Source organism: Pomacea canaliculata, linkage group LG6, assembly GCF_003073045.1.
Source record: "Pomacea canaliculata isolate SZHN2017 linkage group LG6, ASM307304v1, whole genome shotgun sequence".
NCBI lineage: Eukaryota > Metazoa > Mollusca > Gastropoda > Architaenioglossa > Ampullariidae > Pomacea > Pomacea canaliculata.
The window spans coordinates 3,560,428-3,702,850 of NC_037595.1; the positions used below are offsets into that span (position 1 = coordinate 3,560,428).

The window sequence follows — 142,423 nt, forward strand, 5'->3', positions numbered from 1 at the left end:
AGCTTGTTTTGTAAAAATAACTGCAGGGTAATTTTACTTTCACATGTGCAGCTGTATATTTATAAAGTTTACCAGATAAGAAAACGAGCAGAAAAAGATGTAAAATGTAATTAATTTATTCTTACATTGTAATATTGCAGGTTTTTGTTATAGCACCAAGGACAGAGACAGCAGAGATGAAGAACCTCAGGACTGGTGTCCAGATTCAGTCAGACAGTACTTGAACAATAAAAGAAGAAAAAATCCAATGTAATCGTAGATGAAGAGGGAGCTATGTGTGCCATAAACAATCAAGTGCAGGTCTCATGTATGCACAGCATCAAGACTGAACCGAGGTCTGTAGGTGATCTACAAGAAGACCTAAAGGATAATGTAATACTTAAGACAGAAAGCACATTTTGTTCTGATACAGATATGACATATTGCTCACCAATTAGCTGTATGCAGCTTGAAAACATTTCTGCTCCAGCTTATATCAAACCTGAGCATACTTGGCATATTCCTGAATCAAACTGGAAACATGAGGATGCTGTAAAACTGGAGCTTAATCCTCAAGATGCCTATTGTATTAAAACTGAGCAAGTTTCTGATGAAGAACTTCATCCCATGAAAGCCGAGAGTGCTGCACACATTGAGCAGTCAGATTGCAGCCATGAGAATGCAGTGAAAGTGGAGTACCACTGCCAAGATGTCACCTGTTCAATTAAGACTGAGCAGGATCCTGTGCAGTGTGCAAAGACAGAGGAGCAGCTTGTATTTAAGCAAGAAGAACAAGATGATACTCACATGGTGAAGACTGAGACAGGGTGGCCTGGTCCGCATGCAATGAGGCATAATAACATTGATGAGAATAGTCTAGAAATGAGTGTTGCTAGATGCATAACTCCTGAGGTGAAAGAAAATCAACATCAGACTCATCCGACTGTTGCAGAAGTAACCATTGATACAGCAACAGAAATCCACAAGAAACAAGTGATGATCCACTCTGATTTGAAAGCTTACAGCTGTACTCCATGTAGCGTTGTAGTATGTCAAGATCATACTCACATGGTGAAGACTGAGACAGGGTGGCCTGGTCGGTATGCAATGTGGCAGAATAACATTAATGAGAATTGTCAAGAAATGAGTGTTGCTAGATGCATAACTCCTGTGGTGACAGATATTATGAGAGAAAATCAACAACATCAGACTCATCCAACTGTTACTGAAGTCCCCATTAATGCAGAAACAGAAATCCACAAGAAACAAATGATGATCCACTCTGATTTGAAAGCTTACAGTTGTACTCCATGTAGCGTTGTGTTAGAAAGAATAGATACTTTAAAAGAGCACAAGGAAGCTAACAGTAATAAGAGATCTCACCACAGTGTTGAAAGACCTCACAAGTGTAATGTATGTGATGCAGCTTTCAAAAGATTATATCAACTAAAAATGCACATGTTGATTCACAGTGATAAGAAACCTCACCAGTGTACTGTATGTCCTTTAGCTTTCAAAAGATTAGAGGCTTTAAAAATGCACATGTTGACCCACAGTAATGTTAGACCTCACCAGTGCAGTATATGTAATAGGGCTTTCAAGTTGTCACGTAATTTAAAAGAACATATGGTGACCCACAGGGCTGAGAGACCTCACCAGTGCAGTATATGTAATAGGGCTTTCAAGTTGTCAAGTAATTTAAAAAAACATATGGGGACCCACAGTGATGAGAAACCTCACCAGTGTACTGTATGTCCTTTAGCTTTCAAAAGATTAGATGCTTTAAAAATGCACATGTCGACCCACAGTAATGTTAGTCCTCACCAGTGCAGCATATGTAATAGGGCTTTCAAGTTGTCACGTTCTTTAAAAGAACACATGGTGACCCACAGTGATAAGAGAACTCACCAGTGCAGTATATGTAATAGTGCTTTCATGTTGTCAAGTAATTTAAAAGAACATATGGTGACCCACAGGGCTGAGAGACCTCACCAGTGCAGTATATGTAATAGGGCTTTCAAGTTGTCAAGTTATTTAAAAAAACATATGGGGACCCACAGGGCTGAGAGACCTCACCAGTGCAGTATATGTAATAGGGCTTTCAAGTTGTCACGTTATTTAAAAGAACATATGGTGACCCACAGTGATAAGAGACCTCACCAGTGTTGTGTGTGTCATCTAGCCTTCAAAACAACTGGTAGTCTAAAACAGCACATGGTGAATCACAGGGATGTGAAACCTTGCCCGTGCAGGGTATGTAGGAAAACGTTTAGGCAGCCATTTGATTTAAAAAGGCACATGCGTACCCACAGGGATGTGACCTCACCGGTGCCATCTGAGTAGAGCTAGTTTCAAGCAGAGGGCAGTTTTAAACATGTGATAATTAACAGGGATGTGATTAATGCAGTGTATATGAACAACCACGTGGTATGCTATCAATGAGAGACCTTATGAGTAATGTATGTAAACCTTTTTTTTTTTTTCTTTTTTTGAGGTTCCATGACCATTTAAAACTGTCTTATATAAGTTTGTCTCTGAACGATTCATACTGACATTAAGACATAATGTAAAGCTTTTTTTGTTTAGAGGCTCCATGACCATTTAAAACAGTGCATTCTTATATAAGGTTGTCTGTGAATGACACATACTGACATTAACACATACTCATTCATGCATGAAGTGTGTAGAGGTGCTAGTTGGTTTCCTTCCGTTAAGAGGATCAAATAATTTGAAAGAGCCATTTAAATCCTCTTTTTCTCAATGCAGGTTGTTTCTTTGGACATTTTGTCAGTGCCCTAAATTTTGTATACTTTGTATTAATCCATGATCTAGGAGAGGGGTGATTTCTCTGCCAGAGAAACAGCTTGTCTTTTCAAAGACATGTACTGATATTGATGAGTATCTTTGTGTTCAGTGTGTACAGCCAAACCCTAAAAATGTACATGATATTGGTATTTGTATACGTGAAGATATGGGTGAGCTATTCCTCAGATGTAGCTAATGTCATGAGTTTATAGATAAGAATAAGTTCAGTGTACAGCTGAAATGTGCGAACTGCCTGAAATATGTGTTATTTATTGATGTATGTTGACAGCTATCGGTACTTGTGCGGGCTACAACTAGTAGTTAAAAACAAACCACTACAACCTAGGCTATTACTAGCGTCAGCTGGTCCTTTCATAGGGTAGGGTATAATGAGATGGAGGAAAGATTTGTGTAGATTGTCAAAGATATGTTTGTTGATCTATTTATGTAAATTGATGTGTGCGGTAGGTTTTTTTTTTTTTTTGGTTATGTTTTGTGTATGTTCTGTTTAATAATAATTTTTTAAAAAATGTTTTTTCAAAAGCCATGTAAAGCCAAGATACACTGCACTGTACTTTTAGTTATAGTTTGTAACATGCTACGTACGCTATCTCTGATGATTGCAAATAAATGATCAGTGAGTTTATTTGTTTGGATTCTTATTGATGATAATAACAAAAAGGATAACAGAATAAACTGAGTCTCCACTGTGAATTCTACTTCTTGTTTCATTAAGACAGAAAGATTCTATGAATGATACGAAGACAGAAGAGTGATAGTTTTTTAAAATGGTTTCGCCCGTGCGACGGAAGGTAGGAGTACATGGTGCTGACTTTAACAAGCGGTCAGTTCTCCTTGACCCTGACCCTGAGGCTGGATGGAGATGACAGGAAAGAACCCGAGCAATGAAACGCCGTTCTTTATTGTGTATTCTGTGTATCACGCAGACAAGTAGAAAATGTACCTTCAACTGAGGTTTGCTGACATGACACTTTTACCAGCCCGCACGCACAGATCATCTGTGACGGCTGTACGTAGGTATGGAGATGACCTCTTTACAAAATATACGTTATCATGCGTACCTGCGATCAGCTGTTTCTGAGTGTTCAAAGGGCCACAGAAAGATTGTAAGTGCACGCCGAGGGAGATAAAGGATAGTAATAATAATAGAAACAATATACGTTGTTTATCTCTATAAAAGGTCTTAATTCTAAAATTAGTTTGTGATTAGCCTACATACACATATATCAGACACTATTTTTCAACTTACCCGATCCTCCTTCTAGATCGACACAAGTGAATAATACTACAGCAGAATCTTATTAATGTTTTGCTGAAATCAGTGTGGATCGAAAATGTGAGATTTATCAAAAAAATATTTTAAAAATCCATAAACTTGCATTTCCATTTTGTTGAGTAAATGTTTTGAAATTCTTAAATAGTGTTTCTTATGGTTCTCATAAGCAAATCTCTTATTAGGGATAGTGCAATCAGTGCCCGGGTTACAAGGATCTTATTTTAATGACTTCTGCAAAAGATCGTTAATAAAGCACCATCAACTGATGTGCGCTGGTAAACCAAGAGACAACACATTCCACATCACGTCTGCGGACGTGTACACCTCCCCAGTCTTGTACACGGCTGTGTCCTCGCGACTATCTGCCCCTCGACAACCAGTAGTGGACAGTCGCAGAATTGTCTTGGCATACTACTGTCACTACTGGCGGAGATCCACGGGTCGCACACCGTTGCCCCAGGCAACGATGTTGGAGGAGAGTCTTCTGACGAAATGTCCCCAGCCCATTGGCACTGCTGCTCCTCAGGTTGCCCCAGGCAACGGACAACAGCTGCGGTGGCGATCTCAGGCGACAGTGGTCTGGCACCGGCTCCAGACGACCAAGTCCCCAGGGACACAAAGGCACAGTATTCGCTACTCCCGGCGGTCTCCCTAGATTGCTGTTGCCGGTTCCCTGAAGCGATGATGGCGGTCCCCCTTACGTAAGCGGCCGCGATTCCTGCCCAGGCAGAACATCTTGTGGGTGTTTCGCCCGCGAGGTAGGAGTACACGCGGTGCGACATCTATAGGGGTCACTTGCCCCCAGTTATTAGATCGACAGGTGGGCGGGGTACAGGTACACAAACACTTGGACTATAGTACTTGCTGTAGAGTCTAAGAAAGGTGAGGCGCAACGGCTTCTACCTGCATGAATGTACTGTCGTGGTTAGGACTGACAATTAAATGAATGTTTTCTCCATGAAATAAATAAAGATTAAAAAAATTAGGATGAACAGCGGAAACGACACAATCATACAGAATTTGAAAAGAATTGATGTTTATTCTTTTCATCTCTTTATCTTTCTCTGCTCATAAGAGGGGATAATAATATTTAACATTTTCAGTTCATTCCCTCTGAAGAATGACCTAAAGTACACCTCTGTTTGACTGCAATGTTCGTACTTTTAAAATGGTCAACGGATCACGACTGCAACGTTGTGACCCCACGGTCCTTTCTTCACTTATCTTACCCGACAATTATGCCGGGTGGAGGTCATCGGTCCTTGCGTCTTCTTGAGTCGACAGAACTGGACAGGGAGAAGACTTGTACAATCAAAAGGGTTAGGACCAGTTTAGAACCCGTGGTTTTGGTTGTGTGTTCTCCCTTGTGAGAAGATCGAGAGAGAGAGAGCGAGCGAGCGAACAAAAAAGGATGACAAAGACAAGCAACCCAAATGATAAAAACAAAAAGCCATTGTAATTTTTAAACTTGGTTTTTATTCCTCTCAAGTGCCGCTCCTGGTCGGGGTGGTGGGGGAGGCAAAGTTTCTCCACCCTCACTATCCCGTGTATACAGGCTGCTCTGGTGATCTGTCACATTCACATTCACAGGGCATCTTCCTTCTAAAAAAAAAGTATTCAAAATCATGTGTATAATTGTAAAATCCATAAAATTCCATTTATGCACGCACTCACCGCACGCTTTATCTCTCATACAGATATCTATCCATTATCGATACAGTAAAATAATATATATATTATAATAGAGTGGAATACAGACTTCGAATGACTTACGTTTTTTAGAAGCTAGGGGTGGAAATCGTTGAGCATTACAGGACCAGCCATTTTTTTCAAAAAGCTGACGAATTGCCCTCTCCTTTTCTTCGTTTATATCCCGCAGTATCACAGACAAACTCATTGTGAATGAAAAAATAAAAAATTTCACTCTAGCACGACGCACACAGAATGCGAGCCTGGAAAAGTCAGATATATTCACGTGGTGCTGGTGGAAAGGTGGCGACTTACATCATCTTTACGACACGTGTCTTCTCCATCAGCTGGCCATCATTGGTTGGTTGGTTTGGTGGGAAATTGCTTCCTTATAGAGGTGGCTTCAAACTCCTTTTATTGCGTAATGGGTGAAAACTGCCCAGGGGTGGACGTAACTTCCAGCAGAGACTACTCGGCTGAGAAAGACGTTTTATCGCTCGGGTAGTTTTCACCGCCTATGATCTCCACCCTGCCTCAGGGTCAGGGTAGCAATTAGGGAAAACTGACCGCTTGTAAAAGTCAGCACCGTGAACTCTTACCTTCCCTCTCACATGCGAAACTATTTTTAAAAAATGCCCACTAGAAGTTCCGCCTTTGAACCAGGCTGGTTCATGACCTAGTGTATGACTGTATGTGCTTGGATGTATGCTTTTTTTTTTTAAACAAAATAATCACTTATGTATGTACTCATGAAGTTGACGATTTTTATTGACAACATGGTTTGTCACACTTTGTGTCTTATGCATGCTTACACAATGCTTCTTGATGTATAGGGCAATGTAGAAAGGAGACTTTATGGTTTCATAGCTTTTGAACATTTGCTGAATTCTGGCAAGAAGATCAACATTCCTGCTGGTTCGGTTTAAAAAATTGCAAAAGACCTGCAGCAGTCCCGCTGATTGTTTCAAAAACACAAGAGATGCAGAGAGAACAAAAAAAAACCCCGCTTTCAAGGAAAACCCCAAATGATTTGAATTAGAGAACGGAACTCTGAGTTAGGAACTGGACTATTTTCTTTTTTAAAAAATGTTAATAAATAAGATTTGACCATCTAATGCCAAGAAAAGAAAGAAATTTAAGAGGGGGTGGAAGAGAAAAGCTGTTTTTTTTTTTTTGTTTTTTTTTTTTTTTTTGCAGATTGCAACTGACGGAAATTTTTATTTGGCTGTTATTTAGAAAAAAGGGGAAAGCAGCCGAGTGGCTAAAGTCACGGTTCTACATTACAGTAAATGAAGGTCCGTGGTTAAAGCATCCAAATCCTAGGCTGCGCAGGTTCGATTCCTGTGTGGTGTTGCGAACTCTACCTAGTCGATTTAGCTGTCGGAAATAGGTACCTGTGGTGGTTGTGGAAAGTTAGGCAGCGAGGGAGAGGAGATGGGCACCGCCTCTACAAAAATTGGCCTCGAGAAAAGGGTGGTCTTGAACACCTTACTCCTCAATAGGAGTAAAAAAAGTCGGGGTACGATCTTCACATTAACTTTATAAAACGCTCAATCTTCATATCTATTCTGTTAATCATTTTAATCTCCTTCCTCCCTTCTCTTTGAGCGAGAAGAGAGAGTGTATGTGTGTGCGCGCGCGTGAGTGTTCGTACGTAACGGGACACTGTTGTCTGGATATCACAAACAAATAATACTTCACGAACAAGGGATTGAAACATACATCCCAAAATAAGTTGGCCTTGATAACAGTTATCTTCTTTCGACACAAGTGCGCAGATACTAACCACGAGCCATTTGACAGCAACGCCCACGAGTCCTTCAGGCGTCTTCACGGGTTAGCCAAAGATGACGTCACGTTGCTGTAACCGTCTTTGTTTAAAGACCTCGAGTACAATTAACTTGGTTTGAGTGACTGTCGAACTCATTACACAACAGCTGCAGTAATTGCATACAAATCTGCACCGTTCTAGCCGAATAGATCGAACTATCTGCCTCTCGTCACACAGTCACAGTTACTGACATGCCATGTTTTTATTCAGTGTATTGCGCCATCAAAGATTAATTTCTTAAGCGTTTGTGATGTAGCGAAACCACTCTTTATCCATGCTTTTTGACTGAGGTCACGGTTCACTGCTATAACTGCACGGCTAACATGCAGTAGGCAACTATCTACAAACTGCTACTTGAGCATTTGAGCCAGGGACCTTTAGATAAATTAAGATTTCATAGTGGAGTAGACGCTATAACGGCGCACATGAGATATCTATATGTCTGGTGGGAAACTGACTGCTGTCCCAATTAAAATCGTACCCTGATTTCTAGTCACGACCAGAGACTCTGTCAGGACTGAGCATGTTGAACACATAGTTTAATCAGAGTGAGCTGAGATAATGTTGCATACACAAACACTTAAATTGGTGTGACATTACGACACTTCCATAAACCTCTATAGCTTGTTGAGTGGTGCATCCATGTGATCGGAGTGCGTGCAGACCTCGGGGATAATCACTACGCATATATTTCAACGATCGTCTGCCGGCTGTGTGGGGTGTTTGTACCTGGTTATAAAGAATAGATCAGCTGTACTAGAGTGATTATATGTGTTCTGAGCTTGTGTATCGAAATGTATTAAAACAGTACGTGTTTAAGTGTGCTATTTTCTATCAAGATCTTTGTACGTTTACGATGTAATTTTTGGTATCTTACCAAGGAACTCCATCTCTATAAATTAGTTGTACAACTCTAGTAGTGTACTGCGTTATGTGTTTGTTTGTAGAGGGTTGGGGTCGAACTGTCCCTTTCTCATGCCGGCTGCGTGCGTAATACCCGGCCTTGAGCTGCCACCCGCGGCTACAGCTACTTAATTGGTCTATTCAAGATTCAAGATTCAATTGTTACACCCGTAGTTGCCAAGTTGCTTGAACCACCCGAGGAGACAATGATCAGACAGGTCGGGTAGGGGGGGAGGTGACCAGCTGAGTGGCTCCACGTGGACTGAGAAAGGACGTGACGAAACCGAAGGAAAGGGGATGGATGGTTCTGAAACAGGGATAAAATAAGTACTGTAGCTTTACAGTTGCGGGGGGCTTTTTTTAAAAAATTTTTACTTGGAAGTGAGAGCGGAGAGACGGCCGGCCAGCTGATTTATTTTTGTAAAGGTCTCAGTGAAGGGAAAAACTTCGGGACCCTTCGAAGCGTGACGTCAGTGACTTTCACAGGAACGCGTTCAGAGGAACCATTCTCTTCAAACTTTGCCAGCCATGAAACTTGTTCTGGCGCTAATTCAACAACTTTTAAACACTATAAAGGGCTGCGTAAAGTTTATTGCGACATGCAAAAATAACTGAAGGCCTAACACTGATGACAGGTACAGGTAAAATAAATGAGGGCCAAAAACAACTGAGACAATGTCCAACTACAAGGAGGTTACATTAGTATACATAGATATCACCGTCTCCGTAGCGTAGGGGTTATCTTGCTAACGGAAACAAAAACAGACCGATTAAAATAAGCAATTTCAGTAAGGGAGTAAACATTGATTTCTTCTATCTTCTTTTAAAGACTTGATCATATATATATATATATCTTGAAAAAAAGTATTTTTCAGTGCGGATCAGGTAACTAACAAAACCCTGAAGAATGGCAGATAACAAGCAAAACCTTTTTTTTGTGTGTCTTACGTCCCTTTGATTAGTTTATCCTCTGCCAGATTGAATGAGTTGTTTAGTGTGGCGTCTGTGCACATAGTCAAAATGCTCAGGTTATTAGCTTGAGTATTATTTTAATGGCTTAACTAAGTCTGAACAACATTTTAATTCAGGTGGACCTTTGAAAACGGTATGAAAGAGACTGGTATAAACTTTACACCAACAGTTGCTTGATTGTTTTATGGTTAATTGCTGTTTATTCCTTCGTGCTCAACGCATTGAGATCACCTCCACACACATTATTTGTTTTACAAATGTGATTATTAAACTCTCTTTATCTTACAGAGATACTAACAAGCCGTAGACAAGTGACGACACCTACTGGTAGCATGTAACAACAGCTGGAAAGACATCAGTGACAGGAACACGAGATCTTCATGTAACTGATGCGTGAATGTCTTTGAAATGAAGTCGGATGGTAGTGGTGGTGTCTGTGTAACAATTGTGCGTATCACTAAATTATAAAGGGATTGTAAAATCTTAGGTTTACGAAAGATTTTATAGAAAAAAAGCTATTTATAGAAAAAGCTATTTCCAGCATATTATTATTATTAGTTGAAGATACACGATGAAGTCCGCATGACAAAACATTCTGTTGGTTGTCGCTCGGGAGTCCCGCCTTACGACGAAATCATTTTTATTTGACACAATATTACAGTTCATGTCATCCTGTCGACGTTTCCACTAATGTCCTGGCCAAAGAGTCTGGAAGTGTCTACCAGCATTTGTGTTTCCATAGGAATATGTGCAGTGGTGTGTTAGTGTGATTGCTAGTGTGTCAGCGCACCTGTCTGGCAGCGACTGGATGGGAAGAACATTGCTGGCGCTGAGATTTGTGAGAGCATCGTACATCGGGAGACCACGGACTGACGGGAATGGTAAGTGTTATCTTCCACTTTGTCTAATTTTTCAGTGTGGCCACTAGTCATCGGACATAGTTCCATGATGTCATCCCAATCTTCTGATTAGCAAGTAGACAGACGAGAAACTTGACATTTTTAGCGTGGAACTGAGAAGTGCGAGATGGTATAGTTAGCATTGAGTTTTCTCTGTGTGAGTTGTCTAAGTAGAATTATTTGGTGTTTATACTGTGTGTTGCTGCAGAGTGTTTGTGTTATTGTGACCATACCACAACCAGTTTGAAAAAGATAACAGATAAGAAGAAAAGAACAGAAAAAGTAGACAGCGGGTGCTTCAGTGATTGCTTTTGGCTATCTCCATATAAGTGACAGATTGGTGTGAAATTATTTAATAGGTTAGTATAAATGATGATAGTGGAAAGGGTTGTTGTGGTTGTTATTGTAATAGTGATAAAGTTCAATACGAATATTCATTAGCAAAGTAAGCATTTCAGGAATTACCCAGGAGAGGAATTACCTAGGAGAAGTAATTACCACGTGTAGGAATCAACGAGGAAAGGAACGACGATTAGAAGAGTATCGTGGGCAGCTAGGTGTGTCTGTCCAGTCAGCACGTGCGGCTCGGGGATGCCGAAGTGTATCGTCAGCAGTCAGGTGTGTCCGCCTCGTCAACCCTCACTGGTCAGGTGTTTGCCCGTGTGTATCTCGTAGACAGGTGTGTCCGCCTCGTCAGCCCTCACTGGTCAGATGTTTGCCCGTGTGTATCTCGTAGACAGGTGTGTCCGCCTAGTCGACACTCGCTGCTCTGGGATGAGGACATCGTCAGCCGCTCGTCAACCCCAACAGCCCTGGCTTGGAGTTTTCAAGGAAGAATATTCATGGAAGTTTCACGAAAGATTATTCAAGGAAGTGTAGATGTGAGTGTGAACCTCCCTGGACAGAATCCAAACTGTAAGTAAGAATTTTGCGTGTTATTGAACTAACAGTTATCTAACTAAATTGACTGACGAAGAAGTTGAAAGTCATCTATGACATTGACATGCTATTTACGGTTTACAGTAACGTATGTGTTTTGATGTAAGTTATGTAAACATTGTCGCCGCACCTTAAAAAAAACAAACCACGAGCTCATTATATGCCATGTGCCATGATGATGATGAGGAGGATGGATGAGGATGGATGGATGGATGGATGATGTTGATTGATTGATTGATCGGTGATGTTGATTGATTGATTGATCGGTGATGTTGATTGATTGATTAATGATTATGGAGGGATGAAGGATGATGGTTAATGATTAATAATGGATGATGGACGCTGAGGGATGATAGACGCTAATGGATGATGGATGATGGACGCTGATGAATGATGGTGGACCGTAATAGATGATGATGATGATGACTTATATAGTGCTTCTCACTATGATGAAAGGTTTAAAATTATGGATTTAAATTAAAAAGGAAATCGTCAGCAGGGGGGAGGAGATGTTAACGATGTTTTGTTGTTGTTGTTGTTGTTGTTGTTGATGATGATTGATGGGGGAGCAGGTTAGAGCAAAGGTTTCCAATGGCTCTCACACTGGGTGGTTTGAAGAGTACTTTCATCAGGTGGCCAGGCTGTGCAGTGGGCATCTGACACTGGGCAGGGTTGGGGGAGGTATGGCAGGGATTAATGTACTCTTTAAATACTTCAAATTGTAGAACTCACTAAAAGTTAACGACTGCCTGCCTTTCTTCTTGTCCGTGTCAGCTTGATGTAGACTCCTATAAATAGATATAAAGATATAGTGAAGGAATTTCTCTTTCCCTCCATCTCTCTCACTGTAAGTTATATTTATGGTATTTTTAATGATATGCGTTTGTTGCTGTTTGTTTCAGAACTTCGAAAGGAAATCAAAGCAAAACGATGTGAATGGTTGTATTTCTTTGCTGAAATATTTTTACTTTCCTTTGATTCTGATTTAATCAAACTATTTAATATTTCTAGGATAGCGAAAGGTACAAAGCATAGGACGGGAAGCAATGCCAATGCACTAACACGATGCTGTGTGCTCTTATATTTTATTGCTTGTGCAGAAAATGATGTCAAGAAAACAAATTGTAGACACTGTGGTTGGTGTGTAGGTGAGTCTGGTGGCATCGGCTTCACACCGCACACACAGCCTGGTGTCCTGTTCTCAGGCATCATGAGCAGAACTCACTCAGTCCATGCCAACTTCTCCCGTGTATTCGCCACCAAGCCCTGGGTCTCTGTCGGCATCACTCACCTCGATGTGTTCAACAACGCCAACGTGAGGATCGACGTAGCAGTTGACGCCATTTCCACTTCCGGTTTCCACTGCCTACGAATGGGCCTACACTCACAATGTCTTTGTATTTGTCTCTTGGGTGGCCTGTAACATTTGACGAGCCTGTCGTCAGCGAACCTCGCAGATGGACCTTGAAAATTGATAACTTTGTGTCTGTCACGACAGGCAGTCAGACATTGCGCATTCTTTCAAATGAAAACACGAGATCACTTTCAGTTTGGGACGTTCCGTTAGTTAATATACACGACGACTTCAACAATATATTGCAAATACATCAAACTTCCAAATAAAGTAATTTACCATGCACTTCTCCTCATACACAACATTCTCAGCGTTGCACTAGCATACACCAAATATGACTAAACTGGTAAAGAGAAGTCTTATAGAGCACTTTTCAAATCGCAAGAAAAGTCCACGTGCTTAAATATTCAGCAACACACGCAAATCAAGGACTAAGGGTGCCCATGCACCACTACTTAATACTAAGGTGAATTTCCATGCGCACGAGGAATGTGACCTCGTTGAACCCTGACGCACAAAAGTGACGACATTTGTCAGAATACGTGTATATGTGTCATCAGAGATTAGAAACGAGGCTCTGTTCATTGATTTATGTCACAACTGATAAATAGGTAAGACATTGTTTATGATAATTCTAGTAATAGTGGTTTGTTTGTTTATTTGTGTTTTATGCCGTGTTAGCAACTGTGGCCATATCACGGCAAAAAGCAGTTGTAAATGTAAAAGTTTTGGAATAAAACTGCCCAAGTCGTATAAAAAAATATAAACATGTTTTAAAAGCTAAGTAAGTAACTAAAATGTAAAAATGGTGGACAAAGCATTGAAAAAGGGTGTTGAAGCGCAAAAAGGCTACCAACACACCAAAAAGAAAAGAGAACTAGTAGAATATAAAAATTTTAATTTGATAGTAAAGCCCTATTCTCTTTAAAAAAGAAAATATTGCCGCCGATGGGAGGGACCTAATTAAGGAAAACGGAATTATCTGACAACGTATAGTCTGAAGCATCGGACAGGTCAGGGCTTCTGCTAAGGCTAAATTCTTTGGGGTCCCAGGGACCCCTTCTTCAGATTTTTAAGGGGTCCCTGTTCTTCGCCCAACTTTGGAGGGGACCCCATTGACGAAAATTGAAGGGGTCCTCCGAACTTTTAATGCGTACTGTACGCAATTTTTTGCGTAAGCAGAAGCCCTGCAGGTAATCAAAAAGTGTAAAACAGTAAAATTTTCCCTACACCAGCTCACTGACTCACTCATACTGGTTTGAAGAATGACTACACTACTGCTATCTTTTCAGGATGCAATGCATATGGAGATACATTGTGGGGCTCTTCCGCTTTGTCGTTTGGTGGGTGTGGGGCCATCTGAAGCCTCAACAAGCTCCACCAGCTCCACCCGGTGAGTACTTTAACACGCTGCGGTCGTATTTTTATTGCCAGTGTTATTTTAGCTGTACGTGTCATTAACAAAGGTTATACTAGAGTGATGTCCCTTCGCTTAACTGGCTGGAGGGGACCAGCTCTGACGTTTTTGTATCTTCTGTGGATCTAAGATGAGTTTTGGTTTCTCTCGTTCATCTGTAATGTTTGTTGCACCGCTCGCCTCTGTTGTGGATTGTTATTCTATGCTTGTGCTGCGTCATTACTTACAATAGACATCTTCGTCCACTAACGGCTTCTGTCTCATGTTCTTTCATCTTGCTTTGGATTTTTGACTGTAGTGGATTTTGTGCCTTTTTTAACTGACACTTTTAGTTGTTCTAGCAGTGTGGACCAGTGTGGACCATGCCGTTTTCCATTTTTGATTTACGAACCACGTACGTTGCTGCATGATGTGTAGATTCGATTCTTGATCTATGCGCTTCCGCGATGTCGTATGTATGTATGTATGTATGTATGTATGTATGTATGTATGTATGTATGTATGTATGTATGTATCTATGTATGTTCTTCCCGGCATGTCACTGACTACTGTCTGTCTGTCTCCTTCGTTTCTTCAACGCCAGGACTGTGCTCTGCTCTAAACTGTGTTGCCTTAAAACTTATTAACATCTTATCTGAACTTAAGTGGCATCTTATAACATCTTATTCATCCACACACACATCCTGAAGCCTTGTCTGCCCTTTATGTTGCAGGACCACCAGCCAGACCAAGGCGACGACCTCTACGCCCTTGGCAAGTGCGCATGCTCGAGGGCCAGTTCAGGCAACATCAGTATCTCGATCCTGTCACTCTAACGATGCTGGGCCGAGAGACTCGCCTGAGAAAATTAAAGATTCAGGTAGGCACAGTAAACAGGTCCAATGCCTAGTCCACTAGTTGTTAACTAAACAACCCGACTTCAGAGACACACATTAATATTGTGGTTCTTCCTTCCAGAGGTGGTTTCAAAACCGAAGAGCGCAGGAGCGGCGCCGGCAGCAGTGACTGCTGAGAGCGATGAGGTGAGAGGAAATGTAACTACGAGAGTTGTCGGTATTACAGATATGTTATTAAATTAAGCAAAGCAAGAAATATGTACAAGTACTGAGTGGATCACAAAATATTAATCTTGTAAGGTATAAAATGAAAATGTAACAATATTTAAAATGCACAACAGCTTTAAAAAATTGCAGTTTGATTCTACAATAGGAAAGCTTAACTCTGTATGACATTACTTTTGTATGCCATTTAGAAGGTAGCTTGGTACACATAGTTTTTTTTCCTAGAGTTGAAAAAAGTTTTCGTATGCTTCCATGCTCACAGAATTTAATGTCTGTGGACAGTACTACAAGCGTGGATTTGCACATGTCACACTTTGCGGGATCACATCGAACACTGTGTTCACACTACTCTTATCCCAGTGGCGCTTAAGTAGTTTTGTTTAAATAATTTTTACTTGCTTCTCTGAACCTTCTACAGAACTAAAACAACACAGAATCTCTGTAATATTTTTTTGAAAGAGTAATGCAAAAATTTGACATAAACCATGAAAGTCAAGGTTTCTTTTGTGTTCATCCACATAAATTTCTGTGGCCTAGCTGATTATTTTTCTTAGTCATTAAACTGTGCCTTGGGTGGTCATGAAATTTGTAACGATATATTTGGGCTTTTTTTTAATGTGAAAGGAAAACATAGAATGAAAAATTTCTTTTAATGTGTTAACCACCCCCCACATTTCCATTCTTTTCTCTTAGCCCCTCTTTTGTATTTATGGACACATTGTGACACATATTGTGGATTATCTCAGGCTTTTTGAAAGATGTTTTCACAGTGTATTCCTAAGTGCTGTGTGCGGTTTTTTTCTAGTTGATTTTCTTTTTTTTGTGCTTACAAATTTTGGTACAGATTGTTTTGCTGCATTTGGAGGAGACCATGAGATTACAGTTCACCATAAAGCAGTCGTTTTTCTTGTCCAACTTTTGTGCAGGGGGGGTTCATCATTTTTCAGTTGCACCCTACGAAGTAGTTTTATTTTAAACTTGCCGCTTTTCAGTCTCAGCTTTCCATTCTGCAGCAGAAATGTTTTGGCAGAAATTTATTGTCTTGCACCTGTATCTTACACAGCAGCCGTTCCTGTCACAGTCATTCAGAAACACGGACATGTAGAGTGTGTGTGTGAGAGAGTATTACAAGCAAAGACATTTGTTCAGATTAAGGACTAATTATGTAAATTATTTTACAGGTACCACACCCTCAAATGCCGTATCACTGGGGCATCTGCAGCAACAGCAAGTCTTGTTTTGGTAGTTGCCATGGCAGTTGGACAGTTGTTGTGGTAGCAGTATAGAGTGAAACTTGTGAGGTGTGATAAAGAGTTGTGGAGAGAATTCTGTCTGCAAGTTGAATATTGTCTGCTGATCCACAACAAACAAAAATGTACATTGTTTGCTCATTATATTGTCGATAAGGCTGTATCTCATGTTCAATGATTTAAAAAAAATCATTCCAGCTAGGGTGTCGGTAAGACCGTTTTATATGATGTGTTAATGAAACAAATTTTAAGATTGCCTGGTGGCGATATTTGTACCTGAGAGACGATTTATGACAGGTTTGTTGGTAAAGGGAGTGGGTGGGCTTAATACTCAGAACTGTAGATTGCTTGCTAACATTTTATAAGGACATGTCATTGACCTGCCAGGATATCTTATGGACACCTTAGGGTCACGTGTAGCTAATTTTGTGTAGATGCCGGAAATGACCTTCCTCTACACCCACGCTGTGGGTGGCACATTCCACTTCGGTAGCTAAAGAATAGCTTTTGTGCGATTAATACTGAGCATCGATTGTATCAGCAATGCCACGTGTATGAGGTAAACATTGTAGTGTTTGCTGGGAAACATTAGATGCCGGAGAGCAATGCAATCAAACTGATCAGCTCGGTGTTTCAGTACATTCATCTGATCGTGAAGTCTACTTGAGGTGGAACCTTACTGTGTTGGAAGACAGATCATCGTGCAACCTTGCTGTTTGGATCGTTTGTGAGGTAGAAATGAGTAGCATGTGCCTCCCACAAAGTTGCTGGCATTGTGGAGTCGGATGCATGAAGCACTGTTCTTTTTTATCGCTCTTGAAATTAAGAGGTATACATAGCATTTTAGACAGATTACTTTGGAGTACGAAAACTCGGAAGATGGTTTCAAACCCCAGGACTGATCTCTAATTTCCAAAAAATGATCATTCTGATTTTATTTAAAAATAAATTTGGCAGTTTCGCTATCAATGACATTGTTTTAAAGTCTTTTTTAAAAAAAAAGCTAGGGACGGTATGAAACGTAGGGCTGCTAGAGAAGCAGTATCAGTCGGCCTTTTGCTGTTTCGCTACATAAAAACTGTGATTGGCTTTGTCACATTCCCTCCCCGCTAAAACAGAAGTTTAGATTGAATTCACTCAACACATATTCGTGCGTTAATACGCTGTTCAGATGAAAGCCATTTTTTGTATGTACATAAGAAATTACACCGGCCATTTGGAGTTAACGATGTACATACTGTATTCTTGTATCTGTACAGTTAACTATAAATATTTTTGTAATAAAGAGGATTTTTAATAGAAATGTCTTCATTTTCGGTGCTTGAGAGTGTGAGTGGAAGTCAGATGTGTGAGTGCGTGCAGGACACGGAACAAATGACATCGTGACGAGGCGTGCAATGACAAAATTCTGTACTGTATGTTGGCTTTTGTACGCTATAAATACTTATAAAGGTTCCACGTAATCAGACAAACCATCGCGGGCCCGATTAACCACTCATTGTGATATAGACTGCAGCTACAGGTGCCCCCCTTCCTCTGCTCAGATAGCGGTCCAGTGGCGCAACGGTTAGCGCCTGTCACCAATACAGTGAAGGTTGGCTGCCCAGAGTTCATTTCTCGTCTCGGGCACGCTGTTCTTTCTCTGCACGTGGCATCTGTTTACAGGGCTGGCTGCTTGCCGTAATATAGCCTCAGTTGCTGGCACGGCGTAAAACACCACTCCCCCCCCCCTCCTCTGCTCACATAGCGTTCACATCCCTTCCTTTTCACTGTCAATGGGGAGTGAACCCAACCACCTGATGCACCAAAATGGCGGCCTTCTGACATCCAGCGTGACACGAACATGAGAACGCTGACTGTCCCTCTCTCCCAACCCCTACTTTCCCGATGACCCACCTCTACTCCACCAGAGAATCGTCAGCGCAACTCATTCATTCTACATGCCATTCACTTGATAAACTCTACTGGCCATGCATCTTGTACTAGGCTGGGGTCACCAACTGTATCTAGTGTTTGGAGTGCGTGTGCGTGAGAAAGAATGTGTTTGTGAAAGAGACACTATTTCAACGTGTTCAGTTATATTATCTTTTTCTATATCATATCTATATACTATTGCTAGTAGAGCACTATTTTGAATTGCCCCTGGGGATCAATAATATATACTTGAAGCTCGACTTCATGTGTGATGCCTTAGTATTCTTTTCCCAGAATATATATATAAATTGACCAAGGCTGGCTGGGGCCCAGCGAGCTGATTTATATATATTTTTTTTATCAACGTCTCTGTGAAGGAAAAAAACTTCGGAAGCGTGACGTCAACGACCTGGACACTTCCGCGCCAAGCCAGCCCTCCGATTCACTCATTGTCAGTCAGGAAACTTGTTATGGGGCTAATTCAACAACTTTTAAACACTATGAAGGGCTGCATAAAGTTTATTGCGACATGCAAAATAACTCAAGGCCTAAAACTGATAACAGGTAAAGGTAAAATAAACGAGGGCCCAAAACAACCGAGACATGAGGTTGTCAAACTACAAGTAGGTTACAGTAGTAAGATCGCGAGCACCGTCTCCGTAGCGTAGCGTAGCGTATCTTGCTAAAGAACACAAAAACAGACCGATTAAAATAAACAATTTCAGTAAGAGAGTAAACATTGATTTCTTCTATCTTCTTTTAAAGACTTGATTATATATATAAGGTGACCAGACGTTTCTGGGGCGAAAGCGGGACACTTGCCGATGATGGTGTCGTCACCGTCAAAGAATGCCGAAAAAAGTGATTTTTAAAGACAATCGAGACATTTGATGGACTTGCCAGAAAGCCAGAAAGCGGGACATTGGGTGTCCCGCCCGATCAGCAGGCGGGACACGAGGTCAAAAGCGGGACTGTCCCGCCTAAAGCGGGACGTCTGGTCACCTTATATATATCTTGAGAAAACAATTTTTTTTTTTGTGCGGTTCAGGTAACACTGAAGAATGGGAGATAACAAGCGAAACTTTTTTTTTAAAGGTGTCTTACGTCCCTTTGATTAGTTTATCTTACGACGAAATCATTTTTATTTGACACAATATATATAGTCGGTTATTAGCAGTGATAGTGTGTGGGATAACCATTACCGACAACCCAGGTTCTTAGTTGTAATGCACACACACACACACACACGCACACAAAATAAAAAGAATAAATAGACAGAAACGGGAGACAGACGCACGAATTAAATAGACATTAAAAGATATTCGATTCGCTGAAATATTTATGAGGATCACACAACATAATAAGTTTCTTTCAATGGAAAACAAAAGAGAAAGAAAGAAAAAGAAAGAAATGGGAGAAAGAAAAGGGAGAATGACGGAAGGAAAAAAGAAGGAAGGAACAAGAACAAGAAGAACTAGAACAAGAAGAAGAAAAACAAGAAGAACAGGAAGAAGAAGAAGAAGAAGAAGAACAAGACGAAGAACAACAAGAAGAACAACAAAAAGAAGACCAAGAAGAACAACAACAAGGAAAAAACCCAAAAAGAACAAGAACAAGAACAACAAGAAGAGGAAGAACAAGAAGAAGAAGAAGAAGAAGAAGAAGAAGAAGAAGAACAACAACAACAACAACAACAACAATAACAACAACAACGAGAAGAAGAACAAGAAGAAGAATTTGCTGGAAATAGCAGTAATTAAATGCGACTTTTTTAAAATAAAATCTTTCGTAAACCTATAAGCTTTTACAATCCATTTTTAATTTAATCATACACACGATTGTTGCACGTCACACTTCCGAAGGGTTCCGAAGTTTTTCCCTTCACTGATCGAGACGCTTGCCCCCCCCCCCCCCCCAAAAAAAAAAAAAAAAAAAAATCAGCGGCCGGCTAGCCGCCGAGTGAAAGTCTGAATAAAATCTACAGTTGTGTGGCAATTTCGATCTTTGTTGTGTTTTTGTACGACTAGCCCACCCCTACATAGCCATTAGGGACTGACGTGTTGGTTATATAGTATAAACAAATAGAATGGAATAAAGAATAATAGGGTTTACGCTGACTGCATACTACATGTACTCATTCAGGATCGAGTGGGAAAAAAATCCTTGACAATCATCTCGATGATTCGCGTATACAGGTATTTTCATTTTGTGTTTATTCTGTTTTCTTCTGATTGTATTTTCATATTCTAATAGAGGTGTTATGTGAAAAAACTATTAAATAATGTCTACAAAAAGATATGGAACAAAAGGCTTCAAAATCGGGATGACTTATTTAAAAAAAAAAAAAAATCCACTAGGTTCAATAACTTCTCCCGCTACAAAAGAAATGCACTTCCGGGTCATCCTGCTTCATTCTGACCGTTACTCCCAATTTTGCTGGACATTTTACCCAAATTCACTAACAATGTAGACGTAGTGAGCTTCAGGCAACGTAGATGTGAGTACTTTTCGTCATACACTATAATAAAATAGCTTTGTAAGAATCTCTGGCATCGCGGCTGAGCTGGGAATCGTCTTGACAAAATTCGATCAATTATCAATCGAGAAATGGGGGTCGATAATCCGCCCTCGATCGGGGTCACCATCAAATTTTTCCTTCCCGTGATGTTTTCCCCCCTCCCGACCCCTTAGTTTCGTCTGTGCATTGTCGAGATAAACCCGTCGGCATCTGCCCATGGATGCAACTGGTGCTAAGTAGCAGGCAGAGGAATGCATGGCCGTTGAGCTGTCGGCTCCGACGGAAGCTGGCTGGTGGCGGGCAGAGGCTGCTGTCAAGGTGTGTGCAGATGTCGTGCACCGCACAGTGCAGAGCTACTGAAGCAGGACTCTAGTGTGCGTTCTTTCTTTTCTTTTCACTGGCGCCATGGTCGACATGCAAGCAGTGACAGTAAAGATATCTTCGAATTTATGCAGTTATTAATTACAACTTGCATCCGTCAAAGTGCATCGTGTTGATTTAGCCGGAGAACTTCGAAAATGCAACAATGGCGGTTCGCAGAGAGTGATCAGTCATCGGGCCAGACGAATTAGGGCGGTGTGTCGTCTGTTCGCATGACTAGTTGATCCATGTAGGAACAGTTAGTTACCTGCGTGTTTGTTTTTCGGGAGACGGGCACTGTTTTTATTCACCAGTTATCTGCCTTGATTTCTGTAGTCAACGACGAGTGGTCCTAATGCTGATGTCACTGATTTACTTCATCAGGCCGAACGAGTTATTGAGCTCCAACGGGACATAGTAAATTTGTTTCATTTGCAATATTTTGTTCATCGATTGTTGATGATTTTTTTACACTATAAAGAATGAAAGATTTAAAAAAAATTCAATCTTGTCAACATTCAGCAAGGCAACAATTTGTGCATGCTGAAAATGTTAACAATGAAAATGTTAGTTAAAGAAGAATTAGACTAAAGTAACATCAAATCAATTAAAGATTGGTAACATAAAAAAAGGATTTAAAAAATACCAACAGTGCTTTGTATGTGCAGGTGTCAGTTTTAAAAAAAAAAATTGTAGCTGTCATCTTGGGAATGATTTTCCTACTAATTAAGAAATGTGTAAGACTGCTGCTGTTTTTACTAAAATCAAATCTGTTCTATTTTTAAAATAAGCTCTCATATTCAATTTGTAACTAAGAAACCTCTAAATTTGTTCATTAAAATTTTATCTAAACTGTGTAACCCATTTTGTTTTGGCAATCTACTCAGCACAGACAAAGTATTGCCAACAGAGCAGATTAACATTTATTTAAAATTTGTCAAGAGTTTTTGTTATAGGTTTAAAAGCAATAAGTGTTTGTTTATTGGCTTTTGTCTCATAATGAATAGAGTAATCTCAGTTTGATTTGCAGAAATGCTGACTGTAGTAGTGCTGTTATTAGTAATGGTTTCTAACCAAGAAAGTTAAAACTGCAAAAAATTAAGATCTGGGATCACTTTAGAAAGGAAGAAGTTCACTGCGCAAACAACAGCTTTTACATTTCTTGCTCTGTTTTGACTTATTTAATTAAAGACGGATAAGGTTAAATATAAAAAGTGTATTTTCTTCAGTTCTTATTTTTTTGATTGTGCATGTGAAGGAGAAATGCTTACATGCTTTATGTGAATTTAAAAAATATAGATTTCTGAAGAGACAGCTTAGTTTACTAAATGTACAACAATATATTTGCTTAATGATAAATAAGAATATATGACATTTATACAAGGAATACAACTCTTTTGCAGTGGGTTGTTGAGCATGCGAGACCCTGCGAATGGATGCCTAGAATGGATGTAAAGGGCACATGTTGACTGGAGCCAATGGCAGGGTAAAGCAATTGCACAAGCTTGTCTGGCAGCAGCAGCATCACTGGAAATGGCTACCAGCTTCTTTATGTAACTGACAAAGTCTGAAGAGGTTTGGGCTGGAAGTGCCGATGGCCAAGATGGACATTGAGACAGTGGTGTGCTGTGGTGCCTGTGCAGCTGATGTATCCTGGAAATCTTGGAGCAGCAGCCATGATAATGTTGGTGTGTTTGTTGTCCCTGGTGATGCTGTGAAGTGGGTCAGGCTGCACCTCTGGCTGGCCTGACCAATAGGAGATAAACGCACGCTGAGTGTGACGGTGGAACTGGAAAGAAAGGGCGGTGCTGCAGTGGGGGGAGGAGCTGTGAAGCGTGGTCACTTCCGTGAGGCGGCCATGTTTCGTAATGTCTTTGGAGGATGCGTATCAGATCGCAGCACGCGGACGGAGACCTTTCGCTCCACCAAGTGAGTAGCTGTGTGCCAAAAGATTTTCAATCAACATTTTTGATAATGGTAATGAAAATTAAATAATGTAAGCGCTTTGACTCAGGAGCTGGACTGTGTTGCATAGGCAGTCTTAAGTTTTTATCGTAAGATAGCTTTCTTAACTCATTTTAAGTCCTGCTTAAGTCACCATCTTAATTCCTATTTCATGACCATGCCTACCCTCTTAGTCGAGAAATAGGTTGAATCTGCAGAAAGGTCAAGGTCAGCAGTATGAATAAATTCTTCCTGGGATCGTCCAGGCTTTCCTTGGAAACCATATATTCAACCAATGCAAACTGCGCTATATCATTGTTGCCTTGCAAACCACATTCTCTTGAAACCGCAAAATTCACGCTTGTATAATGGCTGAAATGAGGAAGAAGGAGAAATGCTCCAATTGAAGCAATGACAAAGCGTTAATGCTAATCGAATCATTATTAGGCTAGTGGGGAAGCTGTCTTAAATTTTAAGAAAGAAATCACTGCTTAAGGAGTTAAGATGGCCCATGCAACACACTTTTTTGCCATGTTAGGCTAAGACAATTTTTTTTAGCTTAATTGCAGTCTTAAGTTAAGACCACCTATACACTGCAGCCCTGGGTCTTTAAGTTTCAGGGCATGTTTGACATAAATCATTAGTTTTGTTTAGGTGTCAGCAAGCTGTTGAAGGTTAAGATTGCTTTCTGTGTTTTACAGATATGCCTTTTCAGCCATAACGTGAAATCTCAAATCAGTAAAGTCTTTTCCCAATATATTCCAGGATATCCCAGAACATCCATAGTATATTTTACATAGTTAAAGGTTTCAAAGCTATCACAGTGGTCATGTATGGTCATGGATGGCAGTTTATTTAAACATTATTTCTGTTAAAGAGGTGCCAAAGTAAAAAATGTTTTCAAAATGATGGCATTTTGTTCATTGCAAGATTCCTACTCCCAGATTTTAAGCAAATAACATCCTTTCTTTGAGGCAGATGTAAGCCCTCGAACACTGACATTCTTGCAAGTGCATAAAAGAGGTCAAATATGTGATGGATGTACGGTTGCTTCTCTCTCCAGATACGTTTATTTCCTTTGATCAAGGTAGTTTGTCATGTGTAAAATGACCATGTTTTCTGATGCAAATGACCATTTACCAGATGCTTTACAATTATTGTGAACATTTTCTGATAACAAATTAGAAGGGAAGTAACTTTGTACCTTTCAAGAAGAAAACCCCATTTAGCCATTTTACTAACATGATTGACTTCCCTTTGATCATAGGTAAGAGGATTTATATAAGAAAGTGTGCACTTTTCCACCTGTTTACATTCAGGATGGTGGATTGATTAAGACTTTGTGCTGATTGATCATTCTGAAACTACTTTTTTCATAATGTAGATGCTTTATTCTTGGTTATTGAAAATATTTCTCTCTGTGACTTGTACCCATATTGGTGCCTTTTAAACTTGAATGGAAGTACAAATATTTTGTGTGATGCAGTGTCTGAATGACTTTATTGAATGTCTCTTCAGATATCTCTTTTTCAATGTGATTACAAGTGTGATATTCCATATGGATCATGGTAGAAAAATTCAGTTTTTAAACTGTTAAATCAATTTAACTTTTTTGTTTTTATCATTTATAGTTCCAATACAGTCGTTTTAAAGATTAGAAATTAAACACTTTTTGAGGCAATTTAGGCTTCCACCTTGCTTGAATATTAATAAATACTCTACGCTCTCCCATCAGTTGTAGCCTTGATAATTGTAATCTGTGTAATAAGACATAGCTGATTTGATCTATTTCTGTGTATGTTGAGGGCTTGTGTGTAAATGGGTTATTCACATAGATTTTGTGAATAAGGCATTGCAATAAATTTACTTATTTATTTAAAGCAAGATTTTTTGCTTTATAGTCTATAGGACCTTTAAAGAGTTAGCAAGGGATTAACAGTTGTCATGTCACAAGAAGATTGCAACTGTGAAACATGATTCCTTTACAGTGAGGTAATTAAAACTTAGGCCTATCCTTACAATTAAAGCTTTTTCCCCATAGGGGTCTCGTTTTGCAAGAAGCAGCCATGTTTCTGCAAATCTCTTTTTTGCCTGTGCTGTTTTCATGGTCAATATAAAAATAGTTGCGGCCCTATGCTCTAAGGGGGGTGAAAAGGAATAAGAAGGAAAAAAGCTGTATCAGACAGCATAATTTTTCATTTTTCTGTACCTTGGACTTAAGAGTTAAGATTTTTTATGCTAGTCAGCATAAGAAAGTACTCTGGAAGAATGGCCACTGTATTTTACTAAGCAGAGAGCGTAGACATTCCTGCTACTTCCCTTGATCAGTGGATTATAAAGTACTGGGTAGTAATATGTTAATCCTACAGGCATTGCAACTTAGTTCACAGGTTTCAGTAATTGGAACTTGAGGGATGGTCATTACTTAATGGTAGCTTATTTATCTCTAGAAAGATTGTTATATAATTTTGGGATATATATTTGTTATGTAAACTGCAAGTATTTCCAAGAATTGGTGCTGCAATACCCTCATTGGAAATATCTGTTGCAAGTAAAGAAATATTTTGAAACTATCTCACACATACAGAGGAATTTAGAAAACAAAGTAAAATATTGTATCCAGGTGTAGAAATTGTCAGATATGGCCAAAATTCTTTAAACTCATCTGTGAAAAAAAAAACATCAACAGGTAGTCAAAATTTCTTGCATATCACTTTGAAACATGTATTACTGTGATATGTAGGAAATACAAGAAAAACAAAACAAAAGAAAGTAAGGTACTGTTATTGCTAGAAACAGAGATACACTACCTTAAAGGTGCGAAGCTGTGTTTTCATCACATTTTGAGATTTTTCCAAACTTTGCAAACTTGCCATTTTTTATGACAATTTTTTATAATAACATTTTGAAACTCTATGTTGCTCCTAGTTCAGACTAACAAGAACAACAGTTCAGGATTATTAGTTAACCAACACAAAATAAGCCAAAATGAAAATATTTGCCTATGTAATTTCACTTCAAGAGCATATTAAAGGGCTTCCAAAACAAGGTGTAATGCACTATTACATCTCCAAAATGATAAAATCTACAGACAATAGCAGATACTTTTTAATCAGTTTTTCCCTGGTGTACTACTGTCTCCAAATTTGTTATATCTGTAGCACCAAAGTTGGAAGTGGACATACTGTTGTTAGAATCACCTGTATCTTTTAAACTACTAAAAATAAAGCTACGAAATTCAGCAGGATTGTTTAGGGTTATGTAAACATCTGTAGGTTGTAAGTCTGTCATAAAACATTTACTCTAAATTTTAAGGAAGAGAAAATAGATTTAAAAAAAATGAAATTCAAACCAACGTCCATGCATGCCTTCACTAATTTTCTCAATACTTCATTCAGGTATGAATGCTAAATCCCATTATTTAAGAAATAAGAAGTTAAAGTTATAGTTAGCTATCCAGCTATAAGAAATTTTTCATCCAAAAACAAGTGTGTGCAAAATCGTCAACTGAAAGCAAATATTACTGTTGTATTGTACAGGAATCTTGCAAAGTGAAATGAAAATGCAACATATCTGGCTGGTCATTGGGAAATCTGAAGAACACCATTCCATTGAAAGATATTTTATATCAGTCATTGCTACAGTTATTTCCACAATAGTTTATGCAACTGATTCTTTTTTTCACCTTGGACAAAAGTCAGTTTCTGATCATGATATAGATAATCACTTATGTTAAGAAAAAAATCGCCACAAGATGGTGATTGTGTATTAACTATAATGACAGTTGTGTTAAGTTTTGCTTATTTTATACAGTGAAATTACATGCATGCATAGGCACTTGTGTGTGCGCACACTCATTCTTTCATAACAAATAGCTACAAATATCTAGGATGTATTAACTAAGATGAGTTTTAGCGTAATATGGGGTGAATTATGCATGCAAGGAAAGAAAGGAGTGATAGAAAGTGTAAAAGTTCATAAAAACCTTTATTTAGATCATATATCTCTTTTTTTGGAAACTCTTTTCTCACAGGTAAACCCATTGCTGACATGCAGGGCTGAAATTTGGGGCTTAGACAAAAAGAACCCAGAAGAAAATATTTCGCACTTTTGCAATGAAATTTTTCATAGATGTAACCTTTCGTTCTTCACATGCTGTATGGCAAAGTGGTATAACATTCTTTTTATGTATATACATACTTAAAGTGTATGAAATATTGATCACCTATAGTGAAGTTAGCAAAATCAAGATTTTCAGAAAGGTGTATGAGATGCTTGTACAACAGTCTGTGAAAGACATCTGGGCTACAGACAAAAAAATATTCTTAGAAGACAACAGCTTTGGGTTATCTGGCTTCAGCAAGGTGTAGGGATGATTAAATGTTTGTACATGTATCAGAATTTAAAGATCATCTCACCTGCAGCTTTTTCCAAACCAGACATTCAAAAATGGAGGGTAATTACAAATATCAGTAGTGCACTTCTTCTTTTAGTAATAATATGCAGCCAGAGAAATATTTAATTGTAACACTCAGATGGCATAGAAGACTGAGAAAAAGAACCTTAGGCATTCATGCCAAAATGAGGTGGTTTGACCTTGTGCATCAATACAAAAACAGGCTGCCCAGTCTGCAATGATGCAGATGTCACTGAAGATGAAGTTAACCTTCTTTGACTTAATAACTTTTCAAAACTGTTTGTGCAAAATGTAGTTTCCTCCAAACATCCATCACAGAGAGAGTAGAGGAAGTACTGAGTACTAAGGAATGAAAATCATATCATCTTTGTAGCAAAATACATACCTGAAGCAAATAAACTTAGGGCAAAATCAAAAATCAAACCCAGTGGACACAAGTTGTAACTAATTGTGCAAAGTTTTGCATTAATCTCATGTATTGTGGCCATATAAATAAGTAATAAATGAATTAAACAATTATAGTATTACACAGGATATATGTATTATGTGATTATGTGTCTTCATTCTGAAGAGACAAAACAATGTAATTCAAGATTTTGTTATGCCTTATGTTCATAGATGTTTCCTGGATTTAAAATGAAATGAAAATGTTCATCTTACATGTTGGTTTCTATATTCTGCTCTTGCTTGAATCTCGTCTATGTTATAATGATGATGTCAATGACATTAAAGATATCAAGTGTCACAAGTCTCTCTCTTTTTCTGAAGAAATCATTTCTCTCCTGTAAGGAGTCTTTTTAACTGGACATGTCAGATGTGTGACTATGGCAATTTTACATGGCAGTCACGTAGAAGCATTCTTGGCCAAATGTTAAATGAAGTGATAAAATAAGGCTGTGGCTATGTGTCCAGACCAAGAATAACTGAACACACATGCTATAAGAGTTATGGTTATGTATCTACTGATCTTCAAAGCTCAAGGCCTATTGAAAGGACCTTGAATAGCTGTATTACATTTCAAGACTTAGTATTGGAACTCTGTAAACATAATAAAATGTTATGAAATATTTACCTGATGTCCTTTAAAATTGTTCTGTTTCAGGCTAAAGTTTGGAGTGCCAGTCAATGTTGCTTTAAAGAATGGAAACCTTCCATCCCCACTGGTGGTAAGATGCTGTTTTTCTTTTTCTTTGTTAGAGCTAAATGAAACTTGCATATTATTTGAAATGCATTGAGCCAAATATAGCTTAATGACAAGAACTTTTGCAGATGTGGTATGGCTTTCAAATGCATCTTTGTAGCTCTTAAAGATATTTTATCTGCTGCCTAGATTACTGTCCTTCAGATGTGAGAATAAGAAAAGAGATTAGAGTCAACCTTATATTTCTTGTTGTGTAGGATATGCTAGTGTATATTGCCAAGGAAGGGGTAGCAACTGCAGATGTCTTTCGGCGACCAGGCAACCCTAATGACATCCGTCGCATTGTCAAGCGTTTGTCAGAGGGCCGGCAAGTGATATATCCGAACTACAGCTTTTACACACTAGCCTCAGTTGTCAAAGTAAGTAATGAATTTTACAAAGCAACATTATACAGCTGATTTCTCTTTTTGTTTTGTCACTGACTGTTTATGCAAATAGCATCCTTCTTCTTAGTTTGATGCTTAGTTGTGAAGTTGAGAATCTGTGTTATTATATTTGTTTTTCTGCTTCTTTTTTTTTAAAAGCCACTCAAGGGACAACAGTTTAGTAGGCTGTCCTTAGAAGGTTTAAAAAAAAATAGTACTTAACCTTAGTCACATTAGAAGAGGAGACAGTATAGCTGAAAGAGTTGTGAACAGAGTCTTGTTTCTACATTTTGATGCTCGATTTTGTTTTTTTAATTAAATGCCCCATTTGGTAGAATTAGAATAACAGTTGATGGGATGGGTAAGGGGAAGGAGAGAGAGGTGGAGAGATTTTAATGCTTATTTATGTGGTATCTGGTTGGCTGGCTCAGAAATTCCTGCTCAAGATTCCTGGTGGTGTGTTGACTGCTGATGGAGAGGAGACCTTGCTGCAGGTGCTTACACTGGGCCACCGGCTAGAGCAATGCCAGGCAGTTCATGGGCAAGTATTTCCAGTCTTTCTGCATTTGTGGCCATAACTAATTTGCAGCTCCCAATTTTAGCCATTTTAAAAAAAAAATTTATTTACTCTTTCTAATATTTTTCTCCTTTTGGATAGCTTTAGCTTCCAAACTGAGATGACGAGAAGACTAAAGTGAATTATGGGGTTGAGAACAAATCATCTTAGATAGCATCATGCCTTAGATAGCATCATGCCATCCACTCATTTTAGATTTTTTAAGAAAATCGGGGAGAAAAACAGTATAAAAAAAAAAACAAAACGAACAACAAACCCCACAACTTTTTAGATATTTTGATGGTGCAGAGTTTGGTAGATTTGTCAAGGCAACCTTATTCTTTTGAGGGCATAAAAATACAAGCAAGTGTCTAAAATTTTTTATTTGCTTATTTTCATTCTATATACATACACACACTCACATGCATGAGAGAGGTTATTTAAGTGATTTGGCTTTCAGATTCATTGAATCACTGAGCAGAGCTCATCAGCAGTTGCTGGCCCTGCTGTTTGGTACATGGTTTCGCATCATCTCTTATTCGGAGATCAACCTGATGTCAGTGGAAGCATTGTCTCGTTCGGTGGCTGGGTCAATGTTCCACACATGTGCAGAGGATCCAGCTAAAGTGGAGAAAGCCTCACGCATTATGCAGCTGCTTATTGACAACTTTGGCGTGGCAGCCATGTTTGGTCAGGAGAACATCCAGTTCTTTGCAGAGACCACTCACACAGGAATCCATGTCCGGGAACTCTTTCATTATCACTACCAGTATTCATCTCAGGAAACCTTGCCACGTAGGTTTCTTGTCTTCGCCTTACATGTCTGTGTGACAGCAATTTTTTTTTTTTATGTCAGATCTTGCTACAAGTAAACTGTTGTCATGATCCTCTACCTGCTCACTTTCTTGGAAGAATGTCCAGAACCAAGTTACTATATCAGTGAATCAGGGTATCATTAAAAGTGAGCGTTTAAGTGTGAAATAAGTGTAAAAACATTTCTTCAGTGACTGGACTTTGATGATTGTAAATTACTAATACTCAACATCTGAGTGAATAACACTACTTCATTCATGAGATACAAGCACTGCAATTCTCCATTCTTTCTTGTCTTTGTAACTGTTTTGTCATACAAAGATGATATGAAGTTTTCTTGATGAGATTGCCCAGATCACTAGAAATTAAAATGTTGTGTGCAGCGGTGTCTCCAGACTTCATCGAAGTATCTCATTTGGAAGGGGACAGTGACCATGAGGCTGGTGGGGTTGAAAGTGATGAAATGGGTGTAGGTGGAGACAGCCCAGAACTATCTCCCCTGGCAGGCCTGAGGAGGCAGCTTCCATCATCAGATGCAGGACACGATGGAGACATATCTCAACTAACCATCAATGTCTCTACGCTTTCTGCACCTGAGGTCTCACTCATGCCTTCCCCAGAGGTGTCAAAGGTAGGGTGTGAATGTATTCTGTGCACAAGCAGAAGTCTGTGAACTGTATTTGTCCTACTTAAATATTGAAGGACCATATTTATACTGAAATTGGTGGTAGACAATAGAAAAAGAAATTGCTGATAAAGGTATTTAATATGGCATTCTTGTGGGGCAAGTTTCACCTGTAAAGATTAGGTGTAATTTATATGGGTAGAAAGAAATTATGTGACTTCTGGTCATGAAGAGGATCTGTTCAGTATGTTTGGGTTATTGCAGAGACCGAAGTCACTGGAGGACAACTTGAATGAGATGCGTTCCTACTATCAGTCTCGGAGTCTTTCACGCTTCAACTCTGTGAAGCGTAAGCAGCTGGAACGCCTCCGACAGCGATCTGACTGGTTTCTATCACCTACAGTTATCTCCACTTGCAGTGTGGCTGGCACAAATATCCTGGGCCACTCTTTCAAGCACTCACACCACCACAATGGCAAAAACAACGGCAGCTCAAAAAATGGAGGAGGATGCAGTGGCACTGGCTGCGGAAGCAGCAATGGCTGTGGAAGTGCAAAGAATTCTGGCAACTCTGTGACTAAAGCTTCGTCTGAGGGCACCGTCTTGGAGGCTTTTTCTGACGCAGACTCAGTGTTTACAGATAATAGTTCTCGCTCTGAGTCCCCGGCCTCCGAGCCAGTTTGGAGTCATGTGCTGAAAGCCGAGTCCCGCGAAGTCATCCACAGCGACACCCTGGCAGAGATTGCACTCCCTCACGTCCAGTCTCATTACTTTTTTGACCACCGCCATCACCACCATCACCGCCATCATCACCACCACCATCATCACCACCACCACCATCATCATAACTGCAAGCAGACCTCAGGAGTGTTAGAAATCTGCGCTGCAGAGACAACTTCAGCCTCACTAGAGACAGAACCTGAGTGGCAGAGCAAAGATTTTGTGGAAGAGCAACAGCTCACACAGGCATGTGACACCCCTGGATCATGGTCAAGTCCGGGGGATGATGTGAGCACATGCCTCTGTGTGGCAGACGAAGGTGAACTCCATGAGCTTGATGTAAGCTCAGGGGGATTTAGTGTGGACCTTTCTGGGATGAATTCCAGTACTGACAAACATGATGTGGAAAGCTCGAGTCTCATGGACAACCCAGCTGGCATAGAAGTGACAGCTTTTTCCGAAGAGGGAGGTCTAACTGGGTTGGAGGAAGACACTTTTGAACGTAAGGCTGACTCACTGGTGATGGAGGTTGCATGTCCAGATACACATCTTGATATGATGGATGCAGGAGATGCTGTCCAAAGAGCAGCATTTGATGTTGGAGAGGCAACGGACCAGAAGGGCCAAAGTGTCGAGCATGAGGAGAGCTGTGAAACAGGGCAGCCTCGCACTTCAGCTGACCACTACTCTTAGCACTTTCTGGGGTTTTTTTTATTTGTTTGGTTTTTAAAAAATTTTTTTTTTATCAAAATTGGAAGGAGATAAATTATGTTTGAGTATGTTTATGGTTTTGTGCATTATGTGTGTGTGAGAGAGTGTGCAGTTGTACATGGATATATGTCCATATATAAATGTGTATGTGTGCCTGTATGCACATGATGCTTTTTTGGATGTTTACCCACTCAGCAGCAATTAAAAAATGGAGCCTAGCCTTTGAAGTTACATAAAAGGATGAAAGGTCTCGGTGTGTACCTGGTATATTGTAGAGCCTGTGTTCTGGTCTTAGTTATAATTACAGAATGCAGCTCTTGGTTTCAATCTCAGCTAATCACATTTGAAGTATGTATGCCAAATTAGACAAGCCACATGGTGTAAAATATTTCACCAGGAGGTTTTAAATATACTGCAAATACACATAGAATGTCATACAGTAAAATCAAACTGCTTGTTGTTATGTCCTGTAAATTTTTGTGTGATTAGAACGTACTTCAGATATATGACCTCTCATTACACCACACTAAAGATATCTTACCCTTTCGAGTGAATTTTTAAAAAAAATGAAGTTTTTTTAATGAATCTTTTAATTATTAGTGTTTTATGAGAAGTTGTATCAAAATATTTCCAGTGGATCTTTTCCATTTGTGATGGTGTATGTATGATTTTATGTATATAGTGATTATAAAAGGACAGATGAAGGTAGAATGTATTCCTGTAATTTTTTTTTTTTAATGGCCATGAAGGACTGGAGTGACATGCCTTTATGCATTTATATAGTTCATCAGTCCTTTTCCTTTGTTTTCCTTTATTTTTGTTTATTTTATTTTTTTTTTTGCGGAAAAATTGAGTTAAACTTGTGGACACTATGAAGCATTTATATGACCATGTAAGAAAAATTTCTTCAATTCTAGTGATACCACAGCGAGCCATTGTAAAGGGGCTGTTCATTAGGTTGTACAAAACTGCGTTGGTGAAGTCACACAGAATAGACATCACACCTAATTCCAGGCATTGAGATGGAAAGCCCTTCCAGTCACTTCTCTTGTGTGGTCAGTGCTTACTTTTTTTTTTCGGAAGTGAGTTTTTTTCGCAACTAGAAGTGAACTGGAAAATTGTCACCCTTCACAGGGCTTAAGCAGTGTCTATAGTTATTATGAAACTTTTTATTTTCAGTCCTACAAAAATCATACAACAAAAGAATGTTTCTTATGACAATGTGTAAGGGTAAATGAGAAAAGCTGTTGAGGATACAGATTCGGGCCCACAGAATTTTGTGATGTTCTGCATGCATCAGTAACATGATGTAAATGGAGCAACAGGCTGTTCATATATACACACATGTGCATATGTATGTGTGTGTGTTTTGTGAAATGTAAAAGTAGTTTAAAACAAGAGAATTTTTTATATGTATATCTTCATGTGAGGGTGAAGAAGTTCCAAGTACCTTCATGGGTGGATCTTCCTTTATAATTAAGGATCTTTCTACTGGATGGCTTTGTTACCTTTATATTGTCCAGATCTGTTCTTTCAAAGATGGAAATTATTTTACAAACATTGACTGTGGTACTTTGTTGAAAACAGTTTAGTTGTTGATATATTAGTTGCCAATGGCTGTAGAATTAATACCTTATTCAATTAATTTTAGTGATATTTGTGCTGCAGAGGTTTGCACAGTTGTAATGTGCACCTGAAGTGAAGCAAGAACAGTTGCAAGATCTAATGATGTCATTATTCTATTGTAGATTGGCAAATCTAGAAAATGCCAAAATGGATTGATAGTTTTTTTGTTTTGTTTTTTTTTGGCTACATTCTATCAAGCAACTCAATCCAAATTACAGGCTGGTAATAGACATATATCTTTAAAAACAACAACAACCAAAAAACCCATGCAACTCAAGATGATTTGAAACTCAAACAACCTTGAGAAGCAGACTCAGTGTCAACCTGGAGGAGCTATAGTGGGCTCCATTTAACATGCAGAGGTGAAAAATGCGTGAATTTCCTGAGCCTTAGCATGTATACGGTGCACACTTTACTGTAAGAGTTTATCCTAACCTACCTTGTTTTTGTTTGTTTTTTAAGTTTTGGAATGTCTGTTGTATCATCGTAGTACAGAGGAGGGAGGGTTGGTGCAAGAGGGGTTGCCTAACAATGCATTCCCAGTTAGAGATTTTGGGTTATGCATTCTTTTTCTGGATGGCTTTTAATACACAAATGTGTGATGTTCTAGTTATGGTGACCGTCTTTATTGTGAAGTTGCAAATCATGCCATGATGAAGAGCACTGGTAAGATGTTTACATCATTTCAAGTTTACACTTGAGTTGAGCATGTTGATCACCATTTCTTTGTGCAGAAAGCTTAATTTTTCAAATTATAAGTGGTGTGTTGTTGGACTTAAATTCTGTGAAAATGTACACCAACCTAGATTTTTTATTTTAAAAAATCATGGTGTGCCACTTTGTTGGCGGACTATGATTGTTGGGAAAACGTCAGCAGAATTGTCTAGAAAGTAGAGCAAAGCAATGCATGTGGTTCCCTTCACCTCCTTGCTTGGTATGTTGATATGTGCACTTTAAGGTGAATATTTAGTTGTGTAAAATGGTTTAATGTTACAAACTTGGAATGTTTAAAAGGTAAAAGTGTCCAGTCTGTAATATGCAAAGCTGCAGTTCTTCTATTTATTCTTTTTTTTTTTTTTTTTTTTTTTTTTTTTTTGTAACTATTTGCTGGCTCTTGCTTATGCTAAAAAAAAACTGCCGGCATAGACCTGTATGTGCATGAATGTGAGAGCACATGCTTTTGCTCTTGTGGATCTGCATGTGCTTGTGGGCTGCTAAGTAATACTAGAACACAGATTTCTTGCAGTGTGCATATGCACCACGTTGATGTGACCTTATGTACCATGACCTTTCACCAGTGTGATTGTGTCTTTTTATGTTTCAGGTGTGGCCTGTTGTACTACATATGATGTGACTGTATTTCTGTCTCATGGGCTTTATGCTGCAGGGTTCTGTGCATGGGTGCATATACCCACATGCAGGTGTTTGCTTGCTTGTGCGCACCATGTGAGTGTATGTGCTTTACATAGATTTATGTGCAATTCTTTTACTGATTCTTACAAAAAATCAATTCAAGCAGTTGTTTTTCAGTCATTTGCTTTATTCCATATGTTACTCCTTAAATGTTTCTTTGCTTCCTTGACTGTTCAGTTTTTGACCTTCAGTATTGCTTTTGTGCTTGACCAGAACATGACTTTTAGATTGCATGGCATACAATGTAACATTGAAATCCTAGCTTGTAGGGCTTTTTTCCTTTGTCCTTGGTGCATGCCAGCGAGCATGTTTAGTTAACCTCATTAAATATTGTCAAAGAGAAGCTGACAAAAGTGCTTAAGCTAAGGTCTTGCAGTTACAAATACCAGCTTGTTTGTAGACTTCGTTATAGGAAGTCTGCCAGATATAAAAGATGTTGAATTTCAGGTAAAATCTTAAAGATGTTCTTTTTTTGCAAATCCATACAGGGGATCATACTTAATAACAGGATCGTTCTTGTTGTTTTTTAAATAAGGTGTCTACAAATGGTGCAATTTTGATGGCACTGTAATCCTCTTGCCAGAATGGGAGTGGCTTTTAGTCTTCCCTTTGCCAACACTGAAAGCCATGAGATTTTTTTAATTTACCATAACACAATATTTTTTCTGTACTTATTTAGATATGATGTCTTACACAATAGTTGTGATGATCTGGGTATGTCTGGTTCACCCACCATCAACACTTTCCAAGAAAAGTTGTGGTTAAACAGCAGGTGGTCTACTTTTGTAGGCTTACAGCTCTAAGAGTAGCAGACAGAATTTATTGTAGCCAGAGCCTTAATAGAAGTCAATCACTACAGTCAGAGCAAAGGAATGCTATATTTATATTGTTTAGTTCTTGTTGTTGGAGACTTTTTTTTTTTTTAAGAATCTCATGTTGGTGATGATAGGGCAGAGTTGACATTTTATTTAGAAGCTTTTGGTGTGCAACATTGCTCGGCTGTGCAAGGGTGCTCGTGAAGTTTCGTTTAATGGTTCTTGGAAGTGCCTACTGTGATTTTTGTTTTCCCCCACCCCTCTTCCCTGGTAAATGGCCAGCCCTGTGCATCCTGTTGGTGACTCCATACATCATATGGAAACTCCCTACCCTACTGTTGACTACAATTTTGGTCAGCATGCTTTTGTATGTACCTTTTCCTCACCATGCACAACATATAAATACACTAAACAGGAACATTTACCCTACACCCTTCATCAGCAGGGCATACAGGGAATGTCATCTCATGCACAGCTTAGATTCAAAAGGTATATTTTATATTTTAGTCTTTTACAGATAAATCATTTAAGAACTGGAAGAAGACTGTTTTAAGCATTGCCTATCAGTGTGGTGGCTTTTTTTCCCCTCCCACAAATGTCTAGTAATCAGAAAGACATCTAAAAACTCGTGAGAGAAGATGACTGCTTGTGGCCACCATAATGTAGAGCTATATGTTAGTTTATCAACATGTGTCCCATAAGCTGTTAGATTTTCAAATATTGCCACAGGTCAAGGTATAAGTACTTTTTTAGCGTTGTTATAAACAGTTTGTGCAGGACGTTATTTAGTCAAAAGCTTCCATTGCAGTCACATTAACATTTGGTGACATTTTTAATTGGTTGTGTTAAGTGGGATTTAAAAAAAATTTTGTTATTTTGTTATGCGAATCAGAAAGCCCAGATTGTCAACTTTTGACATTGCCAACTTGTTTGACCAATAAATTTCAACATTTTTTGCAGCATTTGGAGGGACATACTTTTCTTGTATTACCTGCAACTTGTAAGTGCAAATACGTGACAAAATATGATCCTCTTAGACAGCCAGAAAGTGGTAACATTTTGAGGAATCAAGCCTTGGCAAATGTCAATTGTGTGCTTTAATGTAACCTTGCTTGTAGCGCGAGACACATTTGTGTTTATTTTAAAATCTCAGAAAAGTTTAATCTTTGAAAGACCATTCCCCACTGATCTTTTACTTTTTAAAGCACAGTGGATTGTAGAAAAATGTTGCTATATTTAATGACATGAGAATTCTTACAGTTCACCAATATAAGTAAATTGTTAATTTTAAGTTTCATCATGTCAGTTTTAAAATAAGTTTGCATGATTTAATTGCAATCACTAATGTATTTCAGGGATTAAAAAAAAATGCCTAATCTGACATCTGTTTAAAGAAAAAGCATGTTCAGTTTAATTAGTCCACCTCATGAATGAAGATCTTTGGTATGATTGAAGAACCTTCTAAAATCAGATTGAGCCCATTTTAGGGTCTTTGTCATACTCCAAAGAGGTGTCTGAGACAGACTCTTGTTACTGGCTACCTTTACGCAGCTTTAATTTGCAGCAAGCGTTGCAAATATGGACAAGGCTGGAAGTTTTCGTTTACTCCAGCACCAGAACAAGACCAGATATCTCTGCTCACTTGTGTGTACTTTCTGTTTAATTGATTGCAGCATTCTAATTCGCAAAATTTTAACAGTTCTTGTCTGATGACGTACAAGTCATCAAACACTTGCATTCTTACCTGGGCATGTAAAAAGGTGATCATGGGCATTGTAGGACATTAGTGTCATAAACAGACGCTTCCAGCCTCCCATTATCTGGTGCCTTGAGAAACAAGTCTATGTATTACAATAATGTCTCAGTTTTAACCTTTTTCTTGGCACAGAGAATGTTGGTGTTTGAAGGCTTATATGCTCGGAATAGAAAAGGATTGTAATTTGTAATGAACTCTTAAAGTTGTCTAATTTTTTTGAAAAGCCATTAACACACTGGGCCCTGCCTGTGACTATAATCATCACATGACCTTTGGTCACTGCATGTTAATACAGTAGCTGTCAGAATTATGCAGTGTCCAATGCTAATGGTCAGTGCGTAAAGGGATGCAGAAAGGTCTGCAGCAGTAACTATTTACTACCTGCATGAGATTTATTTATTTTTATTTTTTATTTTTTTAAAGTCTCAAACAGTTCAGTTTTTGGAGCTCCTAAAAGTGCAATATATCTCATGATCACAAGCTTGTGCCTCTTAAACATAAAAATGAATACAAACTTCTGATGGAATTGCTAGATTTTCTGATACTAAACAAATTAACCAGAGTTCTGAAATTTGAGTCTTCTTCATTTAAGAGTTGTTGAAGTTTAAAAATGTAGTCAGTGAAAGAATATGCAGTTACATTTTTAGTACTTCAAAGCATGCTTTTTTTTTTTTTTTTTTTTGCTTTGCATCTTTCTGCTTTGTGCTCAAATGGCTAGCACACCACTGTATGTGTGTTCAAGTTCTCAGAAATCCAGTTAGCTGCCTCTTGCTCTGTGCAATAGTTGTTGGCTTTCAATATTTAGCAGTGTGATTCACCTTCGCTCTTGGTCTCTTGGGAATGTATTCACTCGGACTCTCTCTTCCTCTGGGGCATTGCTATACCTGGCATGTCTTTGCTTTCTGTTGTCAGCGAAAACTGCCATTGTGGTTGCAATGTGAACTGCTTGACCACTAAAAAAAATTGTTGTAGTGTAGACCAGAAGTACTTGCAACCATCAGAGCTTGTCTTCAGAGTGCACATCATCCAATGTTCACTTTAAAAGAAACAACCATTTTTAAGAGGGTGAAAATTTGAATATTGGGGTTGCATATGAGAATAAATCAGGTCAACGTCCTGTGATCCTGAAGTAGGATTTTATAAAAGTTGTTAAAAAATTCCCTGCCTTGGATTTTTATCTTTAGAGATCACTAGCTCCCTTCTATTTTTTGAGACCTTGCCAAAGATTTGTTCTTCTGGGTGGTGATTGTGAACACCAGGTGTATGCATGCATCATGCTGCACCATTTGACCAGCCTACTCTTACTGCCACCCCTTTTGCCTCCTCCAATTCCATCCTCCCCCACCCACCTACTTTGATTACTGTATGCTGCACTGAATGTCCTTGCTACCTCCCAGCCCATCCCAGGTCACATGCGCCCAGTCCCAGCACCTTACAATCTACAATACCACACATCTAAATACTTTACTGTACTCTACAGCTTTATACTGTACTGTACTGTACAATAAACTTCAACTTTACTGTCACCCTTGGTGTCTGTAAAAAATACTGTTGCTGTGTGAGCAAGGGATGTTTGCGAGCACGGAGTGGGAGAGGGAGAACAATTTGGTCATGGGGTTAGTTAGTGGAGTGTTGGATGGATATTGTGCCAAGCAATCAACTGATATCACAGTACAGCATTGGGTATAATAAACGGGTGCTTAAATACTGATAAAGCATGTGAGCGAGGCAAGATTTGAACCCAGGACACCTAATCCTCACCGTTGGTGACCAATACTTATATACATTAGTTCATGCCACAGACAAACCGTGGACCATGTGTAGTTTGTTTTAAATCATGTAACTTGCCACATGGTACAAGCCTGTGCACACTTAGCTGAAATGAAACTGTTGGGTGTCAAATCTTTAATATGGCAACTGCTTGCCTGTTGTCTGCTGCTACTAGTGCAGCCATACCAAGCACATTCTCAGTCTACAAGAGTCCTGGTCCATGCATCATGCAGTCCAAGATACATGCTAAAACAGTCATGGCTGGGTGGCACTCTTGATGGTTGATGACCCTTGACTGGTTGAGATGGTGAGGATTTTTTTTTGTGAGTTGCAGTCTCTGCTGCACCTTGTGATGGGGAATGTTTCCTTGCACTCTCTCCAGGGGTAGTTAAGAAGCAAGGGTAAGTCTTTGCTCTGGGGCAAAAATGGGGAACTCAAGGACAAGTGTCTTGTTTTTAAAACAAAGTGGTGTCCAGACCCCACAGATTTTGTTTTACCCATGGAACTATAGCTATAAAGCAGTAGCAAAGGTGACCTTGGGTAAATAATATGAAGTTGTGCCCACAGGGTCTGGACATGCTTTTTCTTGAGTTCCCTATTTTGCCCTAGGGAAAAGACTGACTCTTACTTTGCAACTAAGACATCAAGGTTCTTCCTCCCACTGAACTTCTCTCTCCACCTTTATCTAGGGCTGTGGGTGCTTGGTTGTACCAAAAAACAGTGATATTTTTGGTGCTGGAGTTTGTTTCAGTGGGAGGGTGCATATGGAAGCATGGAGAGACTATATTGGTTCAAGATCTAATATTCCCTCAAATTTCTCTCCTGGTGCACTGCTATACATGGCATGTACTTGGTTTGCACCACTCATAATGCTTCCTGCACTAAGCTGTTCAGGACACCACTAGCTTCCATAGAGTACCAAGTAACTTCTCTTTGTTTTCAGTGCTTGCACTGTTGTAGTTTTCCTATCTACTCTTGTTTACCAGTATAAACAATCATGATCTCAAGATGCTTTATAATTCCAGTTTTCTTTTACCGCCTTTGGTTAGAACTCTGTTTCAGTATTTAGATAGTTTAAAATTCCCCACCAGTTCACTTATAGTACACTGCAAATGATGCAGCATACCTTGTCTTGCATACAGTTTACATAAAAAGATGCCTAAATCATTTTGCAGAATATTTACAGGAGTCTATTTCATGCACTCAGCAGTTTAAAAAGTTCACATTTCTCCAAAATCAGGTCTTATGAGTACCATGCGAAGTGTACAAATGACAATGCATTCATCACCTGCAAAATATGGATGTATTTAACAATAAAAGGAGATGCAAACATGCAGTTCTCAGAAACTGGCTTTTGCATTCTTTACACAATTCAGTGCTTCAGCTAGCTTATATCATTCTGAAGTCCCTCAGCTACTTAGCATTTTGAGGTGTGGAGAGAGAGATAACTGAGGTGAGGACAGAACTGCCAACTAGCTTTTTTTTTTTTTAATTTTGTGTTTGTCTTCACTGTAACACACTAAGCAATACCAAAACTTTCCTTTGTTTGAAAACATCAACATAGCTTACCAAACATAGCATGTGTGTCATAATAATAAGCCATACAAAATTATTGCACATTGCAAAAGCACAAAAGATTGTAGCAAAATAATTTTAAACCAGCACAAGCACAAAGCATCCAACATATACACTTCTTTTATTAGAATGCGAAACAGCACAAAAATACATAACATTGTGTGTTGGATAAAGGGGATGGGAAGAATTAAAAATGTTTTCTGTGCGATATGTTCTTAAAATCCCTTTCAGATTTGTTAATCATATAATTAGCACCAAATACACATAAAATACGAAATATGTAAATGAGCTGAAATTTGCAGTTTGAAAAAAATGTTGGAAGTTAAGGTGCCCACCTCTGGTATATATCCCGTGCTGATTTTAAAAAAAAATGTCATGGAAGGATATTAACAGTGAGGTGCTCTGAACAACCTGCAGCTGGTGCATTTACCCAAAATCTTGTGAAGACACAACCTATTACAGGATTCAGTAATGAAAACATTTACACAAACAGATCTTTGGTGTAAAAATGAATGTCTTCCATTGCCACAATTTGTGACTGGGTTGACAAATCTTGAGATTTTGTTCATAAATAGTCCTACTCTTCCATCCACTTTGACAAGCAGATGGTCAGTGTACATTGCCAGTTTTAAAGACCACGACTTCATGTCTCCCAGGCTTGTGTTACATGTATATTTAAGCTTTTAAAAAAATTCAATCTTGCATCAAAAAGTACACCTGTAAAGGTAAAATAACACCCAAAAGTAAGTATGAAGAGGTTGATCATTATACAATGTATCAGTGCATAACATGTATCCCATCACATAAACACATTGTGCCTTTCAAAAGCCAGCAGAACTAGACTGACAATATAAACTGCAAATGGATTTTCCACACACAGCATTTGGTCTTCTACACTTTATAAAGCCAAAACGAAGGTGCAAGTAAAGTGCATCATGGTCTGTGATGAAAAATGATCAAATGAAAGTCTGATAGCCTGCTGTGCTTGCTTTTGCTACATGCACAGAAGCATGGACACAGGAAGATATGACATGCTTTCACCTAAAACCCATTCACCAGACCAGGCCCCCACCTTCCGCCTCCCCTCACACATTGAAAACCTTACATTGAAAACTAAAGAACTTGGTAGACACGGAAAGTCTTGTTGACAAACACTTGTTTGAAATATCTGGCATATGTAGCGTCTAGGTGACGCACCTGGTCACAAAAACGAGGGACCGTACTCCTCACTAGGCCCTCTTCCTCCTTGCTGTCATCAGGCACCTGTCAACATATCAAAAATTTTTAGATTGTGGCCATCGAACTGATTTTATGAATCATTTTAGTTAAATATCCCTTTTTGTTTTGTTATCAACTCTTTCTGCTTTGCTTTGATGAGTAAGGAAATTTCATCACTTACTATGCCATTATCCAGGTCCACAATGTCAGTTGTACGACAGTTGTCCTTTGGCCGAGCAAGACAAATGGAATCCTCTAGAATAATGTAGCTGCTGTTAAAACGCTTCAAGATGCTGTGGACATCTTCTGGAGTTCGACGTCCATATATCTGATACAGCTGTTACAAAAAAAAAAAAAAATCATGACAACAGGAGAGTTGGGCTACAGAATATGTTAGACATAACAGGATGGTCTTTCCTTTTTTCCTATCTGGCTCAATAATTTTTCTGAAACATTTCTTCCTTAAAAAGCAAACTCAAGTCAAACATGATCTTATTGTGCTCAAAAGTTTTTAACTAAACTCACTTCCTTGAAAACAATTTTGCACTCATTTAACCTTGAATAATGTGCCATGAAATGAGGAATGTCTAGTGCAGTGTGCTAGTTAATGTGCCATTCTTGTATCTGCTCCCATGACATGCACTATAAAGGACTTGCATCAGTCCCAAAGAACAATGCCAACAGACTATAGCAATGCATCCTGTTTTCACAAAGCTGCTCAATTGTCAAGACTATATTTTACTGAAGCGCCTACCTGAGACAAGAAAATCCCATTTGAATCAAATTTTCTGTGAACTTTACAAACCCCCCTGTCTGGCTGCCATGAAGACATGCATTTAGCACCAGATGTGGAAAGACTGATTTTATCAATAGCAACTGGACCAATGGCTCTTTTTAATTTAGATTCATCTCTATGCTCTTCAACCTTTTTTCTCAGTTTCTTATAAAAATGTAGAATGAAGGAGGGGAGGAGGAATTGGTGTTTTATGTTGAGCCAGAAAATCAAACTATATCACAGTAAAAGAAAAAGAAAACAGCATGCTTGAAACAAAATCTGAACCCAAGACAGCAAATCTACACTGTATTGGTGACAGGGCTAATCGTTGAACCACTGGACCACCCTTGTAGAATGAAAATTGAGTATCAGTGAATGTCAGTGCCTACCTGTTTGGTTTTATTTCGCAAAGCTTTGTCCTCATAATGTGGGTGGTTGGTGATTGGACGGTCTGTGCAGAGTTTTACACCTGCCATCAACTGCATTGAGCCTGTGAAGGATGCCGTGAGTGGAGTACTGCTCCTACCACGTCAAAAAGAGAGCATTTCCAATCTTTCCCACGTACATTACACACTGGAATGTGTATTTAGGTGTAAAGTAGACAATATCATACATATATGCAAGTGGTCAATCATGCTTGTGTTCTTAGAGGAAGCGAACAGCCTAATGGTTAGAGCAACAGTGTCCAAACCTGAAGACATGCACATTTGCCAGTTTGATGCCGTCACACAGTGTACTTTCCCCACTTGACTCAACTGTGGAATGGTTAGGGAAAGTAAATCAGTCAGAGAGCCTTACATAAAGCTGGCCCCAAGATAAAGAAAGAGTCTGTAACACCTCGCTCCCCAGTGATTTCAAAGGTCACAGGATTACCTGTAATTGTGGCCTAGCGAGCTTAAGCTCATTTGGGGACCATCATCATTTTTGCAATACAATCCTAGCCAAGGAAAAAGGCCCTACTGCTTTGGGGGAAATTTGGGGAAAGATAAAGGCTAAGGGAGTAAACCCCCCCCCCCCTACAGAAAATATTGATGCCAACATGGCATCGGCAGGTGAAAGTACCACGGTGAAAGTACCGGTCAGGGCAGGGCCCAAGGCTTACACTGGATGCAGTTCACTTGGAGAGGAGATGGGTGCTACCAAGTGTATAATGTTAGGACGGACCAAGGATACATGCCGCAAAAGAGACAACATACTGGATCGGTTGAGGCCTGGATCAACAATGAGCACAGGTCAGGCAGAAGTGTGCTACTGGAGCCAAAACAGAAACTAATGCAGAAATCAAGCTGAGAGAGGGAATATCCATTGGCATGTGGAACATATGCACTATACACCAGTGTGACAAAGTACAACAACTCACCCACGAGTTAAAACGGTACCAGTGGAACATTGTGAGACTGGGGAGGTCAGATGGACTTGAAAGGATTTGAGGAAACAACAACGGACGACAGCCACAAACTGTGGTACAATGAAGAGGACGCCAGACATGAGTACAGTCTGGGCTTTTTCATGCACAACAAGTGGCCAGAACCATTTTCAGCTGTAAACCTGTATCCAGCAGGCTGATCTCCATACGGTCTTGTTACAAGTGCACTCTCTCACACCATACATTCCAGGTACCAAGGCTTATGTCATACTAGCTCATGCATTTGATAGAAAGGTCTAGGCGACTCTAGTCAAACCCATGTGGCTGTAACCCGAAGGTCAGATATTGCATCAAACAGCTGACGGTGCCGGGCGACACATCACACAGTGAGCTATCACATTTTAATTTGTAAAATCAGTTCAAATCCATAATTGAGAACAACACCAAAAAGAGCAAAGTTATGATCAAGAGGCAAAACAGAGATCTATATGAACAGGGTACAGCTCCAAGCAGCTTCCAGTACTCTCCAAGGATGGCAGCTCCACGCGAGATATTTGCATCAGAATCACGACAGCAACAGCAGCAATGGCTAGACTAGATAGGATCTGGCATAACCATAAAATAAGGTTCATTATCTAGTACACGCTGTACAAATCCCTGGTAGTGCCGATCCTGCTCTATGGATGTGACACGTGGAGTCTGCTTGCTGAGATGGAAAGGAGAATCCAGGCATTCAAGAACAAGTGCCTGAGGAGGCTGTTCCAGATCTCATACAGAGAACATACAACTAACGACTGTACGAAACAAGATGCCCACACTCGTAGGACACCAGGAGCCTCTATTTTCAACAGTCAAGTAAGCTGGTGTTCTTTGGCCACGTGACTGGGAATGACACCTTGTTGAAGACTGTCCTTTAAGGCACCTTGGAGGGTAGCTGACACCATGGTGGCCAGAGGAAAAAAATGCTTACAAACATCAAAGACTGGACTGGTCGTCCTGTACAGGATCTGCGTACTATCTCCTGCAATAGGCAAAAGTGGGGGCCTGTCAGCTGCCGCATCTTTCCATGTGATCCTCCCAACGACAGTTGCTGGTCAAGGGAAGACTGACTGACTTTACCTGCATGTGTGTGTGTACGTATGTGTGTGTGGAAGAGAGTGTGTATATACACATAGATATACAGAAAGAAAAGACAGTGCATTACAATCACATATATATATATATGGAGAGAGAGAACGAGACAGAGATTTACTAATGATTAACTGGGTCAGTTTTTTTGCTGACACTCACTTGATCCACTTCATCAAGTCCACAGTATCTGGATCCCAAAACTCCCTGAGCTCCTCCAATTCACGCATCACTGGTCCTAATGTCTAGAGAAATGACAGACGTGCTGACAACACTCTCCTTAACCTCCTGGGCATTTATTCCATGTGTTACTCAAACCCGGAATTTTATACTACAACTGTATTCACAAACAAATTCAGAGTCCAGGTAATGCTCAGGGTAAATGCCAAGGAGATTAAAAGACGAGAGATCCATGAGGTTTGTCTAGATCAACAAAATGTGATAGAGCATGATTTAGCCTGTCTATGTTAATACAATTCATGGAATTATATTCATTCATTTAATAAAGCTATGACTGCTGCCTTGAAATATAAGAAATACAGACTTTCAACACAGCATCTGAAAAGTTTTCCTTCAAACATATTAAAGACTTTAGAGCTAACTCCCAACAAAAAAAAAGCATGCATCCCAACCAAGACGATGCTTTTCAGTCATGAAAAAAACTGTAGCAGCATTCAAATTCGAAATAAGAAAATTGACACACCATGGCTAACAAAACAGCCAAGACTGTCACCACAGCAACATGTCGTATAACCTCCACCTGTAAGGAGGAAAGATTTTTGTATTGCTGGAACACCCTCTTCTTTCAAACACACAACTGAACAATATGTTCATATGCAGACACATGCATTCTTCCTCTCTAATGCATGTACACATGCGTGCATAAGCACAGAGTCTTAATAATTCAAGCATATATATATATACACCACTCTTACTTTTCCTCCACTCCACTCCCTCTTCCTCCCAAGCATTCACACAACGCCACTGATGAGTACCAGGAAATAACTGTCTTTCTTGAACAGCTTCAAGATGGCCATCCAAAGAGACGAATCAGCCACAACAAGCGACCCCAGCACACACATATAAGGTGTCCACAAGTACTTCATTCGAAGCATGGTGACAGCCAAACCTCCAAACAGCAGGCACTGCACTGAACACATGAGCAGTTGTCACAAAGATGACATTAACTTGAACTCTACACTTCAGTCACTTTCTGTTTTCTAAGCCGATTATTTTCCAGCTGACAAAAATGTTACTGAAGTGATGATGCCTGATATACAGCTATCAGAAGACTTGGTGTACATTCCAAGTAATTTAGATAAGGCAGCTTTGCAAAAAAAGTGATTGTAACAGCTACCACCACATGTTAAATAATTTCAACAATACTTACAAGCATGGAATGCCAGTTCTGGTCTATCCTCTAAAACACGGGTAGTTGGTCTGGTACTAGGCGTATTGTTGGTGTTTGCTGTAGGGCCAGAATCTCCAGCACTGAAGGATACTCTCCTGGCACTGTGACTATGATTTAAGAGTGCAGAAATAATGACACTGTAAAGTGCAAATTGCCACTATTCACCCCATAATAGTTTAAGATGAAATCTCCTGACCAAGACATTCCAATCTCATGCCTGTGCCTGACCAGAAGATTCTACTTTTGCCTACAGTCTGTATATCATCAAAGAACTTTATCTCCTGTAAGTTTGTCTGTCCATGGATTTACTTCCGTTTGAGGATTGCACTAGAGAACTGAACTTGCCTCCTGGTGTTATCCAAAGTGTTTTAAAAGCTTTTTACAAAGGTAGACAGATAATCAATCTTTTTGTCTAAACAAAGTACATACTTTTTAAACACATGAATTTAAAGAACACTCTCACAAAAAAATCCTTTATTCCACAATTTTGTTCTCATATAACATAATATGGCAGCAAAGGTACTACCATCCAGTTAACATTTTGTGTTACTGTAGTACCACACAATCAACATATTCTTATGTTTACTTTTAAAAGAGACGATAAACTTAAAATCTTCCTATTCTCCTTTAAAACGTTATGTCAATACATCAGTCAAACATAAAAAAAATTTACATTACGATTACTCACTCATATGTATTACTTTCACAAATTGAACAACAGCATGAATAAAACTTTACATAAAAAAATCATTATTAAAATACAAATGCATGGAACTCACTTCCACTTTTGAAGTATAGCAATAAATGTTAGCAGAAGTAGTCCCACATGTGCCTCCAGATAGAATATGAATACCAGCCCTTTGGTGAGCCTTTCCAGAACATCAGGTGTCAAGAAACCAAAAATGCCAAGACACAGGTACAGCCGAGAGTCAAAATCTCTGTTGAAATCAAATGCTCCTTCTTTAGATTAAAACATAAATACACAGTAATTAATAGAATTTCAAAGCACAAAAATAAAAGGTATAAAAATAAAGCAAAAGCAAAAGACATTTATAATTTTGAAGTCACAACAATGTAAACTAAGCTGAAACAAAAATCCTAGAAGTGAGTTAGAATAATGGGTTGACTTTGTGGGACCTAGCAAGAAGTTTGACCACTATTAGAATATCAGAAAACAAATGATTTAGGGGTATTTTAAGATGCTCAAAGGTAATCTATCCACCTCATCTATCTGAAAATCTATTTTAAAAGTTTAATCAAGATGATGATGAACATTTGCAAACAGAACATTCAGATTTATTCATTGTGATTAGCAAAGGATGTTAGTATTATCTTCACTATCCTCTGTGCTAACATGCTGAAATGTCTACTGAGCAGCTAATATCTGCTCTGCTGATATTAAAACTATCAAAATTCATAATATACTGGCTCTAATTTAAAGTCTATCAAAGAAAAGTTGCCTGTTTAAGTTAAATTCTTGCCGAAAAAGATACAACTGTTTTAAGAAAAGCATAAACACCTTGCATTCCCAAAGCCAAACTTGTTCTGCAGGAACTTGAAGATGTGTTCATCAGCTTCCACTTGAATCATATACTGTAAAACAACAATACTTGACATGTTGTAAAAATGACCGACACTTGAAGCACATTTCAAAAACAATGAAAACCGCTCAACCCACACACTGCAAAATCAATAACAGACTCATGAATTATATACCATACAGCACAGCAAAGAGCAAGGCTAATTCTGAATGAATAAAATTTACAAGAAACTAACCTTTATGGCTGTATTGATGAGCAGCATGAGCAGAAGTATCAAAACTCCATTCACCACTGTGACTACTCCTTGCCACAGCCAGTGCCCACTGGGCTGTTTTGGCCCCTACTCAACAGCAGTAATTTCAAGGTGTTGCAATTACTTCCACTTACTGATCACTTTACTGGCACTTTCATTTTTAGACTGTGTGCCACTTATTTTTGGTTTGTTTATTTAATTTTGTTCTTCTCTCTGTTCAAACATTGTCATCAGCAAGTTACTTTTGAGGAAGGAAGCTATTCACAATTAAATTCATTAATACCCCAATCAAAGCTGAGACAGCAACACAAGATGGTGAACAGTCCAGACTACTTACCTTGCGCAAAATAATAATAAACGAAGCGACTATGAAAGATAGGGCTAGGGAGCCAAGGATCATGGTGTTGACAAACTGAAGCAAGCACACAGCCAAGAGAGATACCATCTGTATACCTAGCACCATCATTACCTGTGGATGCATGAATATATTTCTCACTGACTGAGAAAATGAGAATGTTTTCAAAGGTCAGTCACAACAAATAGCCTTCGAAGAGATTGCAAAATGAGCAGAAAATAATAAATGCCATTATCTCATAAATATGTGTGTGTAAATATGAGAACAAGAATTCTCTTTATACTTCATTCATACTATTTATGGTCTACAACCATGTGTACTTGGTAGATAGGTAATAAAAGTCAAATGGTACAGAGCTCAACAAAGACTGGTTGCCACTGCGAAGACAGATATTAACAATAAATATGCACAACTTGATGTCTTGAATGAGTTAATGATGTTCTTGTCAAAACATCAATTTCTTCTGCTTTATTCCACCTTCAAATTCCTGGTTAGCAGGTCTCATGATTTTAGCAAGATCACAAAGGGACATCAGTTGTTGCCTTATATCTAAACTATCAATATTATTATTACTGCTATATATATGAATCACTTTATGTTGTGGCAGAAGATGAGTCAGAAAAGCAGCCACAAGTGCCAGTGCCTGCAGCAAGAGGATGAACTGGTTAAACTGCCAGCACAGGCAAAAGAGGAAGGTGGATCCACCGATTATCCCAACACTGATACGCTGAAGACAAATAAAGCAAAACATACACGACGTTAATGAAACTAATTTTTACATTCTCAATGTATCTGGTTTTAGTAAAATTCATATTATTGTATTCTTTAAAGATCACAGAATTTAAATCTTATTTAGGTCACAGAATAAATATAAAACAACAGGCTTTACACTTACTTTGTGAACAGTTGCTTAGTAGCTTAAAGGGATTGTAAAGGCAAAATAAAACTGCTTAGAATCTTGTAAAGAGTAGGATCAGGTTGAATCTCATCTATTTTCGTATCTGTTCATGTGGAAAAAGTTGAATGTTTTATGGGATGCTGTGTTTAATAAGAAAAATTACATAGGACTCTTTCGTTTGCTTCAGTGGTCTCGTCCTCCAATGTCTTCAACTCAATCCCAGTGTCAGCTGATGAAATGGGCTCAAACTGATATGGTTAGACATTGCTCATAGCCATCTTGACTGTTATCACTAATATATATCACTAGACCAAACTAATGACACACAGCCGATCACTTGAGTTCAAATCCTAACAATGACTGACACTTCCTCTCCCTCGCCGACATCGTCTGCTAACCATCCTGGTAAGATATCGCAGTTACTTGGCAGAAGGTGACAACTGTCAATTTCACTGGAATTTTTCGATTTTTTTTTTAAACACTGGCTACCTAGGTAGTGCTAAGAAAGTGAGGAAAAAAATCATTTATTTCTCCTGTATTGCTCTCATGTGCTGCAATTGTAACTAAACATAATTTTCAAACGTTTTGGACTGTTGCCACAGCCTTATCACCGCCGTCACAGCCTTTACTATACCTTTAATTACCAAATAAAACAACTTTAGAATCAAAATACAAAAGTGAGGATAGAGGAGTTATAAAATTGCACTATATTTTCTACTACTGGCCTTTTTTTCTCCAAAATCTTAAAAGGCATCCGACTGATGATGCATGCCCTTGATTCTTCAAGAATGATACTAAAATTAATTAATCCACAAACAGAACTGCTCTTTTTTACTGAAGAACTGACCACAAAGGTTGCACTGTAAATCAGTACATAATGACATTAAGCATAAACCTGGACTTACCAAGGGCCACCCTGAAGCCTGCGGTTTGAAGTAATATGTGAGAGCTGCCACTTGAACCCACAAGAAAGGCAAAGCAAAACTCTCTCTTAGTGGAATAACACTGCTTACACGTGTTGTATCCAACCTGAAAAGTTAAGCCATATCTCGTGATGTTGGCAATTTTAGTCTTATTGAATACTTGATCAAAAGGAAATTCTAAATTTTTCTACTGTTGCAAACCAAAGATTACCTATGCAATATCTATATACTGTATATATATATTCCACTTGCAGGTTTTTTTTTAATGTATTGGCAAAGTGCAAATAATTCATAAACATTCAATTAACAGTATCATGTGCCTTGAAATGCTGATTTTCAACGTTCAGAGGTCCCTTATATATTTTTAGCTTAAACAGGTTTTACAACAACTTTCCGAATCTTTGATGATGTACTGATAGACATAGAGATTTCTTTTACTGTACCAATGTCTTGAATATAAAGTGATTTCAGCACTTTGCCTGAAGTATACAGTATAAACATTAGAAATATCATCATATTATAGTTGATAAAATCAAATTGCATGCATCTAAGGCAAGCCAAAAATCATGTAGCGCAGGAAATGCAATAATCCCTTTTACTAAAGCTGTTTGGAAAACTGAGATACCTTAAGTACATTATGTGAAATGGTGCATTACAATAGCAGGTCAATGTGGATGGGTGCAGATCAAAGTACTTTTGCCTAAAGGTTTATGAAGATGTGAAAACTTGGCTTGTGCATAATGCATGCAAACCCTGTTAGCAGACTTGCTGCTTCAAAGTGATCCTTGTGTAAGGCATAGGCACTTAATTCCTTAAGCATAGATACAGTGTTATAGTATAGCTTTGTGATGCCATAGCAAGTACAATTCTGCAGCAGTTAAGTGACAATATATACTTACAAAAAGGTTGAAAGTAATTGACAAAACCACTTGAGAACACATCAAGAACACCTTGGGAAAGATCATGAAGCTATAAAATTCAACGACGATTTGATGGACTGAAGGCAACATTATCAGGTAAAACTATGGACTGGACACTACTTTCCTGGTGAAGGTATGTGCAATCAAACCATAGATATGGCCTGTGAGAGTTGGCTTGCATGCCACTTTACACTTTTTTCTCCATGTAACTACTTTTGGGCCAAGCTCTCCATGTAACTACTTTTGGGCCAAGCTATTCATTTCAAGCTCTAGATAAATCAGTGGAAACTTTCTCCTTCATATTTCAGACACTTTTGCGGTGTAACAACCCATACAGGCTGGTCAGAAGAGATCTGTTCATCCAGGACAATGCTGGCAGTCAACATTTTGCTGCCAAGGCATTTTACAGTGTGTCAGTAGCTGGCACTATCAGAGAAAAATGACAGAACGTGCCAGAGCTGAACCCATGAACTATAATCTGCTTGACAACAGTATTGGTGCTGCTGGTGACCAAACAAGATATCTCAATTGTACAAGTAATGAGTGCAGTTCACAAGTAACAAGTCTTTTTTAGGGCAATAATCATATTTTTTAATCATGCTGCTAAGTGACCCTATTTTCGTCATTATAATCATATTTAGTATTAGGTTATGCTAATATCCAGCAAATTTTGAATGTCATAAATGTCATAACTCTTGAGGAAAATTAATAGTTTCCCATTTTCCAAAACTTTTCCAGCCTTTCAAAACTCAGAATGAGTTTTGATTGTCTTATCTGAAATACAGTTGTGATTTGCAGTTCAACACAAACGTTCAAGAGTAAAAAAGGTACAAAACAAAAGGAACAAATCTTACTTCTCATCATTTACAAGTAAACACACACAAATGAACAGACGCTAAATGAAAATATCCCTGCTTGACAAAAATGTTTTTAAAAGATATACTAGTAAAATAATTTCAGTGCATAAACATCTGTGTTTACAAACATCCAAGTTACAGACATCTGTTAATTTAGAAGTCGAAAGTACAGACTAATAGTTTGTAGTAATGATTGCATGGACTAATTTGTTACATTATAATTATTATGTTTAAAGGCATTTTATATCATTGGAAGTGTTTCTGAAATTTTGTTATGTGCATCATATGCAAAATATATGACAAACTGATCTTAAGTGTTCCGGATTTACATACAAAATTGACTTAATGGTTTCAGAATGTAACTCATTTGTAACATGGGGACCGCCTGAAGATATGGATGTGTGTCTGTTGAAGTGAAGGACCATGTGACAGCAGAGCAAGCTCAACACAAAACCAACCTGTTAAGGCTGTAGAATGCAGCTGTGAGAATGCCTGCAAACCAGCTACGAGACATGAGCCAAGTCATAACAAACAGTGCCGCTACCAGCAAGCCATGCAGTGCAAAGATGGCTTTAATGTAGAACAGTATAGCATCCTCCTGTCAGAATTAGAGATAAGATTATGCATTGCTTATAAGTTTCAAGGTGGCCTATATACATGTACATGTAAAATACTAGAATAAAATGTGTGAATAAAATGTTTACCCTTTTTTTTTCTTCAAAAATGTGATATAAGAACAAGAAAGACTTCTCCAATCTCATCAATAAATAAATAAATAAATAAATTGTATCACCTTTATAGGCAAAGTTCTGTACAAAGCGGCCAGCACTACCTCTTGGTAAACATTCATACGAGCCAACACATTAATGACATCAGGGTGCTCGGTCAGGCGGTCTTGTGTCAACTCTTGGATCCCTGTCAAATGACAGATGGTTATAAAACAATCATTTACTTACAATGTTTTCTTCAGTCAGATAAAAGCCATCAAGAAAAGAAGGCAGAATGGGCTTGATTTTAAATTCTGTTTGTCTAATAACTAAAAAAGTTCTTGCTTATTCTAGAAACAGCAAGTTAGGCACGAAATTTGATTATCAAAATCTGAGACAAAACCATGATGCAGAAACAAGCAGCACTCAGTCACAAAGATTTATCTAAAATATTGGATTGTCTGAAAATGAGAAATGTATCACAATTTCTCACAAAGCACCCTCACCTTGCCATAATGATGGCGCCTTTACCAGCTGTTTGTAGTAAGAATAATATAACCCTGATTCAGTCCTGAATGAAATCTCCCGCTCCACTTCCTACTTAACAGATGCAGATAATAAAGATGCATTAATTTGTAGTTTATTGCAAAATGGATAAAAATAAGTTAGTTGAGAACAATGTAATAGCTATTTTCATTAATTGTAAATTTTGAAATCAGAAATAGTTATATTATGTTTTCTTTGAAGTTTGAACCTGTGTTGTCACAATTTTATTGATAAACAACCAGTAAGATGACCTTTTTTCAGTTCTATAAGGAACAAATAATGACAAAGGGGAGGCAATGTAGACAAATCTAAGTTTGTATCAACGCTGATGTGTCTGTATGTCAGTCTGTTTCCATGTGTGTGTGTGTGCTGACATTATCCTTCTGAAGCTTAAGTTTGCTTTTCAGCTGGTTGCTTCAAGGGACATTTTGCCTTTTTTATGTAAAAATGTCAACTGGCTTTGGCTGGAGTACCACACTATATCAGCTCACATCATTATTATTACAACAAAATGATTTGAATTAACACTCCAAAATTTGCTGTCCTTAATTATAGGTAAGGCAATCATTAGGTAGTGAGGTGTTAGAGGCCTTCCTTTTCTCGGGGCCAGTGTTAAGTGACGGCAGTGCCCTTCTCCTCTCCCTGGCTGCTTTACCTTTCCCAACCCTCTTTGGAGTCAGGTACACATTTCTGCCAGCTAAGAGGACTTGGGGAAGTGAGTTGTGTCACATGGGTGCCAAACCAGTGCACCCCTTAGTTCAGACACCAATGCTCTAACTATTCGACTATCTGCTCCCCCAAAATAGTGCAAACAGGTCTTACTGAGAAAGATAACTAGCTAAAATTGGATGGAACAAATGGTGTGAAATAGCCTTAACTATCTAGCTCAAGACAATATGAGTGTGCAAACATCATGGGTATATGATCTTTAAAGCAGCTTTTTAAGTATATAAGTATGAATTCTAAAATAAAATTACTATTACAGCATTATATTTGACTTAATAATCAAGAAATTTGGATGCTATGATGTATTCAATTACCTGGATATTTGTAAACCACATGTTGTTTTCATGCAGTGTATACATGAACAAGGCATGAATGTATCCACATGCTGTCATGGCAATTAAACCAACCACTATATTTATCCAGGTGTAAAATGATCTGTCTGCTTCTGCTTCCCTTCCATAATTATTGACAGATGCTGGTTCTGGTACTGTTACTTTGGAGTTAGTTTTTCCACGTCTTTTTCTGATAACACCCATTTTTGAGCCCTTTTATCCAAGTCCAATCTGCAAAACATAAAAGCAAAGTTGTTTTAAGCTCTAGTAAAAGAGGAAAATAACTTAGATTTTAAGCATACTTTTATAATTTGGAAACAGTTTTACATAATTTAAGAAAGATTATGACATGGACAAGAAGCCTAATTTGAAGAACTCTGCTAAAATTAGCCTCCCTAAAACATGCAGTAGACTGTTGTTCGTGTTGCCAATGATCACACTGGTAACAGATGGCTAGGAGAAACTGTTAGTTGTGATAGCCATGGGAAATGTTTCACTAAAATCAGAGATCAATATTTATCTGGGCAACAGATGCAAAGGTATCTTGTTTGCATTTCAACATATTTGCCAATGATATCTGAGGAAACTTAAAAAGGAACTTAGTATTCAACTACATAAACTGCAAACTAAGGAATCTGCTGGTATGAGAAGAATAACTAACATATTTACATGAAAAAAATCAAACAAACAGAAAATGTACTTACTACAAGGATAAATTCTTCCTGCAGTTTCTTTTAATAAGTTTGCTAAATTTTAGTGTCCTGATGTTGGCATGCCTAAATCAGGGCCTGTGAACATTCAAGAGATACAAATAACATTCCATAAAAATAACAGACCCATAACAGCTAAACCTACATATCTACACTAACCTTTTTTTAAAACTGCTGTCCGCAATCTCTCTAATGATTGTTTTTCTCCTCAATGGTTAAATGAAATGGGGCAATAATACAGCATTATAAAAGCTAGTAATGTAACTTAGCAGGGCTTCTGCTTACGCAAAAAATTGTGTACAGTACGCATTAAAAGTTCAGAGGACCGCTTCAATTTTCGTCGATGGGGTCCCCTCCAAAGTTGGGCGAAGAACAGGGACCCCTTAAAAATCTGAAGAAGGGGTCCCTGGGACCCCAAAGAATTTAGCCTTAGCAGAAGCCTTGCTTAGCATTTCATCAAGCTTCAGACTTTCCATAATGCAACATGATCACCATGGAAACAAATTTCTTAACAAATTCACACTGAGAACTGAGTCTACTTGAAAATTACAGTATTTTCATAAAGGCCAACTTAGTCACTGCCTTGTTCAGTTCCTCTCCTACTGCACTACATTCATCTAGTAATACATGTCAAATGTCTGGAATCCGCTAACCACAGCAAGGCCTGAAAACATTAAAGCAATGCAGACAAGCAATATATTTATTCCTTGTTACTCCTCGAAGAGCATAAGGCTGCAAGAGACAACCAATATAGTTCATCTGAAATTGTGGTTCCCGTAATCTCAGTCTAATCAAAGTCTTTGGCTCTTTTTATCTTTAAACAACCTATAAACAATGAGCTATTTCTGTGCTTCATAAATGTTTATTGTCCTGATCCTCCTCATCATAATAATGATAATGGTGTGAGATTTTATAGCTCTCCATCCCAGCCAACACCAGGTTCTCCGCGCATTACAAAAATAACACAAGACAAAATTCTGGTTATCTCTGTGAAGTTAATAGGATGCCAGGTCGTTCCTCTGCATATGACAGTTATAGATCAAGATGTCAATGAGACAGATCTACAGTCACTGGACTGGAGCAGAACAGATCAATAATCGAACATCTGGATCAAATCGCCAGGAGAATATCCAGGTTATCACAAAGCATAAATTGCAGTACAATGTTGAAACGCATAGCTGTTTCGCACTGATGTGAAGTCTATCCCAGGGACGACTTTTAAAGATGAAGCGAATCTGTGATGGCGTTAGCCAGAAAGAATTAACGGCGATGAAAGAGTTGATATTAACAGACACTTGCTGGTTGTGGAAGTATTCAGGGCGACTGTTTTGGGTTTTTTTGTTGTTGTTTTTTTTTCTTAGAGTAGATTAATACTACTAGCAGTGGCTGCAGTGGATAAGAAAAAGTGCGGTGTTACAGATATTGGAATTAAATGGTCCGGAAAACGGGTATTTCAGTTGAGAATGCTGAATTTTTGGGGTGGGCAGGTATAATAACAGAGGAGCCAGGTTGTATATTTAATAACTTATAAGCCTCAAATCTAAGAAAAATTGATGTAAACGTTTGTAATTTCTCACTAAAGATGCATAACACCATGCTTTGTTCCATGTTACCTATTCCTTACCCTCACAACTTGAAAGCGGCATGCAAAGCGTTAAAGCGCGCACGTCACAAGAGTTACTGACCCTTAGTTTGGAAACCTGTGTTTTAAAGGGAATTTCAATTAACAGTGTAAATTGTATATCACAGAAATGTCTTAAAACAGACTAAGAGAAAGCTACAAATACATTGGTGAAAAACAATGTTGTTAGTTTAAAAGTTGTCTGCAATTATTTCCGTCGTCTGCTCGACAGGTCTTACTACGCATGTCACGGGCTTCAAAAACCGGAACACATGGTTTCATGGATGGAATAGCGACACAGTCTTTCCTACATCATCAAAAAGTGTATGTTGCTTAGTATGTGTATATGTTGATTAAATTTATAAAATGTTTATCCATTATTAATCTACCAAAACTCACTATACATTGCTTGTTATATTGGTATATTATTCCACATCTTTAAGTAAGCTGAAATGAAAACGTGGAGTGCTGTAGTGTACGTAATAGCATAGCATGTTAGGCTTAAGTATGTTAAGTATTATTTATTAAAATAGTTTACTGATTAACGCTGACAGCATTTGTTCTCTTCTCTGCTCCACTTGCATACAGAGAGTTCTTGCAATTCTATATTACTGAACTGGATCATCATCATTACTGACTATTACGGCATTTTCACAAATTTTTGTCTTTTTAAAAATCCAGGTTTTAGTAGCAGGACATTATTACATCTATCTATACAATATGGGAGTGACTAAACAGTATCTTCGTGTGGAAGCTAAAGATGTGTTTGGGCTGGTGGCTAGTCCACGCTCAAACATTGTCCTCTTAAAAAACATGAAAGGCAATGTGCGTCAGGCAGCAGTTGGGGCATGTGAAAATGTTATCATTTGGGATCTGCTTACCAAGGAGAAGGTAATACATGTTACATCAGTGCATTAAGTGGATAACCATGTATCTTGCTCAAAACTCATCTTTTCTATTTCACATTTATTCTTTCATTTATCTGCGACATATCAGCTGACAGCCAGTTATAGTGCTCTGGGGATACCAGTCTTCAAGGGAGCAGAGGTGGGACTGGGGAAGGGATTTAGATAGATGTAGTGGCTGACAATACTCACCACTTCATTAGTCTCATTCTTCCTCAAGCAATTATTTATATGTTGCTTTGTGAGCTGATGCTCAATCATTAATTGTTACTTTTATCTAACTGATTGTTTTAAAAAAAATTTGCATTATTTTTATCTTATTTATCAGAGTAAACCTTAACTATTGTCTAAGACAGTACTGTAATAGTGTAAAGGACATTTATAATTCAAATCACATTTAAGGTTCAGATTCTGAAGGGAGATAAGCATGAAGTCAGTAGGGTGGCAAAAACGCCTGACGACCGACATCTGGCTGTGGGCTACATGGATGGCAGCATACGTGTATTTGAAGTGGTGACTGGAGAGATCAAAATCACTTTCCAAGGTCATCGATCTGCTGTAACTGCTCTTGCCTATGATCACGATGGACTGCGATTAGTGTCCGGTTCTAAGGTACTCTATATTGTGCTTTATGAAAAATTTCTGCCAAGCTTAACACTTTACAGTGTGATGGAACTCAAACAATAGCACAACATGGTTTCAACAATCAAGTTATAATAATTTGAGACTTATCAGTCTCTTGGGAGGATTGTGTATAAGCTTTGTTTATTCATTATTTAATCTTTTTAAGGGTTTTTAGGCTGTTCTGTTGTTAAGGTTTAGTTGCATAAAATTATTCTCTTTTTTTCAACCACCGCCCCAATCCACATACTAATTTATCTAATTTGGTTTGTATATGTAATTCACAGGCATAAATGATGTATGATAATGATCTGTAGTGTTATTTTTTGTTTTGTTTTTTTTTTTTTTGCAGGATACTGATGTTATTGTTTGGGATGTAGTAAGTGAATCAGGACTTTTCCGCCTGAAAGGTCACAAAGGGGAGGTCACGAAGGTTGAATTTCTTAAAGAAAGAAATGTTCTTTTAACAAGGTATGTCACCTTTCTGGTGTGAGACCCAGTTCAGACCATGCTGAACACACAATATAGACAGACTGTTTGAATGCTTAAATAAAAGTAACATAGTTTCACCTTTTTGTGTGTGGGTGCAAACTTATATAAAAGGGAGTAGTGCACTGCTTAACAAGTTCATTGTGTTAGGGTGTACTTTGTAGTTGTGAAAGCAACTCTTCTCATCAGAGTTAAGGTACTTGAGTTTGCATTCATTGTTAACAAATGCGTCCATATAAATTTCTTGCTGTCAGGCATTTGATGGTGTACCAGATCAAATCAGCTCACTAAAAAGCATGTGTTGGTTAAATGGCTAGAGAACTCAAATATTTGTAACAACTATAACGGATATTTCATAACAGCATGCGCAGTATCAGAAACATTGCAGGTTTAAAAGATTCTAGCTACAATTTAAAAAATTTTATTTTTTTTCTTATTTTAAAAAAATTGTTGTAGCTCCAAGGATACATTTGTGAAGTTCTGGGACCTTGACACACAGCACTGCTTCTGTACATTGACAGGACATCGCACAGAGGTAAAAACAGTTTCATGGTTGTGTAGGCTGAATGAATTTCTCTTTCAAAGAAATGAATATTTAACAACTACAATCTTGTTGTTCATAGAGATAAAAAAGATATTTTAAATAAATCATATATAAGTGATTTATGTTTATTTTCAGTGTGCTGGGTACATCTATAGATGCATTTAATTTTAATTGTGTGAAATGTTCTGGGTGCCAATTGCTTAGTGGTTGCACCTATGACTTAATAGAAGTGAAGGGATGAATATAAGGTTATCTAGAAAAGGTTGTCATTACCAAAATTTTCAGTCTTCACTTGCCTAACCCTCATCTACCTGTTCTATGTTACTTTGTTGTGCAATAGGTCTATGGCTTTGTGCTTATAAACAGCGGACAGCGTCTTATCACTGGGTCAGCAGACAGCGAGTTGCGTGTATGGGACATCACTTATACTGAAGAGGTGAGAAATATCACTTTATTTATTATGAGGTTTAGGCCCTGGGTTTCTTGCTTTTTTCCCTTTAGCGAATGTATGTTTCATATGGAATGGAGCAGCACTGTATCTTGCGTTTTGGTTCTTTCAGTATATTAGAATAAAGTTTATGCAGATGAAATCCAACAGTATCACAAGCTGGGCAATATGATGTTGTCTTCTTCTGCAGAGTATTTGTGAAACTTTGGAAATGTTAGAATATTTAGCCTTGTTGAGCATAACAAATTTATTGAATACTGGCGTATTTCTTAGTTTCATACAGTTGTGTTCATACAGAGGTAATTTGTGTTAAACTACAGTCATGTTGGAGTCAATGGTATGATGACATGCTGGCATCTTTTCTGTGACTTTGTCAGTATGATGGTGATGATGATGAAGAATCCAGCAAACCAAAACGTCAACGACCAGACAATAACAGTGAAGAGGACGAGGATGAACTGGTTAGCCTGAAAGTTCTTTTTCTGTGCATTAGCTTGTTAAGCATGTGAAATGTCATTTATTTCCTTGGTTGGCAACAAATATGAGCAGTTTACAGGATAACAGTTAAACCAGAAACTTATGATATTGGTGATGATAGTTGCAAAGTGATTTATAGTCAAGCAAAGGTCGTAGTAACCAAGTGTAGAATAATTCTGCTTTTTCAACGTGATCTTCTTTTAGTATTTTGTTTAGTGACTTGTGAAAAAAGCAAAATCAGATTAGTTTGAATAAAATTTTAAGTCGACAAGGCTTTATTTTGTCAAGTCCAAAAATCAAATTTTAACTGTTGTTTTTATAAAATTTGTTGTCTTTTAATAGGGTATTGTGCTGTCTGGTTTTGCAGAACATCCTGCATTGTCATCCAGTTGGATCTGTAATGCGACATGGGAGAGATCGGGTTGTGTGTTTAACAACTGACCCCACAGATCGCTACCTTGTTTGTCATGTGAGTCAGATTTTTTTTCCCCTGATAATGATTCAGTATTTTTCCTAAATGTGGACCTTTTTTTAAAAAATGAATAAAAGGGAATTCTTACCTTACCTAGGTACCTCGAACCACGTGCAGAATACCTTGTGGTTACCTAGGTGAGTGTGAAAGAGCATTTTCTGCTGAGTCCGGTGGTATTGACATAGTTTTGAATTTATGCCGCATGGTGGGCAAAGACACTGACTCGTTGGTATAAGCATGCAGTCACAATGGCAGCTAGAGCAAGATTGACGCAAATACACAAAAGTACTTTGGTGAATGCTTGTGTTAAATGTGATTTATTTTGTGACATTCTGCCATTTTTGGTGAAGCTGTGGCTGAACCTGCTTCAGGATCAGATCTCCAGTTTCGTTTATAAAACCTGGACAGAATGTTGCAGTTTATGATGACACTTTCCATGTTGGAACTGTTTGTGACATAAGGAATGAACATGAAGCAATTATCAAATTTTTGAAGAAAACTGCTTTAGAGAATAATACATACACTTGGCCTTCAAAGCCTGATATAGACAAAGTAGAAAATATATTTGTATTTGGATGGGACTTATCTATCTCTCCAGCATCCAGCAGCAGTTGTATATGGAGAGTAGAGGAGCAGCATGACATCACCAAAAATATCAAAATTACAAAACTAAATGTGAAGTTTTAAGTTTTTTATGTCTCGGTGTGAGACCTGAGTTGTGGGAATTTTGTTGGTTTTGTACATTTATGTTTTTCCGAAATTATTTTATTCTGAGAAAATGAAAGAAAAAATAGCACCCTCTTTAGTTAAAAGAGGGAAGGGGTGACTGTATTACACAAATATTTGGGGTATTATCTTATTTTTCTTATCTTCAAGTAACAGTTTGGGTCAACTAATGAGATTTCAATGTCCCGAGTAAATATTAAATACTCACTCTTTATTTTTAACCACTAGCCTTTCTCTACTACATGTAAAAGTAATTAGCGTAGATTAGCAGATACATGTGTTTTTTTCAGTGTTTTAAATTTGAACCCACTCTGTCCAGTCGATTAGAAATTACAGCTGTTTTAAGTTCATTACTCCTAAAACTTATTTTTTTCTGCCTGAAAAATGGATGATTTTGTAATATTTGAAGCTGCATATTTCACAAAAGACCTTGGAAGTTTGTAGAAAAAAACTAGAAGAACAGTATATAGTGGTTACTTTGAAAAAGATGTTTTAGGTGTATTTAGTAAATTAGTTTTTGAAATAGAGAACTTGAAATAAGTTGTCTTCGTGTCAAATGACAAAATGCTAAACTTTTTTTTAAAATTTGGATGTATTTTTATGTCTTTTTGCAAATTAGTTTTTCAGTCACTTAAATAGAAAGTCAGTGTTAATAACTTCTAAGATTTCACGATGCTTCATATGAGAGCTTCAAACATGGTCCAAAATAATAAGTTATAGCTGTGATGCAAATTACAAACTTCAAACAACAATATCTCCAAAACTAATAAAGATAAAGACTCAGTTTTTGTTCTTCTTTTCCGATATTTTCTTGTTCTTTCGTGTGAACATAAAAAAATATTCATTTAACAACAAATTAATTTTGTGTGCCAATACCTACTATACCTAAATTTTGTCAAACGGAGAAATTTCTCAGATAGGAGAGGAATATCCCAAAATTGTGTGACAAGATCTTTCTCTTATTATCATCATTTTTATTCTAGGGGCTTGGAAACAGCTATGAAGTATTTATTATAGCCAGTGATGCAGAACTGAAAAAAAAGTTGGCAAAGCGGCGCAAGAAAGCCAGATTGCAACAGTAAGTCAAGCATAATTTTTTTTTTTTTTTTTTTAAGTTTAGAAATTATATATAGTATTTTTCTGGATTCAGAAAGTGATGGCCTGAGGCTTCGTCTCTCTTGCACATGACATCTGCAGATTTAACGTAAATTTGTTGTTGCAGACAAAAAGATGAAGCTCTTCCAGAACCGTCTTTAACTTTACAGGACCAAGTGCGGCATATGAACAAGTTTAAAATGTCATCCAAAATGCGATGGATAGATGTGTCTATAACATCTCCTGAGCAGCTACAGGTGAGTGGGCATGTAGAATGTATTAATCCAGTATCCACTTGATTGAAGTCAGATTTAGGACAATTTTTCAAGAAAATCGTAATCATTAGCCAGCAGATGGTGTAAATTGAATGTTTTCCTTTAGTTTATGGATCATTATTGTAATTCTCTGGGGAAAATGTGTTGTTATTGGCATCAAAATATGGCTAGAATGCAAGCAGAATAATAATGGAGTTTTATATCTGTGTAGAACTTCTTCCTTGCTGAAAGTCTCATACAGTTTGCTAAAAGGCAAAAGCTGCTTAAAATTAAAAGAATGATTGTAATAAAACTATGTATAAATGGGAAAAAATTGAATTTGATTATATAGAAATAATAAAAATGAGGTCAACAAGTAAGGAGTCAATAGGGAAGAACATCTAAATTACATTATGAAGGGAAAATTGAATACTTAAAGGGTGCAGTTGATCATAGTTGTGTGATTATTATTATTTTCTTTTCCTAGGTGGTCGGCCTTCTCAACAACAACAAACTTGAGGTTGTAGACCTGCAGATAGATGTTACCTCACTGCAGGTGTTAAAAACTTCAAACATCCACAACGGTGGTCATCGAAGTGATGTGCGGACTCTAGCCTTTAGTTCAGACAACAGTACTATTTTATCTGCAAGTGGAGAACAGGCAAAGCTCTGGATTAGGTAAATCCTGAACCCTGTATATGTGGGCTTGTGTGCGTGCAATCCCATATGTGCACGTACATGTTTCACTTATTTTTTTAAAATATACTGAAATAGCTGCTTCAGAAACTTTTGCTTGTACCTTACATTTAACCTTCCAATATTTTTTTTTATGTCAAATAGGTTTTTGGCTTAGAATTGTGTTTGTTAAAGCACTATTTTACATTATCATTTCATGCAAAGCTATGCTCTTATTATTTTTGAAGGTAATTTTTCCTGTTTTTGAATTTTTTGATGCCAGGTCAACCTTACACTGCTTCCGCACACTAGCTTGTGACTATGCTCTATGCTCAGTCTTTTCCCCTGGAGATCGTTACGTCATCATTGGAACCAAGGTAATGTGTTAACTATGATATTATAATCTAGCATTTATTTATAAGGTGATGATCATATGTTCATAAGAGTACAATAGCTGAAAATCCTCGTTTAGGTCATTTTATAAAATTTTCAGAATTAAGAGCTGCTATGTACTAGTTACTTTGGAGTAATGAGTCGGAATAAATAAAAAAGAATTGCGCTTTGTTGCAGCTCAGGACTTGATAGCAAATTGACATAAAAAAGTGCATATTTTTTAGTATTTGTAAGGAAACAGAATTGTAAATAGATAAATTGCCAAAAATTCACAGATACAACTGACATAGTTTAAAACTGTATCTTAAAACAGAGTGGAAGACTTCAGGTTTTTGATGTGGATGAAGGTACCATGATAGAAAATATTGATGCACATAGTGGCGCCATCTGGTCTCTGAGTTTAGCACCTGATAAGGTAAGTTTTGTGTGGTAAATATATGTGTTAAGCTTTAATTTTTGGCATTGTAAGAGATTTTGTTTGTTTGCATTTATGTGCATAACAGAAAGAATTGAACAGAACTCTTATTATCTAGACAAATTTAACTTTGGCTATTGTTTTTCTTTCGGCATGTTTCTTTATAATCAAGAAAAGTGCAGAATAGGTTTTCTTTAAAATGTTGTTCTCTTGTTTCATGTTGGAACTTGCTGATCATTTCTATTTCTCACACTCCGTATTGAACTGATTGGGAAGGTGGAAAAGTGAGAGAGAACACTATTATGAGTGAATAATGTTTATCATTTCTCATGAATTTTTCTTTTTTTATTCCAGAGAGGTTTGGTCACTGGCAGTGCAGACCACACAGTCAAGTTTTGGAATTTTGAGCTAGTGTCTGTTTCTGAAAATAGTTCTGGAAGGTAAATATATTTTCCATGTAAGACGTCTGGTCGATAGATATGTATAACACATCTTCAAGTTTGTTGAGCTGCTCTAAACAGGGCATTCAGTATGGATTATTGCAGTAAGTAGTCCAAAGTAGCTGCCAGTAACTGTGTCTGTTGTAATGGCTTGAAATGGAAGAGCAGGATCAAAAACATTAAAATAATGGAATAATTTTGAATTTCCAGAACTACAGACTTTGTAACTGTAGACACAGTAGAGATGCAGAGAAAATGTAGGAATATCTGGTATTCCTCACTAAAATCTTTAAGATTGATAATATATATATAATAATGATTATGGTTTTCTACTTTGCTCGTGTGTGTGTGTGTGTGAGTGCATGTGTGTCTGTATTAGCACATATGGATGGTACACTTTCTATTTCCTTACACCAGAAATAACTTTGTTTGTCTGTAGGAAGCAGCTTTCTCTAATACACACTCGTACTTTGCAAATGGATGAGGATGTTCTGTGTGTCAGGTACAGGTAAGGAAGAGGACATACTTGTTTCTTCTTTGACTTTCCAAATGACATGAATATAGATGATATTCTATTATCTCCTGTTGTCATATCATCTGCTTATTCTAGAAGAAAAAGAATTTAATTTTTCTTTAATTACGTTTGCAGTTTGAATTTTTCTACAGCCTTAATAACTTGGCCTTGTTTTCTTCTTGGTACTACAGTATATGTTCTGCTGTAGGACTTGACTGGGTGTAACAGGTGGCAGCAGTTGATAGACTGTGCTTAATATATTTCTTTTGAAGAAAAGTATTATAATCACCCATCAGTCATTTTCTTCTTATTATTCTTCTGATTTTAAAAGTAAAACCATGTTAACCTCCTTGGCATTAATCCTGGGCATTATTTGCTTTTGGAATTCAACATAAAAACAGGTAAACCTAAGCATCACTTAGAGTAACATATGATCAAACTTCACTTGGGAACATGCACTGGGAAAGCAGATAGCTGATCATTTAAAGTTCTGGTGTCCAAACCCACCTTCTGGTACAATAGCCATGTTGCAAACTTCTACCAATTGACACCTGTCAGGAATGGGTACCTGACTCCATAGGGAATTCAGAAAGGTAAGGCAGCAAAGGAGATGAGATGGGCACCACATAAAAAAAATGGCCCAGAGAAAAGTGTGGTCTCTCACACCTTGTCTGAAAAGGTTGGGGAATGACCTTTACCTTGCAGTAGTAAGTCTAAATACCACTTGAGGTAACAAATGCCAAGAAGGTTAATCGGTAGTTTAACATTCATACTGCAGGTTTCATCAAAAACTTCTTGATCTCTCAATTCAAGAATTGATTCCATTTTAGGTTGTTTTATGCTGTTGTAAAGTGTCACATGCATTGTATTCTGTATGGTCACATATGTATAATCGTGTGAATACATCTACACTTACATAATGGTAGTAATAGTATTTCAGATGGAAGAGCATGTCAGAATCTCAATGAAGGGACTATACAGACATTGCAATTAAATTACACAAAAAGGATATTTTTATGAAAATTCTCTGTTTCAGCCCAGATCAACGACTGTTGGCTGTAGCTCTGCTTGACAATACAGTCAAGGTCTTTTTTGTTGATACATTAAAGGTTAGAAAGGAATTACATTGTCTTTTTTTATACTTAGTCATCGTCATCCTTTTATAGGAAGCAAAAGTGTTCTATTCTATTGTGAATGGTGAAAAAAGAACATGATTGATGTGGTGCGTGGCTGTTGCATATGGATTTTTATCTTTGCAGGATCTGTGTCATGGATGTTAGGGATGTTAAACTGGAATATTTTGAGAATGATTTTTCAGTTATTGCATATGTCGGGAGGAGCAAGTATAGGCATTTATTTGTTGAGGGTTGCATTTTATAATCTGTCATATGAATAGATGTAGAGTCATTTATTTGTGACTATCAGTTTCTATGCTTATTGTGTATGTTTGAATATGCATATACTTTTTGCCCTTGTGGATGAATAAAGTTGTATTGAATTTATTGTTCAGTTTTTAAATTTATTTCTAGATTTTTATCTTAGCGTTTTTCTTATTTCTCTTGGAACAGTTCTTTTTGTCTCTGTACGGCCACAAACTGCCAGTCCTGTGCATGGATATTTCTTCAGACTCCACACTCATTGTTACGGGTTCTGCTGACCGCAATGTGAAGATCTGGGGGCTGGACTTTGGCGATTGCCACCGTTCACTCTTTGCTCATGATGATAGGTCAGTACTTTAACACCCTTTTCTTTGCCTGTTAATGTGGAAACTGAGCTATATTCAGATTATATTTTTAATGTCTGTGTGATATTTATGTGAGTAAATTTAAAATGAATACCTGGTGGTGTTAACTTTGTTACTTCTACACTGTTGCTGTTTTTACAGGATGTAAGAGATATATGTTTGCTTCATTTGTATTATCTGTATATTGCTAGTATGAGTACTTCTGGAATTGCCCTTGTGGATTAATAAAGTTCTATTGTAGTGTTTCTAAATTAAGAATTGTGTCTTTCTTTTGCAGCATCTTGTGTATCCAGTTTGTACCACGTACTCATATGTTCTACACAGCCAGCAAAGATAATAAAGTGAAACAATGGGATGCAGACAACTTTGAGAACATTATCACTCTGCACGTAAGAAATTAGTCGCATGATTTTGTGTTATTTCTTTAGTTGTGTGTGTGCATGTATTTGTCATTGTGATTATGAAGTGATTGTGAATATGTAGAACTTCATACAACTTTCACTGTGTCTGCCCAAAATACTTTTGCAATTTATGGAAAAGCAAGACTTGGTTTATGTGAATTAGTTGTCTTATTTCTTTTTGGTATGGACAGGGCCATCATGGAGAGGTGTGGGCACTTGCAGTCAGTCCCAATGGGAAATCTGTTGTCACTTCAAGTCACGACCATTCACTGCGACTGTGGGAAAAAACTGAAGAACTTCTTGTTTTGGAGGAAGAGCGAGAAATGGTGAGCATGTAGATCGGTTACTTTCCTGCTGACAATCACTTTTCCAGAGACTATATTTCAATTGCTAAAAATATTTTTACATCCTTGAGAGAGATACTAAGCATTTTGGAAAATGTGTAAGGGTCTAAAAAATAAGTTTGTGCCATTGATTGTTTTTCTTCAGGAACGTGAAAAAGAGTATGAAGAATCAGCTGCACAAGATGGAGAGCCTGTAGTAAGTGCTGATCACTTGAGTTGATGCAATGAAAAAAAATCACTTCACAACCTTCCTTCTGTCCTCTGTTTTGTGTTCCTTTCTCTCTCTTTTTTTTTCTTTTTCAATTTTTTGTTTTTTTAAATGCTGATCTTTAATGATATAATTTCTTAGAGATTTACTTATGAAGTGGCGTTATTTTATTCATTCTTTGTGACTTAAAATTGCAAAGAGTAGGTTGGTTGAAGGCTGACTAATGTCTAGAAATAAGAAGAAAATAGTTTGAAGTGCAGTTTTTATTTGGTTTTTTTTATATTGAGTAACAAATATTGCAATAATTATTTTTGACAAACAGATCCCAGGGGAGACAAATGATGAATTTGCTCATGCAGGGAAGAAGAACATAGAGACTGTGAAAGCTGTAAGTCATGTACAATGGTTTTCTGAAATTCCTGCCCCTGTATTTTCCCCTGTTTAAGTTGATCACGATAAATTCTAATCTAGAACCATGATTTCTGTATGGAGTTGAGTTAGATTCAGCAATGTAATCAATGACTTCATTACTCTTTGAACCATTTCCATTTTTTCCAGTTTGTGAACATTATGAACTAACCTTTATGCTATGCAATTTTTTCAGTAATTTTTTTAAAATATTTTTTTTTGGTGTTGTTTGTTTTTGTTCTGTTTGGATATACAGGAATTCTAATTTTAACAGGTAAGAGGTTTCTTTTTGGGTATTTGTTCTTTTCTCCTTTTTTGTCCTTTCTTGTAAGTTTAAGTCTCTTAATATATTTTTTATCAGGCTGAAAAACTTATTGAAGCAGTGGAAGTTTACAAGGAAGAGACACAGAAGTTAGCTCAGCACAAGGCACAATGCCAGGCTGCTGGAAAACAGGTGAGTACATTTAGGCTCACATAGTTGTTTACAATACAAACTTTACAGACCATTAAACACAAAATATGTGTCAGCTATATCACTTGGACTTTTATGCTGTTATCATTGTCATGAACACGTTTTGAATTATGGATAGAAGCATTTCTTCTTAATGGTATCTTAAAATATCAAAGAAACTAAATTTAGGAGAGTTGTTTTTTTTTAAAGTTCATTGCTGATACCTGCATCTGTGTAGCTTCCAGCACCAACTCCTCATCCCCTATTGGTTGCATATCATGCTACTTCTCCTTCGCACCTTGTTCTGCAGATTATCAGAAAGATCAAATCCAGGTATTATTACTTTAAAAAGCAATTTTGTTTCTTTTCGTCAAATGCTTTGTACTTAAATGTTTATATTTTCACACCATCCATAAACAGAGCACAATTTTCATTCATTATTATTAAGTTAACACATGATCTTTTTGCCAAGATTCTCATTATTTCTGGATTTTTTTTTTTTTTTATATAATTTCAACAACAGTGAATTGGATGAGTCTTTGCTGGTGTTACCCTTTGCTGTTTCAACTGATCTGCTTTCTATCCTTGAAACTTTCCTGTCCAATGGCTGGGAGACAGAACTTACCTCTCGCTGTCTTCTATTTCTTCTCAGGTAAGTGATTGAAATTTTTGACATACCTCAACTGTTAAATGTGTATAACGCTGCTGTAGACCCTGTGAAGAACAGTTGTTGTTTTGTAACAGTGTGTATGTGAAAATTATAGCACAGTTGTAGTCTGCAGCTTATATTTTAGCAAGGTGAGTGCACTAAAGAAAACAATTATTTACATGCCTGTCAAAAGCTAAAATATGGCCTGAGTTTTGTGAGCAGAGAGATAACATTCATGTCAAGAACAGAACATAAATTTTCTGTGTAAAATTTTGACTATTCCTTTTGCAAGAAAGTTCAGATATACTATAAAGCTCAACATATTTTTCTCTTACGCTGAGGTTTCTCTTGGGTTCGCAGGATCCACCATGGTCAGGTGACCTCAACACAAGTATTGCTGCCCACTATAGACAGACTACGGCCCCTGAGCAAAGAACGTGCAGATCATCTCAAAGTAGGGGAAATTTCTTGTAGCACAGTCATCTCCAGTCTGTGGTCTCTTTACAGTGTAATGAAACTTAGTTTACAAAAGTGTAGTGTAGTTTATTGTATATCAAGAAGACCTCAAAATAGTGACATAAATCAGATTTACAAAATAATTCTTTATACACATTAGTAGAGGAAATCAAAATTTTAATTGGATATTTCCAAAATTGGTAGCGACCAACAAACAAATTTACATTGATGGCCCCTCAATATTGTGTCACTTGATATTTGTGTCTGTAGATTATAGTACTTAAGCATTTTGATATTGTTTGCAGCAGGAAATGTTGCATTTTTTTAAAAACTGATTTATTTATGTTGCAAAAAATCATGTGCTGTGGGGTTTTTTTTCCAGGATACAGTAGGTTTCAACTTGATGGGCCTTCAGATGTTAAGGCTGAAATTGGAGGAGAAAAAGGGTGTGAAAGTATTCGCTGATGCCACCTCAAAATTTAAAGAGAGGATAAAGAAAAAACGGAAGGCAGTCCTCACAATTGTCACATGAATCTTTTTTTCAAAGAATTTTTACAGAACTTTTCCCCTTTCCCCAGAAACTGATTACTTTGACAGTATGCCTGTAGGATTATTTTGAGGTTGATGCCCGTGAGATTAAAAAGTGAAGGCAGGTGTCCTGGGACTTCCAGAATACAGACCTTTTCAATTACCAGTGACACAAATCGTTTTGTTATGGAGCTGTGAAGCTAAATGAAAGTGTGCAAGTTACTGCTTGATAGTGGATCTACTGCTTGCTTGCAGGCACATGGAATTCATGTTTCCATTGTTCCAGTTGACTGATGAAGTGACTGAAGTATAGTGTAGAGGCCAGTGATTTGTGTGCAAAGTTCTGTGCCAGAAACAGCAACAGTATCGAGTGCTTTTGTGTCAGCAGTTGATAACAGTTTTGTATGTTTTTGTGTCTGTTTGCTTGATTGATTCATGTAAAGAGATGGGTACTGGGACTGAATGAAATATTATTTTATGTGCACTCAGAAGGAAAAGTTTTTTGTTTTTTTTTTTGTCTGGAGAAGGTATTTTGAGAAGATGTTTCATCAATAAAATGTGAAAAACTGTTATCTCCTTTTCTGTGTTGATTAAAGTGTTTCTTCTGTATTTTATTCTGAGGAGAGACAATGTTCATGTATGAATTTCCCTGCTCACTGGAGGTTTTTGAACTTGTGCTTATATTATTTTCTGGCGTCAATTTTAAGGAAAGGGTTGATAAATGCAGGAAAGACCGTATCATGATAAACCAGGAGAGGCAGACTTGCTATTCCACTCTTTCATCTCCATTCCCAGCTCTTAACCGAGGGCAAGGTTTTCTCCCACACTATACAAAACGTACAAAAGCCTGACGATGTATGTCTGGATATTTAATGTCTTTTCCATCACCCTCATCTTTCAGCTCCTTTGTTTTGGAACTCGTACCAAACGCATCACTTTGTTGTTACAGGGCGTCAAATGTTGAAAGCTGCCCGTAAAATCCTGCTCCTGCACCATGTAGCAACATCTTGTTTCTAGCGAACCCGAAATTCTAGCCACACAAAGGTCATAGAGATCAAAAGCTAAGGAATAGCCATGCCTGACGACAGGTGTTGGGGTGGGATGCAGTGCCCGGGCTGCGAAGGGGGCCCGGCATTGGTCAATGGATTTTTTTCCTTTTTTTAAAAAAAAAGAAAGGTCTAAGGAAAGAACACCCAATCATTTCACATGCAGATGTTGAGTTTCAGGTCTGCATGATACTATTTGCAGGCCTGGAGATTTTTTTTTCTATGGATCGGGGTACTATAAGTTGACCCTTTACAGTCATTTTTCTTCATTTACTAACCACTGACATGTAAACTACTCTGTTCAAGTAGTGATGTGGATCCTAGAGCACTCGTCCTAATGTTTTGCAGTCTATATTACGTTACTGAATGAAATGTAGATGTTCACAATCGAATTGTAAGCATGTTATTATATACTGAGAAAAATAATTTACGATTACAAGGGGCCCGGAGAGGTCGTCTGCCCCAAGGCCGAACGGGCTCTCGGCGGCCCTGGCAATAGCCTCTGGGATGTACGATCTTTCCATACAGTCGCAGACACATCATAAGAGGCTAATGCTGCCATTTTATATATAATGAAACCCCGTTTAGTGGAATGGCTTCAAAGAAACCTGCTAATATAAAAAAGCGTTTGTAAAATTGTGTGTGAGAGATCGTGAAGGTCAATAATCCAGTGCCGCGGTCCTGGTTGATAAGATTCACGTCTGGGCAGTAACTCGTATGAACATCAGAACCAAAGAGAATAATGCTGTTGTCAAAGCTTGAAAAGAAAATAGTAAAAAAAAAAAAAAAAATAATCTGGACGTTTATTGCACTCGCACATGCACACCTGCAAGCGAAACTAAAATACTGATGCTCAAGCACCATCCCCAGCAGAGCCCCCGAGACCATTAGTTGACGTCGATCGATCGGCACGCGCAACACGCGCTGCGTCAGTGGCGCAGACGAAGCAGACGACCGACAGGCTCCTGCAATTACACTCAGTGCTGCCATGTTGCTGCAGACTCTGCGAGAGGTGAGTTGTACATGTTATACACAGGATCGACTTTGTACTGTTGGGACGTTGATTAACATCTTTAATAAAACTCACACGGTGTAGAAGAGAAATTACAGCGTCGGCATCAACACCATCGACGCTTGATGGCGGGGTTCTCTTAAAAAAGAGCGATCTGAACAGAATAAGTGAAAATAAAGGAGTTTTATTGGATGAACTGAATACTTATTTGGATGTGATGGATAATTATGCATTGGGGGATGTATGCAGGGATAAGAATAAGTAAAACAGGCTGCAGTTTGGAAGATGAAAATGTTCTTCGCTAAAACGTCGAAGTAAACCCAGTGGAAGTTAACCTGTTGCTTTGAGGATCAGTAAAATTTTCGATAGTTACACATTTTGATACAGAAGCACCTGTGTTACACATTATAGGGATCAACAGTTACTGATTGTTGATCGAAAAGAAACATTTGGTTGAGCTAAAGAACAATTTTGTTGTGTAAACAGCTATAGTCGATCGAGACCATTGTGATAGCACCTTTTTATGAATATGTAGTGATTTAACCATTTGCCACAAACAGTCAAAACATTAAAAGTAGAGAATGTGTGCATTTCTACCATCCAGATCACTTTATATATATTGTTTAAGGAAGAAGATATAGTGTGATTGCTTTTAACAATGGATGCTGTAGTAGCTGTTGTTGCCTTACATAAATAATTAAGGTTATTATTTCATTGTCTGTCATTTTCATTAATCACAGTGTTTTGGTGTTTACATGTGTAAGTGCTTTTGTGCATTTGTTCATGTGTTTGTGTATGTGTGCATATGCACATATGTATGCCTGCATGTGGACTTATGAAAATGTTAGATATATCTATATTTGGTCATTTTTTTACAGGTTTAAATTCCGAATGAATAGGATGACAACAGGAAGGCACCAACCAATGCACAGTCACACTTAGGCTCATCTTCATCATTGCATTAGGGCTTGAATAAGTGGCCAGTATGGTGAGGCAGTGGTTCACCATGGCAACTGAACACACTGCTGTCAAAACATATGCAGATATTTTGAAAAGTATGCTTGCAGTAGTTCTGCTGCTGCTGATGTCAGTTTCAGCTGAACCAAAGGTTGTGACAATTGGTGCCTCACTCAGTTCTGAGCGCTATCAGCACCAGTTCAAACTTGCTGTTGAGGCTTTGAATCGACGGCCTCAATTGCAGAACAGTCTTCAGTTTAATTCAACATCGATTTTAATGGATGGGAACCCTATTCGCTCAGCCCTGGATGTATGTGACAAGTTACTGGCAGAACAAGTTTTTACTGTGGTGGTGTCTCATCCGAACTCGAGCTTTCAAGCACCAATTTCAGTTTCCTATACCTGTGGCTACTACAACATCCCAGTCATTGGGATCTCAGCGCGTGATAGTGCATTTTCTGACATAGTGAGTGATTTTTTTCTAAACTGTATGCATTTATTACTTTTTAGTTAGTCCATTGTTCTGTTGGTGTTGTGGTCTTGCATTATCATTATATCTGTGTTATGTGAATATGTTAATATGCTTTTCTTTTAGTGAGTGGAGGGAAGGTGTTTTACAAAACCCCAACAGTTTTAACTGAGCATCAGGAAACCTATAGCATTTTATGGATCAACACTTGATAGCTGGATTAATTTCTTTCATTTTTTTTTACAAATATATTAATGGAGATATATTACCAAACTTCTGCAGAATGCTATATTTATATACATTGATGAGTTTGTAGTGTACATCTTGTAGATAGTTATACAAATAGATATGCCAAAAAACATTGCCATATATCTTATTTGTAGTACCAACATAATGTGATTGTTTATGAATGTCTTTAGGACCACTGCTGAAATTTTGTTTGGTGAATGTCAAACAGAATGTGCACAAAATGTTTCTGAGGACGGTGCCACCATACTCCCATCAGGCAGATGTTTGGGTGGCCATGCTGGAACAACTTGGGTGGTACCGCGTGATTTTTGTCTACAGTGCAGATGAAGAAGGAAGGGCAATTCTGAGCCGTTTCCAGACCCTGGCAGAACCCAAGGAGATTAAGGTAAGAGTTCAATTTGGTCATAAATGCCTCAGATGTTATGACAGAGAACAGAGTTAAAAAATGGATTTTAATTTCTATAAACCAGGTGGTAATAGAATTGTGGATCAGAATTGCTGTGCTCTTGGTTGGTTGATCAGTTTGGTAACAAAGTGAATTTGCATTATAAGGGGAGAGAAAAAGGGAAGGAAATTTGAGTACCCATAGAAAACCAACTGCCAGTCCGCTGAACAGGTGTCACATATAGAGAAACTGCTGTGCTTAGCCTGCAATTATTGGTAAATACCAGCATGATTCATATGTTCATATGTCAAGACTTGAAAGTCAAGGGCTACACTGTTTACAATAAGTTTCCTGGAAGTTGGGGAAGGTGGCAGAGGGGAGGATTGTGATGAATTTGAATTTTCATTTTATAATAACATTCCATCTGTAAGAGAAAAGCGTTTGTACTCCTCTCTCTTCACAAATTTTTACAGTAAGCTTCTGTACTCCTCTCTCTACACAAGTTTTTACAGTTACCTTGAAATCTAGCTGTTTCATGTAAAAGGAAAAATAAAATGCAAGAAAATTGTTTATTTCTAGTTTTCAGCTAAGAAGAATTTGAAGATCTCCATAAATATTGTGGTGATGGAAATGAATCATTATTTGACTATTTTTGTAAAACCAGTAATCACTCAAGCTGATGATGTGTTAAATTACAATGCTTTGCATTTTAGGTATGTTTTCCTGTTGGGATATTTTTCTGATTGAGCCGAAAATTTTTTTTGTTACATTATATATGTCTAAAAAATGAAATAAATTAGGGATCTCAATTTGTGCTGAAATTGTTTAAAAGTGTGTTTTGGGGGATAAATTTACTATTATAGTTTATTATTTTAAAATCATAAATTGACCTGTCTTTTGTGGACAGATGCATCAACATTGAGGCATTTTTCTTGATGGGTATTAAAGGAATGATTATCAAGATCTCATTCACTATTTTACAGAGTATTTGTATTTCTGTTTTTAATTGTATGAGTAAATGAAATTCCTATAGACTATGCCTTTATCCTTTTTTTTTTAAAACCACTGAGCCTTTAAACTTCCATTTTGTTACATATATAGATTGATCGGACCATAAAGTATATGCCAGGACAAACTAACTACACAGAAGACCTGGTGCAGATACACAATCTCGAGGCTCGAGTCATTCTGCTGACTGCCGCGTGAGTGTCTGCTGTCAGTAATAATGCAATATCAATGACAATTTTTTATTTATTTATGAGGATGGTAGAGTAAGAAAAGCATGCTTTTTTTTCACCTAGCCCTCACCCTTTACAGCATCACGTTAATGATACTGATGTTAAAGCGGTGTAGGGAAAATGGATCGCCAAGTGGTTATAGTGCTGGATTCTGAACTGAGAGCATGCTGGTTCAATACCGGATTTGCGCAGCAAACTTCCCCTAGCTGGCAGGAATGGGTACCTGACTCCATAGATGGAGAAGGTAAGGCAGGGAGGGAGAGGAGATGGGCACTGTCCTCATGTAAACCTTGCCATGAGAAAAGTGAGGTCTCTAACACCTCACCCTCTAACAACATGAAAAGGTTAGGGGATGACATTTAGCTTACCTTAGTGATGTGTATTCATATGCCATTTACACCACTGATTACAATAAGGGCTACAGTGATTACAGGGTGGAAGAACACGTTTCAGTACTATCTGTATTTTGAGAAACAGCCTGCACCAGTGTTTAAAATTTAGTGACTCCACTGCTTTCTACAGAAGCTACTTGATTGGTGATGCCAGCAGCCATTCCTTAAATCAACTTTGAGCTACCAGATTGAATTTTATTTTTATTCTTTAAGTATTTGGGCTGAGCACAGTACAAGATGCTCTTTTATGCAAAATCTAATCCAGTTTATCATGTATGCTGTTTGTACTGCAGCACAGACGATGCTGAGGTGTTGTTTTCTGATGCTGAATCCTGTGGCTTAATGGCTGAAGACTTTGCCTGGATTGTTTCAGAAAGGGCTTTTAATGCTGCTACTACACCTATTGGTAAATTCCATCTTGTGACACTTCTTGTTTATCTCACCTGACTTTGCTGGAAATTTTCCTTCAATTTTTTTTCTAGACGTGTTGATGCTAATATAACATTTTAAAAGTTTATTGTGTCATTTTGTGTTTTCTATGTGTGTATGTGAGAGAGAGAGATAGAGAAAGAGAAGAACATCTGCATACAAGTAGCTTCATAAAAGTGAACATCTTCAGTGCAATAAAGAGGTAGAAAGATGTGTTATTGGTGGTCTTTTAAATGTTTTAGGATGCCTTTACTTTATCTCATTGATATTTGTCTATGCAGGTGTGCTAGGTTTGCATCTGGTAAATGGTACTGATGAGGAGAAGCACATCAGTGATGCAGTGGACATCGTCTTTGATGCCTTTACTCGTGTGTCTCCCTCTGCATTGGACTCACCACCACCTTCCAAATGCTCCGATTTGGACAACTGGCAAAGTGGAGAAGTGATTCTAGCGTAAGTCAGTAAACACAAGGGCAGAGTGGGTCAAGATGAGGTGGAAAGTTACCCAAAGAAAAAAACCTGATGACTAGTCCTATGGACAGGTGTCGCATACAGAGTGTCCCAAAATGAGATGTGAACCCAGGACCTTTTAGTTCTCTTGGCAGGAGTGACTTTAGGTGAACCCAAGACACCTTAGGGTGATTGGCAAGTGCTTTAACCACCACACTATGGGGTATTATGGTGAGATTTTAATCTTACATTGAATTCTGTCTTACAAATTGGTTGAGAAAGGACATAAACAGTTTTTTTTTTGTTTTTTTTTAGGCCCTTCGCCCCTCCTGGGGCATAGGCCATCGACTACAGCCTTAACTGTTGTTGATGTTTTGGTAGCAAGGATTTGTTTTTAAGGGGTGGGGGTGCTAGCCCCACGCCCAACCCTCCTCCTTTTTCAGCAAGGCTTGGCACCGTCCTTGGCGGAGGGCAGCCAGCCCTGTAAACAGATGCCACGTGCAGAGAAAGAACAGCATGCCCGAGACGAGAAATGAACTCAGGGCAGCCAACCTTCACCGTATTGGTGACAGGCGCTAACAGCGCTAACCGTTGCGCCACCGGGCCGCCTACATAAACAGTATAGTGTCTGTTTAGTAAATAAACTGAACAGTAATCATGACAAGGACTTGTGGAAATAATTAACAAAGGAGATTTTTTTTCAAAGTTAAGGTAGTTTAATTTAATCTTCAATCTTAAAATGCTCAGAACTTCAGATCCAAACCACAATAGGGGTCAAATTTGGTTCAGTTGTGGAGGGTTATTTCCATGTTTTAACTGGTCAGTGATGCAATGCCAAAATGTACAAACAAAAGCAAAAACTAAACTACCATGATAGGCAAATCATGTGGCTGTTAGTGCAGCAAAACCTGGCTTGTCGAAAATAACATGCCAGCAAATGCAACAAGAACATGGAAGGTCCTTGTCCTTAACTGTCGCATCTAATCTTAGGATATCAGATGTATGACAATGGCCTTGCGTCATTATATAAACTATGTAACCTTTTTTTTTTTTTTTGAGTTGGATCATGTAGACTCATTTTGATATTTATAAATTAGTACATTTGCTGGTGATCTTTTAGGTATAATTTCATTCCAGAAAATCTGATGAAAATTCAAAAATATTTTGGCAGCTTGGGATAATGGGTAATGGGTAAAATTATTTTAACTTGGGCAGGCAACTAGCTGGTTAAGTAAACTTGACAGGTAAACAAATGCCTGATTCATGAGCCCCCAACTAGGGGAAGTTAACGAATTAGTATGTTGAGATTTCCTAAACAGGGCGTGATTACACATGTTTCATTCAAAGGGTAACCCAGCGTGCAAGGGCTTTGGGCATTTGAACGGCCCCGATAGGGAAGTGAGACTTTGGGATGGGAAGCGTGTAATTCGATCCTAAACGGACGCGTCCATCCAATGCAGAAAACCTAACAACTTCAAATTCAAGATTCTTTATTAATCTGTCACCATCCAAGGGGTGTTGAGATATTCAAAAAATATATTTTTATATATCTACAGATATTCACACACATTCCTATACTGTATCTCTAACACCCACACATATATTTCACTGGTTGGTTTATATCAGCTAATATATTAAAAACTAATTGTCCTCATCACTCATTCTTTCCTTTTGAAGAAAGAGTCCTTAGGAAAAAAAAAAGCAAAAAAAAAAAAAAAGCTACAGAAAGTCAAATTTATTCATTCATGATTAAATGATGATGCTGGAGTAAGTCTTAGACAACAGAAGTATGGATTTATTTTTTTTCGAAAACAGATGGCCATGATCCTGTACCAGCCTAAGGTGACCTAATGTCACCAACTATATCTATTGTTTCTGGGAATATGTGTGTGTATGAGAGAGAAATTATTTCAACATGAATATGTATGTCTTTATCTCTATATAATGTTAGTACGAGTACTATCTGGAACTGCCCTTGTCAATTAATAAAATTGTATTGAATTAAAGTATTGATATGCCAAACAGTTCTTTCCTTTCTATTGAGCTCAATCAGTCCCTATCACCATCATATTCACCCTATATGGGAGAAAGTTATCAGGATGCGCCCTTTTAAAAATTATTGGCTGATAAAATGATTTGGATAGGCCTACTTTGAGTCCACGAATGCAAGATTTTAGCCATTATCTGCACGTAGTCAATTTATCCAGCCCAGGTTAGCTAACACCAACTGGCTAGGTAAATGTGCTTCATGAGTACAAGCCCCAATATACATACCCAATAGCCTGAGCTAACTTACCCACCTCTGTAATATTTTACTAAGGGATGTTAAATATTTATCTTCAGGCAATGTGTCATTTTTGTCTTTATGCTGTCTCAGGGCACTGAAGAGTACCAAAATGTCAGGACAGACAGGGCAGCTCAGCTTTACAGAGCTGGGGGACCGATTGGATGCCATGTATGAAATTATGAACATGAACACAAGCAGGCGGCAGGTTGCCGTAGGACTGTATGGTGGCATTCAGGTTAGCAGTGTGAAGGTCAGGATGGCATATGATTCTCAGCATGTCACGGTGTTTGCATGTGAGGGATTCTGTGAGGCTGACCACAGTTCCAGGGTGACCCTAAAGTAGCTGTGAAGAGAGTATTGGGCTTTTGTGAAATTTTTTTTTTTTCCTGCATTCTTATTTTCTCCATTTCAGGAAAACTGGATTAAATGTGCAGTCAGAGCTACATAAAATTTCACAAGGGATGGAAAAAACTGTAGTGACCAGATTTTAACACTTGCTAAGGAGATTAGATCTAAGCTAAAGTTTGTATAAACACTTGCAGGAACCTGTTTTACAGCTTTCTGATTTGCGCTTTAGCTTACATCATAAAAAAAGTGGACAAGCATCAAGCTTGCAAGCATCAAGCACCATTCTATTGTACAAGCGGCTGCTGAAGAACCAAAGGTAAACGATTCTTTACCAAGAAGGTTGGGTTAATCAGCAAAAGAAGTGGAGAGCCAGTGGATGGTTGCAATTGTGTTCACTGCCTCACCAGAGAAGTTCTTTCTGGCAAGGGCCACCTGGACAAGACTCAAATGTAAAGGTTCAGCTTCTCCAGTGCTGGGTGAAAAGTGTGAGCCTGGATTGCTTGAGCAGTTGTAGAAGAGGAGGCAGTGCCCGTGACACATCAAGAGCCATCTCTTGCAGATCTAACATCCATGCTTTCTCCCATCTGACCGGGTCTACGAGCAACTTTGAGTCCAAAAACTGAATGTGAGGCAGAAGAATCACAGGTGGGAAAGCATAAACCAACATCCCATCCCAGCATAAGGAGCATCTACCACCCACTCTTGAGGATATGGCACAGGCGACACAAACGTGTCGGGCTTGCGTTGGTGCAGAGACTGAGTGTAGTCAGTTCTTCTTGCAATGGGATGCCCATCTGTAGCCAGCGCTGCAGATGGTGGGTGGCCTGTGGTGTAACTGGAACTAGGTCCTCTAGAAGACCAGAACTAAAGGACATACATTTGTAGGGGTCTCATTCAGAGCCACCCCAAAGGGAGAAGATCCGCTGCTGATTTCAGAAGACTCAGCAGGCACAATCATTCCTAGGCTGTCGCAAAGCTGTGTGCAAAGGATAGGGCCTCCTTATGGAGTGTAACCACTTGCTTCAGTGGCAGGCAGACTTACGTAAGAAAGCGCATTCCCAGGTGCAGGAATTTCTGTGATGGGTGGAGATATAAAATTTGAGTATATGGAGGCAAGTTTCCTTGTCAAGGCTCAGCGAGACTGGGCTCCAGAAGAGAAGAATCAAGTAGTCCAGATAGGCAGAAGCATGGGCGGCAATAACCAGTCTTATCACAGATGCTGTTACTCTCATCAGTCAAGTGAAAGCCCATAGATTAGTGGACAGCCTGATGGGAAGGGCTACAAACTGGAAGACCAATTAATGATGCTAACTAAAACCAGTAACAGGATATGCTGAACGGCTCTACCGAGCACCTGCACACAATCTGTGGCTTCCACAAAGCAAGCTACAGTCTGCTGAACCGCTCCTGGGTCAGATGTTACCATAAACAAAGCCTCCAGACCCAAGTTACCTATTGCCACCTATTATCTCCCCTCTCACTGCACTTTGTGGCAGAACAGATTTTCTCGAGTTATCCCTCATTATAGATCACGTGGGTCAACAGCAAGCAAGAAGCCTCACATCAACTACATGGGGAATGTATTACAGAGTTTGACTGTTTCACCTACCTTGTCAGCAAAGATAGAGGTGCAGATAAAAATGTAAGAAGCCAAATAAATAAAGCCAGGCCTTCATTCCACACCCTGTGACCTACCTGGAACTCCAAGGCATTATCTCTACACACCAAGATCCGCATCTTCAATGCAAATATAAAGTCAGTCCTTCTATATGGATCTGAGACATGGCATGTGACAAACACCATCACCAACAAGATTCAGACATTTGTCAACAGATGTCTGCTTCACATCCTCAACATCAGATGGCCTGAGAAGATATCCAATACAGACCTGTGGGAGAGAACCAACCAAAAACCTGCCAACCCAAGAAGCGGAAGTGGGCCTGGATCGGTCACACCTTGCAAAAGCCAGCCTAAAATTTAACAAGACAAGCTCTGGGCTGGAACCCACAGGGGAGGTGCAGGTTTGGGAGACCCAGACAGACATGGAGGAGATTGGTCCACACCGAGGCAGAGGCAGCTGGCATGACATGGTCCCAACTGGAAAGGGATGCCCAGAACTGGATCCGGTGGTGTGGTGTAGTTGTGGCCCTATGCTCCACTGGGGATGAATAGGAACAAGAATAATATATCATGTACACTTGTTATGTTAGTGGCCCGGTGGCGCAACGGTTAGCGCTGTTAGCGCCTGTCATCAATACAGTGAAGGTTGGCTGCCCTGAGTTCATTTCTCGTCTCGGGCATGCTGTTCTTTCTCTGCACGTGGCATCTGTTTACAGGGCTGGCCGCCCTCCGCCAAGGACGGTCCCAAGCCCGGCTGAAAAAGGAGGAGGGTTGGGCGTGGGGCCAGCACCCCCACCCCGTAAAACAAATCCATGCTACCGAAACATCGACAACAGTTAAGACTGTAGTCGATGGCCTATGCCCCAGGAGGGGTGAAAGGGCCTAAAAAAAAAAAAAAAAAAAAAAACACTTGTTATGTTGCCACCATCCCCTCTCACACAATATTTGTTTTGGACAGATGGTGGTGAAACATTTTTCATTTTTCTTTTGCCTGATATGCCTGACTTTTGTTTCTAATGTTCATTTTGTTATGTTCTTTGATAACATTATCTTAATTTTATTTTCGTCCTTTAAAAAAAAAAAACTCAGCAAAATGACTATTTGATTAAGGTTTTAAGTGATTTCAAGGTTAATTCCATGGCAGGTGTAACAGATCACATGTTAATAGTGTTATTGATTGATAAACTGTTTAGTTGCATGACTGTTGTTATGCATCATATGGCATAATTCTCTAAATATGAGCTTGGGAAAGGAAGAGTTTTTCTGTTAGTGAATGTGTCGAGAGAAGGAGAGATAGGGGATGTTTGTGTGTTCACGTGCACTGATATTAGGCTGTGTATTTTTATGCATTTGCGCATGTGTTTATGATTTGGGTGGGTGGGTGGTTGAGAATGGTGGTTGGTCTGTATACGTATGTGTATGCAACTATACATGTTCGCAGTAAATGTATGTGATGTATGCCTGCATGCATGACTCGGTGTGTATGCATCTAACTGCATCTTTCTAACTGCATATGAGCATGTGACTGCATGGGTATAAATATATGTAAGAACAACAAAACGGGATATTTATTTGCTAGACTCTAAATACTTCATAGATTTTTGTGTACTTTCACTATTGGCACTGTTTTGGCTAAAGTTTACAAATATTTTATATGTTTTATATATCTAAGCAGGTTGTTCTTTCTTGTATGCATATATTTTGTGCAGACGCTGTTGTTGATTTACAATTTTTGAAGTATATTTTTCAATAGGTTTGTAAGTGTTTATGCCTCTTTATCGTTGGGTGTATGTGTGTGTAGCCTCCACAAGTGGTTGGAGCTGATCAGGAACCTCTACGTATGTCAAAGAATATCACCTGGCCAGGAGGTGTAACTGTAAAGCCAAAAGGTTTACGTATCAAACGCAATCTCACGGTCAGTACATGTGTGATAACAGTAGAATACAGGTATGAAAGAGATTGAAAGGCTGTGTTTCTTCTTCATGCTGCACCAGATGACATTACTATATGGAAATCACCTTCTAGCTACCTCAAATCCAGCTGTCCAAACCCATGCAACATGGGTGAGGCCTATGAAGTGCGGTAATGTCTAACATGTTTGCAGTATCACTACGTGGCATCTGCATCTTTTCCTTGTGAAGTTTGCTGCTCTTTCTACTGAGGACAAGGTTGTTGTGTCCAGGTGGTGAGAGATAAACCGCAACAGAAAGGTTTACACTTCGGCTTGTTAAATGCTCTTGTCAAACTGCTAGGTTCTACTTTAGAAAGAGAAGTAGAGGGACCATGCTAGTGTGTGTTTCTTGTGTCCACTCTGCCGAGGACTATATGGAGCCCAGGCATTGTTAATGTTACCTTTCTTGTAGGCATCAACTCTTAGGATGAAACTTTTTGAAAAGAAATGTTTTATTTTGCTTATAAGCAGTGCTGTATGTGATGGTTAGAAAAGAGAGTGTTAGAAACAAAATTAAAAGTAAACTGTCTTGAGCTTTACTATGCTATGTCACAAAGTTCGCTTATTATTCTGCCTCACTGCAGTGGGTTCCAGACTCGGTCCAGGTGGAAAAACTGGAGTAGAAGGTTGACTAGCATGACAGGTAGGGATGGGAGGGAGCTGAGCCGAATTAGGGTCCTACCATATTCCATGGGTTTGGACAGCTGGATTTGAGGTAGCTAGAGGGTGATTTCCATAGAGTCATGTCTTCTAATATGTATTTGAAGAAATTTTACCACTAAAAATTTGTGTGTGTAGTGCTTTTTCATTGGAAGTACTTATGTCAAGCAATGCTTATGAAAAAAACCCCACCTAAAACTTATCTAAATTGTGTATGTGTACTATGCAGGTGTATTTAGAATTGAAATTTCAGGGAATCAGAATGATAAGATTTCTAAGAATGCAGCATAGCAGTTTGTATTGTGCCTCACATGTTAAAAAGAGAAGAATATAACTAGTTTTCAGTCTTCTGAGTGAAGCTGTTTATGATGATGAAAGGTTAGAGTTTTAGTCAGATTAACCTTTGTTGTAAACCCTTCTACTTCACATTTTTGTTAAATATCTTAAATACTTCATATCTATGCGTGCAGGTGGTTACGCTAGGGGAAATCCCATTTGTTAATGTAGAAAAAATGCCTGCTGATGGAATATGCAAGCGCCTCAATGCGAAGAGCAATTCTTTTCCCTGTTACAACTTCACCAGTGGTAAGTTGTCACCTTTTTCTTTAAACAGAGCTGCTGTCTTCTCTTTCTGTATGTATGAGGTTGATGTGGTGGTACAGCACTAAAGCACTTGTCACCAGCACAGTGAGGATTGTAAATCACAGGCTTAGATTTCACCTCCAGCATCTCACTTTCCATTACAGACCTGTAATAGCTCCCTATATAATCTTTGTTTTTCCCTGAAAAAAATAACCATTTGATTTATCTGAGAAAAATATTAATTTCTTCAGTCATTAATTGCTGAATCCATTGTCATGCAGATGGAGTTTTACTTTATAATATAAACAAATGCTGCTTTCAGTTTGTTATTGACCATCCAGCAACCCTTTCTCTAAAGCAGGTGGGTATGGAACAGTAAAAGGATTTAACTGATAGTGAAAACTATTAATGTTTTAAACTAAACAATTTATAAGTCTGTGCTATGTCTAAATGTTGGCTTGCCTTTTTGAAATGGCTAAAGGCACAACTCACTGCTGCTCTGGTTACTGTATTGACATGCTGGAAAACATCGCAGCCAACGTCAGCTTTAATTTCACCATTCATCTCAGCAGCGATGGTCTCTATGGCTCCTTTGAGAGGGTAAGCCTTAAGATGGAAAGCTTAATGTGTATGAAAAAAGGTAAAATAAATAGATAAAAGGATCACTTAAAATGGTGTTGTGTGTAGAAAAGAAAACTGAAGGAACTGATTGTGGGATAGCTAATAGTGATGTCTTTATTTATACATTTGTTCCCATATAAACCTTTGTTTGTATTCGTGTATGCATGCAGATGAAGATTCTGATTTCATTCTGATATATAGGGGTGCAGAGTAGTCTTTTACTATTATAGTTTCCAATGATGACAGGATTTAAAAGGTCCCTTAGAATATTTAAAAGGCCTTTAAGAATCAAGGCACACATAGGCACAAACTCATACAGAACTAGTCACATGAGGAACAACCAACCAAGGAATAAAATTTAAAGACTTCAAAAACGGGCGAGGTTAATGAAAATACCAACAAAAAGAATGTGTTTTAAATGATGATTGAAAAGCTTAGATAGATGAAGAATACCTGGTGTGGAAAGGAAAAAAAAATTGCAAAGTTTGTATCCATAAAGAAAGCAAACAATAATCATGTGAGTGATGTCAATTGTGTGGAACAAGCCTCATAGCAGATTTAGTTTAGACTGAGAGCAGCTCAGAAAGGTTGACAGGTGCTGAACTTGTGACCATCTTCTTTCACAGACATGCCACTTTATAGTTAAGGTTTTCTGAGACAGGAAGTCAACAAAGCTGCTTTATTAGTGGAGTGTTTAGTTGGAGATGTGGAGAAAATGAAGCATGCAGTGGAATTTTGAATTTTTTAAAAGTTGCCAGAGAGCAGAATCAGGATAATCAGCATGAAATGAATTGCAATAATGGAGTCTAGAAATGATGTAGATAGTAACAATAGTAGCAAGTAACAAATACTTCTATGGCATGGATTGAATCACAGCAATAGAATCTAGGAATAAAGCAGAAAGTAACAAATATAGTTCTATGGCATCTGCACTAAAACATTGCCAAACATAACCAACCCTTTTCAGCTCCTAAAACCTGACAAACTTTAGTATTATATGTAGCTTTATTTATATTTTGTCCTACAGCATTTGGGATTGAAGCTCTCGAAAGAATATATACAGGAATTAAAACTAGAATTTCAGTCAAATAATACAATGTCATGTTCCTTTAGCATTGAAGTCTTATTCCAAAAAGATTTTGTGGTTTGTGGTGTATAACTTCACTCTGACATAAGTTATCTTTCTCAGCGCAATGGCTCCGAGTCCAAGCAGTGGAATGGCATGATGGGTGAACTCATTGACGGAAAGGCAGACTTAATTGTTGCTCCACTGACGATCAACCCTGAGCGTGCTGCATACATTGATTTTACCAAGCCATTTAAATACCAGGGGCTTAACATTTTAGTGAGAAAGGTGGGCATTCTGATCAAGCTAGATGATGTGATGTTCTGATGTTAATTTGAAGATGACCAAGAAGATATATTTTAATTCTACTTTAGGAAGCAGAGTATAGCTAAAGATGCTTGAAAGAAAAGTACCCCCTTTTAAACGTATAACCTGTTAAAGCTTCAATCCATACTCTGTGGGAAATAATATGCCCCAGAGATTTATGTTTCATGAATGCATGGCATCTAGATGATGATGTTAAATATTCTGTGCTTGCTTGAAAGAGCTCAGATTTAAACAAATTGGAAAAGAAAGACTCTCCCAGATTTGTTTTAGAGTTGTTTGAAATCTCCAATGGACTGTACAAAGGATTACATCAAAACAACCTTCTTTAATCATCTAATGCCCACTAAAGCATATTGAAGATTATGATAACTTCTTTAAAGAAGAGCATGTAAACTCATGGTGGCCTTGAATAGATGCATAATAATCAAAACAGTGTGGCTTGATAGTGCATCAAGAGTGTCTGAAGCCAAGGATAAATTCTTCAGGCAATTTCTTTTTCTTTGTTTTATTACAGACTCAGAAAGATTCCAGTTTGGCATCATTCTTACAACCTTTTCAAGACACTTTGTGGATTCTTGTTGGACTGTCAGTACATGTGGTGGCACTAGTTCTTTACCTTTTGGACCGCTTTTCTCCCTTTGGGCGCTTTAAGCTGGCCAAGTCGGAAGATACAGAGGAAGATGCCCTCAATTTGTCTTCAGCTATGTGGTTTTCATGGGGAGTGCTGCTCAACAGTGGTATAGGAGAAGGTGGGACAATAAGGATGAACTTAGCATGGTCTTTTTCAAGAAACTTTTATGATTATTATGATTATAATTAAAATTTTGTTGCCTTGTTAAATGATAACATTTTAAAACATGGGTAAAGGCTTCTATAAGAATCAAAATGATGTAAAAATCATTCTCTTGTCACAAGTTCTTGAACTCATCAGAGTTGTGCCTCTCTCTGGATGCATGAATATCATTGTCAAAAATACTTTAAAAAAAATAACCCTGTAAGGTAAAAATATAGTTTTTGTCTTTCTAAATAGATGAATACTAGTAGAATTCCAATTTTTTAAATTGAATTTTCTTCAAGCATGTTTTTTGTCACAGTTAGCTATCAAGAAGGTAAGTAAATGGGATTTGAAAAGAGGGTTGTCATGAAGTAGGTTACCACATAAACTGGATCATATCACACAAATCTTGCCCAAAGTTTAGTTTAAATGTCAGAATATAAAGAATCTAAATGTACAGATAAGTGTTGTATATGTATAAAGTTTGAGTGCTTTTTTGTGCTAAAAATCAATGTGAAACCTCTGATCTCGCCATGTTTGAAAGGCAGTGACTAGCTCTAAAAAAATGTTAAATTACTGCCAGAAAACAGCCAACTAAATGGGGTCAAGAACACTAGCTGCAGAAAAATGATTCCTTAAGCAATATCTGCAATTGCTTCCTTTAGTCTACCAATAGAAATGAAAAAAATCGGAACAGCCTTCGTAACACTGCCTTATTCCTTAGCGCTGATACATGCATTCATAACAATGGTCTATGAAGCGACTCCTATGAGTTAATCCTCTTATCATTTTGATCATCTGTTAGAATCATTCACTTGTCTACATTGATCTTTATACCTTCACTTTTTCCAGGGACACCACGTAGCTTCAGTGCTCGTGTACTAGGCATGGTGTGGGCAGGCTTTGCCATGATCATTGTTGCTTCCTACACAGCCAACCTCGCTGCTTTCCTCGTGCTTGATAGACCAGAAGCTCTTATTTCTGGAATTGATGATCCTAGGGTAAGTGTTCATACTGTAGCAACATCTAATTATATAGTGGATGCATTTTCTTATATAAGCTTGTTCTAACTGGTGCTGTGAAGGACATTTCCCTCATTTGTGAAGGAAGTTTTATGTTAAGTTTTCCACTTAATTTTTGTCAGTTGATAAGCTGATGCAAAATGAAGTAGTTTTGCTTGATATGGATATAATCCAATTGTTTAGATATATATATATAAATATAATACAGTATTAAAAAACTTTAAACATTTGTGGTTCGCTTTCTTAAAGTTTTCATGCTCTGTTATGATTGGTTGCAGTTTATTTTAAAAATATAATATAAAGTGTTTTCTCAGAGAGTTATTCTCTTTGCTATAGCTGAGGAATCCAACTGAGAATTTCCGTTATGCGACTGTGAAAGGAAGTGCTGTGGAGATGTACTTCAAACGCCAGGTCGAACTATCTACCATGTACCGCAATATGGAAGATAAGAATTACCATACTGCTGAGGATGCCATTGAAGCTGTACGCAAAGGGTAAGGATAAGGGGGAAGAGAGAGAGTGGGGGAGAGATTGTCTTAAATGGAGGAAAAGTGAGAAAAAAGTTCCAGCCTAGAAAATAGCCAGATATCAGAGTTTGTGCTGCACCTTTAAATCCTTCATGAAAAAACCCCTCTTTTCCATGTACCAGCAATATGGCTACAAATAAAGAATTTTCCAGGAATTTTATGTTTCTCTTTATTTGCAGTAAATAATAGTTTAGGCACTTCATGAAAATTAGGAGGTGTGGATTGAAGACACGCCTTTTTAAGGATGAAATATATTCTTATATGCCTTTCCTATAGAGAATTGCATGCTTTCATCTGGGACTCACCGCGTCTGGAGTATGAGGCAGCAAATGATTGTGATTTGACAACAGCTGGTGACCTGTTTGGTCGCTCAGGTCTTGGAATTGGTTTGCGTAAAAACAGTCATTGGACTCACCCTGTTTCCCTGGCTGTGCTGGAGCTGCATGAGAGTGAGTTAATAATGCTAGAAGTCAAATGATTAGAAACTGATGATCTAGGTCAGTGGTTCTCAACCTGTGAGGCGCACCCAAGGGGGGCGCGACGTGCTTACAAGGGGGACGCTAAGGTGGTCATTTTTTTACAGTTTCTAATAACGGTATTAGTGAAATTAGCTTACATTGCTGGCTAAGGGGGGCGCGCGGACGTACCTTTGTTCGTCAGGGGGGCATCACAAGTAAAAGGTTGAGAACCGCTGATCTAGGTGAATAAGTGCAGTGTCGGTGTTACTACATTAGTTGTGAAAAGCAGTTTCTCATCACTCTGCAGAATCCTTACACTTGTCCTTCATCACTCTGATTCTCTTACCACCTTTAAGTCCAAACTTGAGGTACATTTTTTTCAATACAGAGATTTCATTGTGACCCTGTCCTGACCATGAGTGTGCATAACATATTGTCTGTATTTACCTATTTATAGAGTAGGTGTGATCTGTTGTAAAGAAGGTAGCAAATATTGATGCATGATGTTAGTGATTCTGTTGATGTGGATAGGTCTGTCTGTCACTCATGTAAAGCGCTCTAAGGAAATCATTGGTGCTATAAAAATAATGATGATTATTATTATTGCTGCAAATACAAAGTGCCATAAAAATTGTCATTAATATTAATACAAATAGAAGCAACAGGTGCTTTAGACTTAAAGCTGCAAACTAAAAAACAAAGAGGGGCATTCAAATGTTTGCTCCTGACGACAGTTAACATATGACCTTTGTTCTGCAAGGATGGATGTAGGCATGCATGCAGTTTTTTCCTTCATTCTGTGTTTAGGTGTGTATACATTTGCCAATATTTGCAGGTGGTTTCATGGAAGAACTAGACAATCGCTGGATTTTGGTTGACAGCAAGTCTCAGTGCCCAGAGGGAAACTCAGCCCCTGCAACTCTTGGGCTGACAAACATGGCGGGTAGGTTATGAGTGTCTGTTGGAAAGAATCTGCAGTCAAGTGATTTGAGCAAGGACAAAAAAATATGAAAGTGTAAACATTGTGTGAAACATAAATATTGCAGCTGACATTTATCACATTCTTTTGCTTATACCTTGCCATCTAACCCTACCCAAAAAATACACCCTTATAATTGAATGATTTTCCAAAATGCACCCTTATAATTTAATGATTTTCCATGCAAAGTAAAGTCAAAAGAATGATTTATTTTGGTCATAAACATATTGTAATTGTCCACTGGGAATATTTTATGGCCTCAAACCCCTTCTCTGACCTACACATTATGGAAGTTGCAAGGTGGGATCTAATTGGTATAATGAAAGTATAAATTAAAAAGTTTCTAAAAAGAAAATCAGTATGCTAGAACTGTAGTTGGTGTTGATTGCATGTTTAGAGTTTACCACTAGTGATGTAAATACTTTCATACCTGCTACTGTTTTGCAGGTGTGTTCATGATGTGAATACTTTCATACCTGCTGCTGTTTTGCAGGTGTGTTCATGATGGTTGCTGGAGGAATTGTAGCAGGTGTACTCCTCATTTTTATCGAAATTGCCTACAAGCGCCACCGTGGTCTGAAAGAAAAGGAATTAGAACTGGCACGGAATGCTGCAGACCGTTGGCGTGGTAACATTGAGGTATGATGACAGTTTATGTGGGCCTTTTCTCTCAAATTTTTCTTATGTTAGTATGCAGCTTTATCCTCCTTTCTCGCGTCACTTTGAGGTGGATGTTTTGTTGTAATTTGCTTTGCTTATATGGTTTATTTCATGACCCCTTTGTATTTTAAGTATTGTGTCAATGTGTCCATACATCCCAGGCAGGAGGAGGAGGAGAGCGATTAGATTGGGATAGATTGGTAATGGAGTGTGTGAATGCAGGTTTGTGGCGACTGCAGATATGATTGATTCTGCTTTTTAAAATCTTATGTGCATGAAGAATGCTTTAAGATACTCTTGCGAATGGATGGAATGTCTTCATATGTTTGATCCCTTTGCTTTGTGATACTTGTATTTACTCTTGCCTTTGTACACAGTATAATGTTGAGATTAAATGCCAGCAATGGCTGATTTGTATTATGGCATTGTTTCAATGTTGGGCAGTAAAATATGTTTTGTATTGTGGCACGTTGTGTTTATGTTTGTTTTTCTGTGTGTTAATTTGTGTATCTGACTTTGGTGGGGTGGTCAATATGAAAATGATTTCAGAAACGAAAGAAGCTGCGGGAGACATGGCAATATCTTCACTCGCTGCGAGAGCTTGATTCCCCAGAAGTAGCCATCAGGCAGTGAGCGGTAATCACTGGCCTTGTTTTTCTGGGTTGCATGGCATGAGGTAGTTTTACTTGGAGAGGGCAGATATAAGCATGGATTGAGACAGTCTTATAACTTTCCATCTTTCATTCCTGAACTCCTGTCATGAAATCCCAGCACACTCAGATCGAGTGCTATATCTTTTAGTCAAATGTGGTGAGCATAAAGAAATCAGGTGCTGCTGATGTGCACCAGCTATATAGTACCATACATTCTCATCCAGTCATCACATTCACTTTGGTAAGAGAAAGAAATTGCATTTTTAACTGGCATTTGTATTGAACAAGCTTTTTTTTTATTATTTGTCTTATGGCTTAGTGGAGGGATATGGCCTTTGCGCATTAAAGGCATTTAACACCTAACAATGAAGTATGATTTTTCTTTTTGATCTAAATTATAGTTACATTACTGGTGGTCAAGGTTAGTATAAAAGCATTTAAGTATGTTGTAATTTTACAACTATATGTTATTACCATCAATATGTACATTGTCATCGTATTGGCAATCAGGGCTGTTAATGTAAAATCTGCTTTTGAAAATGGGCATGATTTCATGGACATGCCCTAATGTTAAAATAATGGCAAAATAATGGCAAAAATGAGATTTTTAAAATCTTTATGCAAAATTTGTTTCTCAGCATGTTATTCACTTTCCCATGACTACAGTCTGACTGTAGTACACAGAATTGTTATGACATCCTAGAGAATCATGTTGACAAAACTGTCATCAACTGAATACTATTGCATTGGATCTGTTACTAATACTTTTGTACCCATGTAGTTTAAAAAAAAAATGAAGGTATTGAATTAGCAGTTCTCCAGTCTACTCATTGCAGAAGAGTTTATCTTACTCCATTTGTGGCAACAAATATATTTCAGATTTCTATAATGCGTAAAAAGTTATAGCTTTGTTATTAGAGGCCTTTACCTTTAGTATATTGTTTCATACCACTGATCTGGAACTGAAAGTATTTCAAAGCATTTGAAATGGTTGTGCTCACTACATCTTTTACATATTTAAATGATGAGTGTGATGGCAGTGAGCTAGAAGGGTGCACAGTGATGGGTTTATTAAATATCTGTTTTGGAAAGAATGTCAGAATAACTTTTGCTTATTTAAAATTGCAATAATAATCAGTGACCATTGATCTAGCATGGCACCTCATCCAAAGCCAGGCTTTCTGTGCTTTGCAAAAAAAAAAACAGTTGACATTTTACAAAAAGAAAGAAAAAATGTCTTGTAGCAACCAGAAAAAAAAGCAAACTTGTATCATGATGCCCGCACACACTTACAGACACACCACACTGACACTTCAACATTTATACAAATATATATTTTTTTACACTGTCTCACATGTGCACTTGCATAACTAAGCACACATCTGCTACTTGTTGGTCCTACTGATGGCACAAACGTCTGTCCCAAATGCAAATATTCCTTGTCACTATCACAGTAAACCTCTGTAAAGTAAGAGGACACTTTACACTGCTGTATAAGTATGATGACATTGTACACTTCTGTGGAAGAGTGACAAAGGTCCATCTGTTTTGACCACATAGTGGCTCTCTTGTGGGAGAGTAACTGGTTTAGTATCAGCAAGTTTATATTCAATGATGCAGCATTGCCTGCTCCATCTTTTTACAGTAAATAAACTTGATCATGATGATGAAAAAGGAGAAAACCAACAGTTCAGGAAGTTAAAAGTTGTTAGTGAAAAACTAAGAGGCCAGAAGCAAAAGTCTGGCCAATGGGCACTAAAACCAACTGATGCAGAGAAACAAAAATATATACATTTGTAGGATTCATAAATGAAATACATTCTTCTATAAAAATTTGTTAGTTTCTATTGGATGAAGTGTTCTTCATTTGTCCATACAGTGTTAGCAAATGCCCTTGAGGCATGTTGTGATGTTATTGTTGACTCTGCCATAGCTATTGTCATTGTTTAGACTTGTGTAGGGCTTAGTCATTACAAGGTTTTTGTTGAAATGCTTTTGTTCTTTTGCAGGATATTTGCATGATGGAGTTATTAATGTCATGTTATCAAGAAATGTGATGCAGTAACCATTTATTTAAACTATGGCATGATTCTATACTATTAATAATGCACCATTTGCATTTCATATAAATAGCTCTTATTATGTTGAGCATTTTAGTGTTTGTTAGATAAGGCAACATTGCAATGAAAATTTAGAGAGAGACTATGTGTGTGTGAGAGAGAGAGAGAAAAAAAAGTAAAACTGTGAAGGAGACAGTAATTTTCAAATTATTTAAAACATTAAAATCAGAAGAGGTGTAACGGATCATCTTGATGCAGATATTTCATTTATTATTTAAAGATCTGTAAGAGGTATTGACTCTTAACAAGCACTTTCTATTGGACTAGTGCAACAGGCTTTACTAACCATTTTAAAGACACAGTAGTGATTTTGTGCATACAGTTGTCCTGATTCTTACATCACTGGGCCATACTTCTGAATTGAATTATGCCTAACATTTTTTATTTATATATACACACCTGTAATATTTAACAAATACTTTGTGAGAGGACAAGAAGTTCTTTGCATGTGCATTTAGAACCAGCATGTGTCTAAAGAATATATTAGTGTGAGTTATGCTTATAATAACTATTCCTAGTGCCTGAGTAACATGAAGCTCATCTGCATGTTTACGTTAAGACATAGTTTGTAGCTACATGTACTTAGCTCTCAGTTTCTCTGCTTTAATCAAAATAATTTGAAAATTAGTTTTTTGGGCTTAAATAACTATTTCTAGAAAATGTTTTGATGTTTCATATCTAACAGTATTTTATGTGTAATATGAGAATGTTAAAGAAATAGATGATGATGGATTTATCAGAAATTTAAGGTAGTCACATTTATTGGATAACTAATAAATTATTTAGATGCTGTGACCCTTTTCCTGTAAACATTGTATTATCTTTCAGTATCCAGTCTACATGCAAGAGGCATGGATGTTTAGTGTACACTACGACATACATTTTATAAATTACATAGTGATAATATTAAAAATAGGTAATTATACATTTCTTCTTTTTGTATTTGTGAATCATCATTTTAAAGATCAATAGTTTACACTAGAATCTCATTTCCTTCACTTCCAGAAACGTCGAACCCTACGACAGACACTTCAGAAGCAGAGAGAGGAGCAGATGCGGGCTGCCAATGCTGTGGGGATGAAGCAACAAGAGGCTCTTACGCAAGGCAACAGCATGACCCCTTACCGCAGGTCACCTCTTCTAGAGGGTGCTGGAAGCAATGCCACAGGAGTATCCCACTTTTCTCCTCCGCAGCCACTCCCTCCCCATTTCACCTCCTCCCACAGTGCACGCGGCCATTTTGCTCATTCTCCGGGTGGTGTCCGTACTGGGCGCACCGTGACTTGGCACAACCCTGCTCACAACCCTGACTTCAGTGTTATCTAATGTTTTCATTCTGTATTGGAATACTATGTTTTGTTGTATCATTTGTCTTGAGAAGACAATCTGAATTTTATTCTATTTGATGCTGCTCATTCTCCAACCTTATTCATTCTATAACAATGATGTACTTGCAACACCTGCTTTTCTGTAGTATCTGTATTATGCAGATACCCCAGGTAAAGTGAATTAACTGTCAAGAAACTTTGGAGCAGCTTATATTCCTATTTTTTGGGATTGATTTCCTTTTCAGAAGAGCTTGAGCTGTATTTCTCAGAACTCTTTTTTTTTTTAAATGTGATAAATTTTTCTCTTATTAATGTAAAAGAAGCAGGCTTTCTCTGAATGATTTTGGCTACTGTTCCTCATCACATTTCATGATCTCACAGGCTGGCCGATATAGTTCAAAGTCATGGGAGATGTTTTTCTTTTACTGTGATTGTTTTCTATAGTTTGCTCATAACTTTGCTAATATAGTTCTTGGAATGTTGCAACATTTGCATCAGTCTTCATTCAGTCAAAAATTTTATAAAATGACACCAGTGAAAGTTTAGTTTTTAAAGAAATCCATATTTGATGAAAGCCAGAAGAATGAGAAAGAATAGCAGAAGTGTTAACATTCAGTGTTGTGAATGAGCTGATGTAATATCAAGAAATTTAGACAGGAAAGATGCTTTCTCAGCAATATGATGAAGGTGATTACAAGGCATCTCTTTTATAGAGTTATTTAAACTTGGTGTTTGAATGGAATGGTGGTAAAAGTTGTTATCCCTTGGCAAATTTAAGAATTTTTTTTTTGTAGTCTAGTGAACATTATTTCACCAATGCAAAATTATTTAACCAGTTTTATGTGAGACTATGAAAAAAAACACATGCACACTTGTTCACTTTTTTCCCTGAATGTCCTCTGTGAAAATGGTTAAACAAGGCTAATATATATCATTAATATATTTCTTAACAAGTAGCTACAAGGCTGCATGTTTTCAGCTAACATGGATGTAAATTTGTAATTTCCATCAAAGAAAGTTAAGAACACATAAATGCAAGTAGCATGCTTCAAACTGATTTTTTTTTAACAATTTGCAAAGAATACCAGGAAAGATATGTGCCACCACAAAGCAAGTGAACGGATAACTGGTTATAGTTGTGTTCTAGATTTTCATCTGTAAAACAGACCAAAACCAAAGATATTCTGTTCATATACTGGATTTAATGGGTTCTTATCCAAGATATTGGGAGGAGGATGTATGTTCTGATGGTTGGGGAAAGGGCTCAGAACAGTGTTGATTATTTTGCATTTATATGTACAGTTCTTCTTGTGTGTTCATGTATGTTTGGTGCAGTAATATTGATCACTTTTTATAGTTTAGATCAGTTGATGCTGATGCATATGAAATGTACAGTTCAATGTGAACAGATTATTATACCTGTTTAAATTATTTACATTTGCAATATTGTCTGCAGTTCTCAGTCTTTAAATCTGTTTCCTACATACCAAATAGGCATGAACTTAAAATGCCTCCTAGAAATAAATAGTACATTGCCTTTTCCTTTATTGTGCTCAAACTTCAAATAAAAGAAAAATCTCTATTTGTGAATTTGCATGTTTAATTTGCATGCAGATATACAATGCAGTCTGCGCATGTGAAGATGTGTTCAATGAGCACTTCTTTTGGCTCTTTCCTTATTCCGCCTGCAAAAAACTTTTGCCATTTCAACAGTTATGACAGCAACCCTCTCATGCTTTTACCCTCTAAAAAAAACCAACCCAACCTAATAATATTATGTGCAATTATACAATGCTCTTTCCATCATTAAAAGCTATATATACTTGCAAAAGGAGAAAACATTGGACAGCATTATATTTATCTCGATGACGAAAGAAAAGATGTGATCAATATAAAATTTCAAATTTTTAAGGGGAATGTCACTGGACACTTTGGATTACACATATTTAGATCTTGAAAAGTTTAATGACAAACACTTTAATCAGTTAATGTTATCAACATCAAATACTGAATATATGGTTGAATCCAACGTAGATTAAAAACCATGCAAACTTTCATGCTGAAAATTTAGTTTGCAGTTTTGTAACAAAGGCATATGCTTATCCAATATTTACTTAAACTAACCCCCCTAAAAAAAGGGAATTGTTCTGCTAACAGCTAGCCAATATTTTGGCCATGGTTGCCACAGTACTGTTACTATATAATTCCATCAATAAATGGGGAAAATGCCTAAAAAAAAGACATCACAAATGGTATGTAAGAGACCAATGCATAGTTCTTGTGTAAAGCATACACTTGAATTACTATTCACTTGCATGTAAAATACAAGTTTTCCCTGAACCTCCTATACCTCCCAAGAGATGCAGAAAGGAGACTTCTGTGGCACATAGGCATAACCACTATATGGATTGAGAGGTATCTTGGTCCATACTTCTATTTATTGTCTTCAGATAAACCGTGACACATGTATATAAGAATATATATATACAGTATATAGTTCAAAAACTGGAAAAGGATGAGGGGTGAACATTTCATACTTGGAGGTGAAAGTTCTATTTACCATTTAGTGTGAAAGATACAGCTACATAAGCTCTAGCTATGGATCAGTTTTGAAAGATGCTGATAAATGTGTAATCAGTATGACAGCATCAGTCAGTGGATCAAAGAAGTCAATGACTGCAGGAAAAACTCTGGTTCAAGTCCTGGGAAGTTACCCAAGGTGCTGAGAGTGCTGGCACCTGTGAGGACCAATGCTGAATCAATGCCAGCTGCCTTTGCCAGTCCCATGTCTGATGGTACACTGTCACCAATAATCAAAGTACGTGCTGGGTTTACGTGAGGTCGTGCCGCCCGTATGCAAGAGAAAAGAAGTGGGTGTGGTTTACCAAGCACAGTTGGTGTTCGCTTGCTTGCTGATGTCACGGCATCCACAATGGCCCCTGTCAAAGGTTGCCGGCGATTGGAAGCAAGCAGGACTGACTTTTCTATACTGTTTGTGGCTATGTAAGAACAGGTGTGATTGGTAAGATAACTGCAGGCCTTGAAGAGCTTGTTGAGGCTGAAGTGTTTATCGTACCCTACCAGAACAGCTTCCACGTTGTCAAGGAGATGAATCTCGTGAAGGTCACGGATGCTGTTGTACACTGGGTCGGGGTCAGCACCAGTCCCAAAATGGTTGATGCGAGCTAAATCCAGTTCATGGCTCATTCCTTCATTGCCAATGACGTAAACACTTCCGTGAAAACCGACAGTTTTTTGAAGATACAAGGCACTAGCATAAGCAACACAGAAAATGTCCTCTTGAGCTGCGTCAAAGCCATGACTCTGAAACTTTTGTAAATATTCATGTCTTGCATGCATGCTGTTGTTTGTTACAAATAAAACTTCCTTTCCTTGATCCCGCAACATGGAAATCACGGATGGAATTCCTTGGATGGGTGTCACATGGTCAGTTTGCCATAAAACACCATCACAGTCTAGCAATATCGTGTCGTAATTAGCTAGTACCTTTGCAGCATTTTGGTGTGAGATTTCCGCCACTTTGGGCTTTTTGGTCATATCATTTTGAGTAGGCGAGACAGTGCCGTACTCTGATGCATTCTTGAGACTGCGGCCTACTGCAATGCGACTTGTGACAGATGCTTGAGGGTTACTATTTTGCTGGATGCCCACTGTTAACATGCGTTGATAGCGACGAAAGAACATTGCACTGATCAAAGAGTTTGTGATGAGTCCATGTTTCTTTGTTAAAAGCTTTGCCATTCTCATCCCTCGTGCAACAACAGCAGGCACACTTGCCACGTTTGTCAGTAAAAAAAAATTTGGCAGTCTACTGACCTACATCTAGGGGTACTTTGTACTTTGTTCTGGTTGCCTGTGCTAAAGTCTCTGACTATATCATTGATCAGTACATTTACAAGTTATTTATAACCACATCGTCTCCTATTTTCCATACAGTTTATTGTATAACTCATTAATAAAAAAATTAGTAATTTCAAGAAACTTTAACTGAAACTCAACACTTCGCCGAATTCTTGTGAACTCTTGTAACACAGTATGGGTTTTGCTACGGATGTTAAGTCCAGAGAAGTGCACCCAAAAACTTACTTTAACTTTCAATGATACAAACATATGAATACTTTAGAAATTCGACGTTATGTATTACTCTACAAAATAGACGCGAAAGAAATATGGAAAAATCTAAGGGAGATAACTCGAGAAAATCAGCGTTTGATCGTCTGCTGCATGGCACATTGACCATAAGCAAAGAAATTTTGATTTTTGCACCACCAATTTCGATTTAAAACACACCATGTTGTCAGATTTAATTCACTGGTCAAGACAGTTGAAAGGTAGAAAAAGCAAGTCAATTATTTATGGATCGACAAAGCCAAGTGCTGCACAGTCTTGTGTACACATGTGCAGTACGTCATCATATTTTGTGGGCTATTTTGAAGCGCTTACTTTTAAACGGCTCTAACGTTCTAGAGATAAAATGCTATTGGGGCGTAGCTGCAGTTGATCATAAATTCAAAACAAAGAAGATTTCTTTTGTTCATCAGATTGGGAGAGTGCAAGAGAATGCCGAGGTAAGTGTCAAGCTAAAGCACCTTGTTTTCGAGGGTTGTCCAAGGATCACCCGATTGATTTTATTGATTACAGGGATGATCAGACCTGTCAGTCGTTGTGTTTGGGCTACAGGCACTGTGATTATACTAGTGGGAGGTAGCGATCTTGCAGAGATTTTTTTTTTTAAAGCTAGCAGTCATTTTCTTTTTCTAACTTTCTGGAGTTCGTCAGATCCCATTCAGAATCCCAGTTGGACGTAATAAAAGTGATATGATGAGAGCTTACAAAACATTGCTAATAATTGGTGTCACACCCCAACCCAGTACCGACAGTATACTATAATGGGCTGTCACTGTTACAGCAGATTTAATCGCCGTCGAAGCAACTTACAGGATATGAATCGACTCAGCACATCATGTCCAGTAGTGGACAGTCCTAGGCTGGTTTCTGCTGAAGACAGTGACTCTGACAGCACAGAATCAAGTGATTTTGAAGATCGCGCAGGTGAAGAAAGAGCTAATTTCAGCGTGGCTTTTTTTTTATTTCATTCATTCTCTTATAAGTGAAAGTGTCTGCAATTCTGTGTGATGAATGGCATATGTTTTGTTGTGAGATTACATTACGTCAGAAGGGATTTAAAGATGGTATCACGGTTAGGGTTTTATTTAATTCAAAATTTGTGTAACATATTTGTTTGTCGTGTGCCAAGAGTGTGCTTGAGTGTATGTGCACATATATTTTTGCACTAACAGCCCACATTTGTTTCTAATAGCTGTAGTTCGATCTTTAAATGCTTTTTCCATAGCTACTGGAATACAGCAGCACTGGGCACAACAGTCAGTCAGACGTGACAGAGAAAAAAATCTTGCTCACCAGCGAAATATGGAACAGAGTAATTATGCTTTTTTTATTTCTTTTTTTTTGGGCCCAACCTTTCAGTTCACATATTTTTTTTTTCTTTTTTTTAGTAAATCTGCTGTAAACTGTAAAGAATTAATTAACTTGATACTACCTCACTGGCATTCATTTTCAGTAGGGTGTGAACACTTGCTACTGACCAAAAGGTAGACCTGCAGTTATTTTGAAAATTTTTTGCTGAACTACTTTTCTAGGGGAGGAATTTATGCATTAAAAGCAAGAAATAGATTCTCAATAAAGTGCATGTGTGCATGTATGTTTGTGTAAGACAATGTTTACAAGATATGTGTCAGTATGAATTGATAAAAGTCCTCATCCTTGATTGCTATTAATTACCTTGCAGATAAAATATCTATGGATGACTACTTTGGCAAACAGGCAGAATTTCGCATATGGCTTATGGAAGAGGTATGTCTGATACCTTGTAAGTTTTTAACCCATTCTAAACAATTAGCAATTTGTGTGGGCACTGGAATGACAATGTTACTCATTTGATACCAAAGTGCACTGTTTTCAATTGTTTTACATCTGCCATGAGAGACAACCATAACTTTTGTTTTCTTGTCATAAATATATGAAAAGGGCATGTAACTATATCTGGTATCAGTAGTCGTGATGTCTACCAAAACAGATTACAAAGCATACATTTTAAATAAAATTCTCATTTTCTCCACAAAGAAAATGTGCATGTATGCTTTTTGCATTAGCCTATTTTGTTGAATTCTATATCTTAATAAGCAACTGAAAAGTTGTCTCCAGCATGGTTCTCAGGGGCCTTATTTTCTTTGCTTTGAATTAAGAAAAGCACATGATGAATAACTAAAAATACTTTAAAAGGAAAGAAATTCACTAAGAAAAATAGACTGAATCCTCTAAATTTGTTGCCTCCCTTGAATGTCCCTTTTCCCAGACGGCTAGTGTATTTTATATACAACATACAGCACAAGATCAGTGTTAGCTTAGCATGAACTCTGTGTGCGTGCATGTACATGTGCATGGTGAGAGAATTTCAAAATGTGTTGTCTAGATGACATTAGAGAAATACATTCTGTGGGTTACTTTTTCCATGTATTATACATTCATTGCAGCATGGCGTTTTGCCTTATTTTTATATACCTTCCTAATACCCCAACATCTCCCTCCCCCCCAAACACACAGAAAGACAATAAAAATTAAGAGATCTGTGGCTTTGTGCAAACATATTAAAAGTAAGATTAGCCATCACTGCTTCTGTTTTTTTTTTTTTTTTTTTGTACAGCAAAAGAAACAGTATGCTGACTTGTCTTCCCCCAAGAGGCGTACATACTTCAAGATGTTTATGCGCATGTGGAACAAGCGTAGCCTTCCTGTTGTAAGTAGAACATACAAAACATTAAGCCGTGACATTTTGCTCTTTTTGCCAAGAAATAATTTGAGGAGCATCTTTCTTGAAGGCAGAAAAACTTCATCAGAGAGTGTGTATTTTTTATTTTTTTTGTTACATTGCCAATGAAACAAGAAATCATCTAGTCATTAATTGCATCCAGAGATAGAGTAGTCTTAATTTAATGTCCGACAATGTTTAACCTCAGACATTGTTTACTGTTTACTTCAGCAGTTGTGACTGAAGTCATTGAGATTTGTGTTTCTAAGCTCGTGCAGTCATTTGGGTTAGACACAGCTGTTTTATTCTTTTGTGTTTTTACCTTTTACCAACAGAAATACTTTGAATGTCGGATTTCTAAGCACGTGGAAGATTCAGCATCTTCTCCTGAATTCTGTGAACCCCATGAGCGTATCCTTCAGCTCCGTCCTCAGGATCTAAACCTCTTTCCTAGGTCACCTATACTTGATCCTTCCATATTTCCACACTGTGTTGACTTGAGTGATGACAGCTTTTCTGCCAGCACATCATCACCTTTTTCTACGTTTGGCAAGTCTGCTGCAACATCACTGAATTTCAAGCCATCTTTCACAAGTCCACTTACAAGGGAGAGTAAAAAAAACAGTGACACTAATGTGAAAGAGGTACCAACATTTTTCTGATATTCAGGTGGCATAACATTTCTTTAGCTAATTTTTGAGGATTAAATTATGAAGTGAGACAAGTTTTCATGGACAATATACAGTATCTAAGTGTGATAAAACTTATGTCAGCAGGAAGCAGTCCTGGATAAATTATCCATGGCACATACAAATGATGTCTTAATGAACATAGGTATTACATTATTAATCTTTTATAAGGTAGGAATAGAGAGTGTGTAAATTACAGCAGGAATGAACTTGACTTCTTGAAAGAGTTATGGTAACTGTAAATTCATCATACTCTTCTCCATTTTCCATGCATTGTTTTCAGGGAACTTATGAAACCAAAAACAGTAGCAGTGGCAGCAACAAAGAAAACGCTGTCACTCGATTTTCTCATCATGTGACTGCAGTAAGTATCAGCTATGATTTTTAAAAAAAAGGTTTAATGTGGCCTTTCTTCCACTGTCATCATCCGGTGTTGGTCAGAAACACTTGAAATTCAAAATTAAATATTCCTCATATGAGCTAGTTTGCTCTTTTATCAGTGACAGTGACCTATGGCATAAGCCAGATGTCGACCAGCATATGAAAGATTATCTGGTAAGCAAAAGCACACACAAGTATTATGGTGAAAAAAAACCCCAGAAGAAAACAACTGTATTCTTCCTATCCTGCAAGCTTTTTAATTTCAGATCGATGGTTAGCACAAACCATTGTGCCACATCTTAGCAAGAATTTTTAAATGTTAGTGATCTTGACCTAAACATTATCTCAGAAACCAATTGTTATACTTATAATGGTTAGGAAGTGAAATCCTTATGTCTTTTTGGTGAGCATAAAATCTACAGAACATGCATTCACTATGCTCTGACACTAAAGACTTGTTTTAAGATCCGTTTTGTATGTTGTCAGGCTTCTAGAGCTCCGCTACGAACAGCAGTTATCAGTCCTTCACATAAGCTTCTGATTAATAGGTAAGATCTTGGTGAGCACAAATGTGTTGGTAAGGCTGATTGTCAGACTATGTTGACTGAACAGACAAAAGGATAGATAATGTGATGGGTGAGACAGCACGCTAACACTTTAGAAAATCCCAAAAGTTGAACAATGAAAAGAAAGTGAAGACTAATTGATAGTTGAAAAGAGCACCATCTGAGGTTAATTTTAACAACTGGCAGTTGCTATGATGGTCAGGGAGAGAGTATGTCTTTGCCGATAGGGTTTATAGATTTCAGTTTTGAATTTATGTTTCCAAATAATTTAGTTAAGTTCTAGTATGTGCTTATGCTTGTGCACATGTAGTTTGTATGTGTGCATGTACATGGTATGTAAATGTCTGTGTGTATATGGATGTACATGGTGTGTGAATGTCTATGTGTACATGTATTTGCATTTGCCCTTGTGTTTGAAGTCCCTACAGGGGCAGTAAGCAACAAGAAGTGATGACAAGGAAGAAGCCTCAGTTGACCCCTGTCAACAGTCCCAAGTGTCCTGCAGACCAACATTTGACTGGAAAGTATGCTGGTACATGCTCACGCAGCTCATCAAATCTCAACGCCAACACACAGCATCGCCTAATGAGGTTCCAGGAGACTAGAAATTTTCATCATCTTTATGGAGCTTGTGAGCAGACTGGCACCATTGGTGAAGGCAAGCCTCAGATAGCTCCCACTAACCAAGAGCCTAAGTCAGCCCAAAGACATACCCTCCAGTCAAATAGTACACAAGGTCACAATCATGGATCATGCCTTGATCACTCTGTTCAGTCTTGTTCTCATGAAGCGAAACCTATTCAGCAGGATCAGTCTAAATCAGGGTCTGATCTGATGATGGTCCCTGAAGTTCATAAAGCCAGTCATTATGAAGCCTTACTAGGGTCTTCACCACATCAGGCCCTGATGAACATTGGCCAAGGTCACTATCAAGAGGTTAAGGACAGTGTAAGCCCAGCTTATTCCAGCCCTGCATATGCTGAACCATTTTTGATTGTGCCTGATTCTAGTGATTTAACAGCAGAGGACTTGGAAGAAAAGCGGCTCAAAGTAAAGGAATTAAAGGTTACAGACAAGCAGAAATCACATTCTGGTAAAACAAACAGGCGCCGGTCACGCAGTCTTGATGAAACATCTGTTTATGCTTTACCCTTGAAAAATGGACTAAAGGAAGGGTTGCACCCTCATTGGACAGTTTCAGAGGAGAACCTTCAGACATCTCCCCCACCTCTTCCACCTCGTCTCTACAATACAAAAGAAGTCAGCTGGAGCAGTGATGCATCAAACACCATCCCTGGCTTGAAACCTTCAGATCACATAAACCTTACAGACACTCCTTTAACCACCAAAAGTTCATCAAAAAAACGGTTCCTTCAGTTCCTGTGGTCCACAAAGTCAGAGCATGTAAACAAACCTCACAGCTTAAAAGTGGAGTCAGAGAAGAAACATTGCATCTTTACAGAAGATCAGGAGAAGCGAGACTGTGAATCATTCCCTCTAGTAAAAATGGACAAATCTCCAGTGCTGGGACGTCGTAACATGGTAGCATGTCATGAAGCAAAAGCAACTGGCAGAACTATAAAAGTGCTTACAAGCAACACCTGTGAGGGCAACAGTCATAGTAGGGCCACTATAAAATCTGATGGTTGTTTTGAGGACAATGTTTCTCAGGCTTGCTCATTGAGTAAAGCACAGAACTGCATCAGTCCTTCAAATCGGTCAAAATTAGATGAAAGAATCACACAGAGAAGAGATTCACCAGATAAAATGAGTGTTCCTCAAGTTTCTGGAGTGAAAACTCTTTCTAAGTCATCCTCTCGACGTAGGTCTAAAAGTATGGAGGATATTTCCTGTTCCTTGAAAGAAGCTGCAAAAGTTAATTTTGCATGGAGTGTGGTTCCCCAACACCTAAAGCAGAGAGAAAATCCCAAACTTTTTGATTCACCCCAGAAGCAGATGAGTAGCGATGAGAACAAAGACACTGCCAGCATTTGTGCTAGAGACAAATTACAAAGAACAAACATTTTGCAAGATAAAGACCAGATGCCACAAAGAAAAATTCATGTATCACTTCATGAAGAACAGGATGTATCAGAAAGATTGAGAACTGTGCCACATGTTATATCTATGTTGCAAACAGCTGATGGCCGACTAAGTCATACCCAAGGTAAGGACGACATAATGGGGAAGTTGGAAGAGACAAAATCTAGCAGTAATGAGTTAGGCACCCTGAAGGAATTTGCCCAGCTGGACTCTTCGCCTAAAAGACTTGGCCAGGTGAAGAAAAGTTCCTCACAGGCAGAGATGGAATTTGATGAGCCATCTGAGCAGATGAAATACTTGCCACGAGATGCCTCTGTGATGCATCATAATGCAAGACTTGTTCAATCAGTGCATAGTAGCAGCAGGCATGCTAGCCCAGTTCTGCACACCAACAAACCGGCTGTTGGGACCTCAATGCACTGCATCAGTACACCCCATACCAGTAGCATGCCTCCTGACCCCAGTCTGTATGTAACAGGCATACCTGCTGAGCCCTCATTAAACAGCATTAGTAGACTCCACACCAGCAGTATTCCTGCTGATCCCAGTCTGCATGCCATCATCATACCCACTGAATCTTTATTGCAGAGCTTTGATAGACAACACAGCAATATGCCCTCTGACCCCATTCAGTTCACCACTACAACACTTGCAAGTCCCACAAAGGGCACAGCAGTCAAAGCAGGATTAGCTGCAAAAGCCAGGTCTGTGGATATTTCCCTGCACACTAATATCAGGTACACAGAGCCAGTGGAGAAGGCTACCACTACAATGTCTAGTGACCTGTTACTAACAAACACGACATCCAGTGATTCTATAGGCCTCGGAGGAAGTACAGATAATGCTGCTTTAGGGATCACCAGCATGTGTGATCAGCTATCGCTTACCAGCCCTATATCATCAGAAGTTAATTCTCCTAGTTCACTTTTACTGAAAAACAGTGGACCTGACCTGCTGCTTGCTAGGCTTCCTGATCCTGTGTTCACTCACCCAAGAACTCCTGAACCGGCCTTGTCCACAGGAACCAAGCTGGGTGACCCACAACGTCTTACAAGTGCCATCGGCCAACCGCTGCATTCATCACCAGTGAAAGGGACTTTTTCCACGTGGAATTCATCTGTTATCTCAAAAACTGTGAGCGCTGTCAAAACAGAAATCACAGCTTCTGGTCAAGCAGCTACAGTCTCCAGTCTTGAGGGGATCAGACAGGCCAAGGAAGATATACCATTTTGCCAGGCCGCCAGTCATGCCTTCTGTTCAACAGACACACATTTCCTCAAGCCTTCGTCACATCAGGTTGGCCAAGGCAATCACCTTGAAGGACCACCTGTCATACAGAAGCAGATCAATATGCTGAAGGAAACGGGTCCAAAATTCAATTCTGTTTGGTATCCAGGCTCTTTCAGTTCCATCGAACAAAGCACCAGTGCCATTAGCAACTCAGCTATTGCTGTTAGCAACTCCACCATCCAGTTATCAACGCTAAGCAAATGTCATCAAACCAACAGGAGAAGGTCACGAAGTGTAGGAGACTTGGCTACGGTTCAGATAGAAACCACTTCTGGATGTCAGGGTACACAAGGCGAAGCCTGTCAGGAGTCAGTTCCAAGTTTTTCCAGCCTGAAATCTTTCTGGAGCAAACAAAACCAAACTCAAGTAAAATCCAACAAACCCAGGCTTCCTCACTCACCCTCACCTTTATTAACAGCACCATCTTTTTTGTCACATGAAGTGCCTGCAGGTGTCTTAAGCAGGTCTACAGCTGATGATCAGAAAACGATGTCTTCTTGCATAAATCACCACGACAGTCAGATTGCTGCTGAAAGGCAAGCCAGAGCGCCGTTGTTCACCAGACAGAGTTCCTGCTCTGAAATGGCTTCCTTTTCTGAAGCGGTTTTTACATCAGCTGCCAGCTTGTCATTAAAGGCTCCCGTAGACAATGTGAACAATTCAAAAGGTGGTGGTGGTATTTCCAGGGAAACGCCACCGACTTCAAATCAGCCTGGTAGCACATCAACCTCGGCTGTTTCTTCGTGCCAGAACTCTTGCCTTAAATGGAATTTTTCACTTTCGCCTTCCAAGAAAGCGGTCGATATGTTCCATGATGGTAACTTTCTGCATGAAGTTTACCCTGATTCACACCATGCATTGCGCCCTACTGACTTGGTAACAAATCCTGGACCAGAGTGCTCGTCTCCAAAACACATATCAGCTTCATTGGAGCGCGCAACGGACAGAGCTGTGCACACTTTTCCATTAGGAACTTCACCTAGTCATATGAAACACGAAATGCCACCTATCTTATCTGCTCCTTCCGCTTCCCTTGCCTTATGTTTCTCAACTTTATGCCAGCAAACTGCCTGTGCAGAAGGTACACCTGCCTTGTCAGGACAACTGCCTGCTTCGGTCCAGGGAAAAACTGCTTTTTCAATGAACGGCTACAAAAGTCCTTCCAAAATCTCATCCAATCACCGTTTGCCTTCATCAGTGCCAAAATCTGATTCACCAGGAAAGACTTCCATTTCACGTCATGAAGGAACTATTTCCTTGCCGCAAGAACCTCCAACGCCAGATGACGGATTGGTGAATCCATCACCGCTATCTTCCAAGCTTTCTGTGTCTCTGGGGATGACACCTTCATTTCAGCAAAACCCTGATTCATCAGAAAAGAATATGGGATTCCTGGCACAGATGGGACCTTCATTGCATGAAGTACCTGTAACTCCAGAGGGTGATTGTAATGGCCGGCTCAGAATGTCTTCCAGCCTTACTTCATCGCCATCGTACCTGAAAACAAATTCGCTGCCCAGCAGCATTGATATTTCAGAACAGTCTCAAGGAAAGGCTGGATCTTCGGAACAAGGCTGTAATAACGCAGCAAAAATACCGTCGGTTCCGTTCTCGCCTTTACTGACTCATCCTTACTTTCATAAAGACGATTTTTCTGAAATGACTCCCAGTCTATTAGAAGTTTCCTTGCAAAATACATCTCCATTTTCAGACTTTGTCTGTAGGAGTCCATCCAAAGTGCCCTCTAGTCTTTCTCTGCCTTTCCTTCCCGAGACCTCAGATGGCATATTTAGCTTTCGAAAGACACTGTCACCTTCAATACAACAGAATGCAGTTTCTGTTAGGGACGTGCCAGAAAGCGAAAAAGTAAGATCCACTTTAGAAAAAGTTTTCGGTTGTGAAGAACAAATGGTGTCAAGACCCAATCAAGAGACACCAACTGTTAGCAAGAACGAACGAGTAATGTCAGGGCACAGCCAGGAAACCCCCACTGATGGCAGGAGAGAACAAACGGTGCCAGAGCACGGCCAAGAAACCCCAAATAATGACAAGAGAGAGCATGTGCGAGAAACAACAGGTGATGGCGCGACACTTCCGGTCCAACGGTCGCCGTTTATTACAACTCGTCGATCCTCAACTCCTAGAAACAAGCAGGTGCCTTGCTGGGAAGACAGAAAGGAATCGGTGTCTCCAAATCCCAACACATTCGGAGCTGGAAATTTCTTTGATTCCGGGACAAATGTAAGCCAGTCTAGTGGTCTGCCCACGACACCGAAAACAAGGAGCGCTACTTTGTCGTCCACAGTTAACGCAGCTCAGACTGTTGAGCAGACAATACACCGGACTGGCAAACGCCAAGAGAAGGGCTCCATCTTTTGTAGTTCGTTACAGTTCAGTCCTGGCGCTAAACCCTCGCCTCCTCCGAAGCCCCCCAAACCGCTGGCTAGTTACCAGACGAGAAAACCTGCAGGGGCACATTCGGTGTCAAACTTCGCATTCAAGGCCACTTTCCAGACAGTGACTGGACAAGGTCATTCACGAGGCAGATGTGGTCAGCCCGTTACACCCATCAGAGGACAACAACGTCAATCACAGGAACAGAACACTAGGGAAGACATGAGAAAAGATGAACAGAAAGTAGGAATGCTTGTAGAGCAGGAAGGAGCAAATTCTTCAGGTATGTCTATCCGGGATAACTTTCAGTGGCCAAGAGTCCAGCAGCTGGCGTCTGGACAAACGGTCTCAATAGCACCGAGTAAGAGACGCAGCAGCGGCAGAACGGCAGTTCCCTCTGTTCTGGGACGATGCAGCAGCAGCAGGCTGGCAGAAGGTTCATCTTCGGCACGGCGACGGAGCAGTGGGCGAATAGCAAAGACGCCGGCTGCCACGCCACAAGAAGGGAAGGCTGGGGCAGAGCTTGAAGAGGGAAGCAAAGCCAGCAGGCGCGAGAACGCTTGCGTGGTTCCAGAACTCGTCGTCTACCACTGCTCGCCGGGAGCCAGGCTAGCCGAGACCAGGAGGCGAAGCAACGGCCGACAGGGAGTGACGAAGGTCGGCTCGTTCCGCGATTCACCTGAAGTCATGCGTGTGACTTCGCAAACCAAGAGACGCAGCAGCGGGGCACATGCGACTGATGTCCGAAGATCCGGGTCCTTGGCTCGGCGACGAAGCAGCGGGCGTCAAGATGCAGCGCTCGTAGCGACCTCCAGGGGTGGGACGCCACTCCGGACTGTGAAAAAACGAAGCAGCGGAAGGGTCAGTACTGCGGGAACTCCCTCCGCTGCCAGAAGACGCAGTGGCTTTGCTTGCGGTGGCCTAGGTGCGGGCGTTGGGCTGAAGAGTTTCGGCATTGCTAACAGCGGACCAGGTGGCGCTGCGAGCAAAGGCAAGAGCAGAGGCAATCCGCGTCAGTCCCCCACATTCATCAGGATCATGCGGCGCCTGCACACAGACGAGTTTGATAACAGCGACGATGAGGATAGCAACGACGACACAAAGAGAAGCGGCGAGACGGCGATCTCTGATAATCTGTCTTTGGAAGGCAACGGAATGGGCAGCAAGTGTCAAGAGGCAAACCTCCCGCTGGACGACGTACAGTTCGCCACAGCTAGCGCCCCCTACAAAACAGGCTGTCCAACCGATGAAGTACTTCTGGAAACAGACATTGATGCGGTGGCTGATGAAACTGTTTTCAGTAACGATGGCAGGGTAGAAACCGTCTCATCAAGGATGGTGACAATGGTGTAGATCAGTGATGCCCAACCTTTTTCGGCCTGCGGCCCATACACATTTCCGACATGCGCGTCACGGGCCACTTCACCGCAAAAATACAAAAAAAGAAAAAAAAATAGAGCAGATACCATTTTTATTAGAAACAAGTTGTACTTACTATTAATTATGTAGTAATTAGTGGGATATTTGAAGTTGTTTACCAGAAACCAACCTCTGAATGTCCGGCTGCATCGTAGAGACACCAAGTCGGAGCACTGAATCGAAATGTTCGTCCATCGAAAAAAAGATTGAGAGACGCCCCTACGTGGGGATAAATACTTCTTCTTCCCTTTTTTTCCGTTTTTTTAGGTCTTTTTTTATTACTAACATGCCGATTTCTTGCACTGTGGGCAGAAGTTTCGCGGGCCGGATGGCACCGCGTCGCGGGCCGGATATGGTCCGCGGGCCGTAGGTTGGGCATCCCTGGTGTAGATAACAAAAGTAGGTCGTGTTTTGCTTTGTTTTCTCTCTTGTCAGTTCACAAAAATTGGCAGTGTGTTGGCTGCAATTTCCGATTCTTAATTTCCTAATTAGCTGTGGATTGCTGATGCTGACGTGTGTGTTTGAAGTGTGGTAAGAGCTTGTTCGTGTGAAAGAGATTTTGGTTGTCAATGTGTAAGATTAAAGTGCAGCCTGATAAGACACCGACTTGCAAATAATTTGTACATACAGATTTTTATATAGTGCTTGGTATAGGCAACTGGAATTATAAGTTTTCCTGTAGCAATATTCGAATCTTGTGAATCTCACCTCGTTTCATCAAAGTGGATTTTCTTTCTATTATTGTAAATGTGGATGGTATAGGTGTGCTTTATTGATGAGCATTTAGCACAGTATGCAATGGAATGAACCACGTGTAGTGTATAAATGGTTTTGTCTTTGCTTTGTCATTATTCTTCTCTCTTACTGTGCCATCCCTTGTCTAGCCTCGGAGGTTGCCGCTGGCCAAGTTTACATGTTCTGAGAAGGGTGTGATGTACATAAATGTATGAAGAAGTTTGCTTCTTTGTAGTCAGAAATGTTTGTGTTGGACTACACAAGTTCGTGTACAATATAGTCCTCTGTTTCGCTCAATATGTCAACTAAATCATGGTTAAAAACAAATTTGTAGATGTTTGTGTTGGATTACACAGGTTTATGTATATTTTATTTCTCTATTTTACTCAGTGTCAACAAAATCATGTTTAACAGAAATTTGTAGAAGGAAATATAAACCTAATAAACTATACAAGTTGAATTTTTAAAGTATTATTTGTTGTCACTGACAAGAAAGGTTCTAACGACACACGACGCAACAGTGTATGTATGTTTAAAACGGAATAACCGCAAGGGCGAACAAGTGTAGCAAAGATGTTTATTCTTGTTATGGGAAAACAACAATCCCGAGCTAGCTGGAAGTCTCTGCACAACACACTACATAACCTTCAACTTTTTGCATATGAACATACATGAAAATTGATGCGCGTTCGCTGGACGCACGGGCGAGCAGGTGTGCTAGTCAGACGCACCCTGCCTAACTGGCAACACAACAGCAACAAAAATCGCGAGCTAGCTGGAAGTCTTTGCGCCGCTATTAATTAATCTGGCATTTAATGACTGCCTCACATGGGGCTTCGGATGCGAAAATGGAATTATTTGTGGGGGGAAATTCCCTCACGGCGATGACAATTTTTACTACATCCGTTTCGGTTTATCTTTTACGTTTAGAATCTGGAATATGACAAATAAAATAGCAATAATTATTTAATATCGTATCGGCTGGGCTATTTTATTGTTCTGTAATATTTTCCCATTTTTGTGTGTGCCTCAATGCCTGTCATAAATGGAGTTTTGTTTTGTTATTATTACTATTATAATTATTAAGCGTGGGTCTTGGTTATGTATTCTGCTTTGTTACGGGGTTTAGTGAAGTGTTACTTCTAAATTTATACGTGGACTTTCCTCTAGGCCAGTAATAAAATGGCCGTGAACTTAAGTTGTTTTTTTTTTTTTTTTTTAAGTTTCAGATGTATTAATCTGCATGACGAGGGTCTAATATATGAACCGGGCAATAGACGCAGTCCGAGACTAGATAAGAAAAGGTCCATGTCACCGCCGGGAAAACTCTTGTATGAGTATATTTGATATGTGTGCACACACGTGCATTTGAATGCGTGCATATGTGTGTGTGTGAGAGAGAGAACCGTCATCTCGAATGATGATAGCCATAGCATATTCATCATTAAGTCACAAGCACCCTAGCAAGTGCAACTGTCTCAGAACACTGCTGATGAGAAGGCTAAGGGTTTTCAGTCTCACAAACCCTTGTGACAATGAAGATACACAAGAATGTGCAGACGCTACAACATTCTCAGACAAAACAGCTTGTTGCATTTCTCCATAATTAGGCAAACCAGTAATAAAGCCCTTCCCCTGACACATAACCAATATTTTACACCCTTACCGTTGAGGGTTAGCTAACAACTGGGTAAAATGTTCTTCATTTCTTAGTGACTGAATTCCCAGTGACAGAGAAAAGGTTTGTTTTGGGAGGTGATAGGTGTTCGTATGATTTGGTGGGAGACGAACTGTGAGATCAAAGAAACAATGTATAAAAGAGGAAGTATAAATAGCACGGCGACTAGAAGAAAACAATCACAGAAGGTGGATGAACGGGTAGGCGGGATATCTAGCAGATATGGTTTCATCTGGGTGACTAAGGCTCGCCCCCTGTAAGAGCTTTTATCGGCAGTTTTTAAATACACAAAAGGACCGGCAGTGATCGATCTTGAGACCTCACTCATCGAGCGACTAGACCTGCTCACTCAACCAGATCAGGTCAGCGAAGCGTAGAAACAGCCAGTATGTGACACATAGCCCCCAGTCGCAGACCACCTTGTTCACTGTCACATGTCTAAGGGCATTTGTACAAGAATGTAGCTTGGCTGTCACACCTGTACATCGCAGTCTCGGGTGCTGAGGGCAGTCTGTTGCAGCGTACCCAGGTCACACAGGGGGGGCAGGTGACATTCAAGGTAATAGTCAGATAAAGGTGAGAGACTGGCTTCTTGTGCAGCCTGTGCTATATTTTTGTTTCATGTCATTGAGGGTGCTGCTGTAGCATAGCAACGTCTTCTTGTAAACTATGTCAATTCTATGTTCTCAAATTCAGTTATTATTTATAATTAAGTAGTATCCTTGAGCTTACACGAATATACACAGAAAATAAACACCCATTAACCTAAAAAGAAGTGAAGCTGAAGAATGTTGCATGTAAACAATAACCAGATTTGCAATCCACATTCAGGTGTGGTTGTCACGAACCACGCAGCCATTACAATCGATCATGTACATGCCTTGTCTGTGTACACATCACACCGCTGTGTAATGTCTCAGTGTTCACAGACGTGTTCACTATCACCCAGATATGTTCTCATACTTTATGAATCGTGTGGCAGATCAAGCTACGTGACTACAGTGTGGTGACCCTTGGTCGAGTGTAGCGTGACCTATGGCCACGTTTGCCACGATGACAAGACCTGGCGACAAAGCCCCGTGCAGTTCACAAAGGCGAGTAAACACTTCACAGAGGTCTTTGAGTAAACATCGGTAACTTCCCAGAAAGAAATCAATCTAATCCTGACCTACATGTCTTCACCCGCTTCCTAATGTGTGCCAGAGACGGAAAAATTGTCTGTAAGTTTTGTTCGCAATGTACAGGTAGAGGGAGAGGTTCGTGTTTGATAAGAGAGCAAAGTCTTTTCTTGCTTGTCTGGGACCGGTCACGTAGGTAAAATTTATGCAGACCACTTGCTTTGAAGTTGACTCAGTGTGAGTCAGTAACTGTCGTAAATTACTCACAAACGTCAGCAGGATTGAACGTGGCTGCTATGAGCTGTCGGGTAGGATTTTAACGGGTGGTTAGAGCGGTTGAACCAGGGTTCAATGTCATGCCAGTCATCGCCGCAGACGCTAGGAGATCGATCGAGTTATTTGGACACGTCAGCAGGTAGTCGGGCAGGCGGCGCTTTACCTACCCTCCGCGGAGTATGGGAGGAAAGTGCACAGTTGGGGTGGAATGTTGCTTCATTGTGTGACTGTGGGGGTACAATGGGGCCGGGGAGAGGGTGCTGTGGTTAGAAAAAGGGGGTGTGTCGCCCACAGGAATGTGTTCCATTCAAAACGATTAAGGGAACGGGATTGAGCGGGTGGCCAGGTGGGCATAATATCAAGTTAGTTTTGTTAAAGAAAGGTAGGATTGCATTCAACCTTAAGTGTTGATACAGGTTGTACGTGCCGTAAGACTGCATGCACAGTGATAGGTAAGTGCATACCTGTAGTACTAGCTTTGTTTTTGGTATGTCTCTAGCTTCATATATGTCCCACTGCTGTGTGCTTTAATTTCATGTCAGTTATGTTATCTTCATTTTTATATATCGTATAGTTTTTATGGCTTACATCTTAACGGTTCTATGTTTACACAATGACAAAGAAACATAACTGGGAGGGGTGACTATCATAACCTTTGGCAATGAATGTAAAAGTGGGAATATTTTCAAACTACAATGTATGATACTTCATAGGGTAAAAGAATAAAGAACTACGTTTGTAAAAAAAAAAAATTCTTTCAAATGAGTGGATTAAAGTCATTTGCTAATCACCAAACTCTGAAAAATGCTCTGTTTGCTGAGTTTTGGAAAGTAGTAAAGACTACATTTCTTGGTGAAGTTACAAATGACAGCTCGCTGATTGCCTAACCCTTACTAGCCGTATTTAATACAGCTTTAACTGACCCAAATGAACATTTTGAGACCAATTCACGTGTTCCTTTCTTGAAAAAAATTTACCACGCATTTTTATAAAAAATCTTTATTTGTGAGCTTGTTAGCAACTTGTAACTTTCTGATTAGTGGATAACACAACTAAAACTTTCATGTAAATGTCAGTTAGGAATTCGCTAAAATGACCCAGCCACACACAGGCAGCTAATAATTAGGGCACGGGAATTCACCGTGAAGATCAGAGTTTAAAACAGTTGTAAAAGACGTTTAATAATGTGTCACAGTGAACAAGAGTTCAATATTCGCATTGAAAGAGTTCTCGAAAAACATTAAAGGTATGATACATGATCTTTGATGCTACTGCAGGATGAAGCGAATGAGGTGATCTGGCTAGTCATGCGTTTGTTTACTGTTTCAGGACACCCGCTTTATTGCTTCTATCATGCAAGGCCAGCAATCGCCGATACGAGTTACCTGCCCTTCGGTTTGCTCGCCTGAGAGGATAGAGGGCTTGGCCTTGCTGGTGAGATCGAAGCTGGCACAAGGTTTCAGATAAACCACGGATGTGTATAGGTGGACGGCTGTCTGTCTGCCTCGACCAACGCTTAGCCTCTTGCGAAGGTTCTCCGCTGTTAGTCTCGGCGAGCCATTAACAATGAATGTGAATAAACCGGAAGCTTTGTATACACCTGCCTCGTTTTAGTAGTTAACTAGAAAAAAAAATAGTCTGCCAGCAGTCCAGTAATACAAGTTCGTGGATAAACGCCATTCCGTATCCACTAAGTTTCCCTGCGACGAGTAAAGGATACAAAGAAGACAAAGTCTTTACTAGGGATACTAGACAGGAAGTGAGGAGTCAAGAACAAGGATAAGTGACCAAAAGTACACGAAATCTGGTTAAAGATGATAGATAAAATGACCTTTTGGTGAAGTTTTAGAAACCACAATTTTCTCGGGCCCACCCGTTTGCCCACACCTCGTACGTGCAGGGAGAAGCTCGTGCAACCACAATGTCGTTGGTGTCAGCTCCTCCGCTACCCCGCGCGCCAGGGGAACTGCGGCAGAGGCTGGAGAAACTGGCTCGGCGCTACGACATGGAGACGATGAAGGTGTTCATGGTGGTGGAGGCGCTGGGCGAGGACTCTGTCCACGCTGTCTACAGCGCGAGTTGCAGGAGCAAGTGGCAGAGCTTCCTGTCTCGCCAAGAAGCCTGTAGACTGGACCTGAGCAGACATGACAGGACCAGGGAGCGCTACCAGCAGTTTCTCAACAAGGTTTGTGTCGTTTAAGGTCTTTACCCACCGTTTGGCAGATCCTAGCTGTGTGGTCGACTGTGTAGAGAAGGTCGATGGTTCGTGACTGGAAAACTCATTCTAGGGTCCGTGTTCATGAAGCGAAGGTGCATCGTCTGCCTGGGTACATCAAGGGAAAGCGTCTCATCTCCGTAGTTATCGAGTAGCGTCTAGAATCCGCCAGATGTCGCTTTACCCATGAGACCGGGGTTAAAAATCAGTAGCAGAGATCCCCTGAGGTAAAATAACACAAAGTAGTATCTGTTGGATCTCTAGATAATGTGTCATAACCACAAAGGCAATATGTTCTTTGATTTTCCCATTTAGCTCACGAGTAGCGAGTAGCTAGCTTCATGAATACGGCCCTGACCACCCCGCTGGCCTCACTTATCAGGGTTAGGACTGCAAGCCGTAAGTGTAATGGGCTTCCCTTTGTATTTATTATTAAAAGTCTTTTACAACCTTCTCTTTCCCCTGTTACTTCCCAAGATAAATTAGACACACCAGCTTCTTAGTGGACAGAGAGAGGCTAAAAGGGCGGCTACAGGGCCTCCCACTTTCTCCGTTGTTGTTAATTATTGACGCGGTCACTCGCGATGGAGGAGTGAGAGATTAAGCAGCTGACGGTACTCTCAACTGTAGTCTGTTGTCTGCTAGACACAGGATGGTTTTGGTACCTAGGTGTCGCAATGTTCATTTAAACCCACCTGTGTCTGTTACTCACACCATGCATTCGATTAAACACAACACTATTTAAGGATTCTAGCAAATCATTCCCACTTAGTTATGCACGCGAAAAGATGACAGGAGTTGGGAGGGAGAGAAAAGGACGACGAAGCAACACACGCGATGTGAATGGATTACGACGAAAGATTGATGAAATACATAAACTTCAATAAACATCGATCATTCACGCACTTTCCCATTGTCTACATACGGGACACACGATGCAAAAATAAAAAGACGAATTCCTTCGATTAATTTCTTATCATCAAGTTCCCCGTCTCGGTATCCTCCATTTTATCATGCCTACTTAATTATATTAGTTTACTTTTTTTTAAAGATAGCTGTCCCAGACATAGAAAAAGAGAGAAAATATGTCATATGTGTTAAAGTAGTTTCAAATTATTAATTCAACAGGTTGGAAGGGAGGATCAAAGCAGGGCGTGGTTCCATGCCATGATGTGCACGCTCAAAGAACGAGGAGCGGTGGACATATTCGGCTACGTTAGTCGCAACCATTCTGATTGCAAGCACGGCCACATCTATACCAGCGTCACTAATCATCACGAGCACCGGCACCAGAACCATCACCACCACCACAACCATCATCATCAGCAGCAGCAGCAGCAGCTAAACAACGCGGGGACGCCAAGGGTGTCCAGCCTGGAAGTAAAAGACATCCGGGAAGGCTCCGCCTTCTGCCTGCACCTGACCCATCTGTTCGAGACGAAGCTTGGCGAATGGTTTGACTCGTTTCAGGCCGTGGCGGTGCAGTTGACGGCGCACGTTAAGGTGTCGGGGCTGGTGCGCGTGCTGGGCGGACAGGTGGACGCGCTGTGCACTCGCCACGGTCGCCTACACGCGCTGGTTGTCAAGGTGACGGCGCAGGATACTCCGCGACCCCTGGACGTGGCCGAGCTGTGCCTGACCAAGGTCTTGGTCATCCAGAACGGCCTGGCCCTGCCCGAGGAGGTGGGGCTGGCACTGCTGATGCTGCACCTGCACGCCGCACGGCCTGTACTGCGCCTGTGGCTCGTCACCCCATCCCCCGAGATGGAGACGTCCATCCGCCTCGCTGACGTCGACGACATGATCGACGCCGGCAGGCTCAGCCAGCACCATGAGCTGTGGCCTGCCAATGCTACCACCAACTACTCCGACGAGCTGACGGCGGTTGACGACCTTCACGTTGCCTAGTGTTACGCTGCCCTGAAAATTGTGTTGACCGACAACCGTGCCCACGGACATACATTCACGTGGTCGTTACCTTTGACCTTTCTTTGCCTAACAGCAGGCACGATGATGTTGGGAGGGTCACATTCTTTCTCTCTTTTTTTTTGTGGGGAAGGGGGACATCGTCCTTTGAGTGCGCAGTCTGAACAGAACTCACTCTCCAACACTGGTAATCTCATGCTGGCTGAAATGATGGTACGCATAATCCTCATTTTTTTCTTCCAGATCTTCCGCACGACTTAACTGACAAGATTAGAGGAAATCCAAGAGTTAAAATGAAATAAACAAAAAACAAAGAAAAAACAGAATCTTTGCATAAGGCTTACGGTTGTCGTTGCCGAACTTTTTTTTTTTTTATCCTCGAGAAAGGGTACTCAGAGTGAATTATTCGAGTTCGCTGTCCCTGCATGTTATTACTAACTAGCATTTCCAGTAATAAATAACATCCCTCTTCCTGAGTGGTTCTGGTACTGGTAATAACCCCAAACTGATCAGCAATAGTGACAGATACCTTGAGGGAGGTGTGATCAGTGATATTGTGACAACCTCTTGACGCTGTTGGCGAAACGTTTGACCACTTGACTACTTGCGTGTCAACATGGCGGAGTGGCAAAACTTTTTTGTTCTTTTGTTAAATGCAAAAATGGTATCACCAATGATATATCCTGTTTACAAGATAAATGCAAATATACTTTTAGAGATGCTATATCCTGTTATCAAAATCTTTTGTATAACTATAAGTGTTGTAAAACTTTGTGCCTGATGAATGTGTGTGTGTGTGTGTGCACGCGAATGACATACTATATATGTATAATTTATTTATGATGCATGAAATACACTACTTTTTAGGAAATATCAAGAAAATAAATTTCCAATATCAAATGTCAGACGTTTATTTATTGTTCACTTCAGGTACGAGTTAAATGAAGGTTGCATAGCTGAGAGGCAGTAAGGGCAACGAACTTTAAGCAAGTAGTTCAGCATGTCACTGCCCTGGCATACAGAAGGGACAGCCAAACACTTAGTTAATTCCTAATCTCGCTTGTTGAATAGGTTGCTGACACCTTTGAAGGTTGGAGAAAGTAGCACAAACACAAAAATAGAGATGGGAAAAAGTTGGCCCCGAGAAAAGCTACAGTCGTTATAATGGATCACTTCCATGCCACTGAGAAGTTGGAAGACTACCTTTACCTGTAATAAAACTATTCAACTCTTTCTGCCTAAAGATACTGCTGCTATTTTCCTGCTGACTTGAAGTAAAGTTTCTCTAATTCCAGCTTGCTGAAAAAATCTTGATTGTGTGCGGTCTGGCCTCATGACCACGGTGAGCCCGGCGACAAGGGGCAGTAACTCGCGCCGCTCGGATGGCTGTGAGGCTGGACAAAGGGAGGCAATCTAAAGCGGAAGGCCTGTGTGTGTCGCACAAGTGACAGGAAATTGCGACCCCTACATTGTGGCGGTGTGGGCGGGGTGCTGGAGCAACGTTTGCAGTCGTTTTCCGACCTGCCACAACATTCTCACCACGAGCACCTCCAGAAAGAGCGATAACTCAGCCGTCAGTGTCTTTCCCAGATCAGTCATACTCTTTGTGGATTTTAACAGGAAAAAAAAAAAAAAAAAAAGACAAGAAAAATCCAACTATGCTCATCAAAGCGTTTTATTTACAATCTTGGTTTTATTTACAATCTTGGTTTGTTTTTTGTTTTTTTTTACTGAAGGTACTCAATATTTATAACAGCTTTGTTTGATATAACTATTTTTCATAAATAAATAATTTGCATGTACTGCAATTAAAGTTAGTTTTAATGAAGTAGTAGATGAGACCCCGGATTTAAGCAAAACGAACGTGCAAACTTTCGCTTTGATGTCATTAAACATACAAGTTAAAACACTGGTAAAAGCACATTATATTAAACCATCGTGTGTAAATAATCACTGGAGGGACCTTCAGCTATTGTCGACTGAAAGAGAAAAACTCAACCCGAAAAATTATTGCTTACATCTCGAATGTCTTTAAATGCTCGTCGATGAGAATATGTCTTTCTTTCACAGTTGGAAAACTTACATTGGATTTGTGGTACTAATAAGTAGTTGTTGGTTTTTGCCTGTGAAGATGCTGATGCCGATGCCGCGCAGCAAATTGTTCAGTGACCGATGCAGCACGCTTCGCGGAGCTGTACTCATCATATACAGAGTTTTATGTTACTGTAACCTTTCGTCCTCATGCTACTGTGACTTTTCGTATCGACGTGCACTTTACACAGTGTTAATTATTCCTTGCTCAGCAAGTATAGTTAGGTTTTAGAAACTCGCTGGTTTCTTGTCATTTATACGCTTCGTTAGCTTTGCGATAAAGACTATAAAAATCGAGCTAGTGGAATCATCTTTTCTGTAACTGTAAAAACAGGAGCGCGGAGACTCACTTTTAATTAAATTCAGTTGTTGTAACTTTTTCTGCTTACTCGGCACAGAAAAGGATCACTTTACCTTTTCCTCGGCATGCGTCCCTCGGCAGACCAGTAAGACGACCTTTCCGCACCCCTTGCATTAAACTGTGATGGTAAATTGGCTCTTGACAAAACATAGTAATAATCTACCAAGAAGTAAATATAGCTTACAAGAAGTAAATATAGCAGCAAGCTTGAAATTGATTGTCACTTACTTCCATTTAATTTAATAACTCATTATCTACACACAATATAGGATCAACATAGCTACATGGTCAAAACATATTTATATATAAATCTAATGGAGGAAAAATGAAAAAAACTTTCTAAGGAGTGTCTAAGTGATAGACCACACTCATACAGCTCCGTTCCCCAGCACAAAAGCCAGGTTTAAATCGCTTTTCACAAACCCGCTAGTTTTTATTATTATTTTTTTTATTCAATCAGATGGTAAGGGAATGGGAAACGGAAGAGAGGGATGGAGAGCAAATGATTTGCGTGGTTGTGAGTGAATAGGTGTGTGGGTTTGAGTGTCTCATAACGGTGTCTTTTGTATGTAACTGAGAGGCTACATTACTAAAAATTGTAAAGATGAGGATTTTTGTTGCCGAGTTGGCTGTTGAGTACTCTCTTCCTTGAACGGGACCGGGAACCTGGAAGGTTTCCTCAGTATTGTGTTCAGTCTTGAGTAGACCTAATTCGTGAAATGCTGACCAGACTTGTTAGCAAAGGAAATTATCCACTTGAAAACCTGTAGAGGGGAGTCTGAGTGAGTTCTGGTTTGATTTTTTAACCTCTATAAGTCTGAAGTTTTTGACTGAATGTAAATTATTTATTGGGGAATATTTGATGAGTAGTATTGCACTGGAGTATTGTAAATTCAGATTTTGCAGCTGAATCATCAGCAAAGCCACATACTTTCCACTGTCATTTTTTACCCCATTGTTTATGTGCAAAAATAAAGTACTTTAAAAAAATGAGAAGAATGTACCTTGAGAGGCCAATTTTACTAGGACGGTAGTAAATGGAAAATGATGATCCCACCCCCCCCCAAAAAAAAAAACCAAAACCAAACAAACAAACAACAAAAAACAAAAAATAAAAATAAAAAACAAACAAACAAACAACAAACAAGCTTTACATAAGTCTAATTCATTAACTTGGAAGATCTTGAGGTCAAATATTTATAAAGACAGAGTGCTAAAGTGGCACCAATGATCACCATGATGGGATTCTGGCTTTCCGTTATGTTGAATAATCTTTGAAGGGTCAGAGGGACTCGGAAAGAAATGGATGACCAGGGGTTCCTGACATGGCAGCGATACACACCAAACTCAGAAACTAAAGACATCAAAGATACTTAATGCTATAGATGCAGATAACAGTATTTAGTATCTTTGATAAGGTCACGTGCGTCACGCTCTAGTGGGGCGGTGAAGCGAGTCACGTGTCAGTAATGAAATGAAAGGTTCGCTGGCTTTCCGTCGTGTCGTTCGTGTGTCTCGCTCTCTGCCGTTCGTTTGAACTTCTCTAGAGTAAAATAAACTTTGAACCCCTTTGAAGCACAGTCCCTAGTTCCTGTTCACTATCTAGTATCTCGAGTTCCTAGTAACCTTTCGGTTCTTATGCTACCACTGTTCTTATGAACGCCTCTAGAGGAAAATGAAGTTAAAACGGTTTTTCTTCCAAGCACTAAAACATCCAACACCGTAGGTTTGAATTCCTGTTGAATGCAACGAATGTCCAATTACTTTTTCTACGGAGTACAATATCCAGTTCTAGTCAACCTGTCGTCTGTCATTTTAACTTTTACTATAGACCAGTGGGATCTCCTCCGCATCTCTATACTTTTAAAAAGCATTTGATAGAGATTGGAGGGAAGAGTTAGCAGAGTTGTCTCGAGAAGATTCAAGAATCTGATCCAATACGTGAAAACAATGTACAAAAACTAATCAGCACAATGAATTAGTGGAGGTAAAAGGATATTTGACTGTCGTCCACTACATTTTCTTGCCTCTACTGTTTAACGTATTTTCGAAGACGTCGCAGACAGACAAATCTCTCGCTTATTGGATGAAGACCACCATTGTCGTAGTCAACACCAACGATGACAATAAAGCAGAGATGCACATGAAAAGTCTCCATATGGAACCTGTCCAAAGAAAGCAGTTCTAGTCATAAATCTGCATCAAGACTTCAACATTGACCGGAGTAAACACTATAATCACTGTCATCACCCTTGACTGAGTTGTACTTTTGAAAGCCTCTTTAATAAAGAACTTCTAAGTATGTGTCTACGAAGCAGTATATTTTGTGTTCACTTTTAATGCTAATGTAGCCTGTACATTAGAATGACTCGAGAGTACAACGAACTTGGAAGAATAGTAGAAGTATACTATCTATCGCCTGTCATTGTGTCCTTACACTAACACATCCGCCATAGCAATTTGTTTACTGGCTTTCAATGCTTTTGTGACAAAGTGTGACTGGATTATAAAATGGAAGCGGCATCTGCTTACAATTTTGTCAGAAAGAGAATTGGATGTGAATATTGTTGTACCTAAAGTATTTCCTGAAATAAGGCCTTCGATCTCTTTCTTTCTTTTCTCCTCTTCCTTCTCTTTTTCTCCTTCTGCACTTTCTCATTCACCATCGCAAACCACACAGACACTTTTTAACTTTCGGCAGGTCTATCTCATATTCCATAATTTCCGTTTAATGCCTTTTAATCTAAACTTGTTTTTTGATTAATAACAACAACTTAAAATATTCCTTAAGGCAATAATTTATTACTTGCAAATGATTAAAATTATGAAAAGTCCAGATAAAAATCGAACGGGTCGATTTATTACTAACCATTCAACGATTCATTATGTAACATGTATTACATCTTTCTCCTGTATTTGGCATTAGTTGCCAGTTCGGGTTCCTAATTATTCTGAACCTTTTACCACAACTTTTCAGAAGGGTCTGCCTTATTTTATATATATATACATAATTTTCTCACTCTTTACATCATACTCTGTCAATACTTCACGATATGTCTCGAGCGGTATGTGTGGATCCTCTCCTCTAGCTTGTCTTCTGTGGAAGCTTACAGTGGACCTCAAGCCAGTCCCCACAACCTTCTCACCATCTCTGTTTTATCAGCTAGAGTTTGGATAAAAATGATGACATGGGATTATAGTTTGCTTTAGTTTTTTTCCCATGGATTTCAGGATTTGCGATTTTTTCTGTCTTCTTAAAAAAAGCTATTGAGCTATTGCCTCAAAATCCAAGCAAACTAATCTTGAAAATAGATAAGACGAACTTTCTTAAAAAGAATGTAGAACATCTTATAAATAAAGCAGAGTGCCACGATGTTTGCGGGAGGTGGCGGGTGAAAGCTATTTTTATACTTACATTTATCTTACAACGTCAATTAACCTGTTAGCACGCCCGTGCACACACACACACCTACAGCCTGAACATGACAGAGAAAACACTGATTACTGATTTTAAAAAGAGTAAGTCTACATATAAACCAGCATGAAACATAAACAGATTGTATCCTACGTCCTCAAAGAGATACATGGCAGAAAAAAATGAAAAGAAGACATTGTCTCTGTAACTGGCAGGCTCTGCCACTGTATTTTTGTATTTTTCCTGAACTATCAACGTTGATGCTATGAACTATGGCGGCTAGTCGGTTTAAATCATAGCTGGCCATGATCTGTTCATTAATTTTGGATCAGTGTTCTGAAGGAATTCATGTTCATGGAATTCTGGCTTTAGTTTGTTAATTGCAGACTCTTTCTTTCTTTGTCGGCAATTAAGAAAGAGTAATAGAGGGAACACATCAAAATAAAGCGTTCGTTACTTTACGGTTGTGTTTTTTTAATGTTCGATAATGGTGATTTAATGGTCTCATATAGTGAACTCAATCAAAAGTCAAAAGTGACTGAGTGCATCAATATGGGTCATACCCTCGAGATTATTTGTAAGTGTCCCTCCTCATCGGCGTCTGGTTGTGAAATGTCACTAAGTTCAGTCAGTATCTGCATCTCGCCATCTGTCGTCACGCAGCCAAAGCCTACGCTTATAGGGCTTCAGTAGACAGCGGGAGAGGATGGGGAGGCAGAGGAGGAGGGAGGAGAGCTTGCTGATTCTTGAAATCGCGCATCGGTGACCGGAACTTGCAGCATATTCATAATATTCGAAGAAAAATCCTTATGGCGACAAAACAGTGTGGGCAGGAGGGATGGTTGGTCAAGGCCGGGGATGCTAAACATAGTCTGGCTGGACACTGTGTGGGTTCTGAGGTCATGTCTTCCTCCCAGGCATTCCTCCTGGAAACGTCAAGACGTGGACGTCAGTTAACCTGTTGGCACGCACGTGCACACACACACACAGCCTGAACATGACTGAAAACACTGATTACTGATTTTAAAAAGAGTAAGTCTAAAGTTCAGATTGAAAGCATGTCAAGGAATCTGAATGACATAGATTGACTGGTCATTTTTTCCATATAAAATATTAAAAAGTATTTTCCGGCAGGCATATCACAAGCCAATAAATATTTTACTGTATTGTCTAGTATGACAAAGGTCTCATGCAACTCCCCAACCAGTCACATGGAATATTACATGAAATTTTCATGTTCTTGATGCTCGCCATTTCTCTTTATTAATATCACATAGGAACAATGCTTGGATGGCTTTTAGTTCAGTTTAAACATACATGATAAGATATATGATGATGTTGTATATCAAATGCTGTTCTGTGAGATGCTGATACAGGAACGACCTTATCACTTGCTCCCGGATGCACGCTGTTTGCGACAATTCGACATGAAACACGGATTTCGTGTTTGGATAGTCATCAGATTGGGAATCAAAATTCACAAATGATATTTTGTATTTTTTTTTTCCTTTTTCAGCATTTTAGCATTCTGTCCATCCGCTTGCCGCATCCTCAAAAACAAGTTATTTTCACGTTTCATGTTTGAAGTTCTCGGAATCAGTTGGGATGACAAGGTTGGTGGTGCTTTTGAAACGACTGCCACCCCGTGTAACTAATACTAGACAGACGCGTAATTAATGCTCGTAACACAAGCATCCCGCAGACGGGAGGGAAAAAGGTGCTAAAAAATCTTTTGACTTCCAATATGCAAAGTACCCACGTATCTGTTCATATCCTGTCACGCCTCATCCGATACGACTCTGTAGGATTGCGGAGCGCGGGGAAGGACACTGGAAGCCATCGCAGCCGGATGTCCTGTAGAGTTATCCCTCTTGAAATGCGCACCCCATCGCGTGCCGATGTTGTGTTCAGCGTTTGTTGACGGCTCTACTGTTTCTGTTACAAAAATTTTTATCGTGAAATCAATGAACGACTGCTACACTGGGGATGTGGGGGTAGGAGGCAAGATCGTTTGATTGGGAGACTTCCGCAAGTAAAACTAAAGCGCAAACAAAGAAACCCCCACACACACACACATATACACAAATCGTAGTGACGTCAGCACATACACAGTTGTGATGACTTACCGGAAGTGGTGAGAAAGAAGGAAGGATCCTTGTCGACTGCCTCCAGGTTGTTTGAAGTCGATTTCTTATTTCAGTCTACTCACACCTATCCACCTGTTCTTTTTAATTTCAGGTGAACATTACATTGGCTTCTGGATGTCTGCTGCTTGTCATCAAGATAAGCCAGTGACGACAGAGGGGAGCGGTTGATGACGTCATTGGAGGCCTAGGCGGTGACGTGAAAGATCACGTGACAGCAGCGTCATAGCTGCCTTGATGGATGATCATTGTGTTCGCCTCCACTGAAGAGCTCGAGATGGCAGGTGAGCCGCTTTCTGCAGCTCAGGAGTCGCTTACAGACATCACCAATAGTCTGAGCCCCGGATGACGAGCTTGCATGGCAGGAGAAACGGTCAAGCTCGTCTTAGTTCTAACTGAAGGGATTTAAAAAACTCTTGAAGATGCTCTACATTTGAGTGCTTGTCTGTGTGGTTTGCTTGGTTGTGTTTTTCATTTTTTCTGTCTTTCTGTCTGTCTGTCTGTCTGTCTGTCTGTCTGTCTGTCTGTCTGTCTGTCTGTCTGTCTGTCTGTCTGTCTGTCTGTCTGTCTGTCTGTCTTTCTTTCTTTCTTTTACTTACTACGATGATGACGTGAAGGGATATCTCTTAAAGATGCTCGGTGCACTTGGGAGAACCTGGATAAACAACCGAGAGAGCAGGAGGGTACAAAGGAGAAGTATTCTCTTACATTTTACCTCCTTTGTTCCTTGTCCAGACGTTTGTTTCTCCCTCCACGTACATAAACTTTTACTAATTGTTTCAATAACGTTCAATATCATAAAAACGCAGGAATTTTGTGCATAATAAAGAAAATTCGACCAAACCAAAAGGATGAAATGAGGATTTGCATTATTAAGTTTGAGACAACCTCGGGAAAGCTCTGCACAAGGAGCAGTAAAAGGTCTTGCGACATTTCAGTGAACAAGCAAAATAATTCACACTTGAGATCACCCAGAGACTTTAAGTGGGCTTCACCAGCCAGGTTCACAAAGACACAGTCCTTATTACGAGGCGTGGGCTTTGATTGATATGTAATTGAAATCTTTGCTGGCGTAATGATCTTTAACTGGTGGTGGACCAGCTAGTCCTGGGTAGGGGTTTTGCAGAAAACAACATAATTGATAGTTTGTGCCGTGTCCACAAGGGAGTACCTGTTTGTTACAAAGCTTCATCACCTGGTTACAGTTACTATGATGGTTGTTTGACGAAAATTAGATTGCAAGAGGTGCGGAGATGTGAGGATGCTGCGGTGGACAGTCATCTCTCGTCTCAAGGGAAGGGGAAGCTATCCCTCAGTGGAAGAAGATCGTTTGGTAAAGCCAGACTAGCTCGATGATCAACAAACAGTTAAGATACGAGACTTTTAATGTTACTTTTCATGTTCTGGGAGATTTACGAACTATTGCCTTACAGGAAAAGGGGAAAGGGAAAAGGGAAGAACAATAGGTCAGAGATTGTACGAGCGAATATAAAAGCTTCATTTTTTTCATGCAATAACATATTTTGTAAAAAAATATGTATGATTAACGAGGATGAAGCAAGATTAAGTTGCAATCAACAGCAGCAGAGAGAGAGATTACTCGAAAATGTTTGTTGGAATTTTGTTTTTCTAGATGCTGGAGAGTGCTAACGGTGCCTTTTGCCCAGTCGGGTGATGGCATCAGCTGGGTGCACCACTCACAGACGGATTATTTGGTCTGACGTTTCCTGTCTCACAGGATTCCTCCAGAGTCCAACCCCACCCCGCCTTAAAAAAAAAAACCAAAAAAAACACACCATAAAAATAAAAATAAAAATAAAAAATAAAAAAATAAAGAAAAGAGAAAAAAGAAAAAAGAGGCAAATAGCAGGATGTGAAAAGTAATGTGAGGGCTGACAACTGTGTTCACCTGCATGTGTATAATGGATTTGTTTCTATATATACTTCTTTATACTGCAGACATATTTCTTTCCTTCAGAAATGTCTCCGGTCTTGCTGAGAATGCAGTATTATGTGGTCTGTACATCGTGCCCAAACAGTCAATCCAAATGATGTAATAAATTAGAATTCGCATTCCACAATTTCCCCACCTCGGTGTCGAAGTCATTCATCGCCAGGGGGAGACTAAGACCAGAGAAATGGAATTTCACATCAAGAAGACATTTCGTTTGTCTGTGCGTGCGTGTTAGAGAAAGAGAGTGTGAGTTCGTTTGACCATCTACTGCTATCCTTTGTGAAATTTCTGCGATTTCATAAACTTTCAAACCGGATTGCTTCATAGAGTTCCCTTCTGGCAGTCTCAAACATGCTTCGATGAACAACTTTGATGTATATCCTGAGTCCTCTACTTAGCATCTAGCGACTATCTCTCGCGTTTGCACCTGGCCAGACAAGGCTACATGATACTGCTGTAGTGTGGTCATTCATCTAGAAAACACTCATCATCCCAGTGGACCAAGTGGAAGAATGTGACTACAAGACCAAGTCTGTCTCGGAGTAAATCGCTATTAATAACCAAAGTGTTTTGATGTTTCCACTCTCTGAAATGTCTGTAAGGTGCGGTGTATATTTTCCAGCCCATAACCAGTTCCTGATTTATGCCAACATTTCCTAGCATGGCATGAATTGTTTTCTTCCAAACCTAGACATCAAAGAATCAAATGAAATGCAGACGCGGAAATAAGTCAAGCATGCGGTGTTCTTAGCCTGGAGGATTTGATGTTTACATCCACTTTTCTTCCGAGTGATGACCTTGTTATTTTTTTTTAGCATCGAAAGTAAATTTCCGGAAAAAATAATGAATGAAACCATAATCATGTTTTTTATTGTTGTAAAAGAATAGCAAATAAACAACAGAAATACTTAGTGAAACAGCAAGTGAAAAAAACGAAAAAAAATAGAGAGAAGCAATATTCATAGTCTTGTGGTATTGTGTGACTTTTTGAAACAAATTCCGAGGGGCTTAGGAGTGTGGAAAGGGTTAGCAGAGTAAGTAGAATAACAATGGCCTTTAAGGAAAGAAAACAAGAAGCGAAACAAGTTTCTAACGCCACGTGACCTGAGCGATGACGTCCTCGATGTCAAGGGAGACAACATGCTTGAACTGTCCGTTAGAGGTATCAAGGGGTGCACCATTTTTATAATCACTGTTTACAGCTCAGGGTAAGATATTTCTCCGAATATGCGTGGATATCAAACATCTGTTCTAGAGATACACACCTACAGGCAGGTCCAGACACATAAAGAAGTCAACAAAGCAGTTGTCAGGGTAATGCATGGACATTTGCGCTGTGAAAGCTTCAGCCAGCGGGAGAACTGCAACCACATGTTAATAGGGGTATCTGATGTCAATACGGGCATCCGTGTACAAACGTGATGCTACGAATTTGGCCTCTTATCCGTGGATAGTAATGTTTGAGGGCGGGCATCTCGAGAAAGCGGGGACGCGGGTAGGTCTCATCCACCCAGATGCTGGGAAATAGTCTGTTTAGTACCGACAGCTGAGTCTCACCGAATCATTAAGAAAATAATCACATCCCACAACACCTCCAAGCCTTGTGTCTCACGAAGCATGCAGCCAGATGCCTTACATCAAACACCAACGTCCGGTCAGTGACGTCAGCACGCCGTTAATCATATTCGCGGCCAGCTTCTTCATCATGGAGACAAACGCTTCTGCGTGAATAGCCTTTTCACTCTGTTTGACTTTTTTCGGAAGTCATATTCTAGAACTTTCCTTCTTGGCATAGAGAACAAACTAACGGGGCGAGTATGAAATGATAACTGAATATGTAAGTGAGGTTACCTAGGTCAATGCTGTATACATTCGGTGTATGTATGCATATTCATGCATGTGTCGGTATGAATGTAGGTACACAGATGGAACGGGATATGGTTTCACGAAAGAGATGTACATTATTATATATATAAATTCCATAATAAACTAAAGAACAGTATTCATCTCTCTGAAACAGTAGACTTGGTACATCAAAGGCGTTGTGTTTGCTAGGAAGACATCTCTGAACATCCCACCTAAAGTAACTATTGCATAAATCCTGGAAGAAAATAAAAAAATATCAAATATGTAATAAAATATTACAACGCAGCAACAGAAATAGCAATAACAATCACATTAAAAATGAAAGGTTCTTTCGGCACTTCAGATGTACATTCATCACCTGTATAAAAATTATTTTTCTGTCTGAACCAACGAGAGGATTATACGGGAGTAGACTGCTGTCAACAAGCGGTCAACAATTAACAGTTGTAATTCATTGTAATTCAGTATTTAGTAATGTCGTGCATAAGCCAGACGTGTGGAGATGTTCACAGCGTCCATGAAGAACTAAGATGAGGTAACCGCGGCACAACAGCAAGGGGAGGCGAGCAGGTGCTGTCTGATGGATAACTCTGTGCCCGGCTTCATTGCATTGATGCAGCATCATCTGCGCCCACTTTTTAAAGCAAATAAACTTGACTGTTATAGCTGTAGTCCCCAAAAAGATCGACAGTCGATGAAGTTGTTGATCGCCAGTAGACATGCTCGCCTTTTCCTCGCAGACCATCAGGGCGGCGCCTAAAAATATCTCCGCGCGTGCTCAGACACTTCCAAGTCCTTGACGTCATCATCTCGTGCTCCGTGATTCCAGCGAGACTTGAATTTTTGACAGACGCTGCGTTCGTCTGATGCTCTGGACATTCTTCGGCCTTGGTGGTAGGGAAGAATAGAGGGGCTGTTTTAACAACAACATCAACATCATCATCACCAACAAAAATAACAACAATTTTTTTAATATTTGCTTTATGTTATGCACAGCCTTCGTCTAGTCTTACCATGGCATTCTTTCTCAATGATTCTTTTTACGTTTTAATGTGCCTGCTTTGCTATATTGAAAACGAGGCAAAAGGCGTTAATGTACGATTACATTGAGTATTTCGCAAGGCACCACATGGTGTCCTTACATACATGCAGCTGGGGTGGTGTAAGCTGTCAGTGGACGTAGTGTCCACATATTATTACATTGTGGTATGCGATCAGTGCTGTAACAATCGTAGGCACACCCTGGAGCTTTTTATGTCCTACATACCCTGGCGTGGCCTCTGTACGGATGGCATGTATACAAAGTAAGCAATGTGGTCACAATATATTCAATCTTTGTGCCATTACCGACCATACCCAGATATTGTAGATACATAGTCTAGAATGTCTGGCAAATTTGCTGGGGGTCGATTCCTTCATCTCACCCAGCTGGCCTCAGCGTTGGGTTGTCACCGCAGCCATCGCCACACACACTACCACTCTTCTCGACACTCCGAGTGAGTCATTACTCAGTCTATTCGCCATTTTCCTGCAACCATAGAGCGCTCCTGCTGTCCGCCAGTGTGGGAACGCTTTCCCCAAGGGGGCAGACGACTGCGATAATCGGATAGAGTTATTCCAGCATGGCAGGTCGCGAGACGATAAAAACTCACGCTTATCGCCGCTCTCGCTGTTTATGAAACGTTAATGGAAAGTTCACTGGCGGACTGGTCACGTGATACGACACCACGCAGCCAGGTCACTGTCATGGCAGAGGTGGATAGCATCCGTGTGGATTTGCACCGGACACTGACAGGGAGTGGGTGGGTAGGATGTTGGAAGGAGGGGGACTCCGCGACACCAAGCTCGACACGACCCGACACGCCCTCGTTTGCACACGGATGTTCTAAGAAGTGGATGGCCGGCCTGTCCTTTCGTTTTCTCCGGAAATGGGCGCATCCTTTGCGGTATCCGCATGCGCAATGGGTAAAAGATTTGTACTTTTCTCGGGCCCAGTATTTTTTGTTTTTCGAAAGGTGGTATCCATCTTCTCACATGACTAGCTCCTCCTTCTAGCTCCAGGACTTGTTGGATCACTTCATCTGTGCTTATCGTCCGTTAAAAACATGTTTTCAGTTTGGGAGCTGTGGAGTTCTACAACTAAAAAAAAGTTTTCAAAACTTAATGTAGACCTTTCACCGGCGAGCAGTGCGCTCCAACAATCGCAAAGAAGTATAGAACACAAACACCAATATTAATCATTATTATTATCGAGAATCAAATGAACCGGAAAGATTACTGACAGACAGTAACAAACTGATGAAAGAGTGTTCTATGCCGGACACATTGTGTCAAGTGTGATGTGGTAGAGGGGACAGGACATGAATTAATGTCCAAAAGATCTCAGTTGGCGACAAGGTGTGGGTCGGCCGGAACTTGCGCGAGGGATCTCCCGCGCATGTGGCTTGCTGCCCTCCCCACTGTTACATTTCCCACCCACTTGCACGGTACAGGGGTCTTTTGTTTTGTCCTGAACACGGTGTCATTAGCCTGGCAGGGAATACCCGTATATCCGTTTTGACACAATAATATTACGAATCAAAGCTACAACGGAAGTAGGTTCTTTTGATCCGCTCTACACAGCCGCTGGAACGAAAACACTCAACAGTTTAACTGTTACTACATTTTAATTGGCCACAGGGTGGATTGAAAGACAGTCTGCACGTCCACAAACGGGTAGGAAAACAGTAGTCGCGTCCGTGTCACTGGGTCGAGGACGTAGCCAATCGGCTTCGAGTTTGCGCACTTCTAACTTACCAACTTCCGGTTTGACCTCGGAAGCAGTGCGCTGTATCGGTCAACCGCTGTGCTGCAGGGTCAAACATTCTGTGGCGCACGGCGATGTTAACAACGAATCGTTTTCACATCGATTCAGAATAAATAAAATGCCGTCGGCGGGGTATCGGATATCAAGAAATCCGCGAGCACACCCACACCCACCTCCACACCTACGTCCACACCCACACACCCAATAACAACTCACCCACTGGCGTGTACTCCGATTACGCAAGTAATACACGCTTGCATTGCATGATTAGCTTTTGATCTTGTAGAGAAAAAACCCGGATGACTGAAAATTTTGAAGATAATCCGGCATTTTCTGCAGTTGGGTGGTTCAAGAACAAATACTGCTGGTGCTACAGTCACATCCTTTTTAGATATAGTGGAGAACTTTTGACAACATATGTTTTTTAAACTATTTCGATGGTTAGCTTTGATAACAGTCGTGAATGTTTGAATCCATACGCCTTTTATTGTTAGTGGTTGTCTTCTGGTTATTTCTTCTTGTAATGGTTCGACCCAATGCATCATCATCATCATCTCAGGGTGTCTTGTTTGCTTGTCATCTCGATTCTGATAACCATCATTTTCAATACTGTTTCCGTCAGTTTAGAGCAGCCCTGGGCTGTTGTAAATTAAGAAGGAAAAAGGATTTCAAACGCCTGTATAGCGCTTCTTATTTCTTACACAACCATTCGGAATTTGCTTTTACGAAACATGCGTTGTGCAGCGGAACCAAGCGCCGCTACTCACGACGGCCCGTTAGACCCTGCAATAGGGGAGATAACTTCATCGATACGATATCCTGGAGGAATAAGAAAAAATACAAGAAGAGCCTCTGGACTGTACGCATACTGGTACCTGTCATGGCAAACTTTGTCTTGCTGAACCACATCAGCAAAAAGTTTGCATCGCTGAGTTGTTACACAACACTTGAAGACTTGGGTGAGACTGTCTTTGATGTTGAATGTTGCTTTATTGAGTGCTGAGTGCTGTACTGTTATGGGATATTTTCATTATCTAGATAATGTAGACCTTAAATACATTGTTTTAATGCACGTGTGATACTGATACATGCGTTACTCTTGCCTCAACATTGACAGAATAATATCCCTTGTTTTCCACAAACTCATATTGCCATCAGCTCAAGGTTACTGGATCCGAATTCATATTCCAACATTGAAACCAACAACATTTGTTGATACAAATACAGAAACCATATCTATAATTTACACAATTTACACGTAAGAACGTGCATTCATAAACATGTCAAGATACAGGCATGCAGATTTTGCCACTGATCCCAGTTTTCATTATAAACAACAAATTGCAAAGTTTTGTTCTTGACGAGTACTACTTGCTTTCAACAACGATCCCCCGCTTTAATGTGTATTTCTGTCTCCAGGTTTCATGTTTCTATCTTTTTTTTCTGTTGGCTGCAATTTTGATTTCAGAATCTTATTTCTCAGATGTTTCTTCATCAAGTGATGTTTCGTCTCTTGCTCTTCTACTTGTAAATCTCTTCCCTCTGTCTTCGCAGGTGTTTCCAGCGGGACAAAGACTGTGGTCTCGCAGTATGTGCCTTGGATGTTGAGTGTGCTTCGCTGACATCTGCCAACTTGCAAAGTCTTAAACAGAAGCAAGAAGTATATGTTACAAATTATGTATTCGACTGTGACCAACAACATTATTGGATCTTTGTTTATATATCAAGAAAATAAGGAGACAAGACACGTATAGGGAATGCGGTCTAGGAAGTCTGTAAGATTACAAGGACCCAAAGGGTCAAAGCGAAGCTCACATGATTGTGTCCTCCCCCACTCACAGGGCAAGCCATCGAGAAGATAATCAAACGTGCTTGCCCTGTGCCCTGTGCCCTGTGCCCTGTGACCTATGCCCTGTGCCCTACTCTCGGGGCAGGCCGGAGGGAAGACAATCAAGCTTGGCTGTTTTATCGCCGTGAGCATGACAGGACGTGGGCTAACTTAATAATGTAAATCATCGCTATGCCCCAGCCTCCCTCCACTGCAGCGCCAGACTAACCCCCAAACAAGTGACTGGGTGGATGAGAAGCAGGGTTAGATAAAATGCAAAAGATACCCCGAGTCAAACATAAAATTAAGCTCGAATATGCCGACAAAGTGAAGAGAACAGAGGGATTGCATTAGCTTATTAAAATGCCAAATGGCAGATAAAAAATACTATTGATTCTAAATGGAAATTATGCAAATGAGAAAAAAAAAATTGTGCTCAGAAATTAAACAAAAGAAAAAAGTACTGCAGATAAACTGACCTTGAACTTTAACACCTCCACTGGAGGAGGACACAGTGCCAGACCCATCACATCTTCAGATTTCCGCAGACTTGTGTAGTAAACATATCAGGGTACACCATGAAGTTCTGGGAATTTCTGCAAAAGAAAATAATAGGTACAAGTTACAAGCTTTACATATAAATATTTAGACAGTAATGGTCTCATACAAGTGTAGTTGTTATGTTGTCCTTACTGCCTGCCTCGCGAGTGAGAACTTCTGTTTGCTAATCTGTTTTTGTGGCCCTGATGCTCACCTCCGTCTTGCATAATTACACATTTGTTAATCTAAATTAAAAGGATGCTTACCAATGTCAAAATAAAGCTAAAGTACATGCTCTCTGCCTGTTAATCATTCTGTTTTGAGTGTGTGTCTGTTCAGTGTTGTTTATACTTGTTATGCGTTACATTCTTCGTAGCCAGTTATTACGACTGTATTTTGTTTATGCAAACTTCATTATTTTTCCTAACTTAAATCAGGAAAGAAAAGAAACAAAGAAAAAATATGACTCCTCTGAGACATAAATCGCGTGCAGCACACCAGCAGATGTTTATATTATGTTTGAAAGAACACTTGTGAACATAGTGTTTACATTTGTGTTGCGTGTGTCATTGATACAATATTTATTTAAATCGACCCTGCGTGCCAAAAATGCATGACTCACTAAAGCTTGTTCAACAAATTTATTTTTAAAATTCCGGATTAATTTTTCTTGCCTGTTTGACGAGTGCACAGATCAGTTCAAGTGAATGTCCAGTTCGTATTGTTGTCCTGTAATTCTTCTGCTGTTTGTAAATGACAGTCGAATGGCTGAAGGATTGTTCGTGTGTATGACATAGCCTCTGTTGAGTGTTTTGTAGTGTTTCACCACTCCCAGTCCATTCACCATCAGAAACCCTGCCTAGTGCCGACCCTTCATCTAAAACACAGGTCTGTCTGGTCGGGGAACCGCGGTGTTCAAGCTGCAAGATCCTTGAAACGTTTTTCAATTGTCAAGAACAGATAAATAAACTTAATTCTCCATGTTCTTTGGTGCTCTCTCCTATCACGAATTGCTTGTCATCTTCTGGCACGCAATATTCTCTCTTTTTAAATCTCAGGCCCTCATTTTCTAATTTTGCAGACGGGGATTAAGATATAGATCACTTCATTTAGCTTGAGGGGACTCTTCTACATTACTGCCCTACGTGCTTGAGTTAGCTGGAGCAAATAAATAAATAAATATTGTTTGCTAATAGTGCTCCTCTCCCCACCACCGAAGGTGGGTTTAAAGTGCTTTGTATATACGGCAACAAACATTAAGAAGCCCAAACCCACTCTGTATGTTTTCTGACTTTGAAAGGGCGACACACACATTATTAAAAAAAGCACTTTGCCCAGAAGCAAGATTTGCAAATAGAAAGCAATTGTATTCCCCGCAAGGATTACCTAGTAGGACCTAGACTGCATGGGCTGTAGACAATCAAAATACTAGAATAGAGGAGGCTCTCATCCATCTCTAAATAACAACAGCAAAATTGAGGTCGTGGCCAGAGGAAAGATGTTTTCAACTAATATCAGTGTGGCAAAATTACCAGCACAGTTTTGATCAAGCTCATCCTGATTACACGAGCAGGGAGAAGGTCAAAGAAGCCTTTCTCCAGGCTTGGTGTGTGGTCTCATGACAGTCTTGTCTGCCAGTTGCAGGCTTGATTACTGTCAAAAGTTCATTAGATGTTGCATGAGACACACACAGAAAATGCTGGCATTCTGTGGAGTCTCTGGGTGCTATTTCTTGCAAAAAGTGTGCACTCTGAAAATTCTTGTCCTCTGGGGACTATTTTTTAAAATAAAATATGTTAAATATAAGGGTGAGTATGGACATTTTCATGCTACGATATGTGCAAAAGGCACTTACAGATTATCTTGCTGCCAGCTTTCTCTCCAAATTAATGAAGTTTACTGTCCTGAATATTTCATAGAAGAGGAGTCTTCTTTTTGAAAGTTACACCTAAACTAAGATTCGGGATCCCGGGTACTCGTGTTTAAAAACATAAATATCACTGGATAATGTCACACGTACACGAGAGTGCGACCAGCATAGTGACAATAACACCGAGCACATTGAAGAAAGACACGAAATAAAAATCAAGAGCACTAAACATATCTCAAGAGTGCAATAATATAAACATCTTGCTACACAAAATTAAATTTAAACTCTTTCAATTTTTAGCGGCAAAGATGACACATTTTTGTACAATACATACTGTAAACAAAATGATTCAATTTTTTAAAAATAAATAAAAATTCTTTGTCAGATTTCCTTGTGATCAGCACACAGTATGTCATTGATCATCATCACCTGTAACAGCCTTCCCGAAAATGCATCTCTGCTTTTTCTTATTTTTTCTCTTTTTAATTAAAAAGAAAATTGCTCAACGAAAATTTCGGGTTTTTTAACATAATGGTCAGGTTCAAAATTTGACTAGGTGAAATGAACTGTTCAGTTCAGTAAATTCATACTGGGGGAGCAATCACTCTGGGATATGAACTGCTCAGTTCCATTACTGACTGGATCCCCGTTACTCGGTACTCGGCAGCTCCATAAAAATTTACGGGACCGTCGTCGTGTATGTGACTGTACAGCTGGTACTGATACAAGATACTACTGTAACTACAACTACGAGGGTGACACCACTTAGAAAACACACGCACCTTGGCATCCACCCCCACCCCCCACCCCCCACACACACACCTTTTTGAATCACGATGTGATACAGTTTGCACAGCTTGAAAGCAATGCAGAAAGAAGTAGTTGTTACCTAAACAGAATGAATAAAGTCTCACGTGACCCGTGACCAGTAATGTCTGTCGTCAGGGGACTTGTCCTCCAGAGTCGCATTGTTTGAACTCCAGCCAGGCGAATCCGCGAGGTGTCAGGCACCATACGCAATTAAGGCCGTGCTATAAGGCCAAGGCACAGCATGAACATCCACACTACGCATGCGTGGTTGATTTCAGTAGGTGAGCTTGCTGAGAGCGCATCACTTCAAAGGCGGTCAACGTATCCCGTGAAGCTTCTCGACACTCTGCGTCCTTGCATCATTGAAAACTGCTCGGTGTCACTGGATTTGTTTTTGTGGAGAGCTGACTACCCACACCAGCTCTTCTTCCCTCGTCCGGGGTCGTGGTTATGGATTAGGGACCGTACACAGTGAGGGAGGGTTATGGTTGGTCGTCCCGGAGTAAAATTGGGGGAAATCAGGGGCAAGTGATTGTCTCTGTGATTAGATGGTAGGTCCAGATGATGGCTTTAATCTTTGGAATATAGTTATAAAGCCGTGGCAAAGATTACAAGGCTATCGTTAACAACAACAACAACAACAACAACAACAACAACAACAACACAACACAAGAGCATTCGCTGGGTGTGCAGAAAGCATAATAACTCCCCTTGACAGAAACTTACCCTCGATGTATGAATACGCTTACAGATACAGAGGTACATTCACAACCCCGAGTTTGCTGTGTCTCCGTTCAGTAGCTACCACCCTGACATGCCCTCTGTGACCCTGGCTGGACAGTACTCAAGGCGAGGGGCGAGGACCCCTACAATATTATCTCCTCTGATTCCAGTGACATGACCCCGCAACTTTCCGACTACCCTGTGGGTAGCGTTACTTCTGCTTCGTGCATACAGCCCCATATCCTGTTCACCATCCATGGTAGTCCAGTGTATGGTGCCACGCCACGGGTACATCGGTTGTCAGATGTCCAGCAGCCAATTTGTCTGGCAGATGAACTGTAAAGATCAATACAAAACTTGTTTTCAATACCAGATTTTTGTTGTTGAAAACAACTTACGTTGATCCACGTAAGTGATTTTGAAGGTAAACTTTGATTAACCCATTCGTTCATACCCGGTACTAAGTGTGATGATGGCTTTGTACAAACGTTGGAGGCTTGCTGAGTGGGCAATTCAGTAGAAACAGGAATTATATATAAAATTTTGAATAGGTGGGTGGAAAGACATGTTTGTGCAAAACGATGCAAACACCCGAGGAGACTTCAAAATACCCTGATGATCGGCAGCATACCACGTGTCAGTATTCATGCCAATAACAACTATCTCTGGCTAATTGCGCATGAATGTTTTTTTTATAACCTAAAACAAGTATAAAACAATAAAAAAGGAAGCTGCAAATAATATAATTTATTTGCTCTAACCAAGGAACTCCCCTCTAGCAAATATCCGGCAAATGAAATATTAATGCGTTTTCATTCGGAAAAATGACCAAGAAACAAACACCGAAGTTTGTACCTGATATAATTTAACACCAGGAGAAAAAAACCCGAATGTAACCCGTTGAGATGTTTATCAGGACGTCTGTTATCCTCCAATTAAAAAATAAACAAATTGGTTTTAAATAAACAGCTCTGTACACAATATTTAGGTTTATTAATTTTGTCTGTAGATCACGTTGATCTACCCTGGGTAAATATATTGGCGACCATGGGTGGTCCATTTAAATAGAAGCAAATACGAAATATTCTGAGGTCAGAAAAATACATTTCGGCAGGGCTTCCCTTCGAGGAAGAGGTTTAAGTGGGCCTGCCCATTCCCGAAGTTGAGTTGTTCTGCTGAATCTGATGTTTCATTTTGATGAGTTCTGTCTTTTGACGAGGGTTTGACGGTGCCGTCGAGTAATTCTCTGCACCGCAATCAACTTTGTTTTAATGAGTTCAAGGGGCGACCATTGCCTAAAGCTACCATCCCAGGAAGCATCTTGGAACTTGTACAATTTTGAAGGCATGTCACGAAATTCCTCCGTAAATCAGCATTTTACATTTTTCACTGTCAGCAGCCAATCATATTAATGAGTTCGTCATTTAGCAATTAGCAGACGGCGACATCAGTTGATTGTGTTCACAGCTCCGACAAGATGAAAAAATAAACTCCAGTCTTGTTCTTGTCGCTGGTTTTTTTTCTTTCTTTATCTGTTTGACTCGTTTTTGACAGTCGTCTTCGAGGCCTGCACAGCTCCATCAGTAAAGTGAACTATGAACTTAAACTAAAATGCAGTGAACACGTGCTGAACGCACGAGAGTAAGGATAGGAAGCAAAGGAGAAACAGCGACATAGTGAGCAGGTGTGAACGATTTAGTATGATGACCTTATTGTCCTCAGTGAGAGGAGAGTACATCAGCCGCGTGTGTACTTCCGGTCACACACGAAACACGTGTATCTCTGTGGTCCTGTCCATGGACGTCTGTAGGTGGACTGCTGTCTGTCTGCCAAGACCAACGCTTAGCCTCTTGCGAAGTTCTCCGCTGTTAGTCTCGGCGAGCCTAAACAATGAATGTGACCAAACCGGAAGTTTTGTACACACTTGCCTCGTTTTAGTAGTTAATCTGAAATGTGAATAAACCGAAAGCTTTGTACACAACTACCTTTTTTTAGTAGTTAACTGGAAAAAAATCGTCTGCCAGCAGTCCAGTAATACAAGTTCGTGTCCTGTCTCTGCAAATAGCGATGCACTGCCAGGCTTTTGTAGGCTTAGTGATACTTTTTTTATTTAAAAAAACGCCAAACCCCAGAGGTGATGCCAAACATTTCATCATCAGCTCAACCATGTTGCTTGAAATAACCTCAATAAGCTCCGCCGCACTAAACACGTGTTTGTTGATCTTGTCTTATGTGGGATTAAATAATTTCCTGCTGCGTGTTGTCGGATCAAGAACTGTATCCTGATACCTACTTTGTGTGTTTCCCGCCTATATCATTCCTTCATTTATTCCTTCCTTTTATGCCTTAGTGTGAAGTGCTGCAACAAAGGTTTGCTGATTTGTT

At 39.3% G+C, this 142,423-nt stretch overlaps 9 protein-coding genes across 18 annotated transcripts in view; 7 read left to right on the forward strand and 2 right to left on the reverse strand.

Annotated features, from left to right (window-relative positions):
• The window catches only part of LOC112565539 (zinc finger protein 2 homolog), a 5,176-nt gene extending 1,429 nt beyond the window's left edge, over positions 1–3,747 (forward strand). Inside the window, exon 2 of the mRNA XM_025241028.1 lies at positions 141–3,747. Coding sequence (XP_025096813.1) covers positions 274–2,322 — 2,049 coding nt within the window. The 5' untranslated portion in view covers positions 141–273 and the 3' untranslated portion in view covers positions 2,323–3,747. The remainder of the gene's footprint in view (positions 1–140) is intronic.
• Positions 3,748–13,256: 9,509 nt separating this feature from the next.
• LOC112567162 lies at positions 13,257–17,699 on the forward strand. Of its 2 annotated transcripts, XM_025243733.1 has the most exons (5): positions 13,257–13,279; positions 13,961–14,061; positions 14,799–14,944; positions 15,043–15,107; positions 16,328–17,699. In XM_025243733.1, exons 2-5 carry the CDS (start codon positions 13,967–13,969, stop codon positions 16,430–16,432), a joined length of 411 nt encoding a protein of 136 aa, XP_025099518.1. In that variant the 5' UTR covers positions 13,257–13,279; positions 13,961–13,966; the 3' UTR covers positions 16,433–17,699. The 2 variants fall into 2 exon arrangements, with proteins under 2 accessions (XP_025099518.1, XP_025099519.1); XM_025243734.1 differs by lacking the exons at positions 13,257–13,279; positions 13,961–14,061 and adding an exon at positions 14,069–14,479.
• Positions 17,700–20,466: 2,767 nt separating this feature from the next.
• LOC112565682 lies at positions 20,467–39,676 on the forward strand. 2 transcript variants are annotated; one of them, XM_025241322.1, is made up of 8 exons: positions 20,467–20,807; positions 22,592–23,117; positions 28,652–28,715; positions 28,948–29,109; positions 29,547–29,656; positions 30,132–30,466; positions 30,868–31,115; positions 31,374–39,676. In XM_025241322.1, exons 2-8 carry the CDS (start codon positions 23,047–23,049, stop codon positions 32,520–32,522), a joined length of 2,139 nt encoding a protein of 712 aa, XP_025097107.1. In that variant the 5' UTR covers positions 20,467–20,807; positions 22,592–23,046; the 3' UTR covers positions 32,523–39,676. The 2 variants fall into 2 exon arrangements, with proteins under 2 accessions (XP_025097107.1, XP_025097108.1); XM_025241323.1 differs by lacking the exon at positions 20,467–20,807 and adding an exon at positions 21,139–21,605.
• A 1,720-nt stretch (positions 39,677–41,396) lies between these two features.
• On the reverse strand, positions 41,397–57,915 carry LOC112565680 (probable C-mannosyltransferase DPY19L3). 2 transcript variants are annotated; one of them, XM_025241320.1, is made up of 19 exons: positions 57,786–57,915; positions 56,156–56,239; positions 55,434–55,682; positions 54,354–54,444; positions 53,934–54,055; positions 53,599–53,738; positions 51,346–51,469; positions 50,135–50,269; positions 49,525–49,656; positions 49,170–49,274; positions 48,913–48,986; positions 48,173–48,331; positions 47,373–47,500; positions 46,978–47,132; positions 46,686–46,742; positions 46,145–46,227; positions 43,878–44,010; positions 42,895–43,050; positions 41,397–42,758 (listed from the first exon to the last, which is right to left on the reverse strand). In XM_025241320.1, exons 3-19 carry the CDS (start codon positions 55,653–55,655, stop codon positions 42,609–42,611), a joined length of 2,166 nt encoding a protein of 721 aa, XP_025097105.1. In that variant the 5' UTR covers positions 55,656–55,682; positions 56,156–56,239; positions 57,786–57,915; the 3' UTR covers positions 41,397–42,608. The 2 variants fall into 2 exon arrangements, with proteins under 2 accessions (XP_025097105.1, XP_025097106.1); XM_025241321.1 differs by lacking the exons at positions 56,156–56,239; positions 57,786–57,915 and having other exon boundaries at positions 54,354–54,447; positions 55,434–55,568.
• A 113-nt stretch (positions 57,916–58,028) lies between these two features.
• Positions 58,029–72,011, forward strand: LOC112565679 (WD repeat-containing protein 3-like). The gene is made up of 26 exons (XM_025241319.1): positions 58,029–58,106; positions 58,464–58,673; positions 59,090–59,299; positions 59,661–59,779; positions 60,254–60,332; positions 60,682–60,777; positions 61,167–61,250; positions 61,634–61,735; positions 63,448–63,542; positions 63,687–63,816; positions 64,301–64,491; positions 64,772–64,865; positions 65,195–65,296; positions 65,651–65,736; positions 66,176–66,244; positions 67,287–67,359; positions 67,819–67,976; positions 68,272–68,383; positions 68,587–68,721; positions 68,885–68,935; positions 69,270–69,335; positions 69,717–69,809; positions 70,045–70,139; positions 70,330–70,458; positions 70,816–70,909; positions 71,294–72,011. The coding sequence occupies exons 2-26, from the start codon at positions 58,503–58,505 to the stop codon at positions 71,441–71,443; spliced, it is 2,784 nt and encodes a 927-aa protein (XP_025097104.1). The 5' UTR covers positions 58,029–58,106; positions 58,464–58,502; the 3' UTR covers positions 71,444–72,011.
• A 1,057-nt stretch (positions 72,012–73,068) lies between these two features.
• On the forward strand, positions 73,069–97,632 carry LOC112565911 (glutamate receptor ionotropic, NMDA 1-like). Of its 3 annotated transcripts, XM_025241795.1 has the most exons (19): positions 73,070–73,497; positions 74,376–74,920; positions 75,381–75,557; positions 76,659–76,759; positions 77,481–77,593; positions 77,898–78,069; positions 80,444–80,603; positions 84,123–84,236; positions 85,403–85,517; positions 85,996–86,114; positions 87,325–87,489; positions 88,043–88,277; positions 89,156–89,304; positions 89,662–89,819; positions 90,129–90,301; positions 91,146–91,253; positions 91,783–91,928; positions 92,499–92,585; positions 95,728–95,865. In XM_025241795.1, exons 2-18 carry the CDS (start codon positions 74,483–74,485, stop codon positions 92,580–92,582), a joined length of 2,727 nt encoding a protein of 908 aa, XP_025097580.1. In that variant the 5' UTR covers positions 73,070–73,497; positions 74,376–74,482; the 3' UTR covers positions 92,583–92,585; positions 95,728–95,865. The 3 variants fall into 3 exon arrangements, with proteins under 3 accessions (XP_025097579.1, XP_025097580.1, XP_025097578.1); XM_025241794.1 differs by lacking the exon at positions 92,499–92,585 and having other exon boundaries at positions 73,069–73,497; positions 80,444–80,588; positions 95,728–97,632; XM_025241793.1 differs by lacking the exon at positions 92,499–92,585 and having other exon boundaries at positions 95,728–97,632.
• LOC112565912 (glycerol-3-phosphate phosphatase-like) lies at positions 97,633–100,272 on the reverse strand. Its single transcript, XM_025241796.1, has one exon. The coding sequence runs from the start codon at positions 99,816–99,818 to the stop codon at positions 98,703–98,705; it is 1,116 nt and encodes a 371-aa protein (XP_025097581.1). The 5' UTR covers positions 99,819–100,272; the 3' UTR covers positions 97,633–98,702.
• Positions 100,273–100,479: 207 nt separating this feature from the next.
• On the forward strand, positions 100,480–112,882 carry LOC112565910 (mucin-12-like). 4 transcript variants are annotated; one of them, XM_025241789.1, is made up of 10 exons: positions 100,480–100,639; positions 100,981–101,123; positions 101,425–101,511; positions 101,881–101,945; positions 102,796–102,888; positions 103,236–103,544; positions 103,873–103,953; positions 104,457–104,518; positions 104,956–111,610; positions 112,067–112,882. In XM_025241789.1, exons 1-10 carry the CDS (start codon positions 100,632–100,634, stop codon positions 112,070–112,072), a joined length of 7,509 nt encoding a protein of 2,502 aa, XP_025097574.1. In that variant the 5' UTR covers positions 100,480–100,631; the 3' UTR covers positions 112,073–112,882. The 4 variants fall into 4 exon arrangements, with proteins under 4 accessions (XP_025097574.1, XP_025097577.1, XP_025097573.1 ...); XM_025241792.1 differs by lacking the exon at positions 112,067–112,882 and having other exon boundaries at positions 104,956–105,217; positions 105,398–111,618; XM_025241788.1 differs by lacking the exon at positions 112,067–112,882 and having other exon boundaries at positions 104,956–111,618.
• A 2,314-nt stretch (positions 112,883–115,196) lies between these two features.
• LOC112567193 lies at positions 115,197–119,953 on the forward strand. 2 transcript variants are annotated; one of them, XM_025243793.1, is made up of 3 exons: positions 115,197–115,315; positions 116,819–117,674; positions 118,833–119,953. In XM_025243793.1, exons 2-3 carry the CDS (start codon positions 117,411–117,413, stop codon positions 119,610–119,612), a joined length of 1,044 nt encoding a protein of 347 aa, XP_025099578.1. In that variant the 5' UTR covers positions 115,197–115,315; positions 116,819–117,410; the 3' UTR covers positions 119,613–119,953. The 2 variants fall into 2 exon arrangements, with proteins under 2 accessions (XP_025099578.1, XP_025099579.1); XM_025243794.1 differs by lacking the exon at positions 115,197–115,315 and adding an exon at positions 115,729–115,941.
• The last annotated feature ends 22,470 nt before the right edge of the window (positions 119,954–142,423 follow it).

Excerpts from the sequence above, each read along its gene's own strand:
- LOC112565679 (XM_025241319.1), top strand. The coding sequence starts at position 58,503 with ATGGGAGTGACTAAACAGTATCTTCGTGTGGAAGCTAAAGATGTGTTT. Across the intron at positions 60,333-60,681 it reads TGACAGGACATCGCACAGAG|GTCTATGGCTTTGTGCTTAT; the intron begins GTAAAAACAGTT and ends GTTGTGCAATAG. Across the intron at positions 63,817-64,300 it reads CATCTCCTGAGCAGCTACAG|GTGGTCGGCCTTCTCAACAA; the intron begins GTGAGTGGGCAT and ends TTCTTTTCCTAG.
- LOC112567193 (XM_025243793.1), top strand. The coding sequence starts at position 117,411 with ATGTCGTTGGTGTCAGCTCCTCCGCTACCCCGCGCGCCAGGGGAACTG. Across the intron at positions 117,675-118,832 it reads ACCAGCAGTTTCTCAACAAG|GTTGGAAGGGAGGATCAAAG; the intron begins GTTTGTGTCGTT and ends TTAATTCAACAG.
- LOC112565911 (XM_025241793.1), top strand. The coding sequence starts at position 74,483 with ATGGTGAGGCAGTGGTTCACCATGGCAACTGAACACACTGCTGTCAAA. Across the intron at positions 90,302-91,145 it reads TGTGCTGGAGCTGCATGAGA|GTGGTTTCATGGAAGAACTA; the intron begins GTGAGTTAATAA and ends CAATATTTGCAG. Across the intron at positions 91,254-91,782 it reads TGGGCTGACAAACATGGCGG|GTGTGTTCATGATGGTTGCT; the intron begins GTAGGTTATGAG and ends GCTGTTTTGCAG.
- LOC112567162 (XM_025243733.1), top strand. The coding sequence starts at position 13,967 with ATGCATATGGAGATACATTGTGGGGCTCTTCCGCTTTGTCGTTTGGTG. Across the intron at positions 14,062-14,798 it reads AGCTCCACCAGCTCCACCCG|GACCACCAGCCAGACCAAGG; the intron begins GTGAGTACTTTA and ends TTTATGTTGCAG. Across the intron at positions 15,108-16,327 it reads TGACTGCTGAGAGCGATGAG|GTACCACACCCTCAAATGCC; the intron begins GTGAGAGGAAAT and ends ATTATTTTACAG.
- LOC112565912 (XM_025241796.1), bottom strand. The coding sequence starts at position 99,818 with ATGAGAATGGCAAAGCTTTTAACAAAGAAACATGGACTCATCACAAAC.
- LOC112565910 (XM_025241789.1), top strand. Across the intron at positions 102,889-103,235 it reads ACAAGCGTAGCCTTCCTGTT|AAATACTTTGAATGTCGGAT; the intron begins GTAAGTAGAACA and ends TTTTACCAACAG. Across the intron at positions 103,545-103,872 it reads GTGACACTAATGTGAAAGAG|GGAACTTATGAAACCAAAAA; the intron begins GTACCAACATTT and ends CATTGTTTTCAG.
- LOC112565682 (XM_025241322.1), top strand. The coding sequence starts at position 23,047 with ATGTTTCGTAATGTCTTTGGAGGATGCGTATCAGATCGCAGCACGCGG. Across the intron at positions 23,118-28,651 it reads GAGACCTTTCGCTCCACCAA|GCTAAAGTTTGGAGTGCCAG; the intron begins GTGAGTAGCTGT and ends GTTCTGTTTCAG. Across the intron at positions 28,716-28,947 it reads ACCTTCCATCCCCACTGGTG|GATATGCTAGTGTATATTGC; the intron begins GTAAGATGCTGT and ends CTTGTTGTGTAG.
- LOC112565680 (XM_025241320.1), bottom strand. The coding sequence starts at position 55,655 with ATGGGTGTTATCAGAAAAAGACGTGGAAAAACTAACTCCAAAGTAACA. Across the intron at positions 49,275-49,524 it reads TTATTATTATTTTGCGCAAG|GGGCCAAAACAGCCCAGTGG; the intron begins GTAAGTAGTCTG and ends GCTGTTGAGTAG. Across the intron at positions 47,133-47,372 it reads AGAACTGGCATTCCATGCTT|TGCAGTGCCTGCTGTTTGGA; the intron begins GTAAGTATTGTT and ends TCATGTGTTCAG.